The sequence below is a fragment of the Plutella xylostella genome, chromosome 18 (genome assembly GCF_932276165.1).
Source record: "Plutella xylostella chromosome 18, ilPluXylo3.1, whole genome shotgun sequence".
NCBI classification, from domain to species: domain Eukaryota; kingdom Metazoa; phylum Arthropoda; class Insecta; order Lepidoptera; family Plutellidae; genus Plutella; species Plutella xylostella.
Window position 1 is genome coordinate 3,593,035 of NC_063998.1, and position 139,686 is coordinate 3,732,720.

The 139,686-nt window shown below is 38.4% G+C and overlaps 13 protein-coding genes and 1 long non-coding RNA gene across 22 annotated transcripts in view; 7 read left to right on the top strand and 7 right to left on the bottom strand.

Annotated features, from left to right (window-relative positions):
- LOC119692712 (elongation of very long chain fatty acids protein 7) overlaps positions 1 to 1,315 on the bottom strand; it is a 1,911-nt gene extending 596 nt beyond the window's left edge. The window contains exons 1-4 of the mRNA XM_038114155.2: positions 1,202 to 1,315; positions 643 to 830; positions 403 to 471; positions 1 to 158 (exon numbers count right to left, since the gene is read on the bottom strand). The exon at positions 1 to 158 is cut by the window's left edge and continues 145 nt beyond it. Coding sequence (XP_037970083.2) covers positions 1 to 158; positions 403 to 471; positions 643 to 830; positions 1,202 to 1,283 — 497 coding nt within the window. The 5' untranslated portion in view covers positions 1,284 to 1,315. The remainder of the gene's footprint in view (positions 159 to 402; positions 472 to 642; positions 831 to 1,201) is intronic.
- A 1,160-nt stretch (positions 1,316 to 2,475) lies between these two features.
- Positions 2,476 to 4,817, bottom strand: LOC119692661 (elongation of very long chain fatty acids protein F). The gene is made up of 5 exons (XM_038113862.2): positions 4,637 to 4,817; positions 4,137 to 4,294; positions 3,738 to 3,803; positions 3,156 to 3,458; positions 2,476 to 2,758 (listed from the first exon to the last, which is right to left on the bottom strand). The coding sequence occupies exons 1-5, from the start codon at positions 4,680 to 4,682 to the stop codon at positions 2,570 to 2,572; spliced, it is 762 nt and encodes a 253-aa protein (XP_037969790.2). The 5' UTR covers positions 4,683 to 4,817; the 3' UTR covers positions 2,476 to 2,569.
- A 623-nt stretch (positions 4,818 to 5,440) lies between these two features.
- Positions 5,441 to 8,185, top strand: LOC105392946. Its single transcript, XM_011564638.3, has 5 exons — positions 5,441 to 5,659; positions 6,020 to 6,207; positions 6,696 to 6,809; positions 7,017 to 7,319; positions 7,574 to 8,185. Exons 1-5 carry the CDS (start codon positions 5,557 to 5,559, stop codon positions 7,751 to 7,753), a joined length of 888 nt encoding a protein of 295 aa, XP_011562940.3. The 5' UTR covers positions 5,441 to 5,556; the 3' UTR covers positions 7,754 to 8,185.
- A 2,049-nt stretch (positions 8,186 to 10,234) lies between these two features.
- LOC125489889 lies at positions 10,235 to 11,826 on the top strand. The gene is made up of 3 exons (XR_007267325.1): positions 10,235 to 10,792; positions 10,913 to 10,979; positions 11,225 to 11,826. It is a non-coding gene; the product is annotated as an uncharacterized LOC125489889 (long non-coding RNA).
- Positions 11,827 to 23,957: 12,131 nt separating this feature from the next.
- LOC105392947 (telomerase Cajal body protein 1 homolog) lies at positions 23,958 to 26,540 on the bottom strand. Its single transcript, XM_011564639.3, has 5 exons — positions 26,020 to 26,540; positions 25,640 to 25,828; positions 25,250 to 25,413; positions 24,656 to 24,945; positions 23,958 to 24,246 (listed from the first exon to the last, which is right to left on the bottom strand). The coding sequence occupies exons 1-5, from the start codon at positions 26,460 to 26,462 to the stop codon at positions 24,016 to 24,018; spliced, it is 1,317 nt and encodes a 438-aa protein (XP_011562941.3). The 5' UTR covers positions 26,463 to 26,540; the 3' UTR covers positions 23,958 to 24,015.
- Positions 26,541 to 26,782: 242 nt separating this feature from the next.
- On the top strand, positions 26,783 to 43,805 carry LOC105392962 (hormone-sensitive lipase). 3 transcript variants are annotated; one of them, XM_048627311.1, is made up of 16 exons: positions 26,783 to 26,946; positions 27,031 to 27,339; positions 27,658 to 27,815; positions 28,079 to 28,265; positions 31,119 to 31,332; positions 31,700 to 31,890; positions 32,843 to 33,086; positions 33,418 to 33,627; positions 37,966 to 38,103; positions 38,510 to 38,656; positions 38,897 to 39,014; positions 39,364 to 39,462; positions 40,268 to 40,363; positions 40,787 to 40,931; positions 41,653 to 41,778; positions 42,286 to 43,805. In XM_048627311.1, the coding sequence occupies exons 1-16, from the start codon at positions 26,944 to 26,946 to the stop codon at positions 42,391 to 42,393; spliced, it is 2,493 nt and encodes an 830-aa protein (XP_048483268.1). In that variant the 5' UTR covers positions 26,783 to 26,943; the 3' UTR covers positions 42,394 to 43,805. The 3 variants fall into 3 exon arrangements, with proteins under 3 accessions (XP_048483268.1, XP_048483269.1, XP_048483270.1); XM_048627312.1 differs by having other exon boundaries at positions 27,052 to 27,339; XM_048627313.1 differs by having other exon boundaries at positions 26,783 to 26,974; positions 27,052 to 27,339; positions 42,286 to 43,804.
- Positions 43,806 to 46,420: 2,615 nt separating this feature from the next.
- On the bottom strand, positions 46,421 to 48,162 carry LOC105392948 (probable N-acetyltransferase san). Its single transcript, XM_011564640.3, has 3 exons — positions 48,003 to 48,162; positions 47,538 to 47,861; positions 46,421 to 46,899 (listed from the first exon to the last, which is right to left on the bottom strand). The coding sequence occupies exons 1-3, from the start codon at positions 48,008 to 48,010 to the stop codon at positions 46,704 to 46,706; spliced, it is 528 nt and encodes a 175-aa protein (XP_011562942.1). The 5' UTR covers positions 48,011 to 48,162; the 3' UTR covers positions 46,421 to 46,703.
- Positions 48,163 to 48,454: 292 nt separating this feature from the next.
- LOC105392951 (1,25-dihydroxyvitamin D(3) 24-hydroxylase, mitochondrial) lies at positions 48,455 to 54,739 on the top strand. The gene is made up of 10 exons (XM_048627325.1): positions 48,455 to 48,949; positions 49,247 to 49,484; positions 49,859 to 50,052; positions 50,316 to 50,517; positions 50,953 to 51,002; positions 51,112 to 51,215; positions 51,597 to 51,766; positions 51,911 to 51,976; positions 52,174 to 52,387; positions 54,506 to 54,739. Exons 1-10 carry the CDS (start codon positions 48,601 to 48,603, stop codon positions 54,614 to 54,616), a joined length of 1,698 nt encoding a protein of 565 aa, XP_048483282.1. The 5' UTR covers positions 48,455 to 48,600; the 3' UTR covers positions 54,617 to 54,739.
- Positions 54,740 to 54,944: 205 nt separating this feature from the next.
- Positions 54,945 to 56,514, bottom strand: LOC105392950 (protein lin-52 homolog). 2 transcript variants are annotated; one of them, XM_011564641.3, is made up of 4 exons: positions 56,432 to 56,514; positions 56,182 to 56,283; positions 55,827 to 55,919; positions 54,945 to 55,334 (listed from the first exon to the last, which is right to left on the bottom strand). In XM_011564641.3, exons 1-4 carry the CDS (start codon positions 56,463 to 56,465, stop codon positions 55,195 to 55,197), a joined length of 369 nt encoding a protein of 122 aa, XP_011562943.3. In that variant the 5' UTR covers positions 56,466 to 56,514; the 3' UTR covers positions 54,945 to 55,194. The 2 variants fall into 2 exon arrangements, with proteins under 2 accessions (XP_011562943.3, XP_037969747.2); XM_038113819.2 differs by having other exon boundaries at positions 55,827 to 55,955.
- A 432-nt stretch (positions 56,515 to 56,946) lies between these two features.
- On the top strand, positions 56,947 to 58,973 carry LOC105392953 (40S ribosomal protein S19a). The gene is made up of 4 exons (XM_011564646.3): positions 56,947 to 57,033; positions 57,725 to 57,795; positions 58,093 to 58,302; positions 58,759 to 58,973. The coding sequence occupies exons 2-4, from the start codon at positions 57,725 to 57,727 to the stop codon at positions 58,937 to 58,939; spliced, it is 462 nt and encodes a 153-aa protein (XP_011562948.1). The 5' UTR covers positions 56,947 to 57,033; the 3' UTR covers positions 58,940 to 58,973.
- Positions 58,974 to 60,438: 1,465 nt separating this feature from the next.
- Positions 60,439 to 101,599, top strand: LOC105392952 (sortilin-related receptor). 6 transcript variants are annotated; one of them, XM_048627534.1, is made up of 31 exons: positions 60,439 to 60,823; positions 61,507 to 61,761; positions 62,515 to 62,676; positions 62,979 to 63,224; positions 67,172 to 67,434; positions 68,450 to 68,637; positions 69,043 to 69,124; positions 70,216 to 70,248; positions 71,033 to 71,296; positions 71,681 to 73,205; positions 73,876 to 74,020; positions 74,550 to 74,674; positions 75,087 to 75,179; positions 75,366 to 75,488; positions 76,639 to 76,796; positions 78,273 to 78,433; positions 79,472 to 79,686; positions 88,313 to 88,477; positions 88,787 to 88,953; positions 89,475 to 89,590; positions 89,887 to 90,092; positions 90,442 to 90,602; positions 90,967 to 91,043; positions 91,810 to 92,082; positions 92,432 to 92,567; positions 94,105 to 94,210; positions 94,557 to 94,682; positions 94,970 to 95,118; positions 97,553 to 97,761; positions 99,395 to 99,598; positions 99,932 to 101,599. In XM_048627534.1, the coding sequence occupies exons 1-31, from the start codon at positions 60,581 to 60,583 to the stop codon at positions 99,991 to 99,993; spliced, it is 6,438 nt and encodes a 2,145-aa protein (XP_048483491.1). In that variant the 5' UTR covers positions 60,439 to 60,580; the 3' UTR covers positions 99,994 to 101,599. The 6 variants fall into 6 exon arrangements, with proteins under 6 accessions (XP_048483491.1, XP_048483490.1, XP_048483489.1 ...); XM_048627533.1 differs by lacking the exon at positions 75,366 to 75,488 and adding an exon at positions 75,554 to 75,676; XM_048627532.1 differs by lacking the exon at positions 75,366 to 75,488 and adding an exon at positions 75,982 to 76,104.
- Positions 82,135 to 83,150, bottom strand: LOC125489926. Its single transcript, XM_048627537.1, has 2 exons — positions 82,994 to 83,150; positions 82,135 to 82,486 (listed from the first exon to the last, which is right to left on the bottom strand). Exons 1-2 carry the CDS (start codon positions 83,088 to 83,090, stop codon positions 82,137 to 82,139), a joined length of 447 nt encoding a protein of 148 aa, XP_048483494.1. The 5' UTR covers positions 83,091 to 83,150; the 3' UTR covers positions 82,135 to 82,136.
- Positions 101,600 to 104,215: 2,616 nt separating the features above from the next.
- LOC105392963 lies at positions 104,216 to 107,529 on the bottom strand. Its single transcript, XM_048627491.1, has 3 exons — positions 106,789 to 107,529; positions 104,674 to 105,227; positions 104,216 to 104,595 (listed from the first exon to the last, which is right to left on the bottom strand). The coding sequence occupies exons 1-3, from the start codon at positions 107,376 to 107,378 to the stop codon at positions 104,216 to 104,218; spliced, it is 1,524 nt and encodes a 507-aa protein (XP_048483448.1). The 5' UTR covers positions 107,379 to 107,529.
- A 9,990-nt stretch (positions 107,530 to 117,519) lies between these two features.
- LOC105392954 lies at positions 117,520 to 119,144 on the top strand. The gene is made up of 4 exons (XM_011564648.3): positions 117,520 to 117,810; positions 117,997 to 118,173; positions 118,537 to 118,696; positions 119,028 to 119,144. Exons 1-4 carry the CDS (start codon positions 117,667 to 117,669, stop codon positions 119,096 to 119,098), a joined length of 552 nt encoding a protein of 183 aa, XP_011562950.3. The 5' UTR covers positions 117,520 to 117,666; the 3' UTR covers positions 119,099 to 119,144.
- The last annotated feature ends 20,542 nt before the right edge of the window (positions 119,145 to 139,686 follow it).

Below are 139,686 nucleotides of genomic sequence, written 5' to 3' on the forward strand. Positions count from 1 at the left end.
TACTTCATGCAAGTCCAGCTGACCAGCACGAGGAATACCCGGTTGTAGACGTGCAGGAACGTGACGTCAGAGGTCCGCTTCTGCAGCGCCAGGATCCAGGAGTCGGCCAGGTCGAGGACCTTTGTGGCCATGAATTTGTAGTAGAAGAAGCCGATTGGCTGTGGACGTGAGTTTTTATTGGTATATAACTTTAAGGGAAAAGGAATAAATTTACCTGAACTTATTTTAATCAATAGATGCCTAATTTTGTTGGAAGATGGTATATAGACTGTTTCATTGAGACAACTCGCGTCCAATCCTGAGTCAACACTGGTTTTATGCGATAGGGCGCGGATTATAAACCGCTACATTGCAAAGTTTAAAATTATCATGTTAATAATACGATACAGATACGAGACTAACGTGAATTTTGTAGTAATCATGATAGCATCCCAGAGGAAAGAGTCCGGCAGACAGCAGGTGCCGGAAGAACTAAAAAAACGGATTATTATTAATTAAATAAGTACCCCACACATATTTAAAAACACAATAGATAGAAGATATCACGGAATTCCTATCAAACTGATAGAAACAGTAATCATTCGTTTGGCAGAACGATTTGAACTGTAGTGTGTAGATCATCAATGATCAGAGGTCACTTACCCGCCACACTAATATTGAAGAATTGCAAGCTTTGAATATATTAAGAAAGAAAACGAAAGTTTTCAGGGAAAATGGCGTCCTCTTTTCCATAAATTTTGGGAAAACCTTTATCAGAAACACCAAGTACATGGCCATTACAAACAACACTTCATTGGGATCAGAAAATGTTGCGTCGTGAAGAAATTCCACTGTAAAACAAGTTTCATATTAGGTATATTAAAAACTAGAGATAGCTGATATAATAATGGATAGTTTTTTTATCCAAAGTCCCGAATTTTATTACCAGCCAGGGCTGATTTTTAACGTGCTCTTATTTTTGTTATGTCTTATCGAAAGTGCCCAAATAAGAAAAACAGGCTTGCCCTTATTTTTAGAGTACAACCTTAAATTGATCACTACAATGTTATTGATATAAGTAAGTAACTTTGTTTTTATAGAAAAATATGTTTCTAAATGAAAACCCGGGAAATCCTTATCGTCCCCAAAGGCACACGTAGGTATGAGAATTTATTGAAAAGTTTTATAGCTATTTCCTCCTGTGCCTGAATAGTAAACTTACGTCGTCCTTGTGGTAACACCACTCCCATACAGGGAAAACACCATCTTGCATTTAAAAAAGTAAATGGCTCCTTTATGTGCATTGTATAAATATAAAAATGTAAAATAAAGTTGGCTCGACAAAAATGTTTTGATAGATTAATAGACCATCAAAATAAAATTCTTGAAAATTCTACAAAACAATGATCATAGAGTAACTTATATGACGATTATGTCTTTGGTATTCTGAGGAGAACCCTGAACTAAAATAATTATTCTACGAATTCAATCTACGCGGAATCGCACCGGCTGAGTGAGCTCGCACCACAATGCACCTTGCACTTGCAAAGGAGTGGTTCATCGTAGGTACTAAACGACATTATTTTGTTTTGAATATACAACGTTCTAAAAATACACATTATATGAAATTGCGAATAGTAAAAAGAGTTTACTCACTATATCACTTTTGCAACACCTATAACTTGTACATATTATAAGGGGACAACGGAGTCGCCCTTCAACTCTATTTCGATTCTCTGAACTCAACTGCGACTAACTTAAACTATACACAATTTTGCTATTATTATCCAGACGCCAGGCAATTTCTTGAAACCTTCAATTGTTGTGTTAACTTCAATGAACTTGCAATTCTAAATCCTACCCGAGCGAATCTTTGCAGGTAGCAATACTAGCAATCGGTCATATCATAAGCTGATTAATAATGGAAACATACAGAGCTCTCACAAACCACCGGGGAACACTCCGATAGAGAAGTTTTGATCATCCGAACTGGAACTTACTTGGGAACTATCGGGGGAGGTCGAAGACATATAACTTAGTCCAATCTACTAATCGACTATTAAACGAATAGTTTTATTGTAAAAGTTTAACGGCTATCATGACTGGGGTAAGAAAAAGGCTTTCTTCGATATTGGGTGACTATTTGGCACATTATGCAATGTAGTTTAACAACGAGATTAGATACCATCTTGCTTCATAACCACTTTTACAAAATGTCATGTGTGTGAAAGTAGCAATTTAAGTTATTTAGGACCGGCGGCATTGATACAAGAAAGTGACTATCTAGGCACTAAGCACTCATTGTGGCCGGTCCCAAAAGCTAATAGCTTTATGACTCGCTAGGCTAATCTCGCTAGCTACACTAGTAAAGCCACCTGCCTGTGCTATCTTATCCTTAGATTAATTGTTTGTAAATATATTTTCCTTCAATCAATAAGATCCTTAATCATATTGCAGCATCATTTACTTCAAACAACTCAAAATAAAACCACAACATGTTCATGACATGGTCTATAATATCATCATCATCATCACAATGACCACGTCCCCACTGCTGGGGCATCAGTCTTCTTCCAATGAAGGAAGGGTTTTAGGCCGATAATATTATCTCATCCTCTCCCCTCGCCCTCGCCCTCCTGCAGTATCGCCAGTAGAGGCAGTACAGCATGAGGAACCCGGCCCCGTGCGCCGCCACCGCCCCCACCAGCGCGCGGCTGCGGGGACAGCCCAGCTCCACCGAGAGGGCGCCAGTGTGCAGGAGGAAGACGAGGAATTGCGCCTGGGGTGGAGGAGGTTGGTTGTTAATGAGGTGTGAAGATTCAGATCTGCTAAATCAGATGATAGTGAGAATGAGGGTGTGAAGGTGATAGTTACAATGAAGGTATAAAGATGAGACTGACTATGAAGGTATGATGATGACAATCTTCTTATTGGCGATTCAGTGATAAACACGATAAGCACTAGAGCTAGGGTTTAATATAACCGTGGTGAAAAGATTTGCCAGGCAGACAAGCATTTGTCGCTAGAGGAACGGTAGGTGATACGGTACTCGTGAAGGTTCCTTTCGAGCACCCCATGGTGACGATAGCAATGAGGGAATGATGATAACTAACGATGCTCCAAAATGAGTACAATGAACGTGCAGAATAATTCAGCAAAACACCAGTCCAACGCACCATATAAACAGCGGGAAAGTACTTCCTCCACCACGCAAATCTAGCAGCTCTCGGGCCGAGGATCACCAGGGCATCAGCCAGGTACATGGGGACCAGCAGAGCGGAATGGACCATCCCCACGAAGGCCCAGAGCACGGAGGTGCCGTCGTACTTGAGGCAGACCCACGTGATGAACAGCATCATGAGCCGGCGGTACACGTGACTGAAGGTCACCTGGTGGAACTCATTGCGGAGGATCAGGTACATGGTGTCGCAGAGGTCCAGCATCTTGACTAGCATCAGGCGGTAGTAGACGCAGTCTATCTGCAAAGATATGCTTTAATATTGAGGTTGAGCTCCGTATCGCTTAATTAAACTTCTGTAGTTCGTTTGATTCTATAATTATAACGTCAAAAGCACTATTCGTCCACGGTGGTATGCGAATAGTTTTCGTAATTGATTATTAAGTAGTATTCATATTCTTGATTCAGTAATAGGAAAGTTCGTTTTTTCTGAAAATCGTTTCACTTGTTCGTTGAAGATAATCCAATAAGAGACAGAAAAAATCTTGAAAAATACATTATAATCACAAAACTGACTCACATTGCTTTGAACATGATCCAGGCATTCTTGAGGAAATATACCCATTTTGTCAATATAGAAATAGAACTGAAATAAGAATAGGAAATTGAATACCAATTTCATTTGTTTGTCTTGTGAAGGTACGTAGGTACACAACACAATACAAATATCTAAATAAATGTAAATTGAAAATTACCATCTTATCGTATATACGAGATATACTTAGTTACCTATTATTCTTAAAAATATTGTAAGCAAAAATTTATTTGATTGTGTATTTAAATTGTACGAACAAAAACTTGTACCGACTAACTGTACCGACGACTTGTAAAGACTACTTCAGTACTTACTATCTTAAATACGTGTTTCAATGTTACGAGATTTCTATCTTAACTTAATTTAATCCATGGAATAACTCACATATTTAGTTAAGAAGCAGGCGTGGACTAATTTAATGATATTAAAGAAGAAAATCGCCTCCACAGGAGCCCATGGACTTTTGTTTCTCATAAATCTCGGCCCAATACGTAATGTAAATAACAAATACACGAATACTATGAAAGCTATTCCGGCTTCGTCTGAAAAATAACTTTTATTAGCTATGCCAGTTGCATAGGTAGAATACATGCGTAGGTACAATTTTCTGTACCACATAAGTAGTTCCAAGCAGGATGCAGCAGTATCCAAAAAAATAATAAGCCAATTCATTCACCCATGATTACACACATAAACCATCCACCAAAGAAAATGAGCCTTTTCAAAAACTGCAGGGTTATTGCCATAATTTCTACGCTTAGCAAGCGGGCTGCAGGCCTGCAGGTTCCCCACTATGTTTATAATTATTTTGTCGTATTTACCCTATAATAAAACGCAGTATTAACTTGGTAAGTACCAAGGCACCGGTTCAAGCTGTTCCTTACCGAATGCTGTCTTCGTATCAGTCAGTAAAACACAATAGCTGGACATGGTGTATGTGCACTACTTATGATATTAAAAGTGATTATGCAATAACATTAGTTCAAAAAAAAAGGCCTTTAATTGAATTTAAATTATATTTAAAGTAAAAATTATAAATTATTGTAAATAGTCTACTAGTGTCTGATGAAAAGAAAATGACGTGAAAATGACAGTAAGATTCTAAATTTTTTTTTAGTCCTAGATATCTTTCCTAGTCCAGACTTGAGCTCCAAACGAACAAAATTTAATAAATCTTTAACAAAGATATAAATAATAAAATTTATTTGATTGTGTAGTCAATTATGTATGTAACAGCCCTTGATCGGCAAAAATCATCTTCGGGTTACCAATCCCAAGTTGTGCATGCACAATGCAGATGCACTGTATGCTAGCCGAACTCCTCAATGCCTAAGTTATTTAAAAATACCAATCTAGGTATACCAATCTCTTATTGTGTACCTAGAAGTGAAATCGACGGAATTTCATTAGATACAATAATATTTCCTGAATATTTTTCAAATAACAAAGTTAATAAGAACATAAGCCTGATTCAATGAATTCAGAATTGAGTTCAGAGACCTCTCGCTACCGCAGAAAATATAGTCGTCATATTTATTTTATCAATCGAAATAAAAGTATCTTATTGTGTTTTGTAAGCCCTTAAAAATAACTTTATGGAAATAGAACACAGAATACTTAGGACTAGGCTGATAACGTGACTTTAAAAAAAAACAAAAATCGATCTCAGAATCTCGCAATTTGTTTACAAAAATAATTTAACTAGTTTTTTTAGTGTCATACAAAACAATAATAGTTTTTTTTGGTAGGTATACTTACTAAGCCCATTTACTTTACATATTTAAATACATAAGCACAAGGGATCATGCCATCTACTCAAGACTATACAAACATTCTCGAAGAACCACTGTTTGGGAAGACCAAGATGTGCTGTTCCAAAATTGGTATATCACTATCAAAAGGCAAATGTATGATCCACTTTATTTTATATATATCCAATTATACTTGTTGCATCTATTACAATCTTCATGTTATTTATTTACTATTTTCAAGGTCATCGATCATTTAATCCATAATCCATAGTATCCAATACTCCTCGGCTATTATTGGGTTGTATATAATCAAAGTTATTGAGTAAGTATAAGAGTACCTACCCTACTCCTATGGACCACCAGCGCCTTTCCACCATTCCATGTGCAATGTACTTATGCTGTGATGATACGAAACAAAGCCTTTCCCACTAGTGCTATTATATGTCTCATCTGATGGAACATGAGATGTTCAGTATGAATGAAGTAGTACGTAAAGTCATGAAATATTTTTTTCAGATGAATCGCTGGATATTACGTCTTATGGCGATCCAAATGATTATATATTTCTAGTAGCTTTCTATTTCTTGTTCATTTTGTTTGCTGGTCCCAACTTTATGAAGAACAGACCTGCTCTGAAGCTGAGGACTTTTCACTTTTTCTTCAGCATTATGTTAGGATTCAATAGTGCATTTCTGTCTGCCATGGTAAGATATTGCTATTATATTATATAACTACTTATTTATTTATTTAATACTTTATTTCACAAATATATAAATAAGTGTACAAAAGGTGGGCTTAATGCTAAAAAGCATTTTCTACCAGTCAACCCACAGGATGTACACAGGAGAAACTAGTGTAGGTAGGTACATGTAGAGTTTTTCTTTTATTCCGTCGTTGTCAGTCACAGCTACGATGCGTACAGGTATATTCACTATGCTTTGGACATGGACTTTACACCCGAGTCTGCATTGTTCTATGTTGGCGGCATTCTCCTTTTATACAACCAAAGTTGATCTCAATTAGTGACTTCATACAGATTTAAATAATGTTCACTAGTATTTCGAACAGTCCACGTTAGAACTACTACTAAACAGTGAGTTTGTTCGTGTGGAAAATCTAACAAAGACCTGTATACAGTTTCCTTTTGTGCATATTTTCTAATTCATAATATTATAATTATTATTTGTTTCAGTTTTTGTTCTACATCACACAAGTGGGATTATTTCCCGAGGTGTGTTTTGAAGTGGCAAAAAATGATCCTAGTAACAATAGTTTCGCAAAAGATGTCAGTAGATTTAAATATAACGTAAGTTATTCATCAATTAATTTCATTATCTTCTTTTTACGATGAAGGATTTTTTTGTGAGGAAACTATCTGGACATCTTTAAATCCTAATGATGTTTAGTTTAGTTTAGTTATTTACGTAGGTATCTTGTATGTAATATTTGTGTAAATCCTACTTCTACAAATTTACAAATAATGTCCATTCAATACCCAGACACCCTCTTCCAGCTACTGAGCATACTGTACTACAAATTCCTGGTCTCAAAAGCGATGGACCTTCTCCACTCATTCATCCTGATCCTACGCAAGAAAGGCTCCCTCATAACCTTCACTCACGTGTACCACTCGATGCTCATGCTGTGGGCATCCTGGGCGGTGGTGAAGTACGATAGAGGGAACCACTGGACGGCGCTGGGCTGCGTCAACTCAGCGGTCCAGGCGTTGGTCCACGTGGAGAATGCAATCAAAGCGCTCGGCAGACGCTTCGTGAAATGTCACCGGGGCAGGGACTGTGTGCGGGTGGTTCAAATGGTGAGTTGATTGGTGGTTTGGGTTGTTGGTTTAGTAGATTAATAGTGAATATGAGGTATATTTTACAACATTAATGTAACGTTGAAGATGTGTTTCTGATAGTTTCCCAAGTTGAAAGAAATAAATGATGGAAAGTTATAATTTTGCGCTTCATGCAACTCACAGATATTTATAAATCTACTTGGAAAAGGCGCGCTTCTGAGAAGCGCCATGGCCTTTCTCTTATTATTACCACAAAAAACCTTTTATTTCAGATGCAGTTTGTATTCCTGTACCTGTACATGATTGTACAGATACGAACAAGCCAGTGTCCCGTACATCCGTACATTTACTGGACGTCGACGGCAAACGTAGTCGTATTCACTCTTCTGTTTATACATTTCAAGTTTACCAAATATTCTGCCTACCGATCGAAAGTCAGTAGCATAGACTAATAATTAGTATATTAGGGCTCCCGCACACGGGCCACCGGCCACAACCACAAAACGCCTCCACTGGCATATTTCCTGTAATTTTCGTACATTTTATATGAACTCGCCGCACACGGTGGACGCCGGTGGCGGCAACAAGCTTCAAATCGTTTCTATACAAAAGCTTCTCGTGGCGGCGTTTGTGGCTGTGGCCGGTGGCCCGTGTGCGGCGACACTGTCTATGTCAGTAGTTAGGACTAGAACACAAAACTAGTGTTTTATAGAGGAGAGCGTGGGATAAGGGATAGTAAGTTTGTGTGTTTCGAGCTCTCATTGCACCGAATCGCAGTATTTTATAGGGGCCTTTACTTTATAATGATTTAATTATATATTTATTATGTACCTAGGTACAATGCTGTTAATCCTTCATAATAAAAGTATTTATAGTCAAATAAATTATTACTTATTTAAAACTAAATTATTTCAATTTCACCATAAATTTAGTTGTGAAAGAAAAAATAATACGAACTATTTTTTAGTACGTCTATCCAGATAATTCTATCCTACGTAATATTAGATCTACACTTGGCTATTTCGCTAGGCCGTTATTGTTCTGGGTACAAATAATGTGGTACCACAAGTATCTAATTACTTTTAACTACCTTTATTAAGTCGTAAATCGTGCGGGGTAGGGGAGGGGTACTATGATGGTTACTTCATATTGACGAAAAACTGACAAACGCGAGCTGTCGTGCAATCGGCAAATTTTTATACAGCGAGATAGGGTCGTAGCTTATGCAACATCGCTCCGAAACTTAGTTTTTCGTCATATAGAGTGACCCCCTACTTCTCATCGGCTGTTAGGGTGCTTACATAGAGAATCGGGTTCCCTGTATCTACCTGTTCCGGTAACCTGATTATGCGAAACTGTCAGTCACGGTGCATTTCCAGGATTATTAAATCTCTCATGAGCGCTTTCGCATAATCAGGTTACCGGTACGGGTAGATACAGGGAACCCGATTCTCTATGTAAGCACCCTTACAGGCTGCGGTAATGCAACTCTCACGCGCATCCGTTCCGCAAGTTTGCTCGCAATAGTTGTTGTTTCCGCGACTGCAACTATCGACAGCGGAACTAAACTGTTTATTGCCGCTACAGCTAACCACTCACCAGAGGTAACACAGATAAGGAAGCGTTTCAGAATGAAAGAAAATTCAGTAGATTTATGTAAAGACCATACAATAACATAGAACAACGCGGACTCGCTTGTACCCTTTACAATACGAACGATGAATAAGAACAAGCATATAAATAGTAACTATTGAATAATGGGAGAAAAAGAATAGATATACCACATCTATTCGTGTACCTATTAATATAGGTAATGCATGAATATTATAGTTTTGGGATCTTGAGTGATTCCAAACGTTAAAATTGACATAATAATATGTATACATAATATATCTACTCAATGTATTTTGTAAGAAATAGGCACAAAATACCCTGAATTATAAGTCTTTTGTACAATACACGTGCATGCTAATGTACTTCTGATTCTTACCTTCATTCGCGTGGCTTGAATAGCACCCATCGGGATAACGCAATATTGAAAGGGAAAAAGAAAATATTCACACAAATATATTATTTGTTCGAAACATTTTCACTCTATATACCCGTAATAGCATAAAAATAAGGCATGTTTTCGCTTTGATGTTTAAAGGAACCTAAGATTTGGGTTGTTTTATGATATTACAATTTTATATGTGTATATTTATGTAATTCTTAGCACTTCAGTTGAATGGAGCTGGTTCAAAATCCTTTGATATGTTCTCGCACTTCGCTAGATTTCCCTGAAGGTGAGTTTCTGTGATGGAGTTCTACATTTCGGCTAAAAGTTTGCGAAAATAAAGAAAATTCTGTGACTTAAATGTCTGGTAATCCGAAAGTAAAATCTGGAGGGAGTGATGTATTGTTCTCAATAGGGTAGGATAATAGATTAATGTAAGTCAGTATTTACAAATTACAAACCGAAAAATACGCTAGTCTGAAACCTAACCACCCATCCACCATAATAAAACTTGTCACTACAGGAAAAACAACAAAAAATACCACGAAGTCGATCGTTTATAAAGACCACCTGTGTGCTCCTTTACACATTACAAAACCACTTTTGTAACACCCTGTAGGTATAGGTGGCAACAATTCATCGCTGGAATTATCTTGAACACCTTTTCCTAGTTAGTAGCTCAGTAATAATGGCGAGTCACTCCATAGGGGCTCATAACGAGGGATAAAAATAAATAGCAACAAATTAGTTGAGATGTACCATAATTGGCCGGTGATGGCGCCGCGGGGTTAGAAAAAGCTGGGGTTAGTAGACCATGGGGCTCTTAGGAGAGTAAATATTGGGAGTATCTTGGTTATTTTGTTACTTTCTTCATTTCTGCCTTAACAGTATCTAAGTAATAATAAGTTTTCCTAAAGATCAGCTGCACAGTTTGTAACACCATTATTTTTGTAACTTAACATTTCGTTTATTGTTTACAATAAACATTATGTTTGTTGTTTACTTTGTTAGTCTTGTCAAGTATCAGCTGTCAAATTCGACACACAGGATATAGTTTCAGTTGTTGTCTGTGGTCTTTTGAGAAAACTCGTGCTAGATCGTCATCGGACAGTGGTCAGTGGCGATATGACGCTCAGAACAATGATGGTGTTGACTGGCCACAGAGTAGTTTTGTGAGCTGGACCCGACGATGAGCTGGCATCCCGGTGAAGGTTTTTCTTTTTCGGAACTGGCAAGGAGGCGAGCCATTCTCTGTCAGAACGTCTCGAGTAGAACGTGTGTGGTTAGATTTTTCTTCCCGGTCCGCGTGGCACAGGCCGTATTGGTACCAAGTTCCTTGCTTCATATTTCCTGGTGAGTATTTCGATCGTGGGTTCAGGTTATCTGATTGGTCTACGAGATAGATTCTGACTAAGTTGTTTCTTTGCAGTTACCAGATACGTGCCACAGACACCCACGCAGCATCACACCACGTGTACCTAACCAGAATTGCCGAGTGAGTAAACTAGCATTTCGTTGTTATTCGATTTCCGATGACTTTGGATTTCGAAAGCCATCTGCCTTGTCTTCATCCCTACACGTAGCAACGTCTAACTCTCGCGTATTTCTTTTACAGCAATTTCAATCCTGCCCGGTGAAGCGTGCGATTGCCAGACGCGTGTCACCTGACCCCAACCTCCAAGGTAAGCGCCATGACCTTCCACGTGTCAATTAGGTTATTTTGCAAGTGTCACGTTTAAACAGCAAAGCTACCGCCTTTGAGACAAGCTCTAACCTTCCCATAATTGTTTGATTAGTGATTGACCGTAGGTTTTAGGTTAGAAATACCCAGGGGCCATTCAAGACACGTCACTTGAGACATGTTAGCTAGGCCTTCGCTGTCCTTACCGACCCATCCTTGACCCAAGGCTGTTTCTCGCGATTCCAGAAGGTGTCGTTGGTGACCAGAGCCGTCAGCGAGCCACGAGCCGTCCGGAGCTCCTGTCCTGGCCCCGTCCGACAGTCCAGGTTGGCCGTTGTATGTTCGTTGAGCGGATACTGAGGAATTTCCTTAGGATTTCCATTAATCTTCAGCGGCATCAGCCTTCTAACGCCGCTGCTGAATGTAGGACTGCAGAGGCAGAACCCGGGTGGACTCTAGCGGGTTAAAACCTTTATTTTATTTTTTTTTTACTTCGTAGGGAGCCCCGTTAGAACGGGCAGTAGTATCTAAATTGCACTTTGAACCTTTTGTAGGCGCTAGGCTATCAACGTCCTTCGGTTACGGGACCTTAACGTTAAACTGCTATCCCATTGAAGTAATATAGAAGTTTCTCTGGGGTTAATACCATCTTTCTATCCCTGTGGCGTGAAACACAGGGGTAGAACCTTTGGTTTCCCCACTTTAATGTAATTTCCTTGCAATACCTTGTATACTTCAACCAGACAATTATAAGGACTTAATCCCTGGTCTCATTTTAGACCTATTTGAGTTATAAAATATTGTGTGAGGCAGGGTTTTGATAAATAAATATTAATAACTGTACCACATTCTGATATTTTTATTTTCCACCTCATTGTAATTTCACTACCCACTACACAGTGGAAAATAAGCTTACAAGTTGTTGTAGCCATAATAATTTTTGGATGCGGAAAGCTATTGATGGCATCCAGTGGCGTGCTTTGGGAGAGGCCGACGTCCATTAGAGGACTGCTATAGGCTAAAGTAGAAGAAGAATATATGTAAAAGTTACTTAAGCTACCTAACGCCACGTGTTTGCAAAATTTTATTATAATCTTTTTTCGCTCGAAAAAAAACAAATAATCCATAAGTGGCAATTTAGCAAAATATATATTATGTGTGTTCAAGAGAATGCCTGTTAGGCACGAAATATTCCACAGAATGTTCCAATCGTCGTATATTACCTGATAAGAGCCTCTCCAACCATATCAAACCATTTAATTTCATTTTATATCATTCATAATGTTGTCCTAAGCCGATTTTCACAGTAATAGGTAATTTAATATCGAGCAATTTTCGATAATCTTATATTTATTACCATTTTGAGTGGCTGCTTCAGTCTACTACATATTGTAATATGAAAAAAATAATACTTATGTTGAAGATGGTGTATTTGTGATTTGTTATGAAATCGTGGAACGTGATACATTATGTAAGTACCTATTAATAAATAAATAAAAACTAAATTGAGACGTGATGGCGTAACGGATAAGGTCTCGGCTCTCATTCGTGAGGCTTTAGGATCGAATCCCGCCATGTACCATTGAATTGTTTTGAAAAAATGAATTTATGTACACAGGGGCGTATTTACCCTAGGGCTAAAAGGGCTACAGCCCGGGGCGGCAGGCGGCGAAGGGCGGCCCAGGGGCGGCCGGCAGGCCGCCCTTAGACTTTAGGTTGGAGGATTAAAAAAATACAGAACAATATTTTAGGTCGTAAGCCTAGAACGGCCCTGAGCCATCTTTCCACATGTTGACCAGCCTTCGTTCTTTTCTGAACCGGTGGAATAGTATTTTTTTTTCCGCCTCGGTATTTTTTAAAGGAAATCTAAAGACAAAAATAATTGCCTCACTCAGTCGCCCTGCACAAGTTTATTTCTAAACGTTCTAAAACGTACTCTAGATAGACATCCAGAAAAATCATTTTTTTTGTTCGGAAGATATCATTATCTATTCAAATGTATCACTTGTGATGATAGATTTGCATTTGTTCTTATACATTTATGTAGGTCGGTGGGTACTCTACACTTCTTCTTCTTTCATGTCAGTGAACATGCGAATTTTCAAATTTGTCCAGACCAAAAAGAAGCATCTTTGATAGCATTCTGGTTGGCCTGGAGTAAGTCTTCCCGAGTGCAGGTGGAAGGGCACAGGGTACAGGAGAGTAAATGCTCCATATTCAGGGGGCGGTATCACAGTCGCATAGGTATAGCTGAACACAAAAGAGTAGAGATTAATGTTTTTGGAACTAAACAGATTTAAACCTGGCAATAAAAAAAAACTTGTGATTTGTGGTCTGTTTCTATGGTTTGAATGTCAAACTCGCCCTGTTCCTGTATAAACAAATCGAATTTTGCTTAATTTTGGAGTTTTGTGGATTGTTGAGTTTGTTCACGAAGTGAAAATGAATAAAACCATTCGCAGCGAAGCTAGACAGATGATTTACAGCGTTTACCTACGATGTTTGGCGGAGAATGAGGCTGGAGAAGTATTAGTCAATATATACGATGTTTATGAAAGAGCAGCGTTTTATACTGGTGAGTAGGTACTTACTTAATTTCTAACCATTAACATACATTGCTTATATTTCTTGTAAAAAAGTACTATTTTGATGTAATAGAATGCCTTTCAATGTGTATTTGTTATTCTTATAGAGGTTAGAAAATACTAGTGTCAAACGTTACATGACATCAGGGTCTGGATGCTAATGTTGTTAAATCATCAGGTCTAGATACTTTTTTACTAACCCCCGACTCAAAAAGGGTATCGATAAGTTTTACAGCTGTAGGTGTCTATGTGTGTCGGTCTCTCCGTGTTAGAGTACCTATTGTAAAAATATGTGTAAGAATATGTAATGCCGAGTTGCAGAAAGGGACTTTAAGCTAATGTGGACATTAAATCTATGTCTGTCTCTTTCTGTCCGTATACTGTCAAAGCAAGGCAACAATACATCCTTTCTGCAACTCAGTGTAAGAGTCGGTATAAATTCCCCAGACATAATAATTTGCAAGTCACTGCTTTTCTGACCAATTAAATAATTTGTTGCAGGAAAATCGGTAAACACAGTTTTAGAAGAATTGCCGGGGCACATTTGAACTTTTTCCTGAGCAAGAAAAAACTGTAATAAAATATCGATGTGTGATACTATCACTTTTCTCCTATAGTAATTACATAATGGGATAACCAACACGTGTTTCAGTGCAAAAAAACATTATGAAATACACAATGAAATAAAAGTTACAGTTGATTTGATTTAATGAAATTCATTCAAGACTGCCCCCCTCTCCCCTACTAATTTCTTCTCTTAACATAAACCTCCCCAAAAAGTGGCATTTTATAATTAGTAAATATTTGAAACATTTTTCGTTTTGATTTTTTCTGCTAAAGTATCGTGATACTTTTGTCCGTTTTCTATACTATAATAGTGTGGCCACTTTCTTAGATTGCCACGCCCTCAATTATTCTCTACTCTTTTATGTTCAGCTATAGGTTGGTACCAACGGTATAGCCCCACTTGTTAAGATTGGCCTTGCAGGAGCCTACCTCTGCTCGCAACTGATTTAGAGTCTTCCAAATGTGCCAGGGGAGACTGGAGCAACAGGTAGGAAAGGATCCTGGGGCTGCATTTAGACTTGCGTTTTGTGGGTTTTCATCCGTTAAGGACACCTCACTATTTAGAAACGCTTTGCGGCTCTTAAGGCGGGAAGGGCGGCAGTATGTGATTACCCACAGTGGATGTGTGGAGTCGCTTCTTGTTTGGCTTTTTCAACAGAACATGCCACTTTTCGCCGTATGCTAGGGGGTGCTATCCCAGTCAGAGAGTAGACTTTCTAGAGCGGTGTCGGTTTGAGGCATCCCGTTACTATACGAACTGTGCCGTTAAGAGCAAAATCTACTTCTTTAGCATGCGTGGACCTTGCCCATATCATCATCATCAGCCAATAATCATCCACTGCTGGACATAGGCCTCTCCCAAGGAGCGCCACAACACTCGGTACTCGGCCTTCCTCATCCAACCACTACCCGCCACCCTCCTAAGGTCGTCAGTCCAGCGGGCAGGAGGGCGTCCCACGCTGCGTTTGCCTATTCGTGGTCTCCACTCGAGAACTCGTCTACCCCAACGGTTATCGGTTCTTCGGCAGATATGACCAGCCCACTGCCACTTCAGCTTGCATATTTTGACAGCTATGTCGGTAACCTTAGTCCTGACGGATAATCTCATTTCTGATACGATCCATCAGAGAAACCCCAAGCATAGCTCTCTTCATAGCACGCTGAACGACTTTAAATCGGTGGACCAGTCCTACCGTCAGTGTCCACGTCTCTGTACCATACGTCATCACTGGCAGGACGCACTGGTTGAAGACTTTTGTCTTCAGGCTTTGAGGAATGGGAATCTTGCTCATATGGGGCAGGCAAATTCGGCTGAGAAGCAGAGTGCTAGGCTACTTGTTCGTAGAACTTGCGGAGAGGGGAGAGGCGCCCCAGCTGGTAGACGTAAGCCGCAGACGTAGATCGCAGCAGAAGGTTGTTTCGGGAACTGACTTTTTTCTTGGTGTTTTGGCAGTGGGTTTTTTACGTGAGGGATCTATCCAGGGTCACTCCGAAGTATTTTGGTGACGAGCAGCGCTGGATTTTTTAAGTATGAAAGCCGGCCTTTGTTCTTTTCTGAACCGGCGGAATAGTATATTTTTTCCGCCTATGTATTTTTCGGAAGGATATCTAAAGAAAAAATAATTGCCTCACTCAGTCGCCCTGCACAAGTTTATTTCTTAACGTTCTAAAATGTACTCATCTATACAGAAAAATATTTTTTTTCTTCAGAAGATATTATTATCTATGCAAATCAAATCACCACAATGTTCACCACAATCTACATTTATGTACAGTGCCACAAACTTATCTTTTCCGGTGAGAGTTCACGTAAATTTCTAATATTTCTTCATTCTCTAGGTTGTTAAGTTTTCCCGTAAAAGGCAATTTACCCTTGCGGTTTAAATAAATCCATCTAATCTATATCAATATATAATTTATTAGTAAATAATGAGTTATGGACCCATGTAGTTAACTGTCACCGGAACAGATAAGTTTGTCGCACTGTAGATCGACATAGACATAGACACATAGACTAGCTAGAGAGCAGTCAGTGTAGAGTACCTACACTGACTGCTCTTTTGGTTTTCTTTCATTCCTTGGTGGGGCGGAAAACTACAGCAGCCCAGGGCGCGAAATCTTTAAATACGCCCCTGTATGTACAATTAAACCAAGTAGGTACTGTTACGGTGAAGGAACTCATTCAAAAACGGCGATACGGCTCGCGACCTATCACGTGAGTACAAATGTACAGCTAAAAGTATGTATGTACGAGTATGTACGGTGAAGGAATACATGATAAGAAAAACAGTGTACATCGCGTACATGTGCATTGTCCTCACTAATATAAACGGCCACACGGTTCACTACCTATCACGTGAGTACAGCGAAAAGCGGTTGGCTCGCTTGCGATGCGAACACCTTTGACAACACGTTCGGGGTCCACAGTAGTGTCGTGAGACTCGTGAACATAATTATGTATGTATTATGTATTGTATGTAGGTAGAAATACTTTTAACATGTCCGACATTTTTAAGTCTAGGCAAGAGTCTTATAAAGCGTTTTAGTTTTTAAAAAAACTTCTAACGGTGTTATCAGAAAAACTAAGTGTTTATAACAGTTTTGTTATATTTTTTCTTATAAAACTCTCATGGAATATTTAAGCGTTTTAGACTTTTGAGTTTCATCTTCTACAATATCAAGCCAAAAAGTCTGGGTTATCGTTCCGGGGCACACCTGATGCAGAGGCTAACCCTGGCTGTGCTTCGTGGTAATGCTGCCAGTGTCATGGGTACCTTCGGGTCGGGTGTATCTCAGGGTGGTATTTTCGACTAATTATTGCTTATATATTTTTTTTTCCTGTTATTAAATTAGTTTAAGTCTAAAATAAATCCAAAAATAATGGGTACTTACAAGTTTTTTACCTAAATACACTGAACAAAATTAACATTAAGTTATGAAGCTACACGATACACGATTTGACTCCTTGCCATAATAAATTTATACAACTTGTAGCTTGAACGTGGCATCCTATATTTCTTATATCCGCCGTTCTAAAGGTAAAATACCTACACAGCAAAGTTATGTGGACTCAGTCCAAATAGAATAGCGGAAAGCTGCAATTTCGTTTCCTGAACTGTGAACTTAGATAAACTGGCAGGCAACATGATAAGTTTCTGAAATCTCTTCTGATATTTGGCAGAAAGTGTACAACGCCGTTTTAGGCGGCCCCTAGACGACCGCACATATAGCGCAATATTGACAATTGTGCAATATAATTCATCGTCTAGGGTTAATATTGAAGATTGCGCAAACGTCATTTGGATTAAAAACTTATTGCACAATACTCGTATTATTCTAGGATCCGCCTTATAAGGTTGTGTTCCCAGAAGGTGAACTGTTAGCGGCGTATCGGTTTATATGCCGGGTGATCACAGTTTGCTAGTAATTCTACGCAAATCGCAACAGGTAAACAGTTTGTTTAGGTACTGGTAACGTAGTCTGAGTTAATTTCATTCTGACGGAAGGTAGGCATAATTACACTCACGGGCAATGAAAAGTTTCCACTGAGAAAAGCACCAAATTACTCCTAAACGGAAAAGGCTAGCTTAATAAAGCTAAATAGCTGAAGTAAACAGGATATTACCAACTAAAAACGATAATATTTTAAATAAAATCTTTGAAAAAATTGGGGTCGTTTGGTGTCAGAATTTTCTGAGTGGAACTGTTTCATTGCCCGTGAGTGTATAATTATTCTTGGTCAAAGTTGTTCAGTTTGACTAGTAGATAAGTAACATGTTTAATCTTTTTGGGAGCATTTAATATATTGTATAGGTAAATTATAAAACCGTTCTATTTCATTTCTTATTTGATATATCCATGTTTACTGAAAGAAACTGAAATGAAATATGTAATATCCAAATAAATATCGTCCACTTGGGTTCGTCACATATTTGCAAGCCATACAGGGTGGGATATATCAGTGAAGGAATGGAAATGAATGAATTACAATTTCCGAAATGTAGCTTTATAATGTAGAGAGTTTAAACGGTCATAGTAGTATGATAGTAGCAAATTCTTGAAGTAAGTTGCATGGTATATTCATGTTTGAAACATTTTTAAAACCATCACACATATCCGTAATGTATTTTTATTGGAATAATGAGTAGGCAAATTAATAAAATTCCACCTAGTATATTCGATCTACCATCGATAAACATCCATATAAACTGAAACAGTTCTACGTATTTATTTCCAATATGCCCTGGGGAGCAAAACAGGGAAAGTTAAATACATTGAATAACAAAGTAGGACTAGAGTAAGAAAAGGAGGTTGGTTCATTTATTCTATCGTTAAACATAACGACAGAATTTTGTATGCGGGCAACCATCAACATGAATATTATGTTTTGATCTTGTTTTGATATTTCAGCACCCCAAATTATGTCATAGAAATAATCATAAAACATAAACTCTTTATTCACATCTTGCATAATGAATGGCATTGGAATCCGTAACACTTGGCGTAGAGTTTGTAGCGCGGTGTAGACTCTCGTAGTCTTTCGTATACTAGCCTATAGCACCGTCGTAGGCAGTCGTAGCAATACGTAGCATTCGTAGCACTTTCACCGGCGTGGCGTAGGCTTTCGTCGCTATTTACGAAAAGTATTTATTAAATAGATAATTTATGAAACGAAAAACGTTACACTATGGTGCGCTTAGTACTCTCAGTTTTGTAGTCAACTGATAATATATTTAGATACTTTGAACATTAACGATGTCAAATTCACCTGAATTAGATGTATAACTACATGTAGGTACAGTTGCTGAAACATAGTGACAACATCTAAATATTAGGTATACAAATAAAAATGAGCAAGAAAATAATCGAAGCAGTAAATCACTTCAGCTACGTGACCCCATATCTGAAAGCAGTTTGTGATAAATAAAAATCCTATATATAAAAAAATATTCGCTTTCATATAGACGTGTATTGTGTTTTATTCTCCACATGACAGTGTTTATGAAATATGACTGTAATCTTATTGTGTTTTTTTGCAGCTTGTCTTATATTGTCTGGATATGACTTTAGCTCTGAATCTTTTTATATCCGGGCTTATCTGTTACAAAATTGGTAAGTTATTGTATTTCACTGTTTTTTTTATTCTGCCTGGCTCTTTTACTGTATAGAGGCTTCCACTATGTTATTGTATTTTTGACGTTTCCTTATGTCTGGTAAGTAAAGTTGGTTTTTCTTTGCAGTCGTCAAATATGTATGGGATTTCGAATGTCTAAAAACCAATAATATAATGGACAACGTATAGTACATAGACCTACTACCTCTAGACTGGCAATCGCCGTGTGCACTATTCTCTTTCTCACTCAAACCATAGATGTTGCCGACAAAAAAATTAAACCTAAATATGGGGAAATTTAACTTATCATAATAACAAAAACAAAACTTGAGTATATCGTCGGTTGATAGGAAAAAGACACTAAAGGCTAATTTTTCAATAGCCAGATAAAAGTTTTGCTGGGAAATAATTTTGATGCTGTCGCGTCTCAATGTTTGTATCACCCAGATAACATTTATCTGAATATTGAAAAATCAGCCTTAGTGAGTTTTTCCTGTCAACCGACGATATAAGAAAAAAAACTTTACTCATACTTATTTGATTTCAATATAATTATCAATATAATTTTATTATTTAATATACACAAACTGAGTGGATTGTATGATTCATTGTCTTCGTCCAATCGAAACAATCCTCTTCAAAATGTGCCGAACACAATTTTTGTATGTTTCTTTGGTTCCCAATTTGTGCGACCGGTAACGTCTATCCATTTTCTTGATATTTTTTTTCTGTCGGAAACCTATGAAGCAGAGATAAATGGATGAGCATGAGCATTATAATCGTGGGCCAAATATGTGATGGGGTTTTTTTTAAAGGAATCACGTATTTCGTATAATACAATAAACTTTATATTATACAGAAGAAATCACACATAGAAGAAAAAAACGAAACGAACGTTTCCTCACAATGAGAGGCACCTCATTTGAAAGAGGAGAATGACTTCTACAAAATACAATCTTCACAAAAACCGAATTCGTGCGCCCCATTTGTAAACCCAACCCGAGTCCGTCACAATTTCTAGTATTTTCTTTGCATACTATAATATTTGTGGGTAAAATAAATTTTCAATAACTTGCAACACCATGTGATTTGTTATTATATGGTACCTCGTAATTTTTACTTAAAACTGATACTAAAAGACCTTACAGTATTAAAATTGGTATCGTTTTATATTAAAATCGAGCCAAGAGATAGTACTATGATGAATGTAAGCTTGATAGTATCTACTTAGGTACTTACATGTGATTATATATTTCATCCATCATTCCATCGTGTTTTCGTTCAATATGCTCTATACAACCGAACAAAATCCACCCACCCATGTCACACACTCGTTAAGTGATGATAATAGTCTAATAAACTTAATAAACACCCACAAATCACTAGCAAATCAAAAATAAATAGCATTTAGAAAATTTTGTTGTAACTGTCAGCCTTTGTTTGGCTCATTGTTTCATTGTTTGGCATAGAGAACTGACGTAAACAGGCGCCACAGCAAAAAGGACAAAAAACATTTACAGCTTAACGTTTCTCTCTCACGCTTAATGTAGCTAAGCGTCTCTTTTTCGCAATGTCAGAACTGTCACGATTATACCCCTGTGGTATAGTACCAATACAGGCAGTTTTTTTTTCATTACGTTCCAATTTCAACTTATCGGTTCTTAGAAAGCGACGACGTCCGTGACGACTGAAAGCATTTTTCCCATTAATTAATCATGATTAATGAAAAGATCTCATTTAACTTCACTTACACTCAATTTATTTTTTATATAAAAAATGCGATGTTTACAGGAAGTGCGGATAATTAAGAATATTCTGTTTACCAACCAGAAGGAACACACAAAATTTTGTAATCGCAGAAAAAAAGGAAGTGCCTACCTAGTACCTACCTCAATATTTGCCAGTTTGTTTACTTTGTATACCAACCGCCTATAAAAAGAGAGTTATAATGTGACGAATGTCTTTACATCTATGTAAGCAAATGCATTTTTGTCTTTATTTAATGTTCGTGGCATAGAAGTTGTTCACTATTACATAAATGGTTTTAATTTTTTATATCTTATTAGTAATGTTTCTAAATTTTGCCGGTTATGTTCTTACATACTAAGGTACATTAGGCCAGACAGTTGAATACTTGGTTATTTTGTATTATTGATACAGTCATATTCTATTATTTTATGTACTAACTAAAGATTAGCTTGAATTATTGTGATTACAAACTTATGTCTTGGTCAGTTTTTCAGATCATTCTATAGCATGACTTGCATATGTATTTATACTTAGGCAATGATAGTCACACACCTGTCTTTCCTAGCAACTTCAAAAGTTTCAACTCAAAACTTGTCAAGACAAATACGAAACTGGAAACATTAATGAAATTATTGATTTCAAAGTTATTTGGGAATCAAATTGCAGCCAAACGTTGGAACATTTCATTTCGGCGCTTTGCCAACTGATTGAGAATATGCAGACACTCGAGAACTACGACTACGATTCAACGGTAGATTTTATAATCGGTTGTTGTTCGTCATATAACATAGGTAACACAGGTTCTGCATAGCTTGGGGTCGGATGGCCGTGTGTGAGATATCCCCACATATTTATTTATTGATCATGCTAATAATGAAAACATACATACAGACGAATTGAAGACGTCCTCCTTTTTTCGAAATCGGTTAAAATGGATTCTATATCTTTGAAGTGTCACGTAAAGGGTCCCTGCTGAATATCAGCGCTGCAGGTACATATATAAAATATACGTGTAGCATATGCTGAGCTCGGGGCCTTTTTGGCGCTGCGCTGATGCACCACCAACACAGACAGGGTAGGTATTCCTTATTTGTTTCTTTATATTTTGTGTTTTGTGTACTATGCGTGTTTGTTGTATTAGCGTATAGGTACCTAAATTATTTTTCTGTGTAGGTATGTGGTGTATCTGTGTACCTAGTTCTAAATTTATTTAGCTTTTTTTTCTTTCTTTCTAAGTGACTACATATTTGTCTCTAAACATACCTGTAGACCTGTTCAGCTGTTAAACCTTTATAAGCTTACGTTGACGTTATTTACGTAACATGTAGAAAGGACCTAAAACTGTCTGTCGGTTTTTAACATCATAGTTACTTAGTAATATTATCATTTTCACATAGTCATTTTGATTAAAATATAACCGAGTTTATATTTAATCACGGCGCTTGTCATCATTTCCTTTTTGCCTTTTTGGATTATTTACGTGCGACCCAAATAATGGGAGTTAACTGTCGCAGTAAACAATAATAATAAATCTGTAAATATGTTCCTTCCTCGCTGTAATAAATTCGTAGGTCTCTTCCTTTCAGGACACAGACATAATAATAAATACTAACTGTGGGCTGAATTGTTACAGGGGGGTAGCTGTAGCTTAGGAAAAACAAATGAACGAGAACCTGTCGCACGTAGGAAAAATAAAGTTTAGTAACGCTGCTTCGCTAGTTACGACTCTAAATAAATAAATAAATATGTGGGAACATCTCACACACGGCGATCCGAGTTCCGACCTCAAGCTAGGCAGAACCTGTGTTATGGGTGTCGGACAGCTGATATATCTACACAAATTTTATTTATTTTTATTTATCTTTATATCTGTATTTAAACAAATATGTGCCCCAGCCGGGAATCGAACCCGAGGCCTTCGGCATAGCAGTCAGGGTCAATAACCACTACACCACTCGGACTCTAGGTCGTTGCATTAAACGTACATTGCATGACAACTCTCTTTCGTTTTCAGTAAGCTAGAGGGATCCCCCAGGTACTCTCGGATACAGCATTACAGATTCAACCGGAAGATCCCTACAATTTAGATCGTCTATTGTCATGTGAATTACCATTTAATATTAAATATGTTACCGGATCTCATGTTTTGAATTACCTTAGGCCCTAGGGACCACAAGTAGACTTTATAAACCCATATAGTTATATTATATACCTACTAGTGAGGAATAATAAATAATTGTATGTGTATGTTTAAAAATAGCAGTTATTTAATGGGTACAGAAAAAAAAACTGTTCCATATGGATTTCATTTGGCTGTATAGGTACTTATTTAACTTCATCATAAATATTTCAGATTACATCCTGCGGGAAAAGAAAAATGCAAGAAAATCCATCAGCATATTTTCAAAATGTTTCTACCTATTGCTTGAAGAACACCTTATGAAGAGGAAGGACTCCAGTCTAGAAACTCTTGAACTTTCCAATAAATCTTGATTGAAAACTGCTTTGACAAATCAGCCGGGCGTGTAAAATGGAAACTCGTAACGTAACTGCCTTAATTATTTGCAAAATCACTCGCCGAAAGGAAACTCCAAACTTTTGCTGCAAACGTTTCCCAACAAGGTTTAAAGGAGCCTTCGAAAACTTTAAACTGATTGAAGAGGATAATTTTGTTTTCCGCAATTAGTTTAGTTTGGTAGATATTTACTCAGGATCATGACGTCTGATTTATTGATGATTAGCGAAAGGTTGTTAGTATCGACGGCATCGATAAGCAATGCATTGCAATATTACCATACAAATTTTATTTGGAAAATAAACTTAAGTACATACTTAGCTTTTCCTCTTTCCTGATAACGAAAGTGTAGTTAGTAGTGCTAGTTTTTCTCTATTCGAAACAGCAGAATTTATAGACTAATTAACGTGAAAACGTGGTAAATAGAAGGTAAAAAATTTACCATATTACATTTCATTTAGTATCACAGATATATTCAAGTCAATTTACACAAAGTAGGTACAAAAATCTACGTTAAATTCGGCACCTCTCCAGTCCACCAAAACACTAAACAATTTTCGGAATTGCTGGAATATTTCATTTCCACTTCATTTGTTTTGTCTGTGGTCCTCTCTGGGGATATATCTCCGTTGTCTATGGTAGTCGGGTCTGAGAAGTGGTGTTGTCCGGAGCCGGTGGCTACTATAGGCCGATATGGATGTATGGACACACTGTTGCAACAGTCGGAGTGTAGAGGAAACTGAAAAATAATATGGTTTATTTTTGATTACGCTTTATTTACGATTATTTTTTCACTCCCTGAAGCTATGTTACTAACACACACTCACGCCTTGTACTAATGTACTCCCTTGCGGGGTAGGCAGAGGTGCATTGCTGCACCCACTTTTCGCCAGAGTGTTATGTTAGTCCCAATGTAATAGGGGGCGGGCCTATTGCCATTTTACAGGCACATCAAAGACCCGAGAACAAATATCTGTGTTTAAACAAATATCTGCCCCAGCCGGGAATCGAACCCGGGACCTTCGGCTCATTAGTCATAGTCAGTGTCACTAACCACTACGCCATCCGGTCGGCCAAGCTATGTTATTATCTACATTTAAACCAATAATTTCATAAAGCTCTGATTAAAAAAGATATTTGTTTCTCACCTTAAAAGATGCATTATCAGTTTCTACACTCCCAGTATCGATGCTCGAAGTCCAATCAACTTTGTTCACGTCCCACACCTTCAGTATACCATCAGTTCCTCCTGTCATCAGGTACTTGCCACACGGCGATATGTCGAAGTATACTCTCTGGTTAGTGTCCACGGCTCTGCTGAGGATGTTGAGAGGTCTCCTGTAGTACCTGATGTCCCAGACCAGCAGGCGGTGGTCTTTCCGAGCCCCACTCACTAGTTTTAAGCCGTCCGGAGTGAATTTCATATGGGTTACTCCACCTGTGAAGTGTAAATTAGTACAATATTACAATAACAGAATTGGAATTTATTTGAAAAAGTTAAGATAGATTAATGAAAGAACAACCTTCTTAGTAAGTATGTAAATTGTATAAGTATAAAGATTTAGATTTTCATTACAAATGTAAACTATAATTCATGATCTCCTTATAAGGATTTATGTCACCAGACACTGATGTCACAAAAAGGTGACCCTAGCTGACTGAGATGATGCGAGATAACACTACACTTCAAATCTTTACTTCCCAACGGAAATGGATACGCAATTTAAACAAAAAATACTAACCAGAATGCCCATGCATTTTCCCTATGCTCTTGTAGGTGTCCAGCTCGCTGACGCTGTACAGGCTGATGCTGGTGTTCCACGAGCCCACGGCCAGCAGGTTGCTGTCGGTCGCCATGCATGATGCGGGGGAGGATATCTTGTATTCTGCACAGTCTCGGCCCGGCCTGGAAGTGAAGGAAAGTGTTTTTGTGAAACTGTATGCAGTTCATTCATAAGTCATTCGTCCACTCAACAGTTACATGGAAGAAAATTATTTTAGCTATAAGGCTGCCTATTAATAGAATAGAATAGAATAGGCTGCCTATTGTACTATATCATTGTCTGTGGATTATAAGAATATTCATTGATCTGGTTCTGTTCAACATTTGTTTTGGTAATTCATCTCTATACCTGCCAACATCAAAGGTTCTTAGCATCTTTTTGTAGCCAGCAATGATCCTGGTCCCATCAGAACTGAATGTGACAGATAAGGCCGGCTCCATCTCGTCCACCGCATTGAAGCCTCGGTAGCTGCATCTTAGGGAGCCATCAAACGCATCCCACATCTGAACAGGGGCATTTTGTAGGGTGGTTAGCCAACTGTGAATAAAAGGAGAAAAAATATTATGAATAGGTACCTACCTCAAAATACAAGTAAGAATTAGTAACTTAAGAGGAGTGTTTTAGAATTAATTGGATTATGCAATGGTTGCAGAAAAAACACGCATTTTGGTCCATAATGACTTTTTAACTAATGACTTTATAATAACTGATTAAATAAAGACCCTTACCAACATGTCTCTGGAACACAACTGTTCATAGCCGGGTACCAACAGTAGTCATACACTAGTCCTGCCTCTTTCACATGAATGACCGAATCCAACACATCAATAACCCGATCGGCCGTCACCGAATCGACATATAAATCTTTTGGTAACTCAACGACATGCATTCCCTTATTATTGACCACGGTCAGGCAGCACGTGCCGTCAGGGGACCACTTACACCCGCGCAGGTAAGGCTGGGACTCATCACCATCCTTCAGAGAACGAGACCACGAAGAGTTGCAGAGCTCCAAAAGAGTTTTACTTGGAAATAGTGGTGGGTATTGGAATTGAGGTTGGTCGCCGGTAGCGATGTTTTCTTCGGATATTTCTACATTTTCTGGAGTAATGGTCAACGCTGTATTTGGTTCAATGTCTAGATTTGCAGGTTCCATTGGTATTTCATCCATTTCTAGTAATTATAGGCAAAAAATAAAATACATAACCAACAAACAAGCTTATTTACATACAGCTGCGTATGTCAAATAGCGCTAACATTACAATCAAACTGTCTGTCACTGTCAGTATCTTGGCCGTCTGTCCTGTCAAAAAGATCTAGCCCTAAAAGGTGGCAACACTGAACCAATTCTACTTCTACCTTTTAGATTCTACCGGAAACATATGGTTTTTATTTTGTTATGTTGTTACACATGACAACTTGATAGTGTTGCCCTAATAAAATAATTTTCTTTTGTGGTAGAAAGAATGATTTCTGTAGGGTAGATTTCAGTTTTCAAAATGTCAAATGAATCGAAATCAATTTTATGTTTTTTCCTATCATGAATTCATAATAACATTGAAAATTAGCCGATCAGCACCTACACACTGCTTGCACTGACAATAACAAACACTTTACTGTGTTAAACGCGAAAGTGAAGAAGTGCCGGAAGAATGGTACAAATGATAAAACCACAAGATTTCTGTAAATATTTTAGTCAGGTTACGTTTTATTACATTCATAACAAATAGTGCGTTAAGGTGTTTACATTTATTTCGCAGATGAGTGTTAGGGTTGCGACCCGGGGTTTGCGAGTGGCTACGACCAATATTTACAGAAAGATGTCTTTTGGGGAATCGCCTGCTAAGGCCTCTATGTGCTGTAAAGAGGAGGTTGGGGGTGCTCCCCCGACCTTTGCGATGTACGAGGCCCTGAAGGACTCCTGCCAGAACAACGCCACATACTTCCAGCCAGACGACACAGAGAATGGGCAGCGACTGTACCAGGGGTTCATGACTCTGATAGACCACATAGACACAGTTTGGCCTCTTGTAGACCATGTGCGCAAGGTAATTTAAAAACTTTATTATGTTTTCTAACAGAAAGCTATGTTTTTGGTTGTTGCTGAATGTCACAGACAAAGTTAGCTAATGGATAGAAAGGTCTAAATTATTGTATGAACTTTAAAAAGTTTTTATGTGATTTTTTTAGCCTTTCAGTCTCAATCAACATCTCATCAACACTATATTTAATTATTTCATTTAATACTGTTAGTTCTCTCATTATATGTTTTTGTAAACCTATGAAACAATACATAGTGTGTAGGTAGACCATGAATTTATTATATGTACTCATCTACTATTACACTAACCAAAGCAAACTTTCAGGTGGCTCCACTATATGACTTAGATGCTGTATCACCAGGCAATGGCTACCGCAGCTTTGTGTCAGTAGTGGACTCCTGTGTGCTGCACGGTCTGAAGCTGAGTCGGCAAGTGTGCACCGGCAGAGATACACTGCTATTTAGAAAAGGATATTTTGTCAGGTATTATTAAATTTTATATCTTTTAAATTAATTATAGTTAGAAATTTAAATTGCTTGTCTGAGCTGAACTTGGGGTGATAAAACTGAAAAATAACTATCACACCCTAAATACATACTAGAACAGACCAAAATGGTTGCAGTAATCTGTGAAAGTCCCTGCTTGAGCCTGATAATCTGTTTTTCATCACTGATTTTGCTTCATAACCACTAGGACTTCATGGCCCCATAGATACCCCTACTACATCTCAGCACCTCTGTTACAGAGAGGTAGAATCCTGTGGGCAACTCCTGGCATCCCTCGGCACCTGCCTACACCACCTGCACACACTGCTCACCTGGGCCCCGCCCGGGGAACTGTTTCCTTCAGAGAACCACACTCCAGAGGAACTGTTTGCTACGGCCGACACTATCAACCAGTACTGCTTCTATGGACGGTGTCTGGGGTTCCAGGTAAGATTATTGAAATACATAGTTTGTTTTAGTTTGGTTCAAAAGAAGGCCACAAATAGAAGCACAATGAGAGATTTTTATGATAAATAAAGTTTTATTTCCATACCACATTAATTTATGCTGCTGTTGGCTGTATGACACTATAGTATTATAGTATAGCTTAGGAAGTTTTTACATAGAATAGCTGAAAGAAGGGGGGATAACTTTCCTGAATCGATCTGTATTTTAAGGACCTGTTACCTCCTTTCGGCGCTATCCTCATACGTGGCTAGTCTGATTATATTATGAATTTAGTCTCTGTCTAGTTATTTTTACGATGTAGGATGTTAGCCACTTTATTACGATCTCTTCCATTTACTAATTAAATTACAAAATACCTACCTACGGACTGCATCGCGTAATTAAAAAACCCGATAAAATGATTACATAATAATTAAATTAGATATGGATAGGGTAGACAATGGGATAGAATATCAAGTATAAGGAAACAGTAAGTACACATTTTATGCATTCTGTGTATTTTAAATACCATCTGTGTCTACTACGTACATTATATTATAAAAACACAAGTAGCGGAACACTGATAACGGAATTAAACTAAATCGACCTCGATGGATTATAAATATATACAGACAACTGACTTTTATCGCCCACACGACTGCTTCATTTTCTTTTAACACGTTGGATTAAAGACCTTGATCTCTCTTTTATTTAATCTAAGAATAGCCGTACTACGTACGTACCTATGTTACCGTTACCGACACTATTATAGTATTTATATACCTACAGTATATGTTTTATATAAATGTTAATTATTGCGGCGCAGATATCAATAGCGATACAGATTTAACGTAGACCTAGTTAGGTTTGCCTCGCAAATTCGGCATAAAAAAATATTTTTATAATTCCTTTATAAAAAATAGCAATGTTGTGAATGTATGAAATGATTACACAAAAGAACCAATCCTCGTCCTTATAGTGCTTCACCATAAAAAAATAATTATATCCCTGCATAAACTATAATAATTGCATACGCGTAAGACAAAAGAATAGGGTCTTAATACGTATGAATATGTATTCAGTGATTTGATACCCAAAAAATTGAATAAGTCTTTTTTGATAAGCAAAGTGCATCACTATCATACTAGGTATCACGTACTATGTAGGGACGCTAGCTTTCCCACGTACCTATTAGAATATGTACCTACGTGTCTCGATAGTAAATGAGTCAGGAACGAATCTAAATAATTGAATCTCTTATTCTATTATTGATATTTATTTCTTTGTAATATTTACTTATTGAAAAACACCACCGTAAAGACAGCTAAAAACATTGTGTGTATCTCAACACTATCGTAATTGGCCGGATTTGTTGTGTTAGTCACACACGACATATGGCCACAAACAAAATTGAAATTGAATTATTGAAAAACAGTTCAAATTCCAACCTTAGTCTGCCGCGTTCCCTACATCCCTATGTGAGGATGCTGTGCTGACATAAATGTCTGATACAGACCAAATAGATGCACAAAATTTTCCTAGCCTCCCAAAAATAACTTGACATCCCCAGTTAAAAGTTTAACTATGTCCTCCACTATACCTACCTAATATGTTGTTTACAAACCCACAAACATGTGTTAGAGTTTACATTTCAAACGAGTCAATTAAAAACATATGTTTTGTTCTGTTATACAATGTTGTTCACGCATTTGTATGTTATGTTATGGCACATCATAGTATTAAGATCCATTTCACCCAGTGACCTAATGTCGCCGATCACGCGAACATATCATCATAAAGCTATTGCTAGAAACTTATAAAATAACACACGCATAAGGTACTTAAAAAAGTATACTTTTTTATCTAGCAGTTCTAGCACGGGAACTCAACATAAGCATTTTACCCTTTGTATTGTACCAAATGTAGGCTAAGGTAGGCAGAGATACATTGCGGCACCAAAATGTCGAGTCTGTTATGTCAGAACTAAAATTAGGTATAAATAAAGTTACAATATAATAAGAATATGTGTGTAACAAATTAATCATTCGCTCCTTTGTTGAATGTGCTAGATTCAACCTTTGTGAACTGTTTAATCTTATCGTAAAAACGTTTTACCTACTTACTAACATTATCTTAGTATTAACTTATACATAATTGGCTTCTAATTAATTGCCAAACGCAAGCTGCTAACTTATGTTTATTGGAACAGATCAATCAATTGAATATTCTGATAGCATTCGGGCTCGTTGCCAACAGTAATAAATTAAGGTGAATGTATTAATTAATGAGGATGGATGATGAATTGGACGCGTATCTGACTGCACTTTGAGTCTTTTACCATTTATCGATGGTCTTACTTTGTATCAGCAGCGAATTACTCATGGAATAGGTTTAATTTAAGGCTCAGAAGTATTTTCGTATGCCTTAAATCTTGCATGGTCTCCAACGAAACGTGTAATCTATAAACTATGGCATATTTAAGTAATAGAAAAGCAGACGGAATAGGAAAGTAGACAAGGTTCTCGTGAATGATAACTTTTACACTCCGGTTCCGTCGAGTAAATGCGTATTCGACATGTCGCATCCACCATAGAAGTTAAAACTAGAGTCTATTTTTTAATCTCAGATACTAAATTGTCAGATTCTGAACGGTTCATCAACAGTCGATTATATTAAGTGACATTGGCGGGACAATCTATGGTTGATGAACCGTTCACAATCTGTCAATTTCGTATCTGAGATAAAAAAAAACAGACTCCAGTTTTAACTTCTATAGGCTTTAATTCAAAAACTGTTATCCTATTCGAACCGCACCACTACTTTCCCCACATCTAACCACCAAACCTCTTACAGTTCCTGCCCTCAATGCGGGGCATCCTCAAGGGCATATCCATATGCATGGCGGGTTTCTCCGAGGCGTACTACAGCCACGGGAACCTCATCAGCTCGGTGTGGACCGGCGGCCAGTACCTGTTAGACCCGGAGCTGCGGGCAAGACGGATAGTGAACATCTCGCAGTCGGCCAGTGTCGACTTTTGTAAGGCGTTTTGGTTCCTTGCTGAGAGCGGTGAGTTCGATTGTAAGGGATAATAATTATTACTGTAACTACCCTACCCGTCTACTTTCCGGAATTCAATTTCACTTCTTTCGAACTACTGAAATATTACGAGGGGTAGGTACGTTAAACTTCGGGAAGTTGACTGTTAAAATTGTAATCTCTATGAAGTCATACATTGAGCTATACTTCGCTTTAAAAACCACTATGGATCTACATGAGCTAAAGTGTACAATAAGTGGACTTATATGCTGAAAGCATCACAAAATCATTAGGTATTTATAAAATCCATTTACCTAACGAAAACGACTATGTGTCCAGCTGTATCCAATGCTGTTCTAAGTAAACCTATAAACATAACGAATTTTCCAATTTCCAGAAATAATGAAACGCGTGCCTTCCCTAATGTCGTCCACCGTGGCCGTGAACCGAGTGATCACGATCCCGCCGGAGCCGGTCACCGTGTCGACGTTGGCGGGCGAGTCGCTGACCGTATCGCCGCCGACCGTGCACATCGGACTGCAGAGCTTGAACTTGCGGCTTATTAGTGTCACTAAGAGGACTGGCATGGTGAGTGAATTGAATAATAATGTTGGTTAATAATTTAATATCGGCTTATGAGACTATCTATCTTGATCTAGAGCTCAAGGCATGGCAGCTTTATCTACGTAGATAAACTAAAATGCAAATAACACCCATCATATCGCCATGTTTAATGAGATGAGATGAGAGATATTGCCGTATTTAACACATACTTAATATGATAGAGATGCCACGCCTCGGGTCCCAGGCTGGAAAGACATCAGAGATCTTTAAAAAACACTGATTTTAAACAAGAATTCACCTTATTTGTTAAAATAGAATAGACTTGACTCTTATCAACCCTAAGTTCATAAGAAAACAAACATAATTCCTTGAAAGGCTTAGTTTAAATTCCAAATAGAAACTCCCTTTCTAAATCAGGTCATCAATGCAACGCATCTAGCATAGTAATAGTTGAACTGCAGCTGCATTCAAATCTAGTGATTGTCCTTAGTAATGTAGCTCAATGGCAACATGACCTTACTGTAGGAAAGGGCAGGATCTAAGGGCCTTTGAAATATCCTTTGGATAACAATGTGTAATTTTCTCAAAGATGATAATGATATAATGATAATGATAATTTTATTTCCAAAAAAGTTGTTACACATTTGTCACTTAAATCTCTAATTAAACCTAAACATAAATTATGATGATCAATACAGGATAAAATTGGTTTCTAGACATTGACCAAGGAAGTGTATTCTACAGTAGATTCTGTCATAATTTAATTAAATTTGAATTTTGGATATATTCGCACTAACTGAGAAAATAACTACATATAATATTTCGCCATTTATCCCACATTTGAAGGCTAAGCTGACGATATACCCTCCTTATTCTTTATTCCGTTTTTCTGTGAAAGTGTTACAAACACCCATCCATACTTCCAAACTTTCGCTTTTACAATATTAGTAGTACTAAAACCCAACTATTTCCCCAGGACAGCGAAGCAACAGCCCCACCGGCAGACGGCATAGTGTTCCACTGCCACGGCGGCGGCTTCGTGGCACAGAGCTCTAAGTCTCACGAGATGTACCTACGAGACTGGGCGGCCAAACTCAACGTGCCTATACTGAGTGTGGACTATAGTTTGGCGCCGCAAGCGCCGTTTCCAAGGGCTTTGGAAGAGGTTTTCTATGCGTATTGCTGGATGCTGAATAATTTTAAGGAGCTTGGGACTACGGGTGAGGATTATCGATTTGATTATGTAAATAAGAGTTATAATATTTGTACTGCAAAATAAGGTCTATTACCCTTCCTAGATGGTGATGACATCGTAAAAAGATCCTTAGGGCTCCTAAATACCTTATACATCTTTTAGATACCTATTTATTCTCGTTTAATTTTATGTGTGTTAATCTCAGTTGTATGCATATAAATATTCTTCAGCGTTAAAATGTTTTTGCGACACACCATTAAGTTACTTACTACAAAAAATAATTGTATTTATTTATCCATAATATTCACCGTCATCTCCAAACAAAACCACCACTTAACAATCCCACCACCCCACAGGCAAACGCATAGTATTCGCGGGCGACTCGGCCGGCGCGAACCTCATCGCCGGCTGCACGCTCAAGCTCATGGAGGCCAACCTGCGGCAGCCGGGCGGGCTGTTCATGGCCTACGCACCTCTGCTGATCAGCTTCATACCCAGCCCGGCCAGGTTGCTGTGTCTGATGGACCCGCTGCTGCCGTTCGGGTTCATGATGCGGTGTCTTAAAGGTTTGTGGCTTTAAATATGTAGCAATGACTTGAGAAAAAGGCGATACGGTGACCGTTTACGTTACATTTATGTGCGCTGTGACCATTAGAGATATAGACAAGCCAACCTGCGGCAGCCGGGCGGGCTGTTCATGGTCTACGCCCCTCTACTGATTAGCTTCATACCCAGCCCGGCCAGGTTGCTGTGTCTCATGGACCCGCTGCTGCCGTTTGGGTTCATGATGCGGTGTCTCAAAGGTTTGTGGCTATAAATATGTAGCAATAACTTGAGAAAAATGGTGACTATCTAAGCCATGTTGGATTTATGAAACAATGAGAAGAGAGCTTTTGGAGCGCGTACTTACGCATTAGGTTCACAGCAGGCGTTTATGAGCTCGGTTGACAGCGAGATCAAAGGCGGTCCGCTTACATTACGTTTAATATACTGTGACCATTAGGGTGGGTTGCATCAACATCCAGGTTATCGTAATAGTTAAGGTTAAACTTAGCAATGACAGAGTCGTTACAGTTAACATTTTACTGCAACGTGTTGCACCATCAAATCGTCGGTCATTGTTAATGTTATTAGGGTTGCTAATCGTTTGAGACATAATTTTCCCCAAAGTTATTGTGGGAAACGTTTTTATGTAAGGCAATACCAAATCTAGCTGTCATAGGACCAACAGTGCCACAAACTTATCTGTTCCGGTGACAGTTCAAGTAAATGTCTAATATTTCTTCATTCTATAAGATTTTAAGTTGTGTGTTCCTTATTACAATTGAATTTGGCGGAATTTGCTGTGTCAGTCACACACGGCATAGTGCCACAACCAAAGATTGATTGAAGATTTTAAGTTTGCCCGTGGTGGTAATTTGCCCTTGCGGTTATAATAAACCCATCTAATCTATATCAATATACAATTAATTAGTAAGTAATGAGATATGGATCCATTTAGTTCGCTCTCACCGGAACAGATAAGTTTGTGGCATTATAAGTCTGTTGTTCCTCCAAATATTGACCAAAAGATTATCATCAATAAAACCCGCGACAAAGTAGACTCAGGCTTATTATTGATTATCTTATTAATTAATTCTTAACAAGTTGAAATTAAACAAAATTAAAACTAACGATGTAATCTATTAAACTGATTATTTATTAACATCCTCCGATTATGCTCATCATTCCTGTTAACTGCATACACAGGTTCCTCTTCATCAGATGATGAATCATCATAAAAAAAACCTAGCTGGTGGTACAGGGTCTCCCATTTTTTTACATAATATATTATGCAGCTATGCCGTAGCCACTATATTGGGCTGCACACTTCTTAGTTCTGTCCTTATTTTCATTGATAAATTTCTGTATTTGAGTGATTGCAAAATTTCTGAAAACAAGGTTATTCAATTAAAGAGTTACGTAGGTTACTTTGATATTAGATTGCTGCGCTGGATAAGGAAGGCCGAGGGCACAGTGTTGTTTCGCTCCTTGGGAGAGCCCATGGCTAGAAGTGGACGCTTATTTAGGTTGGGTTGCATCAAAATCCCGGTTATCGTAATAGTTAAGGTTAAACTTAGCAATGACAGAGTCGTTACAGTTAACATTTTACTGCAACGTGTTGCACCATCAAATCGTCGGTCATTGTTAATGTTATTAGGGTTGCTAATCGTTTCAGACATAATTATCCCCAAAGTTATTGTGGGAAACATTTTTATGTAAGGCAATACCAAATCTAGCTGTCGGACTGAAGCCGTCACAGAGTACATTGTAGCCGTCATTCTCTGTCAAAGCACTCAAAGTCAACATGTCATAGGAACTAAGTCTGTTGTTCCTCCAAATATTGACCAAAAGATTATCATCAATAAAACCCGCGACAAAGTAGACTCTAATAAGCCTTTATTAAGAGCGGTGGTAGCTCAGTCGGGTAAGCGCCCGCTTCTCACGCCAGAGATGCGGGTTCGATCCCGGCGCTGACTTGTACCAATGAGTTCTTTTAACATAAGTACAATGTATACCATCGCTCTTACGGTGAGGAAAACATCGTGAGGAAACCTGCATATCTAGATTTAGCACATCTAGATATGTGAACCCACCAACCCGCAGTGTACCAGCGTGGTGGAGAAATGGTCCAAGCTTTGGAAGGCAGTTTAGACCTTGGGGATATGCACAAAGGTTCCATTCGAGAGAGCCAGGTGCAGGTACTTACACCCCCAGAGAATAGAATAGAATAGAAGCCTTTATTATTAATTACCTTATTAATGAATTCTTAACAAGTTGAAATAAAAACTAACGATGTAATCTATTAAAATAATTATTTATTGACATCCTTCGATTATGCTCATCATTCCTGTTAACTACATAGACAGGTTCCTCTTCATCAGATGATGAATCATCATAAAAATCCTAGCATCCTAGCTGGTGGTACAGCACAGGGTCTCTATTTTGTTTACATAATATATTATGCAGCTATGCCGTAGCCACAATAATGGGCTGCACTCTTCTTAGTTCTGTCCTTATTTTCATTGATATATTTCTGTATTTAAGTGATTGCAAAATTTCTGAAAACAAGGTTATTCAATTAAAGAGTTACGTAGGTTACTTTTATATTAGATTGCTGCGCTGGACCGGCAACCGGCAGGTAGCCGGTAGTGGCTGCATAAGGAAGGCCGAGGGCACAGTGTTGTTTCGCTCCTTGGAAGAGCCCATGGCTAGAAGTGGACGCTTATTTGGTGGTGAAGATGATCATTACACCTACAACATAATAATAGGTGCACTTACTTCGTCGTTGGAGGCAGTAAGAAAGGTTCTAGTTTTAAAGCCAACACACGAGCCACATTTTTGAGACCTGGAACCTGCGAATCTATCAGTTCTCTGAAAGTACACCTTTCTCTTCATATTTCGTAAGTTCCGTACTTACTCCACCTCAATCTCCATTTCTGAGGAACTTGTTTCAAGCGCTATTTCACGTAGAAGCGACATGATAAGAATTATTTAATATTAATATTTGTACGTAATACTGTTACTTTGAGGTTATACAACGCGTTTGACAGCTACTTGACTTTAACAAAAGCAATAACCGGCCAACATTGGCTGGTTATGGTTATCGTTAAAGTTATGACGTCATTTTAACTATAGTTGAATGGTGCAACCCATTTTTCGCTTAACCGATGCTTTGACAGACGATTTGACGTTTGTAATAGTTAAAGTTAAATGGTGCAACGCACCCTTAGTGGTGAAGATGATAATTACACCTACAACATAATAATAATTGGTACTTACTTCGTCGTCGGAGGCAGTAAGAAAGGTTCTAGTTTTAAAGCCAACACACGAGCCACATTTTTGAGACCTGGAACCCATCCAAGAACGAGTTCTCATCCCAAGTTGCGAATCTATCAGTTCTCTGAAAGTACACCTTTCTCTTCATATTTCGTAAGTTCCGTACTTACTCCACCTCAATCTCAATTTCTGAGGAACTTGTTTCAAGCGCTATTTCACGTAGAAGCGACATGATAAGAATTACTTAATATTAACATTTGTACGTAATACTGTTACTTTGAGGTTATACAACGCGTTTGACAGCTACCTGACTTTAACAAAAGCAGTAACCGGCCAACATGGGGTGGTTATGGTTATCGTTAAAGTTATGACGTCATTTTAACCATAGTTGAATGATGCAACCAATTTTTCGCTTAACCGATGCTTTGACAGACGATGTGACGTTTGTAATAGTTAAAGTTAAATGGTGCAACGCACCCTTAGAGTTAGAGATATAGGGAAGCCAACCTGCGGCAGCCGGGCGGGCTGTTCATGGCCTACGCACCTCTACTGATTAGTTCCATATCCAGTTCGGCCAGGTTGCTGTGTCTCATGGACCCGCTACTGCCGTTTGGGTTCATGATGAGGTGTCTTAAAGGTTTGTGGAGTAGAATTCTAGCAGTAACTTGAGAAAAGGCGGTGTTATGAACGAATGAAAAGAGAGGATTCAGATGACCTCCTTGCCGATTTATTCCTACGAATGGTAGCTGAGTGGCATAGCGCAATCCAATAGCGTTGTTTTGACAGATTCCCCTCACTCCGTACATCCAAAGAGACTGAAAAAGATTATTCATTCATGAAAGGGGTTATGTTATTACGAGTGTGAAATGTGTTTTTATAAAATCGTTAAAATCGCCACGTGAACTATGCAGAAAACCATCGCTGTGGCTCTTATTGTCTGCAGCACATCCCGAGCTGGTACTTTTTTGACGCTCCGGTCAGCAACCTTTTTTCTGCTTTTTTCAGCATTATTTGTATTATAATAATGTTTCCTTACTTCTTATACTTATCAGTGTGTACAATAAACGCTTCTTTACCTATTCCAGCGTACGCAAGTCCGACGCCGCAAGGCCACCCGCCCGGTGGTATTGAGAAGCGGATCACGGACAAGGAACAGTCGCTGATGTCCGCCGCCACCACGCCCGGTGAGAGCAACGGGTTCCTGAAGATTAGCGCTTCGCAGGGTGAGGACTTAAATAAAATAAAAACAAATACAATTTTTTTTCGCGGTAAAATGGCGTGTTTCCTTGATGAAACTCAGAATTAAAGAAGAATCCCAGAATCCTCGTCTGATGATGACTCAGCCGAACATCGAATCGTCTATTTCTGGTCTAAGGTAAAACAAATATTTAATTGGCCGTTTGTTGATATGGATGGAGCTCCACAACCCCTTTTAATACGTGGCTTTACCTTCGTCGAAAGTTTTTTTTTAGACTTTCCCGTTTTATTTTTTGTTATAGTTATTTTCCCTAATTCAAAAGAGTTGTACATTCCATAAAAAGGCTGCTACTGTTATGTTATTCAGTAGCTATTTCTTTGCGAAATAAAATCAATCAAACCTAAAACCTTCACACAACATTCCGTCAACAGCGTCAATGAGCGTAGAGCTGGGCTCTTTCTCCGAAGTGTCCACATCAGAGCTGGGCGAGCTGCAAGCTCACAAGTCCGGCAGCGAGCGACGCCAGTCGTCCGACACCACCGTGTCCGCCGAGCTGCAGTCGGAACACACCGCCACCGGTAACTAAACACACTAGTGTACAACAAACACCAGAGTAGAACACACACATTAGTGTACAATCACACACATGCACTCACAAGTGTACAAATCAACATCATACCAATGCGTAACACACAATTACAGGTTCACAACACACGCCAATCTACAAAACACGCACAAATAATCACACCAGTGTAGAATACGCAATCACACACATTTATCTTTCTGGCACTATTTAAGCATTTATCATAAATTTCCAGGTTTTTCACCGAACGAGGAAATGTCTCAGAAGTGCGTATCAGATTTCCTAGAGAAGTATGTATTGGAGAGCGACACCGAGTCGGCCAAGCCCAGCCAACGCCGGGATCAATCTCAAAGGTGAGGGTCTGAGTTATTTAAGTATTTTAATTATAAATCATCATCATCACACTGTGTTGCACTTACCATATGATTATGATAATGATGATACCCAGAATGTTAGGACCCATTTTATTGGCGAATCCTTTCACCCCAAAGTCATTAATACAATACCCTGACATTGTAAAACTGATTGGAAAATAGTCGATCTTTAATTTGACGTGAACATTGCAAACTTAACACTAATAATTATAACATCCTTTTCCCCGATTCTTGTAAATATTAGAACTGTACCTAACACTCAACATAAAATCCTATGACAAAACATAGAGATGAGGTGTGATTACTAATCCGAGTTGCACTAACGTAGGGAAGGCGAGTCTGAGACGTCGAGCACTCTAGTGGGAGAGCCGCCATTGTTGCAAGACACCGTCACAGATCACAAGGAACGGAAGAGGATAAAAACACGGTAATTTATAGCTATATTTACCATAAGATCAAAGTATATTATTAAAAAAGTAATTGTGCATTGATGGGTTTAGATAGATTAAGGTGCGCGTCAAAACTCTATCGATAGAGTTTGTTGAACCAGCTTCCCCTTTTTCGGTCTGTGGATAAAAATAGACCCTGTGACTTTTTTTATGTTATGTATTTATTTTGCTCATATTTTTTGTATTTACTTCACTAGCCGAATGCCGCGTGGGTCGCCGTATTTTCCTTTCCAAACTGGACAGTTGATTTACACTGGGTTAGTTGCGTATGATACCTACCTACTAATGGTTTTTTCATCTTATTTATTTAGAATTTATGTAGATAGGTATAAATAGGATTGTAATAATGTATTCAAGTTTATTTCTGATATAGCTGACCATGATTTAGCCTACCATGCAGTGATCTTTCTGTTCTCATATCATAAAATTATAAATTTATATAGGTAGTCTGAATACAAAATAGTTAACGGACTGTAAAAGTTTATTACAAATCATACTTTTTTGCAATAATTATAACTATTCTCTGTATACTACTAGCTGATCAAACTTATTAAAATTTACAACGTTAAATATTAATTCGGATACTGGCAGTGAAACGCTTAGTGTAGCCAATAAAATTAAACTGTAAGTATGTAGGTACATCATTGTACTGTAAACGTATTTTTAGTTTTTCATTGATTGCAGAAAATTCTTAGCGGCGTGAAATCTATAGAATGTATCTACTAAATCATTATTAAAATGTGCTGTGTCTCATGCATACTATAATGCTCGCTCTATGTGCAGGATAAGCGAAGCTGCAACGGGCATAATGGGCGCCATGTCATCCCGGTTCGCCTACATCACTGGATCCAACAACATCACGAGACCTACTATTGATGAGTGAGTATACCTTCACTAGTGTCTATGAGTAGTTTTGTAACGAATAGTTATGATACTCAATACTCACTTATGGATGCAATTAAAGATTGAGTAGGTATTGAGTTATGATAAATGAGTTAGGTACATAACAGCGTCAATAACTGATATTCTAACAAACTTATAGGCCATATCGTTCCCCTCGATATACTTTGTCCATTCTCTGCATTAATTTTGGTATGATAATGGTGCTATGTCTATGGCGCTGGTAGGTTTGACCACATTGCAATGGATTTCGACGCACATCTCGTACGACTTACGGAGAAATGAGGCCCTGAACAGTTCTACAATGAATACAATACTATGTATAACACATTTATATTGTATAAGTTCGAACTATAATAGAGTCCTGTCATACATAACAATAAATTAAACTCACTATTCCAGGCTAGCAGCCCGCACGAACCTGGACGCGCTGATAGTGCGCAGTCCGTCAGACGAGTTCATATTCTCGGTGCCGCGCGACCCGTACCTTTCGCCGTACTGGGCCGATGATGAGTTGTTGAAGAAGTTCCCGCCTGTTAGAATACTGGTCAGTGCTGGTTTTGTTAGCTTTGCGGGTAGAGAAATAATTTTATTTATTTATTATTACAAAAAACTTACACCACTATTACAGAATTATTCTAATGCAGTAGTGCAGTGAAACAAACAACTATAAACTATAAAAAATTAACTAATTACATAATACAGCCAATGTTACTTTTGTGAACTCATTCAGGGAAACGGTGAATATATCGACAATATCCACGGTGTCGTTTAGCAGGCGTAGGGCGCGCGTGAGCAATGTGTGAATGTCGAATGTCCATCCTCGAATAGGCTCTAACTAAGGTCACGAACACAACACTGCTTTGCATCGTCGCATCGCAACAACCTACGATAGCAAGATTTTTACAATGCGACGGACGTCGCAACGCAGTGTGTTCGGGCTCTAATAGCAGTTATTTTTATTTACTGTATGAAATAGCCATTTTTATAAAATATAAGTTCTTTATCTGCTCAGATTGGAATAAGTAATGAATAGAGTATTTTAAATTCTCATAATTTAGAAGGATTCTCATAATTAAGCCGATTCATCGCCGAACTATACGGTTAGTATACGGGCGTGGCGTAATTTGACTTATCGATAAGGCCGCCTATTTTACGTTGATCCTAATCTGTAAATACATAATTATACTTGTGTGAGTTTAATTTAAGTGGTGTTTTATAAACATACTTAACTTTATTTAGTAACACAACGGTGCAAACGTCCACAGACGGTGCACCTGGACCCGTGTCTCGACGACTGCGTGATGTTCGCGCGCAAGCTGCGGCGGCTCGGCGCGGCGGTCTCGCTGGACGTGCTCGAGGGACTGCCGCACGGCTTCCTCAACTTCTCACTGGTGAGTCACGGGCGACTCACTCACGAGCGCACTCTCGGCTAGTAGCACGGGACGCACTTAAGACGTGACATAAGTTTGGCATCGCGCTCACTCACATCGCGCAGCCTCAAGAGTGAGCGCGAGTGAGGCTGTTCGCTGAGGCTAAACTCCCACTAAGCCCGGTGTAGAGGATCTAGAATCTAGTCTCACCGTTCGTATTAATGAGTTCTTAAGGCAAGCGTCTAGCTATAGGTATCGAAGCAAATTGATTCTCATAAATGTATGAAGAAACGGCGTCGGCAATACCGATGACTTCATGGGCATTGGACGCGCTTGTGTGAATTTCTCTACGAATAAAACTGAATGCGGATGCGTCCGTTGGGTATAATGATGCTAAATGCGAAGGGCTACCTTTACAGTGATAAACATTATGTGAATTAAAGTCATGTGAGGTTCACGATCGTTTGTGGAGCTTCACACAAGCACTCCACATCGTCTCCTTACTAACTCATACATTGTCCGTTACAGATGGCGAAAGAAGCTAACGAAGGTTCAAAACTATGTGTACAAAGAATCAAAGAACTACTGGACCTCGAGGCCGAAGCACCAACAGCGAACGAAAACACAAAGTTATGAATGTGCGGCATTCCTTGCTTCACTTAAACCTTAAAGTGTTGGACGTTGAAGTGGCAATATTGCTTGGTGTTGAAGTGTAGGAGAACTTTAAGTGGACGCTATACCTAAAAGATGAAGTGTTTAGAAGTTTATTGGGAAAAATATATGCTACAGTTATTTGCCCCTTGTCAATGGATTTGTTAACGCGAGTTGGCCAGTGATGAAAGTTGCTCAGTATATCGGGTACAATGACCTGGCAACGGTAATGTCACTGATCAAAGTTCACCCCTAATAATAATGAGGACGTCATCCAAATAAGAAGTGTGCGACTGAAGTTTGTCTGTACTTGTTGAATTAATATTTTTAAATCAATCTATCGATAATAGGTATATTTGCCAATATGATAGGCATATACTTACTTGAATATTGGAAACTGAAAATATGTACCTATTTGTGGAATAATTAATCGTGGTGACGCTATACTGGCTTTTTTGATGTGCTGTTGGGGAAAATTGTTGTTTTTGTATATGTATATTTATTATTGAGAATTGATTGCGAATCAGTGACAAATCAAATGTTGTTAGTTTTATATGTTGAGATATACTTATTGTGAGTTGTTAAAAGCTCTGAAAGTATGAGATTTATCATTGTTTTAATACTTTCGTGTTTACGGTAGTGGATAAAATTTGGTAGAAGTTTGTTTTATTCCAGATTTAATCTGACTTAGGAATGTTTCTGTTTTAAAAAATAATTAAGTCGATTATCTTCTCTCAAAAAAACTTAATGGATTTGATAATAATATGCTCAATATGGTACATTGAAGTATTAATAAATTAAAGAAACATACATTTACTGGCTATAAATACATCGCATTTAGAATTTTAGATAAAGATACGTTACGTTACTAATAGAAATATGTGGTAGGTAGACTATTACGTTATTTGGACATCACAAGTTATTGATATTATTAATAATAATAATAAATCATACTGTATCAAATCACTACTTATAACTATGATACATTTAGCTATTCATCACAAGTTTGGTTTTTAAAACTAAAATCTTGAATACTCATATCGCGATAGTCACGCTAACAAAATCTACAGTTAGTTATAGTTTTTAAATCACGTGTATAGAAATGTACTTACTTAATTTATTTCATGCAGATTGGAAGAATATAAATGGGGCAGCTCTTGAACGACATCAAATGTTCTAAAGACAGTGTTCTAAATTTAATGTCCATGAACAGAAAATAATAATAATTTTATGAACTAGGTATTTTTATTTTCAACCAACTGCTATATCGAATACATGTCCATGACATTTTATTAAAATTTACAGGACGCTAACGCTATATATTTTTTTAATATACGATATAATATTTTATATAGACGACCGAATGGCGTAGTGGTTAGTGACTGACTGACTACTGAGCCGAAGGTCCCGGGTTCGATTCCCGGCTGGGGCAGATATTTGTTTAAACACAGATATTTGTTCTCGGGTCTTGGATGTGCCCGTAAAATGGCAATAGGGCCGCCCCCTATTACATTGGGACTAACATAATTAACACTCTGGCGAAAAGTGGGTGAAGCAATGCACCTCTGCCTACCCCGCAAGGGAGTACATTAGTACAAGGCGTGAGTGTGTGTGTGTGTGTTATAAATAATATTTATTATGTTTCTGAAATGTAAAAATATAAAATTGTGGCCATTTTTATTGTAAAAAAGGTGGGACCTATTTTAACAGTTGAGGAATTTTACAAATCGGATTACCAGCTTTTGATGTATTAATTTAAATACCTATATAATATTGTTGTCTATTTATTTGTTATAAGTACATAAATATAAATATCGAATCAAATATGTCTGTGATAGTGAAAGTAAAGCTTTTAGAGTCATTGCAGTATTCTTATGCTCGTATGATGATATTATGAATAAATGATTGTTAAACGTAGTAACTTATTACTTCACTACATTCTACTCAAACCTAATGTAATTTAAAATTTGAAAAGTAAAAAATATTTAATACTATTTTTATATAGCAAATAAAGTTAACTATACGCAAAAGAGTATTTACGAAACATAAGTAATATTATAGGCACGGAATTGGAGCATTAAAATAACTACTGTATTTTAAATTATACCAAAAGAGACTTACACCAAAAGCTTGTTTGTAAATACAAACATTGATTTCATACGTTTTTTATCAGAAATAGCGGACTAGTCACCCTTTTTTTTCTACCGCATATTGTTATTACAAAATAATATATCAGAAATAAACTATAAAGCTAAATAACAGTCTTTTGTTATCCACAATATTAATTGCTCTCCTTGGGCTACCTATGTTCAGCCGTCGACGAATGACTGAAAAATCTTGGTGATCATGTCACCATTATTAATCACAATCATCAATGTTAACCTACAATGGACAACTAACTGTGGTGGTTGGCGGTTCTACTCTGTCCCCATCACACTGCGTGTTGCGTGTATTGTATGAACCCACATATATGAATTTTCTGTGTGTTGGACTGTGCGTGTTTTCTATACCAATGGAGATACTTCCAAGCAATGTTTGGACACGCAACATGCAGCGTCATGGACATGCGAGGCCGTGTGAGCACCGCCTTATAGAATAAGTTAGTGATAAGATGGCGTTCACCTGCGCGCACAACACAGCCTTTTTTTGAGGACAAGCCATTCAATGTTTGCTTCTTCTAGACACCTAATCCATTTTAAATAGGCTCCAAACAGTTTCGGCAATTACTAGACGCTGGGTATAAATGAAACAGTAGATAAAGTTAATTATATTTATATTACTAACACTATGGTTGCATGAACATTACTTAACAAATAACCGGAGACACAGGAGTCCTGCTTGACAGAATAAAATTGACTTTTACGTACAAAAACTCTGTACAAAAAGAAGATACCTATACACAACACAACTAAAATTTAAAAGTAACAACTGTTTAAAAACATTAGCTTAGCGTTTTTGACTCGAATTTTACACGTACAAGGCAAATTTTATTTAGCAAACTATAGATAATACATACATAAAATCTTGTTATACCAAGCTTAAATGCTTCTTGGTAAGACCAAACCCCCATATGCAATAATAAACTGCTTCAATTCAAAATTACCTTAAAGAATATCATGCGGAGTTTAAAAAAAACACATTGTTCTCATTTTAATAATATAGGGCTGAAACATTTTTGCTTGTACCAAAAAAATATAGTCATAAAATGCTTAAATCCATAGGCCAAAATGAATCATGATCTAGGTTAAAAAACCAATTTAAAATAAAATCACATCACACTTTGTAAAGAACTTGGCAATAACGTATTGTAGAACAATATAATGCTTGGCCAAAAACAGTATGTTTATGAAATTAATGGCAGCTGCAAAAACCCATTTATAGGTTCGCAAAGTTGATTCCACCGTTTTTTGGTTGAACAGCTTACAGAAAGACATGATATAGAAACCCATATAAATAAATAGTAAAAATATACCAATCAAGAGACTTCATTAGAAACTCAACACACACAAGAGATTAGATATTCATAACTTGACAGTTATCAGTCAACCATGTTCAAACATTAAATAACCCCAGGGGCTCAAGTATTCCATTAATTTAGTATAGGAAAAAATATGCATCAGGATGTACAGTCAATAAATCGTACTTGTTACCTTCCCATGTAAAATAGGTTAATTTTAGGAGTTGCAGGTGAAAGATAATGAAACTGAAGAATCAATAAATATTTACCCCCTTATTCATAGAGAAGTTACAATACGTTTTAACTAATAAACTGTTTTGTCCCTCTCCGACAAAGAACAATTTGTTTCTTGACAGAGAGGGACAAAAGAGTTTATTAGTTAAAACGTATTGTAACTTTTCTATGAATAAGGGGGTTAATCTATAGACACACAAATCAACGACGTAGATTAAATATTCTTCTATTTCTTACCTACAACACTTAGGATCAAACTGTTACACTACCTGTGGAGTGGTTACCTATATGATTTGTTGACTGTACATAGAAGTTTATTGGTATCAAACTTTAAATCTAAGTCTTATATGAGTAAATTCTAGTTTAGTATTAAGAGCAAAATGGGTATTCACATGTTTCTGGATAAACTGCACTATATTAGCTATGTTTTGACACTGGTCAATTTTATATTGTGGTATGTAATGGCTGTTCTAGCTTAGCTTAGGAGAAAATGTCATGTCTACATCAAGTGATTATGTTATTCCATAGAAAATGTTGTATACCTGCTTATTCCACGAGAACAACATAGAGGCTCTTTGTACATGAATGGAGATTAGTGATTTGTTCAGTCATGACCATTGGTTTTAGCGTGTGGCACAGTTCCATTGACTAAGGGAGCGCTCGGCTCCCGCAGTGTTTTCTGAAGGACGTGGGCGTCAGCCGGCTCTATCCTCTTGTAGTAATGTTCTTTCGTCTCCACGATTTCAAATCCAAACTTTTTATAAAAATCTATTGCACCCTCGTTGTTGACTTGGACATGTCTGGAAAGTAATACAGAAATAGTTTTAGTTTCATAATGTACTGCTGTAATTGGCAGACTTTGCTTCAGCTCACAAAACGGAATTCTGGAAAAATCAACTGATGTCACTAAAATTTATAAACTAGCTAACAGTCTTTAAATGCTTGATTTCAAGGAAACCAGACAACGTAATTGTATTTTACACGATCCAGGATATGGCAATTTTATTAGTGACTTTTATATAAACAATATTAATTATTAAATGCAGAGGGCATTTCATAAATAGTTATAGTTCCAATATTTACATTGCTAGTTGGTATGTGAATTTACTGATGTACTTTCTAAGATGTTGAGAATAATCTAGATGCAAGTACATAAACAAATGGCAAAGGTCTCTAACTGAGTGATATATAAACGCACAGCTAAAAATGGTACATACATGATATATGGTCATAGTTGTAATTTGGTATGCATGGATGCATCTACTAAGAAATGCTTCAAAAATTCAACATTGGAAGGTGTGAAATGGGTAAACCTCTATAGTAATTTTATAACCTGCAAAGTCTAACAAACTCAAGTCATTCTGCTATGGATTGATTTGAAGAAGTTAAACATATTACTATGTGCATAAGATGCTGAGTAATGCGTGAAGGTACTTACAGGAATACGCTGTCGAAGTTTCCATCCTGTTCTACATATTTGAGCACATGCTCTACCATCAGAGTGCCTATGCCAAGTCTTCTGTAGGGATATAAACAGCCTAGCGTCATTATGTACAGTCTCCGCGAGTTCTCCGTCGTGTCTATTCTACAGCACACTGCGCCCACCACGATATCATTGTAATAGGCTAGCTTTGCCATTTCACCAGCTTCCAATACATCCTTGTAGAACTTATCATTGTATGACACCGGGAACACAACTGTGTTCAACTTCTTCAGCTGTTTAATATTATGCTGCGTCACATCCCCTAGCTCTATTTTAGGCCTGAAAACGCAAAATAAGTGTTATAGCAAGGAAATTCTGGCGAGAAAGAAGAAGGTATGTCCATCATCACCTTGACATTATTAAAACAGATAGCAATGTCAGATTCTTGTTATTTTATGCACCGATGGGGCCGAAACTTACCTACTCATTTTAATAACTTTATACACTAAATTAATAAACTAATCTAACAAAATTTATTATATCACACGAGATCACTCCCGCCATCTATCACACGAATATTTCATCCGCCATCAATCAGAAAATAGTGATGGGACTCAATTTTCCAATTAGAATATTTCACGCATGGTAACTCAGGTAAACTTGAACTCATAATATCAAATAAAGTCCACAAAGTTCATTAAAGCCGTTAAAAAGAATTCAATCAAGTTAAACAATCATAAAAATTGATTAGCTGTTGAGAAAATGAATGACTTCAGTGTTCATTATCATTATTTTACTTTATTCGATTAAAATCGATTACTACAACCCTAATCTCATTGTTATATTTTTAAATAGTGTTACTATAATCATGATTTTAAATTCTACAATTTTTTAATAGATCCTTAGAAAAATAACGTAAGTTCATAGACATCACTTGTCAAATCTATGGCATTGTCTATGATGGAGTAAGCGCGTGTTTTTAAAAATAAGTTATTTCGATTGATTTTGTTATCTTTTGAGTGGAAGTCTGACGGAAAAAAATATCCAGATATTTTGTAAATAAGGATTTTTAAGAAAAATGCTTCGCTTGTCTAACGTTCTCAAACTCGGTCCACTGAATCCTACATATTATCGGAAACCTTTCATTACTTCCTCGAATTTAACCTTCCCTACAAGTGATAAAAAGTTCAAAATCAGTGATGAAACGACGAAGAATATTGACCTGGGAATGTCTGCTAACAGGGTAGACCACATGGTTACGTCTCGTACCGTACCAATGATGTTAACAAACAGAGAACCCATTATTCTGCCGTTTGATGAAGTCCCCGGTCCGAAGTCTTTAAAATACTTATCTCAAGTTCGCAGTTATTTGTCAGACTTGGGAACCCAAGTCACGACCACTTGTTTGACCTTTTGGTTAAATGCAGGTAAGTACCTACGCATTATGTAGTGTAGTAATTATAATTAGGTACATAACTAATTAAATATCGTCAGCTGGGCAGCTGGGTACCTAATCGTACATCAGTGGTCATAGGCGTCTCTAAAGGATCGCCAATCACTGTCAGCCTTCCTCGACCAGTCACTACTAGGTATAGGGTGCTACTAGTTACATCAAATAGACTGGAGGGGTTTACCGTTAACTCGGCATCCACAAAACTATCGGTCACTGCGTTAAGTTTTTTTTATAGGTACTTTACGACCGTTAACAAATAAAATAATTCCAGAAACGTTGATAACCCAAAGGAAATCTCTGAAGAATCTGTCGTCATTATTCGACGAGTACGGTCCGGTGGTTCGCTTCGTGAGTCCAGTTGGCGGCAATATAGTCCTGCTCAATCATCCGGAGCATATCGAGAAGGTTTTCGACGTGGACGGGGAGTTCCCTGTGAGATCTGCGCTTGACTCGCTGGAGAAATATAGACGGGAACACAAGAGTCTGTTGCTTAGCGGGTTGTATTCTCCGTAAGTGCATATCTCCTTAGTAGATTATAGGTAGGATGTTACAATAAAAAGGCCCTCATTTATGATGACGGTAAAAAAGATCATAGTAAAGATCATAATCTTAGTTACATTGTAACTTGAAAAGGATTAACGAATAGCTTCTCTTTTGACTATGCCTAGTTTCTTCAGGTGGAAAATATTTGTTGCCTTGCTAACCTTCCGTTTTCATACATGTACCTCCATACTTCTTGGTAGACCGGTTAGGTAGGCAGAGGTAACTACAAAGAGTTATATAGTTACCCTGCTTAAAATGATTGGTCTATGATTCAGATTTTGCATATAGGCTGTCTATTCCATAAATACCTACTTATACTTAACTAAAACATTTTCCACAGACACGGCGAAGAATGGAGCCGCAAACGTTTGGCGCTCTCCGCTCCGCTTCACCAGGCCATCTCCCAACACGTGCAGGGAATGCACGAGATCACCGACACCTTCACCAACAAAGTGTACAACCACAGGAACCCGCAAGATGAACTCACCAAGGATCTCTACAGGGAGATACATAAGTGGGCCTTTGATAATATGGGTGAGCTTTATTGTTAGCTTTCAAGGGAAATGTTAGGCAAGTATCATATCTGAAATGGTAATTTTAGCAGTGCATAAGCATAACTAACTGTGACTATAGGTACCTATCTAAGTCCAGATTGTATGAGATTTTGGAACTAGGTATATTTACTTGATCGCTAAAAACTCAACTTAATATTATGTGGACATGTATCTTAAAGAACAGAGAAGAAAACCCGGGATTCTCAAATTTCGTCAACTCAGAACAAACTTATTGTTTTCCAGGCCTAATACTATTCTCCAAGAAGTTCTCAACTCTAGACAAGGAGGACGCGTACAGCCCTCAGTGCGACGACTCGTTGCTCTACCACAGCTTGGACAAGGCGAGTGTTGCCATCATGAGATGCGAGTCGGGCCTGCAGCTGTGGAAGCTGGTGGCCACACCGGCTTGGAGGGCGCTGGTCAAACACTGCACCTCTATGGACAAGTGAGGATTCTGTGTTTTGCTAGATTTTCCAGGTTGAGAGGTTTTCGCGTGGGATTGAGGGGATATAAAATAGCGTATGTGGTAATCCAGGGTGTCAGCTACCACATACCAAAGAAGTACTTTTCCCGTGAAAGATACTAACATCAAACGATACTTACAAAGTTTATAAATTCATATGGAACATCCCATCATCGAAGAATCTTTAAGTTTCACTGGATAACCTTCCTTACATACTTCCTTCTCGCTTCTCAAATGAAAGAGTTACTATACCCTACCTGATTTCGGTTCTTCGACAGATATACCTACTCCGTCTTCATGTTACTACTCGCGGTGATCTATTTATGTAATAACATAATAGTCATAATACGTAGTAGGTACTCACTTTCGTTAAGTAAAGAAAGATCGTTTTAACTATGTTACATTATTTCATTTCAGTCTGATTGGGAAGCGCGTGTTAGAATTGGAACATGACATTACTCAATCAGGTAAAACACTGTTAAATTAAAATTTATTACACAATAAAAACTATTAACTAAATAATTATTTTTAAGGATATAAACGATTGAGAACATAAATATGCATTGTATGTTTCAGAAGAGTCAGGCACTCTGATAAACACGATGCTGGGTAAAGAGAAGATGAGCGAAGCCGACGTCACCACTGTGCTCATGGATATGCTCCTGCTTGGAGTCAATACTGTAAGTTATATATTTACCTAATTAAATATAGGTATTATGTATTTGTGGCAGAGGCGACCGGATGGCGCAGTGGGTAATCACACGAATCACTCGGGCTGTTGTAACCAAGGTCGAGATTTCGATTTCCGGCCAGAGAATATTGTCTGTATTGGTTTATACTATTTGTTCATTTATCTTGTGTGTTAATTGTTCATAAAGTCTGTTTATCTCAGATACTGACTAAATTGACAGCCAATAGACCTATATCGCAAGACAATCGACTATCTATGAACCGTTCAGAATCTGTCAATTTAGTATCCAAGATAAAAAAACTGACTTTATGTTCTAACACTTCTAACGAACCGCTGCACTGCACCACTGTCGTTTAACATAACATTTCAGATCTCCTCATCCATGTCATTCCTGCTCTACTTCCTGGCGAAGCACCAGAGCTGTCAGAAGCGACTTTACAGCGAGCTGGAGGGGTTATACCCGGGCTTCAACGTCACTGATATCAAGAACTTGAAGAATGAGAGCCCTTATTTGCAAGCATGCATTAAGGAAACTTTGAGGTAGGTGTGGTGTGGACGAGTTTTATGGTAATATTTTTATTCGAATTAGGCATTTTGTATATTTACTTATCTACTACCTTATCATATGTCGCATGCGATTTCACCCAACATTTGACTTATCTACGACTAAAATATCCCTTTCAGGCTGGTTCCTCCAATTCCACTGATAACAAGGATCCTGCACAAGAATATTACATTGGATAAATACAAGTAAGTTATAATTATTTCTACAAGATAATGCCGTTTATGCCTTATGCTATTCAAAGAAACAATACTCTGTCAATTTGTCAACTTCGCAGCCCTAAATATGTTCAACTTTGGGTCTGTGGTACGATGACTAACTATATTTAAACAAGTCACCACATATCCCTGCTATACATATTGATAACCCTTACATTTATCCTCAGAATTCCAAGAGGCACAACCATAGTAATGTCAACCATGGATGCGGCCCAAAAAGAGTCTAATTTCGAGGATGCTGCCAAGTTTATGCCGGAGCGCTGGCTGGCTCCCGAAGCTAAGGACTACCATCCATTTGCATCCATACCGTTTGGCTATGGAACTAGAAAGTGCTTGGGACAGAATATTGCAGAGACTATGCTGTCACTGTTAACTGTAAAGGTGAGATAAGATTGCAATATTCCTTATATTCTCATTTACAGAGCCGAGTTAGCTGCGCAAATTTCCTTCACAAAGCAGATGTTTGTATTTACAGGTTTGGATATGGTATACTGTAATGAGTCATTACAGTATACCATATCTATAAATTACTCTATGATCAAGTTCATACTCATTACTAATGTGTTGTATCAACTACATTCACACTTTCCCATGAAGTAACCATTTTAACAATGATATCGATTCTGAAGGCAAAAATTCTAAAGGACAAAGGCAGGGTTCTAAGGACGTTTTGTACCACTATGGAAATGACGGGTTCCGTAATGAAAGTACCATGATTAGAGAGACACTGTACAGGTACACAAGTCAATTAATTACTAGATTTTTAGAAGCTGGGAGAAAAGAGAAAAACGGAAAAAAAGAATCTTTAAAATGTAGTCGCAATGGAACGTAAACATTCATACAGGAAGAATGGAACGTCAAGTGAAGTAATGTTTATGCCAAGTACTCTGTGATTTACGTCATAAATGTCTAGGTTGGATCTCAGTATAATGATAAAAATTGACAAACCAGAGTAGAAAAATTGAAATGATAAAAAAATGTGTCATGTCAACAACTAAACGTCAACACTTGAACAACACAAGACGAACAACGTGAATAATAATTTGATAATAATATTATTATGTTAGGTATATCAAGTTATATGTTTACGTTTAAATAAATACGGGACGTGCAACGTACTTAATAAATATAATGATTTTATTAATATTATCGACTAGATCAGGCTACTACTTTCATCATGGAATAATGTTATACTTATCCAACTTCTGAAGTTTTAAATTGCCATTCCGCAACAGGGATCTGCTATGCCATTTCGAAATGCTATATGTAAAGGTTCTACTATATGGGTATGCATTTGGCGAGTGATGTAATGAAATAAAATATACTGTTTAAAAGATCATTGTTTTATTTACATAACATAATTTGCCTGGAATCAACTTTAGGAATTTTATGTTCCTATTACCTACTCTATTCTATTCTCTGTTGGGGTGTAAGTACCTGCACCTGGCTCTCTAGATGTGCTAAATCTAGATAGGTATGCAGGTTTCCTTCACTGTAAGTGTGATGGTATACATTTTAATTTAATTCAAAGAACACATTGGCACATGTCAGCGCCGGGATTCGAACTGCAGAACGCAGTTGCTCTTCTCATATTTGACTTAGGTATTTATCATCCTATGGTTCATAGAAAATATTGTCAGGATTTTGCGTGTTCTTGTTCTGCTGCTTCTGCAGGTTCCTGATGAAGAAGTGGGACGGGAGCCTGCCGGGGAGGTGGAACAGGAACCGGGTCTGGTTCTCCCCTTTGTCACATTTGTTCTATATCTTCAGCAGTTTCAGCGGTATTCAAAATATTAAATAATTAGGTTAGGTAATGGAAAATGAAATAACAACTACTATGACAAGATTGACAAGCAAGATTCAGTGTTATTAGATTAAAATATTCAAAAAATATCGATTATAGTGAATCGAATAAAGAGAAAAAGAAAATGGTTTACTATGGATAAAAGTCTTCAAGACTTAAATATAATGATATTTTATAAACCAAATGTACTAGTTTTGGCACAAATAGTACCAGAACATGTAATTTATTGATAAATAAAATATCTTTTGTATTTAAGAATGTATCGATATTTCTAATTGATTACTTTTTTGCTCGGATTTGCTGGTAATATTCCGAGGTCTGGCACCACTGTTGTTACGTTCCGTTCTCTATATGTTTGTTTTTACGTTCCATTATCCTTAGATTTAAATATTCTTCATTTATAATTTTTTCTTTTCCCCCGACTTCTAAAAATATTGTAATTACTGAAAATACCTTATCTACACTGTATTAATAAATGGTGAAAACATGGTTCTGAAACGCTCCAAAAAAAAGGCGGTACGCCCACTGCCGTTCTCCTTTAGTGCTGTCAAAAACTTAATTTCTTTGTTTAAAATTCGACTCTATGATTGTTTCCGTAAATGTCATTTTATGGTAGCAAATTTTTTAGTTTGACAGCGTTAAAATTAGAATTTCTGCCTTCAGAATCGACATCAATGTTTATTAATTTTTTACAGATACTGCAAAAGTTCAAACTTGAATATCACTACGGAGATATACACCCAACAAGAAATTTCATCACACGACCTAACAAGTCTTTGAAAATAAGATTTATTGATAGAATTTAATTTAGTAATAACTGTTGTGAAATGTTATTTTAAAGAAAAATGTTCTAATGGGCATTCATACAATTTATTAAGGCTAATATAACTTGTATGACTTAATTTTATTAAATAAAGTTTGAAAAATATAAAACTTATATTTTTGTTTAGGAAGTAACTTGAATTGAAAGTAGCATACATGACAGTAACAGGACTCTATGGGCGTTACCACAAAAACTTAGACAGTATTTAACAGATGTTTAGCGCTGTCAAACGCCTGCGAAATCTGTTAAATTTCGTTTTAACACCTGTAAAACGGTGTTTAAAGTTTTTTGTGGTAGCACAGTATATGTACTTTAAACAGGAAATCTATAAAATAGGCCAAGCTATACTCTCAGACAAAGTCTTATGTATTATTGTTAATAAAATACATACATATTTAGTATTCAGTTTGAAAATTCTCTATTATCCTTCATTTATCTAAAATTAATCTAAATTGATACTATAATCTATCTTAGATTTCTTTACACATCCCTAAATTTAAATATAATATTCACTAAAACTAATAAAATATGGTAAGATTAAACAAACTTTACAGTTAAACATTACCGCTGACGTCTTGAGAATATATTGAGATACTTTCCCCTGGTCATTTCTTTGGCTTCTTCGAGTCCTAGCTGATAGGCAAGGTCGTGTAGCTTCTTCACTTCCATGATGAGACCACTTGTAGTCAGGGAGCCCAATTCTGGAAACAACAGTACCAATGGTTTAAAGTAACAGCCATTATTACCAACTACATTTTATTTGTGCGGATCAAACTCTGGCCTAGACTAGCAATGGACATAAAATTCAGGCAGATGGTAGTAGTTATTTTGGAAGATGCCTCCATCCAGGAGTGATTTAGATAGTTAGTATTACTGTATATTTTGGATTCAGTCATGATATTTTGTATGATTCTCTCCCATGTGCAGAAGGTGCCTTAGTGTTGGTTGCTTTGAAGAAAACATAAACAATCCAGTCGTGGGAGGAGAGTGGTGTAGTTTTGGTGTTTCTTGGGATTATTGGCTGTTGATGATGACATTTTCTCATCTTCAACTTGTACTGTTAACCTCATTGACTGGTACATTTGAATTATTCATTAGCCTTTCATCAGAGATGTAAACAATGTCATTGATTACACAACACGTCTATTTACATTATTTGTAGGTAAAGATAGGTAAGAAGCAGCAGAACTCACGTTGCATGAAGCTGATGTCTTCGGTGGTGAGCGCCTTGTCCCAGGGCGCGTCCTGCGGGGGCTGCGCGGGTGCGAACTCTGACACGCCGGGAACTGCGAACGAATCGGGAGACACACGTGACGCTTCCTCTGCTTGCGGAAATTCACCATTCTCATCACCCATTTTAGCAACAATTTAAAAAAACAAGACGGTTTATTAACCGATATTTTGGTTCAACTCGCAAACTGTACAGAATAAGCAGAATTGACAACTTGAGGAAATAACAAGGAATCCCGCGCTTTTTGAAAATTTTAAAGCCGAAATATTTTAGCACTGAAGATTATTAATGCGATCCACTAGTGTGTTGGGACTTACTTTGTTCAGGCCAGAGTTCCGGGGAAGTGCGATCTAATTTCTCGAGGCTGAGAAGACTTTCTTCCAAGGATGGGAGAGGAATATCATCCGAAGTGGATTGTCCTGCATAAACAACACGGCACAGTTAGATATATTACTTACTGACGCAACCAAGACTGAATATTTTAAACACATAATTACATAAACGATTAGCATTATGCAATCATAGTACAAATAATGCGAAACAACAAGGAAAACAAACAAAATTTACCTTCTTGGGCCATTGTATTTTGTTTCGCGGCCATTTTCCAATTTTTGACAGTGACGTGTAGGAACCACAGACAAATGTATAGTTTTTTTTAAATAGCTAATGTTGCCAACAATAAGTTGTTGGTCAAAATTTCTACCATATTTTTTTAATAGATCCGTAATAAATATGTCATAGAATCAGCTCGCTTCTCCTATGACATAATTGTTTACCGGGTACCTTTCAAAAACCTCATATTCTATTCTAGCCTTTCGCACAAAATCCTTGGTCGGATTTCACCAAGTCATGATAATCCTCAGAATAATAAAGGTGTCGGTCTTTAATGTACTTGTGCAAAGAACGAATAACCAAGATAACACAAACGAGAAACAGTAGTGTATGCAAGTATGATATACACAATGATATACAGCATGTACATTGCACAATGCGCAATGAACGATCTCTCACAAGAGTCACAAGTGTCATCACAGAATAGATTTTCATATAGCGCCCACTTAGAACAAGTACTATTATTAAAAAAAAATAGTAGAAATTTTAGCATATTTTGTGGTAACACCAGTTTATTTTCCTCTCGTTCTTTCTTCCGGTTGCGAACCCACGGCAAGGTGTGTAAATCCACATGGTTTATTGAAATAATTATCCCCAAAGGAGTTAAAACTCGTGAAACTGTTTATTTGTGTTATTTTAAGGTATAAATTATAATAGTGCAACTGTGAAATCATCACCAGAAAACACATTGTTCAATATGGTGTCCCATCCAGGATCATTATAAAAATGACATGTTACTGTGATATTCCGATATTTAATAGCTTTACGCTGAATGTTTACATAGTTTACGGCGATCAACATTAATTCCCTGATGTTTACGCATAAGTTAACTCTAAATGTTCATAAATTTAACTTTACCAAACATAACCTAAAATACTTTTGGCGTTTGGCAGTGCTGGCAAATGGGACCAGAACAAACATGGGGCTCATCATTTTCCTGAATAAGGAACCCACTTAAGGGTTTCAAAACACAGAGCCTATTCCTATTATTTATCATAAACCTCCTTAAAAGTGTTGGAGGTGGCAATCAAATATTTTTTGAATGGAACATGGACTACCTCTAGTTTTATTTGCTGGAGGACCACTATATCCAGCAGCGGAATTTAGCGAGCGAGATGAATAATAATAATCCCACAATATAGGTACTCTACAGGAGCCAATGAGCAATTCTGTTTTATTCCTGCCTAGTTTATGTTCCATGAATAAATTAATCAATTAATTTAATCATCTTTGTATGTATTTTTTCAGATGCGTTCCGTTACGCTCAAGGATGTCGAACAAGACAAGGTCGTCAAGACCGTCGCTGCTCACTTGAAAAAGTAAGTTACGGAAGAATTCAATATTCCCATAAAAATTGTCACCAATGGTTTCATTGAAATCTAATTGGATACTGTTATATTCATGTGGTATTGAAAGACTGGCTTATGATTTAATTCACTTTTATTATCTTCCACATTCATCATCGGTCCATAATTAAAGTGTACAAAGTTACAATCATCAGCAGCTATCAATTCTGCAATAATCTGATATCAAATTGAACATCTCTCCTATTCTGATTAATTATTATAATGAATCTAGAAAACAAAAACTTAACAATTTCATTATCAACTTTTCAGGACCGGCAAGGTCAAGGTCCCTGAACACATGGACCTGGTGAAGACTGCCCGCTTCAAGGAGCTGGCTCCCTACGACCCCGACTGGTTCTACGTGCGATGCGCCGCCATCCTGCGACACATCTACATCCGCTCCCCGGTCGGAGTCAAGACTGTCACCAAGATCTTCGGTGGCCGCAAGCGCAACGGTGTCACTCCCTCTCACTTCTGCAGGTAAATATCATATACTTTTAATTTTGAAAAGTTGCAGTAATACTTGCTTTCCTGCTCAAGAATACTCATATACAATGATAAGAGTTCAAGATTGATGTTGAGCATACAGTTTTCCTGGGTCTTGAATAACTTGGGAGAGGCCATGTCCAGCATTGGATTATTGGCTGATGTCAATGGACAACTTATCATAAATATTATTAAAATCTTGTTACTTATATTTCTGTGCAGTATCATTATTTAATCTTCATATCTACTGGATATACTTATTATTGAATGTAATCAGATTTCAATGAAGAAAAGTATAAGAGATAATTTACTAATTAAAATATAAGTTTGATTCAGTTTTCCAATCTATGGGGCATTTTCTACCCCAACAGCAACATTTAGTCTGGTCATTGACTTGATGATTAAAACTACAAGAGCAAATTTACTCATGATCCATATCCCTCATTCCAGGTCGTCAGGCAGCGTGGCCCGCAAGGCTCTGCAGGCTCTGGAGGCCCTGAAGATGGTAGAGAAGGTGCAGGACGGAGGCCGCATCCTCACCGTGCAGGGCCGCCGTGACCTCGACAGAATCGCCGCGCAGGTGCGCCTAAAGGCCAAGCAACAGGCCAAGCAGCAAGTGATTGTTCTGTAAATTATGTCTAAGGAATAAAAAAAATTGCATAAAATTTGTTTTGTTTTAGTGCTCCTTTTTAATTCTAGGGTATAAGTAGCAGTTAGGTTTTGCCTGACTGATATTACAAAGAGTACCCAATGGGTCACATTTAACATTGAGGCAGCAGTTGGAGGAAGAATGAGGATATAAATAGTTTGCCGATGATGATATAGGTAGTGCTACAGCACACAGCACCCTGTCCTAGGCATTACGTTCCACGTCCATCCAACCACTACATGACTATAGTGAGGTCAGAGGCTCATTTTCATTCCATTCATTCATTCGATTGTTGACAAATTTTTACTGCCCGCCCTCAACATCGTATAGGTACCTAATATATAGATAGACTAGTACTACAGTACCTACGTAACCTATCTAAGGTAAAAGCACGTAGGTAGACAGATAGATTTAGATTTTAGCTGAGGTTTGGCCAAGGATAACCAACATAAGTAGGTACTTCTCTTCAATCAAACAGTGTAAAGAAACGGAATAAAGTTGCGTTTGTTGTTGGTAAGGTCAGCCTTGGCAAGACTTTTAGCCTTTTCGATTAGCGGTCACCGACACGCAAAAGTGTATGGCTCACTTTTCCACTTACCGGCATCGTCGCCGGTTTCGTACATAAATAATATTTATCTAGTACACTCTTTAAACACAGTAGCCGGTGTTGAGCCATGCACCACTGTAGGCCATGATCACTTGGTGTTCACGCAATGGCGCATGCCTCATTGCTGCCTGGCAAACCACTGCGTGAAAACCACAGGCCAAGCTACGCCAACGCCACAATAAAATTCCTCTCAAGTATGCCTGAAATTAATAGCTGTCAAAATAAGCGAGATACAGTGGAAGTTGGCTGGTCATGTCTGCCGAAGAACCGATAACCGCTTGGGGTAGACGAGTTCTCGATTGGAGACCACGAACAGGCAAACGTAGCGTAGGACGCCCTCCTGCCCGCTGGAACCGACGACCTTAGGTGGGTTGCCGGTAGTCACTGGATGAGGAAGGCCGAGGACCGAGTGTTGTGGCGTTCTAGAGGCCTCTATGTCCAGCAGTGGATGATAATTGGCTGATGATGATGATGATCTAAAAACCTGGAACATCTCGATTGCGTGGCCTCCCCCTGTACTGTACGCAGTGATGGCGAGCAGTGGCCACTGTAAACTAGGACCTCATTTTATCACCGAATGTGTGAAAGCCATAATACCTCAGCCGGTGCTGGCTGACCGGTACCCGGGACGAAATAATCTGAGTCTGACAAAATAAGTGAACCCATGATTCCAATAGCTTCCTTTTGTATTTTCTACTCTTTTTTGCCAGGCTGTATGCCGCTGTACTTGCCACTCGCCAATGCTGATTTAATGTTTCATAAAGAATAGGCCTGCCGGAAGTAGTTAAATTATGGCAACATCGTACATAGTATTTTAAATATATGGCAGCATTCAGTTATCTGTCAATGTCAAAACTGTCAGTTGTTTTAATATTAATTTTGCATCGCAGTTTTGCGGCTAACTTCATTGATATTACACAGCAAAACAGCAGACTGCTGCAGTGTTTGTTGTATTTTGATTTTCGTCCAGCGAATTGATTTCGCAATCAATGAATTGAATAGGCAGTGATAACAAAATGTGGTTGGCGTTTAGACGTCTTTTCGGTGTGATAGGATTTCTGTGTTTATTTTCGTGCACGACCGGCTTACGGCAATACGGTGATCATGAGAAGACTCTATACGTGGCAAAGGATCCCCAGGACTCTGATAGACTGACCATCATCAACCGCCACCCCAGTAATGAGCAGGGCTCCGAGTCCGTGAGGGCCAAGCGGGATGCCGAGGCGGCTCCGGCTCTTCACAAAAACATTAGTACATGGGTAATGTTTTATTTCCTTATTATTTTCAATTAAATTTCTCCCCCTTTGTAACTCGATTGATATTGTGGTGTGCCCGTATGTCGTGATTTCCACTTCTCGTAAATATCACAACGAAGTATTTTTATTGAAGGTTTTTGTGAATTGTGACTGAGCATTTTCGTTTTCTTCTATCGTCATTAATCGTCGTAGGAAAGCAACCTTGGCGCGTTATCGTGTTTATTTAAAGAAGTACCTACCTAGCTACCTGCAATGTTTTCTATTTTGTAAAACGTAATGTAAAGAAATATACCTATCTACTCAATTAATTATATATATTTTTTACCAACAAAATATTATACTTTTATCTCATTATTTGCATTTATCTACGTAATTTAATTGAATTCAACTCACCTACGATATCCTTTTTAATTTGGTATATGTATTTGACTGATAAAATTAGATAAGAGTGTGTTTATTTGTTATCAGGTGTTTATTATGATTATGAATCCATGCCTCAGTCAGATATTTAGTATACAAATGCTACCAAGTATAGATCTATCTAGTAACTATAAATGCCAGGCCCTGTTTCCATACAAAAAAACAGTGCATAACATAGTACTTAATCAATCTTACAGTAAATATTTTTTTAATTCACATTTGTTTACCAATATTCAACTTAAGCCTAATCCAGAACATTCTTACAGACAACTCATCTAAATGACAGTCACCAGCAACTGATGGTCCACTGGGTGGGCGAAGGGTCCAAGGTGATCATCTGCCTGGCTCGGGATTCCAGTCCACGGAACAAGGGGTTCATATCCTCATCCACCCTGTTCATATCCTATAACTATGGACGGAACTTCACCAACAAGACGGACCACTTTAAGTTGGATGATACACCGGACAGTGATTATGCTCAACTGGATAAGTTCTTCAACCATCCCAAGTACCCTGAATTTGTGAGTATGATTATGATGATTTTATAAATGTTATTCTACCCTTAATTTGAAAAACAAGCTACTGAATTAGTTTATTTCATGAAAATCATGTAGAGAACAGTTTAATAAAAAATGGTTGATTCTAGATATTTACAAACACAAAGGTTTTTGCACTATATCAAAGGTATAATGATAGGAGAAATAAAAGTTTGTTCACTGGCCAATGAGAGACGAAGCAGACACAAATAAACTATGATATAAATCTCAAACAGAAGCTCTTTGTTTGGTTTATTTGTGATAATGATAACAGTTTTTGCTGAAGGCAAATCAATCTTATCTTCATGTCACTTTTTGTGCATAGAGTCATTGCCCTTGTTTTCGTCTCACGTATGATTATTGTAGCCACTATGACTCACTTTACACCTAGTTAATGCTAATATACTATTCTCTAGCCTCATGAGAAAGTGAAAGGCAATGGCCAAAATTATTTTTTGCTATTTGTTTCAAAACTGTATGTTACAGGTTCTTAGCAACACGTAATATCTGAAAAAGAAATCTACAAAATGTATTTTTTTCCCTAGGTATACATAAATACTATACATCTTACAAACATGTTTTAAGTACCTACTGAAGTGTCAAATAAAGCCTTGAAATAAATTGCACTCACCTGTAGAAAAGCAATTAACTTATACCTACATATTCAAGTACACGTATTTATCCTTTATCGTACAGTCACATATAAACACTATTATTAATATCCTATTACTCTTGCAGTGTGTATTCGTGGACTCCACAAACAAGAAGATCTACTACACGGACGACAACGGCCACACCATCCACCGGTCCGACCTGAGCTTCCACCCGAGCGAGCTGTCGTTTGACGAGGAGTTCCCCGACAGATTCGTGGTGCTGGATAAAGTCGACACTAATAGGAAGGTGAGATATTAGCGCCAGAAATATAGTATCATAAATCATACAAGAATTAACTGTAGTACCGAAATATGATCATAGAAAAATTCCGCCTGGTCCGATCCGTAGAACAAAGATCGTGCTATAGATCGAAAATGGGAAATGTATGTACATTTTTAAAACGCAAGTAGGTAAGAGAAAAGTAGGCTAATGATTTGGGAAATCAATTTCATAATCACGCGACAACCACATCAATTAACAACAACACAAACATTATCAATCAAAACACTTAATCCAATTCAATTAATCTTTCATTGTTCCCATTTTAGCTGTACCTCACCGTGGACGGCGGGAAAACGTTCAAACTGATCCAGAGTTTCGTGAAGACGTTCTTCTGGTCTTCTGGGCCGGGTTTCCCGAAGACGTTTTACCTGGAGCGCTGGAAGCCAGACCGCACTAGCACCGTGTTCAGTACTACCGACCCCGGCAACCCTGTGATCAAGGTGCTGTTTGAAGATGCCAAGGACTTCCAGATCAAAGAGGACTTTATGTTCGTCACCAAGCAGTCTAAGGAGGTGAGTTTTAGTTTTAGGTTAAGTGGAGTTGTCTGAATGAGTGGGTGCTTTTTATGTTGTGTAAAGGTAAGTGCGTAATAATGTGTAGATGATGATGAATGGTTGGTAGCTAGGTACACAAGGGCTATACAACTTCTGCAACTCGGTACCTTTGATTATCGGCCAGGTACTTCTTATCTAAATTGCGATAATGTGCAAAATTTTGTGAGTAAATATGTAAGCGAATAAGTAATCAATCATCACATTATGGTTTCTGTTTATTTGCGAACAAGATAATAATATGAAAGTCACCTTTGTTGTTGTTGTATTTTGGACAAAGAAAGTGTTTGACGCCAACTTTGTGCCTAATTTTAGCCAGATGGTTAGAAGACACCTTCATAAAAATATGAAGATAAGAAAATAATCAGATATTCTGCCTAGTGTTCTGAAATGTAATGTACTTAATTACTAATCACAAAATTAACGGTTATCATTATCGCGCTTCCAGGGATAACCAACATCTGTTTTTAGATAGTATTGAATATTTCCTACATTGTAGTGATGATAAAAGGGTTTTATATTTCATAAAAACAAAAATTCAATATATCTCTATCCATCCGATGCAAAAAGCCGAGTGCTCTAGCATACACTACACACAGAGCTCAATAAAATACGAAATGAGAATGATACAAAGAAACAAACGGAACATTTTTTTCGGCTAAGTCCTGACGTAACATTCATTTACAACTTTCTAAAGCTAGACCAAAATTACACGCACCAAACTGCCGTGCGTACAAATATGCTCTTGAGGATGTGGCTATGTAATTCAATTATACAATCTACGTACGGTTTATTTATTTCTGCGTCGTCAACTACTTTGTATTTTTAGACCGACTAGGTCGGGTTTCATTCGCATAATGTTACATCAGCTTCTTGTTACCTACGTTAGCCGTTTGTTTATTGTTATGGCATATTTTAATATTTTAGGCCTGACTTTGTCATACATTACCTATTATCACCGAAGCAGATATGCATTGTGCATCGCTGCATTTATTCTATTCTCTATTCTGTGGGCGTCAAGTATTTGCACCTGGCTTTCTCGAACGAAACCTCTGTGCATATCACCAAGGTCTAAACTCCTTGCCTAAGCTTGGGCCATTTCCCACTACGCTGGTCCACTGCGGGTTGGCGGGTTCACACATCTAGATGTTCTATATATATCTCTCTAGATACTCCTAGACTGTATACATTATTTGTAGAGAAGCCACTTGTACTCAGGGACAGTTCTAGAGAGCGCATGCACTCGCATTGTGCGCTCGGCGGGCGAGGAAGTGGTCGATCAACGGACAAAGTGGGACAAATTGTCCTTAACTTGATCTCGCTCCAGAGACTTCTGAACAACGCACCTCGGAATAATGGCTTGAAGAGATGATGTTGGGGTTTAGAGCATTTTGCTTTTAAAACCAGTTCATATCTTGAGGTACTTAGTAGGTTTTTCGTAGCTAGGGGCAAATAATACGGATTAAATGCACTCTGCAATTTTAAGATTTATCTTCATTTAAGTATTTATAACTATTAATCCTTCCATGGACGAAGACTTTCGATTATTCGTCTTAAAATAAATAAAATCTAATCCTGTTTGTCTCTTCTATGTTATTGGTTGTTCTGAGTGATACGACACCTTGCTCACTTGTGCTGGGCACAGAATGTAAACACAGTTTCATATTGATTTGTTTATTATACCTACACAACACATGTATATTGTGTGTGTGTATGGGCCCTCCCCTTTTGCACCTTGCCTATAATTCTAATCTATTGCGGTCAGTTTCAGCCATGATGAAGAATGAAGTCAATACTCGTAGTCGTGGAAATTTTCTACAACGCTAATTTTCAAAAACAAAAAGTACTATAGGCATTATTATATTGAGGTATAACGGGAAACCTAACTGTTCTCTTATTTATGAATTCTCATCACTTACAGTATATATCACTATCAATTTGAGACGGTAGTCGTATCATATTGTCTGATCATTGATTGTAAATTTGTATCAATAACCCCTAAGTATGCTAATAAACTAAAAGTAATTTTAACTCCTTTCACATTATTTTAAGTTAGTAGGTTTTCTGATTTACTAAGTTCTGTTGTGTAGTCTTGGCGATTTTCAATATGTAGAGTTATGAATTGATGAATCATAGATTACTTACTCATCAGTTGCTTGCTGGGCAGTTAGTTTATTAATAGCAATATGTTGTTATTAATACTAATATATCAGCATGATCATATTATCGAATTTGCAGTGCCATTATGGGTAGCAAGTTGTTAGTACTATACATATAATTTTAAAATCATACATGTACACTTGATGGCAATAAAATATTTGATTTGATTATCAGCATTTATAGGTATTGTATACCTCTTGGCATGGCACTCAAGTAGGTTGAGATTGTTCCCTAGTTGAGATTGCAGTTTGAAGTTTCAATAGATGCGCCAAGTAAGTCTGAAAACTGAGAGCACAGCATCAGTTACTTCACGTGTATATTTTGTATGTCATATGTATGACCTCTGCAAAGTCAGTAATGTAAGCTAGGTAGGCGCCAGAATGCTTGTTTGGGATTCTGGTATGGTAAACAAAACATGAAATACCTATTTAGTTCAGGTATGATTTTGGTGAGTAGGTACTTCTGTTATCCTAAGTACCTACAGTTTTTGAAATGTCATTACATATTTTGTTTATGAAGGAAAAATTAAATATGTACCTATGTTATAATTCAACTATCAATACTTAGTTTATGTTACAGATAGGATAGCGTCTAGATCGAGATAGAGTTTTCCTCCACGTTCGTGTACCTACGTGTTTCAGATGATATTTATGTGTGTCATATATGCATATAAATAATAAATATATAATATAAACACTCACACCTTGTACTAATGTACTCCCTTGCGGGGTAGGCAGAGGTGCATTGCTGCACCCACTTTTCGCCAGTGTTTATGTTAGTCCCAATGTAATAGGGGGCGGGCCTATTGCCATTTTACGGGCACAGCCAAGACCCGAGAACAAATATCTGTGTTTAAACAAATATCTGCCCCAGCCGTGTGCCATATACTTATTTTATAAATTACAATTACATAGCATAGCAAGATATTTGTTAATTAGCCACAGTACCAGTACCGACGTATTGTTGTCACCTACTTTCTTATTTTGTATAAGTATCTAACTTGTACTAATTTAATTGAAGTAATTGATTATTCATGAGTGAACTACCACATCTATGTTTAGGTAGATAGCAATTGTATTCGGTTCAGTCTTTGAAGTAATAGGACCATGTTCTAATATTTTGTTTGGTTAACATAAGGGAACAAAAAAAAAACTTATTGAAAAAATGTTATGATTGTTTTGTATTGATTTTTAACCGACTGCGAAAAAAGAATGAAGTTCTCAATTCGTCTGTATGTATTTTTTTTTAGTTCGACTCTTTTCACAGTCATGATATAGGTACATAAGTAACAAAATATCTAACCGCAGAACAGTTCCCAGTAATTAATAAATCCTTGATTAAAAATGAATCATTACATAAAAATACTAAATAGCGGAAGAATAACTTCCCTTTTATTCGATGATTCATTATTGAGCCTACTGGTGCTGATCTAGGCATCCTCGTTTTAAATTATTGTAAATATTTAAATGTATGACGCACTACAATTTATAGGTACAAAGTAATTTGGTATTACTCAATCGTTGACAATAATAAATAACTGAATGAATACAATGGACGTGAAATTTTCTGTAAACGTTATGCATATTATGATAATAAACTAATACTGACGTATTTTAGTTCAGTAGCCTTAAATACTGGGTAAAATATCTTTATAACTAAGCTTGCTAAGCCAGATATTCATTAATTATTACACTGGATTGCCCTACATTTATTTCATAGGTCATTAACCCACATTCCAATCTTTGCAGAGGAACACATTGGAGCTCTACATCTCGCATCAACGAGGCCCGTTCTACAAGGCGGAGTTCCAGACCGAACTGGACCTGAAGAAGTTCCACATCGCAGACGTGACTGACAAACGTATATTTGTCTCTGTCATGCACTCGGAGTCGTTGGCTGATCTCTACGTGTCGGAGATAAGCAAGAACTTCACTCAGTACAACTTTGTGCTGAGCCTGCCACAGATTGTGTGCTATTTCCCTGATGGGAACTGGAAGAACAGCTGGCTTGAGTGAGTAGTTTTGTATGCCTCTTATAAATAGAATGTTACAGTGAGTGAGAGTACAGGTCGGGGCAGATATTTTGTTTTAAAACACCTTTTGGGGCCTTGGATATAGCAGACATAATAAAAATGCCACCACCAGTTATGTATATCGTGAGCGGAGAGTAACATACCTACCGGTAAATATGCAATAGTGCATTGATACACCTCTGCCTATGCCTACTAAGCAAAATAGTTCATTAGTAAACGAGAGTGTGTATGTAATGTTGTTTACAAAACATGATTTGGCAACTTCTACTTGACTATTAATAGTACCTATAAATTAGTATTACGCTCTTAATTAGACAGAAAAGAGGGTGCAGTGATGACTATGCCTATTGCCTACCCCGTTAAAGGGTCTGAGTCAATTAAAAACAAAATTTCTCGAATAGAATTTGTTTACTCTAATCTAACTTAATTCAAGTGGAAAAGTAAACTTGACATTTATGTTTATTCAAAGCTGCTCTTGCATAACTAATACAATTAGGCTACTGGAAAATTTCCAAACATCCACAACAGAGTTTATTTATCATCTTCATCATAATCAACCAACAAACTTCCACTGCTTGACTTAAGTCTTTTTCTATTACACAATTATTACACTATGTTCTTGATTTACCGGCTACCAGTTGTTTATGGCCATCGGCCAGGGATATGTCAACTTACTGCCACTTGAACCTGCAAACTTTTGTATCTGCCATATTATTTCTGAGAAACCCCCTAGCGAAGCGCTTTCCGTAGCACACAAAGCGATTTAAGCCATTGGACTAGCCCAACCCTCAGTGTCCTAATTTCAGAAAGGCTATTTCTGCTTGACGAAACACAAATGTTCGAATAATTCTCAGGCCAGCGTTACGTTTAACCTGTGAACTGTGAGCTCCCAAAAGCGCGATACACAATAGTTTTTTATTGTTTCTGATTTCATGGGATTCAACCGGTCAGTACTCCAAAACTTCGCTTTCAATAAAAAACAACAATTCCACAGAGACGTAACAGAAGACCCATTCACGGACCTGTACCGCGTGGAGGGTCTCCGCGGCATCTACATCGCGTCGCGAGTGGACTCCAAGGCGCTGCTGCCTAGCATCGGGCCCGAGCATCTGATCTCGCTCATCACATACGACCACGGAGTCACGTGGGCGCCGATCACGCCGCCGGCGGTCGATGAGTATGGTGAGTTATCAAAGTCAAATGGTTTTTTTCATCGTATAAATATAAAATTTTCTGATAAACGTCAATTTTTACAAACTACTCTCCCTTCGGATAAAGGGCTCTTTGTCTTTATTGTTAATGGATTGTGCAGTTTTTGGACCTGATAATAAAAACGTAGAGGATGTAGAGTTCGGATCTTAGTGACTTGATTATACCCATACCCATATACAGTAACTGTGTTGAAACAGTAAAACCCAATCAATAGCTTATCTAGACCAGTAATACATAACAATTATATTTTTATAGCCTCCTAAATTTCTGTAGGTACTCTTTTCTGCTCTTAATTTCAGATAAATTATTTATACATCCACCGTACTCAATAAAATAAATCTTAACTATTGATATCTGATGATCTGTGTTCTCCAGGTAAACCGTTCAACTGCCACATCGAGAACTCGTGCAGCCTGCACCTGTGCCAGAAGTTCAGCCAGCTCTACCCTGTCACTAGGTAAGCAGAAACTTGTATTTTATACTAACATGTCGACGAGCTATTTTATCTGCTAACTCTCATTTACTACTCCATATAGACCTTCGGAGCACATGTCTTTATAAAGGGAAATTCATACCGGGTATTAGAAAAGTATTGTAAACCGAAATGGGAGCCTCAGCTTGTCAATCTGAACAACTTTTGTATTACGATTTCCGGAAATAAACAAAAACATATTAAAAAGTGAAAAGTTAGTAAAAACAACCGTATTTATAGAATTTATAGTAGTACCACTAGTACCTCACATAGCTTTCTGAGCACAATGGTCAGTAACTTCTATCTAAGATTCAAGTACATGGACAACATATAAAGCGTGTTATAAAATAATGAACAGATTGATAACATCTTACAAATAATAACACGAATGTGAGCGACCTAAGATAACATTAAACCTGACCTCTACAATATAATTATTTGTTATGTCCATGTTAAGTGAAGTATCAGTTTCCATTTCCTTCTGTCGATAATAACTAGAAGTATGTGCCTAGTTTAGATTTTATCTTGTCATATGTGACCCGACAGGATGGCTTCAGATGCGATATATTTCCATATCTTATAATTATACTATAAATAGACATAAGTTACGTGGGTTTAAGATAAAAATACGTTTATAAATTTTAGGTATTTAATATCATGCTATAAGATAATAGCTAAGTAAAATAATAATGTAAACGTACAATATCCTTCATCTAAAAGTCCTTGATTGGTAATTCCAACACTACAATCTTCTAGTGCATTATGTAGACAATTATTGAATAAAACATTGCAGAAATATTTTTGCCGCAGTAGTGTACATAGTAAAAATGTTGTAATTGTTCATATAATTTTAGAAAATAATGATTAGTCCTGGTGCATTTCCACAGGATGCTTGATTCATCGGTACATAGTTTATGTGCCTACATAAGATACCTACGGATTGAACTATCTTTTACCAAGAAATAGTCAGATGGATGACTAATACACGGGTCTTGTTAGCATAGAAATAATAAATTGCATTTGTAAGTGAAAAATATGTTTTATACAAAATAAATATAGGTATAAATTGTTTACAGCCCACCAGGAAATGTAGTTACAAATGAGTTAAGGTAAAAAATAGCGTTATTTGTGGGATATTATAAAATTTATACCAAAATCATTGATAGATTTTAGACAACTGTTCTTGTAGCTATGAGATTTTTTAGAAGTCGTTAGTCGAAACTTATTGCCTGTGATTTTGGTATACACTTTTGCTTTGTTTTTGCAATGGTTGCACGACTTTTGGTTTAGCCTTTTATAGCTGCAATTCACATATTTTGTTTCGGTGTATCATTTCATTGCATAAATGGTTATCATACGGTTTAGGCAGTTCGTATTTTTTTTTGTGGTCAAGCATATTTGGCGGTCTTTAGGGGAAATAAATATCGTCTGTTTTATTTTTATTTCGAATCGCCCCGGTATTTTCGGAATCATGTCATTTTTCAATGAATGATGATGATAGATAGGTCTTCATTTGACGCAACATAATATTATGTTACACAATAAAATATCAAAACGACACTCCCCATTTGCATGCGTTTGATTTTGGAATAAGTACATCACTATCATTTCGTTTTTAGCACTGGAAATCACTAAGGCGTTTTTAAGAATTTTAGACACTGATAATTATAATTTTTCAATTTCAATAGCAAATTAAACTAACACCATCAACAACGAATGTGGGCTCAGTGTTTTTCATATTGCATGGTTTTTATATTTTTTTACCCTTTCGACATTAATAGCACTTCTCAACAAAAAATTACGTGGTCACGACCGCTATGTTTTTTTCCTCCGTCTCATAATCCATAGATTTATCGCATTGTTCTACATACTCATTATCGATTTTCCCTCTAGGTCAGCAAGTATAATGAGCTCGAAAAGCGCGCCTGGCGTAATAATGGCCACCGGTGTCATGGGGAAATCCCTCAAGGGTATACCTGGAGTGTACCTCAGTAGGGACGCTGGGTTAACATGGAAGAGGATTCTCAAAGACTACTATTTCTTCAATTACGGGGACCATGGTGGTGTGCTGGTGGCGGTGAAGTACTTCAAGAACACGGGAGAAACTAGGAAGATCATGTATTCCACCAATGAGGGCATCGACTGGAATTCTTATCAGTAAGTGGCTCAAAGTTTGTGAGTGATTCATTTGTTTTGTTTGAAGTTCTATTATGTCTCCATTATTAAAACCAATTTTGATACATAATTTTAAATATTCAGATATTTAACTAATAATTATTCCCATCTACGTACAATAAATTATTATGAATTGCACTGCAAAAGGATACAATGTAGTGAACATGATTTGGCAACTCTTACTTCAGTATTTATAGATTATCACAAGCTATAAAAAGAACGCTTTCATTTGATGTCCAAAATCTCAATTGGAATGCAAAAATAAATACTTTGTAGTCACTCACTATCAGCGACCATTTATTAATGTCATTACCACATGCGTAATATCACGCGTGTTTTGATAACAATACGGACTGTATTTTTCAGGTTCAACGACGATGACCTTCGCATTTACGGTTTGATGACCGAACCGGGAGAAAATACAACCACGTTCACAATGTTCGGCTCAGAACATGAGCAGCACCAGTGGATCATCATCACTGTAGACTTGCAAAACGCTTTCGAACGCAACTGTACCGACGAAGACTACAAATTCTGGTCGCCTTCCCCTCCTAACTCCTCTATCTCCTGTGTCCTTGGTAAGAGAGACACGTTCCAAAGAAGACTGGCCCATACTAACTGTTACAACGGCCTGGACTATGACAGACCAGTAAAGAAAGAGATCTGCGAATGTAGTAGGAGGGATTACGAGTGCGATTTCGGATTCAAATCTTCGGGCAACGAATGCATTAGGAATAAGAGCATAAAGTTTGACCCCTACGCTATACCTCCAGAGTGTAGGCCCGGACATTTCTATAAGAGAACTAAAGGGTACAGAAAGATTGACGGGGACGTTTGCACAGTCTCGACCTACATCGCTTATGCTCCCGATATGATCCCCTGTCCACTGGAGGAACCAACAGAGTTTATCATGGTAGCTTTAAGGGACAAAATCGCTCGCATCGACATATCCGACAACACAACGATATACCCAGTTGTTGGACAAAAGAACATCGTAGCCATAGAGTTCGATATAAAAAACAACTGCATTTACTGGGCCGATATAGACACGGACAAAATAAGCCGTCAGTGCTTCAACGATGCTACGGCTCAAGAAGTGGTGGTGGATACTGATTTGGCGAGTATCGAGGGAATGGCGTTAGACTGGATATCTAATGTTTTGTTTTTCGTTGACGGAATGAGGCGAAAGATAGAGGCGGTAAGAACAGACTTGTCTAACGAAGGTAGGATGCGGGCGACTATTCTGGACTCGAAGGTGTTGTCGAAGCCGCGAGGTATAGCGGTTCACCCGAAAGCTGGGTACCTATTCTGGACAGACTGGGACAGGAGTAACCCATCCGTGTCTAGATCGAACTTGGACGGAACGAATATCAAGAAACTGTTCGGAAAGCCGATAGTCCAGTGGCCCAACGGTGTGACGATAGACCAGATGGCTGAGAGGATCTACTGGGTAGACGCTATGGAGGACTACATAGCGAGCGCGGATTTGAACGGACATTACTTCAAACGTATCCTCTGGAACGACGACAAAGTATCTCATCCATTCGCCGTGGCTGTGTTGAAAGACAAAATGTATTGGGACGACTGGAAATCCAAATCCATCTTCATAGCGGATAAAGACACTGGAGCTAACATAATCACCATAAACGATTCGTTCTCAGGGCTTATGGAACTAAAGGTCTACGCTCATTTCGTCCAACACGGTAGCAACGCTTGCTCGTATAAAAACACTAGTTGCGATACGATATGCCTGGGCGGGCCGGCTAACAGCTTCAGTTGTCTGTGCCCGGACGGGTTCACGCGGACGAATGGAAAGTGCATGTGCCCTAATGGCGAGGAGCCGTTAGCCAATATGACGTGCCCGAAGAAACCTGGCGCTACTTGTGGACCGGTAAGTGATTATAAAGTTATGTTTTAAATCACGAACTGATTAGGTAAATGAGATCAACAATCAATCAACCCGACAACACACTGGGATAGGTACTATGCTACATTCCCCGATTTTGATATTCCCTTTATCTTTTTACAGAATTTGAAATATCGCCGATAGATCTATGACTTTAGATAGCTAGCGTTAGCATCTGATGAAGAAGCGGCTTCTTGGAGGGCTTTAGATAGATAGAATATTCTTTATTTGTACACACACATAAAATAAACTTACATAACTTAAATACTAACACATATGTACAAAAATGGCGGTCTTATCGCTTCAAGCGATTTTTCAAGACAACCTTAGCTTTAGTCTATTTGCGCGTGTTGTATTATAGTCGTCGAAATATAATAGGCCCGTTTGGACAGCTACACAAATTTGCTATTTACTCTGTATTTACTTGATGAAATACATAAAAAGACACATAATCTGGCTTATTATTTAACGGCCGAAAGAAAAAAGAACTTTTAAAGCACCAAAAGTTACTTATTGTTTAGATTTTTTATGATTTAGGTTTGACACCAGCTGTCATCCCATACATTATGGAGCTGTCCAAACGGGCCTAGTATATTTCGACGACTATATCATGATATTACATCAAAATCATCCATAAACTCCCATCTCCTTACAGCACGAATTCACATGCAAGAACGGCGTCTGCATCGACTCCTCCCTCCGCTGCGACGGGGCCGACTCGTGCGGCGACGGGTCGGACGAGGCGCGCTGCGACCGCGACCGCGACCACGACCGCGACTGCGCCGACACCGACGAACTAGGTAATGTACCGACGAACTAGGTAATGCACCGACGAACTAGGTAATGTACCGACTGTGTGCGCGACCACCGAAGAACTAGGTAATGTCTACTTTGTTTCATGCAGCTCTTATATTTTCACCGACAACCGACAAGCCACCAAGGGCCACCGCTGCTGACACCTGGATCGAAAAATCACTGATCTACAAAAAAAAATACAAAAAAAATATGTTTAATTATTGATTATAAAATGATCTGTTTTAATTATTCCGCTCATAGTAACCAACTTTCGTGCAATGATTAAGGGTTGTGTGTGTGCTTGCGTATGGATAGTAGGTCCTCTACGCGGCCGCTATTCGTTTATTGTAGCATTGACGCGCTCTTATCAATCGTACTAATTGCACGTGAGTGCAAAGGATTTCGTCAACTATAATTATTTTATTTCGATATTTGCTATCACTTGGTCTACTCCACGACACCCCCTAAGTTACTAGTTGTTACTTTATGTTAAACAAAAACCAATAGATAAATGAATAATAATATTTTCCCCAGACTGCGGCCCCACCAACTGCACGGACACTCAGTTCCGCTGCGGCACGGGCGCCTGCATCGAGAAGAAGTGGCTGTGCGACGGAGACAACGACTGCAAAGACGGATCTGACGAACAGAACTGCACTGTAAGTGGGTGGTGATTGAGGTGGTTTTGGTTTACTGTGTTAGAGTCGTTTGACGGGCGGTGCGATGCAAGCGGTGGCGCGCCCTACTACATATTATTTACTATATGGTGGAGATTTGTGGCTATTCGATTGTAAACATCTGTAAGTTTGTAGTAATAGAAGTTTTATTAGTTTTTTCCCTTTTGACAATGCACTGTATATAGGACTGTAAGTAAAAGCTCTTTATCTTTTTATAATTATGTCAACTTTTTGGTTTCAACTTGCTTTTATTACAGTAATACTATAATTTAGCTACATTTTCTACACGCTCTAATAACTTTTAGCAGTTCAGACAATGTGAAAGGTTGATTTTAATTCCCTTAAAATACATTAGGTACGTTACAAAGTACTAAACAAAACAATCCACCCCCAGATCCCAACAAAACGCCCGGACACCGTATCCTGTTCAGTCAACGGCTTCGCCTGTGGAAACGACACTAGCGCCAGCTGCATCCCCAACTCGTGGGTGTGCGACGGAGAGAGCGACTGCCCCGGCGGCGAGGACGAAAGAGATGAAAGATGCAAGCAGTCCACTTGCGCCCCGTACATGTTTAGGTGTTCCAATGGGAAGTGCATCTTTAAGACTTGGGTAAGTGGATTTAGTTCATATTTGTTGGAAAATTTACATAATAGCAAAAGACCCAACTCGTGTGTGTGCGACGGAGAGAGCGACTGTCCCAGCGGCGAGGACGAAAGAGACGACAGATACAAGCAGTCCACTTGTGCTCCCTATATGTTTAGGTGTTCCAATGGGAAGTGCATCTTTAAGACTTGGGTAAATGGTTGTTTCGTTTATTTTTGTTGGAAAGTTTACATAATAGAAATAGCCACAACTCGTGGGTGTGCGACGGAGAGAGCGACTGTCCCGGCGGCGAGGACGAAAGAGACGACAGATGCAAGCCGTCCACTTGTGCCCCGTATATGTTTAGGTGTTCCAATGGGAAGTGCATCTTTAAGACTTGGGTAAGTGGATTTAGTTTATATTTGTTGGAAAATTTAATTAATAGAACTAACATCATACTTGGGTTTGATTGCGCGCGTCCTTACAAAAGGATCAACTCGTGGGTGTGCGACGGAGAGAGCGACTGTCCCGGCGGCGACGATGAGAGAGACGACAGATGCAAGCAGTCCACTTGCGCTCCGTATATGTTTAGGTGTTCCAATGGGAAGTGCATCTTTAAGACTTGGGTAAGTGGATTTAGTTTATTTATGACGTGGTTTTTCGTTTATATTTGTTGGAAAATGTACATAATAGAAACAACTCGTGGGTGTGCGACGGAGAGAGCGACTGTCCCGGCGGCGAGGACGAAAGAGACGACAGATACAAGCAGTCCACTTGCGCTCCCTATATGTTTAGATGCTCCAATGGGAAGTGCATCTTTAAGACTTGGGTAAGTTGATTTTAGAGGCTGTTTCGTTTATATTTGTTTGGTAAATTTAAGTAAATAATAGAAATAGACAATCAGAAATATCCGAGGAAGTTGTATTCCATTTTTTTTAAATCATTTATTTATCCCAAATACATGTTTTTACTTAATTCTATCTAGCCACTATCGAAAACCACTAGGTTTATCTGTAGCAGCGAATGATTGATGAAGCATTAATAGATTATAACAAAATGGTGGGGCCTATGTATGAATATTATGCTAACTCATGATTTACTTTATATTGTTGCCTTCAGTACATCCTTCCACCCTATTTACCAAAACTAAAAAAAAACTAGCGAATCTAACATAGGCAAATAAATCTAACCCTTAAAAGATCAAAATCATAAACATCTTTAAATAAACCAACAAATATAACTTTAAAATGTACCCATATTACTTGAACTCCACTGGTTATTCGACCGAAAAAAATCTTGACCTAGACAAAGCAATATATCCCAAACCCTCAACACCTACCTAATAAACCTCAATCCCCACCAGCTATGCGACGGCGAGAACGACTGTCAAGACGAAGAGCAATCTGATGAGAAGAACTGCTCGTCCATAGGCCAGAGCAAGCTGATCCCGCGGCCCGAGACGCCGGTCGAGTTCCCCACTAATGTCAGCTGCCCCGACTGGATGTATAAATGCGATAATGGGTAAGGAGTTTGTAAATTGTACCTTTGTAAGGGTGTTGTATACACACAACTTATTGATCAATTATGGGTGAACGAAAGAATAGAGACAATGCGGTGAAAGGTTAATAAATGAGTAGGAGTCTTTTTTGTAGCGTGCCGGTGGCAAATAATGGGGTTAATTTGGGGTTTGTCATCGTGAAAGGATAAGCCAGTTAGAATAGTGTCAGTCGCTGACTACCCAAGATGTGTAATAAAGACGAGGAGCAGTCTGACGAGAAGAACTGCTCGTCCATAGGCCAGAGCAAGCTGATCCCGCGGCCCGAGACGCCGGTCGAGTTCCCCACCAACGTCAGCTGCCCCGACTGGATGTATAAGTGCGATAATGGGTAAGAAGTTTGGTAAATATACCTATGGTTTGTAAGGGTTTTGTATACACACAACTTATTGATGAAAGGTTAATAAATGAGTATAGGAGTCTTTTTCGTAGCGTGCCGGTGGCAAATACTGGGGTTCATTCGGGGTTTGTCACCGTGAAAGGATAAGGCAGTTAGAATAGTGTCAGTCGCTGACTACCCAAGCTGTATAATAAAGACGAGGAGCAGTCGGATGAGAAGAACTGCTCGTCCATAGGCCAGAGCAAGCTGATCCCGCGGCCCGAGACGCCGGTCGAGTTCCCCACCAATGTCAGCTGCCCCGACTGGATGTATAAGTGCGATAATGGGTAAGGCGTTTGTTAATTGTACATATGATTTGTAAGGGTTTTGTGTACACACAACTTATTGATGAATAATGGGTGAACGAAAGAATAGACAAAATGCGGTGAAAGGTTAATGAATGAGTAGGAATCTTTTTCGTGGCGTGCCGGTGGCAAATACTGGAGTTGGTTTGGGATTCGTCACCGTGAAAGAATAAGCCAGTTAGAATAGTGTCAGTCGCTGACTACCCAACCTAATAAAGACAAGGAGCAATCAGATGAGAAGAACTGCTCGTCCATAGGCCAGAGCAAGCTGATCCCGCGGCCCGAGACGCCGGTCGGGTTCCCCACCAATGTCAGCTGCCCCGACTGGATGTATAAATGCGATAATGGGTAAGGACTTATCAAAATATGCTTGACTTTCGTATCATCAGCCTATAATCCACTGCTGGACATAGACCACTCCCAAGGAGCGCCACAACACTCGGTCCTCGGCCTTCCTCATCCAGCCACTTGCTTGGCTTTGTGTGGTGTATATCCTTAAGCTGAGTCCATATTTATATAATTTGCGCGTATCTTTTATCCGTATGCAAGCGTTTCATGAACGCAAATATGAGTACGTCGAATGATTATAACTTATAATAAATTACGCCGTATAAGTTATTATATGACGAAAGGTGGCATAAAAATTGGAGTTTACTGGCCCATGATGACTGACTTTCCCATCTTTAATAGATTTTAAACGAACCTATGAGGAAAAAATAAGCATTTTAATGAAACTCGCCAATAAATCTCCCCACCAGAAAATGCCTCCCCTACTGGTGGCGCTGCGACCGCATCAACGACTGCGGCGACAACTCGGACGAGCGCGGCTGCGGGCTCGTGTACGACACGGCGCCCGACAAGCCGGCCGACCCCGCGCGCCAGCCCCAGTGCGGCAAGAACCAGTTCACGTGCGAGCCCGGTCAGTGTGTGTTGTAGTGTAGTACAGTCGGCATGTAGTGTGTAGTGTGTACAACTCGGACGAGCGCGGCTGCGGGCTCGTGTACGACACGGCGCCCGACAAGCCGGCCGACCCCGCGCGCCAGCCCCAGTGCGGCAAGAACCAGTTCACGTGCGAGCCCGGTCAGTGTGTGTTGTAGTGTAGTACAGTCGGCATGTAGTGTGTAGTGTGTACAACTCGGACGAGCGCGGCTGCGGGCTCGTGTACGACACGGCGCCCGACAAGCCGGCCGACCCCGCGCGCCAGCCCCAGTGCGGCAAGAACCAGTTCACGTGCGAGCCCGGTCAGTGTGTGTTGTAGTGTAGTACAGTCGGCATGTAGTGTGTAGTGTGTACAACTCGGACGAGCGCGGCTGCGGGCTCGTGTACGACACGGCGCCCGACAAGCCGGCCGACCCCGCGCGCCAGCCCCAGTGCGGCAAGAACCAGTTCACGTGCGAGCCCGGTCAGTGTATGTTGTAGTGTAGTGTGGTCCGACACACGGCGTGTAGTGTGTACTACTGTGCAGCGATCACAGGATTCGATACTATTTTCGAATCTACACAAACATATGGAGAAAACAAATGTCACTTTTGGAACTGATAAATTTGCCTTACATTTTGACAGTGACAGTTGACGATACTGTTCTTTTTCCATAATGTTTGTGTAGTTTCGAAAATAGTATCGAATCCTCTGATCATGCTTCTGGTGGCGCTGCGATCGCATCAACGATTTTGGCAAATGAACACAACAAGAATCAAGAGGAAAAGAAGCAGCTGTTCTACAGGAAGCTGTTGCCAGAAGGGTATAGTAAGACCGAAGTGGGTGACTCAGAAGGTCATGTCATGCCGAACAACGTACTTAACCACTTTTGTAACACCCTGTATAATAAAGATACATTTGTTAGATATCTTTAAGATTCTTCTCGATTTCGTCTTTTCAGAATTACTTTTTTAATTCACACTGCCTTCGAAAAATTTACTGATAAAATCGCACCCTCTAAATATCCATTCCCCCGCAGGCGTCTGCATCCCCCTAACCTGGGTGTGCGACATGACAGAAGACTGCAACGGCGGCGAAGACGAGCGAGGCTGTTCCCGAGCCGACGGCAACCCGACCTACCAGTGCGGGCCTGACGAGACCCCTTGTGGCGACGGAAGAGGTTGCGTGGCGGACAAAAATGTATGCGATGGAGTGCCGCAGTGTATGGATCATAGTGACGAGGCGCATTGCGAGGTGAGTTTGAATTTGGAATGTGGTTTTTTTCTTTTTCTTTTCGGCCAGTGTCGTTTGTAGAGACGGTGGTAGAGGCGCATTGCGAGGTAAGTTTGGACGGGTTTGAATTTAGAATGCTGTTTTTTCGTTTGTTTATGTTTTAATTCGGCCAGTCTCAAAGATGAGAGACAAATTGTTCGTGGGCGGACGGCAACCCGACCTACCAGTGCGGGCCCGAAGAGACCCCTTGTGGCGATGGGAGAGGTTGTGTGGCTGATAAGAATGTATGCGATGGTGTACCACAGTGTATGGACCATAGTGACGAGGCGCATTGCGAGGTGAGTTTGAATATGGAATGTTGTTTTTTCTTTTTCTTTCCGGCCAGTGTCGTAGTAGAGTCTGTGCTCGAGGCGCATTAGGAGGTAAGTTTGGACACGTTTGAATTTCGAATGCTGTTCTTTCTTTTGTTTATTATTAAATTCGGCCAGTGTCAATGACAAACGAGGTTACTCGCGGGTGGACGGCAACCCGACCTACCAGTGCGGGCCTGAGGAGACCCCTTGTGGCGATGGACGAGGCTGCGTGGCGGATAAGAATGTGTGTGATGGTGTACCCCAGTGTATGGACCATAGTGACGAGACGCATTGCGAGGTGAGTTTGAATTTGGAATGTTTGTTTTTCTTTTTCTTTCCGGCCAGTGTCGTAGTAGAGTCGGTGCTCGAGGCGCATTAGGAGGTAAGTTTGGACACGTTTGAATTTCGAATGCTGTTCTTTCTTTTGTTTATTATTAAATTCGGCCAGTGTCAATGACAAACGAGGTTACTCGCGGGTGGACGGCAACCCGACCTACCAGTGCGGGCCTGAGGAGACCCCTTGTGGCGATGGACGAGGCTGCGTGGCGGATAAGAATGTGTGTGATGGTGTACCCCAGTGTATGGACCATAGTGACGAGACGCATTGCGAGGTGAGTTTGAATTTGGAATGTTTGTTTTTCTTTTTCTTTCCGGCCAGTGTCGTAGTAGAGTCGGTGCTCGAGGCGCATTAGGAGGTAAGTTTGGACACGTTTGAATTTCGAATGCTGTTCTTTCTTTTGTTTATTATTAAATTCGGCCAGTGTCAATGACAAACGAGGTTACTCGCGGGTGGACGGCAACCCGACCTACCAGTGCGGGCCTGAGGAGACCCCTTGTGGCGATGGACGAGGCTGCGTGGCGGATAAGAATGTGTGTGATCGTGTACCCCAGTGTATGGACCATAGTGACGAGGCGCATTGCGAGGTGAGTTTGAATTTGGAATGTTTGTTTTTCTTTTTATTTTCGGCCGGTGTCGTAGTAGATTTGTTGCTCGAGGCGCATTGCGAGGTAAGTTTGGACACGTTTGAATTTAGAATGCTGTTTTTTTATTTTGTTTATATTTTAATTCGGCCAGTGTCAAACATGATAGAGGTTGTTCGAGGAGACCCCTTGTGGCGATGGGAGAGGCTGCGTGGCGGATAAGAATGTGTGCGATGGAGTGCCGCAGTGCATGGATCATAGTGACGAGGCGCATTGCGAGGTGAGTTTGAATTTGGAATGCTGTTTTTTTCTATTTCTTTTCGGCCGGTGTCGTAGTAGATTTGTTGCTCGAGGCGCATTACGAGGTAAGTTTGAATTTAGAATGCTGTTATTTCTTTTGTTTATATTTTAATTCGGCCAGTCTCAAAGATGAGAGACAAATTGTTCGCGGGCCGACGGCAACCCGACCTCCCAGTGCGGGCCCGAGGAGACGCCTTGTGGCGATGGGAGAGGCTGCGTGGCGGACAAGAATGTGTGTGATGCAGTGCCGCATTGTATGGATCATAGTGATGAGGCGCATTGCGAGGTGAGTTTGAATTTGGAATGTTGTTTTTTTTCGGTTAAGCTCTAAAGAAAATTGTAGCGACATTCTTCATCTGATTGGAGGGATATAAGGTACTCCTTGCGGCGACGGAATTGCGATTTGCGATTGAAATTTGGAATATCTTTTTGTGTACATTATTTCAATTCGGCAAGTGTTGGAGACGTTGGATGGAGTAGATATTGGAATTTGTTGGGGTTTAGGGCTGCGGTCATAGGCTCTCCAGTTGGTGGTTGTGGAAATGATGTAGGCGACAACTTTCTTGCGTGTAGACTTTGATTTTATTAATTATTTACAATGTTTTAAATGTACAGTGGCAGTTAGGTGAGAGGCGAATTCGAATGTGTGAGTGTTAGTTGCGCGTGTGAGGTTCTACAGGCTTCTTCAATGACGTAGGCAGGCGGACATCGTGTTGGCGTCTTCTTATTGGTCCCCGTGAATATGTCGTGATAAAGGCTGGCTCTGATTGGCTGTTCATGACGTGATATTGGCGAGAGTGGCGCCATCTAGTGCTCAGTGCGTGTATTAGCTGCTCTGCTTATCAGCTAGCGTACTAGTGTGCCGTAACATACTCCCGGCCTTGGAATCGTCAGGTTTCAACAGGAACAGTCGTCCACAGGAAGCGGGCATATTTTGGAGAATGCCCTGCGTGTAGTCCCATTGGCGGTTCTGATATCGGCCACTCTTGATATGCCATCTCTGCCCGGGTAGACTCGTGTGATGCGACCCAGGCTCCACTTCAATGGTGGTAGATTGTCATCTTTGATGAGAACCATGGTGTGCTCCTTCAAGTCCTCACTGCTCGTCCTCCACTTGATCCTCTGCTGCAGCTCCGAGACGTACTCCTTGGACCACCTGGCCCAGAAGTGCTGGCGGATCTGCTCGACTCTCTGGTAGCGTGTGAGGCGCAGCATCGGCTTGTCTCGCAGGTCGGCGGTGGCAGGTGCTGTAAGTGGACGGCCAACCAGGAAATGGGCAGGAGTTAGAGGAAGGAAGTCGTTGGGGTCAGAGGACAATGGAGTTAATGGGCGAGAGTTTAGTATGGCTTCAACTTGTGTCAAAGCTGTCGTGAATTCTTCAAAAGTTAAATGCGCGTTACCTACCACTCGTCGCAAGTGGTGCTTACAACTTTTGACTCCACGTTCCCACAAGCCCCCAAAATGACTAGCGTACGGAGGTATAGTGTGAAATTTTATACTTTGAGAAGTTGCGTAATCTTTTATTTCATCGGAACAGTTCTTAAGGAACTTAGAAAGTTCATTATTAGCGCCTACAAAGTTTTTTCCATTATCAGAAAATATTTCTGCAGGTTTATTTCTACGACTAATAAATCGCTTCAGAACTAATATGTAAGCCTCTGATGATAAGTCTGAAGTGAGCTCCAAATGCACTACGCGTGTTACAAAGCATACAAATATGCATATATATGCCTTTACTGTGATAGCACCCCTACCTTTACGGTTCAATATGAGCACAGGACCAGCGTAGTCTACCCCACAGCGTTCGAATGGAAACCCAGGTTGTAACCTTTGCGCGGGTAAGTTACCCATGATGGGTTGTAGTGTCTGGGCGCGCAGGCGGGCGCACGTGACGCAGGCGTGCACGACGCGGCGCGCGACTCGCGCGAGCGAGCGGCCGGCGACCGGCCACCACGCCTCCCTCACGGTGTACAACAGAAGCTGCGGAGCTGCGTGCATCAGTTGTTTATGTTGATGTCTAAACAATAACAGCGTGAAATAATGTTTAGATGATAATAAGGCAGGATGCTTTTTATTAAAACTAAAATCTAAGGAGTTCTGTATGCGACCTCCCACACGAATAATTTGTTTATCATCTAAAAATAAATTCAGTTTCGATAAACTATTTGATTTAGATACTGACAGACCATTTTTATTGAATAAGTCCGAGAATGATTCCCTTTGTGCTAATTTTGTCAGTGTTGTGAGCGATTCATTAAGTTCGTCAACTGATAACGGGCCTATTCTTTTGATTTTGTTGCGCGCGTTATAAATAAACCTTAAGGCGTAGGCACCCGCTCGTTGCATGCGAACAAACTGTGAAAACCTATTAAAATCAAGCCATGACTCATCATTATTTTGTTGTGTTACATGACTTTGTACGGCAGTGGGCTTTATTTCGGGTAACTCTGTGTGATTAGGTACTAGCGGTGCCTTCAAGCTCGTTACGTCAAACTGAGGGTCATGTAGGTATGTAGGGCCATTCCACCAAAGACTATTTTCTTTTAACATACCTAAACTTTGTCCACGTGATACTATATCGGCTGGGTTATCTTTACCACTAACATGCCGCCATTGACATAGACTGTCTTTGGTAAGTTCATGAATCTCCGCGACCCTATTTTGAACAAACGTTTTCAGCAAGTTACATGGCATACGTAGCCATCCTAATACTATAGTTGAGTCAGTCCAAAATACGACGTTATCGAACTTCGATCTGAGCGAGTTAATTATCTTGTGATAAAGTCGTGCGCCTACTAATGCTCCCGAGAGCTCCAGCCGTGGAATGCTAACTGGTTGAAGCGACGCGACCTTGCCCTTGGAATAAAGTAACCTTACGGTAACAGCTGATCTGTTATCAATTGTGCGTATGTATGCGCATACATACGCACATAAGCTACCTGAGCCATAAGCTACCTGAGATGCATCGGTAAATATATGTAGCTCTTTGCGTATGTTGTTACAACCCATTACATAACGTGGTATGCGTATTTCATTGAGCGACGACAAACTATTTACGAACGATATCCATGATTGTGCGATATTTAATTGTACTATTTCATCCCAACCCAGCTTTAACAAATATAGACTTTGAAGTAAAGTTTTTGCTGTTGTGGTCACCGGATTTATTAAGCCGATTGGATCGAAAATTTGAGATGCACCTGACAATATTTTACGTTTAGTTATATCCTCAGTCCCCCCTGAAAACTTTGTGTGAAAATACAACTCATCACTAAGATTGTACCAGCCTAATCCTAATGTTTTGCACTGACTATCTTCACCTAGTGATAACTCTTTGGCCATTTCGCTACTAGATAAATCGTTGTCAAAATATCCATTTGCGCAAAGGGAAGCAGCCTGACTGTAAAACTTTAGCCGTATCGTGACAGATTTTTAATAATTTTGATGCGCTGTCATCACCGGTACACATATCATCGACGTAAAAATCATTATTTATTGTTCTAGCTACGTCGGGGTCGTTGCATTCATTAGCAAGTTGTTTCAGACATCTACAGCTTAGGAAGGCGGCACTGGCTTCGCCATAAGTCACTGTGTTTAAATGATAAGTTTGTATCGGATCTGATGGATTATCGCGCCAGAGTATCATTTGTAGGTCACGCTGTTTAGGGTCGACGCTCACTTGTCGGTACATTTTTTCAATGTCGGCACATGCTACGTACCGACATTCCCTAAACCGTAGCAAAATACCTATCAAATCCCCTTGAATTGCTGGTCCTACGTACTGTAAGTCGTTTAGTGATTTACCACTAGAAGATGGTGTGTTTGCTTCAAAAACAACTCTTAATCGGGACGTGGTTGCATGTTCGCGATATACCCCGTGATGAGGCATTATGTAATAGGGTGAGTTATAAGAGTCAACGCGTGTCATGTGACCTAACTTTATATACTCATGAATAAACTCTCGGTACATAAGCTTAAGACTCTCGTTACGATTTAAACGTTTTTCTAATGCTAAGAAACGTTTTTCTGCGTGTGTGTATGAGTCACCTAAAGTGTCGGGTGAATGTTTAAAAGGTATGCGTACACTAAACCTCCCGTCAGACAACCGCGCTGTCGTCTGTACGAAGTGCTCCTCACATGCACGCTCCTCATCATTCATGTGCGTATTCCCTAACTTGCTATCAATAGGTAACTGTTCTATTTCCCAAAACTTGCGTAATTGGGTATCTATAGCTTCCGTACTGTCTATAGACTGCGTGAAATAACACTGAACTTGCTTGCGATAGCTTGGTTCAGAATAAATAGGGCCAGAAATAATCCACCCTAATTTAGTGTTTTGAAGGAAGGGACCGCTCGATAGTCTCATTCTTCCTTCACATAACAACTCCCAAAATATGTCCACACCTAGAAGAATGTCTATGCTTTCACATTCATAGTAGGTTGGATCCGCCAAGTGAACATGATCGGGGATATCAATGTTGCAATGATCGATAGTAACAGTTGGTACTGTTGATGTGATTCGCGGTAATACGAAACACTTTATGCGCGCAATAAAGGTGCTGATTGTAGATTTTACTTGGATGTCACACAGTTGCGTACTTTCTGTGACTAATCCTCCTACACCTTGAATTTGTTGAGTGGACTGTATTGAATTTAATTTTAGTTTGTTGCATAACGACTGCGTGATAAAACTACGTTCACTACCGTTATCTAATAACACGCGTGCTTTATGAAAACAACCTGCATTGTCGGCTATCTCAACTATTGCTGTCGATAATAAGACTTGTTGCACCGGAATTGAGCGAGCGGAGTTTAGTTCGAGGTGTGCGTTATGAACCTGAATAGAACTATTCTTATCATTGAAGTCAGCTGAGCTCCCTTTGTCCCTCGTCGCAATCAAGGTCAACGACTGGTTGTTTACGTTTTCACTATTACATTTATAGTTGCAAATTAGTGAATTATGTTTTTTATCACATTTCCTACACGGACCGTACCTACATTCAGTGCTAGCGTGTCCTGACCGAAGACAGTTTTCACACAACTTATTCTCCTGAATAAACTTTAGTCTATCCTGAATATTGCAATTCAGAAATGATTCACACGAATATAACGAGTGCTTACCGTTGCACTTGGGACATGGTTTGTTGCGATTGAAACTGTTGTGATTATGCGGTGATTTATTCTTTGTTTTTTCGGTGATGACGTTGCAGTGAATTTTAGGCGAATTTTGATTATTGTTAGGTTTTTTATTATGTTCGCGTGACGTGTAGAAACTGGTTGTAGGTTTATTGTGATTTAAATTGATTGTCTCCAACATATCCGCCCTGTCCCCAAGAAAGTTAATTAAATCGGTTATCTTTATTGACGAACTAGAATCGTTGCACATTGATAACAATCTACTTTTGTATTGTTCCCACTCACGTTCGGTTATTTGATCTAATTTGGACACGGCCATGTACACAATGAGTGTGTCCCAATGCTCGACGGGTTCACCGAGCATTTTCAAGGAACGTATGTTTTTTAGAATGGTATCAATGAACTTTCTAATGTGGTCAGGTGATTCTTTTGATAAAGATTGCAGGGAAAACAATGATTTTACATGTGTGTGCACTAATAACCTGCTATTGTTGTACCTATTCAATAACAACTCCCATGCGATGGTGTAGTTGGCAGATGAAATTTCGATAGAATCGATCACGGATTTTGCGTCACCTATTAATGATCTTTTCAGATAATGAAGTTTACCGAAATTATCTACTTTGCTGTTGTTATGAACTAGGGATGTAAACGTGTCACGAAACTCTAACCAGTGCTCATATGAACCGTCAAAGGTAGGTAGGCTTATTGTAGGCAATTGAACTGATGCGCATTCAAAATTAGATGATTTTGAGCTCCCCACAGACCTATCATCGTTGGTCATGCATTGAGCCTTAGCAAGGACACTATAATAATCCATTTCGAAGGTTTCCCGGCTTTCAATCTGACTAGATAGTTCGCTATCAGAAATATTTTCTTCAATTTTGTTTTGAATTTCGTTAAACTCGGCATACAAATTTAATGCGCCTTGCATGCGTAACTTTAATTCTGCGCGCTGACTTTCTGATAATGTTTTATCAGCAAACTTATCTACATATTTAGAAAAGTTCGTTAATCTACCTTTAATAGATCCTCTTTTCTTGTTAAGGACTTTAATTAGCTCATCTATCTTTGGTGACGTGTCCTTAGTGCTAGTCATCATGGTGCGAGTGAAAATGTGGAGTACTTACAGCTTTTAGCAGGTCGTAGCTGATGTGTAGGTAGCACAGGCACAAGCACAAGCGACAGGTGGTAAGCAGATGATGAGGCAATTTTATGACACTGGAATGAGATAAGCACACTTTGACACAAATTGTAAGGATGGGTGAGGGCAGGATATTGCGGTCGGCCTGTCTCACCAGATGATGCGTGATGCTGCCTGCTGCTGAGTGTTGAAGCCGATCTTCCACGAGTGCGTCTTCACCGTCCAAGGAGCTGGTTCCAGCAGGTGTTCGGCGTAGAAGGTCCAGATGTTGGGGCTTAGGGCTGCGGTCATAGGCTCTCCAGTTGGTGGTTGTGGAAATGATGTAGGCGACAACTTTCTTGCGTGTAGACTTTGATTTTATTAATTATTTACAATGTTTTAAATGTACAGTGGCAGTTAGGTGAGAGGCGAATTCGAATGTGTGAGTGTTAGTTGCGCGTGTGAGGTTCTACAGGCTTCTTCAATGACGTAGGCAGGCGGACATCGTGTTGGCGTCTTCTTATTGGTCCCCGTGAATATGTCGTGATAAAGGCTGGCTCTGATTGGCTGTTCATGACGTGATATTGGCGAGAGTGGCGCCATCTAGTGCTCAGTGCGTGTATTAGCTGCTCTGCTTATCAGCTAGCGTACTAGTGTGCCGTAACAGAATTCAACCAATATTGACCTTATCCTGGAGCTCCGCCCAGGGTCATGAGTCAGTCAGATATTCTTTATTGTTCACAACACCCGCTTCTACGCCAATCATTCTATATCATATCATATCTCAATCACCATTAAACCTCACTCCCCTCAGGGTCACAAGTCCACGTCAGACTGCCAGTCAGACTCGTTCGTCTGTGACGACGGCACCCGCTGCGTGTCGCCCGTGCTGGTCTGCAACGGTCACCAGGACTGCTACGACGGGACTGATGAGCTGAACTGTTCGTCTAGTGACACAAGCAGCAAGAGGATTTATCAGGTGAGTTGTTGTGATGCTTATGTAGATCTAGGTTAGCTAACAAAACGATAGTAATATTTCACATTAACATCATATTTGACACACATGTTATGCAAATAGACAATAGAATCTCGTATCTTCCTATTTTGTTTACAGATTGCGAAATACGTAATTATTGGTAGTTATTGACATTCTTTTTACGTGACTTATCACATTTGTGTCTGTTCTATCGCCCGCTCCCTTAAACCTTCCCAGCAGTGACTTGCAAAGGCCCTGTATTAATCTCTGCCTTGATCTATTTCAGCGTTTTAACCTGTATTTTTTCTATAGTTCCTAAGCCTCGGCGTGGACCAATCGTCCATCAACTCGACCTCATTCCTCGCATCGTGTTGGATGGCCCAACAGAAGCAGGTCACCTATAGCTTCCTGCCGTCCATAGCCAGGGTCGACGACGGGCACTGGCGGAACATCACTTGGACCAATGACAGCGTCTATAGGTAAACAAATGAGAGTGTCTATAGGTGAACCAATCACAGTGTCTATAGGAAAACCAAAAATGACAGATTCGAGTCTTACCGCGCAACCACAAAAAACCATAAACACTGTTTAACAAGGATTTAAAACGTAATTTGACAGATTTTGTAGGGGTTTGACAGCGCTAAACACCTAGCTGTTAAATACTGTCTAAGGATGGGTTGCACCATTTAACTTTAACTATTACAAACGTCAAATTTCTTGAAGATTGATTTCTCTCGTCAAGGGATTTGACGTTTGTAATAGTTAAAGTTAAATGGTGCAACCCACCCTTAGTTTTTGTGGTAAAGCCTTTAGGTCTACCAATGGGAGTCAAAAGTTGGTCCTGGAACTCATGGCTTTTGTAATTGTGGGTGTAAAGTGCTCTCATTCACATGACTGTGGTAATCTTACCACCTCCCTCGTTAAAATACATTCTCATCTACCTCGTTACATTTCTAATAATATTCTCACCGTCACCCACATAAACTGTAATTTGTTTTAGATTTACTGGACTGGAGCCGTACACGAACTACAATGTAACGTTCTACATCCGCGACAGCAAATCCAACAAGACATACCCGTCGCTCAAATACGTCAACACCACCACTGGGGAAGGCGGTAAGATATAATAATTTAAAATTTGCATGTAATTCATTAATTGATAAAAACTACACCAACCAAACAATAGTTTTACTAACATTGAAAAAAGTGGCAGAAGCTATCCAAAAACCTTACGAAAAATCACATGTCACGTAAGCGCTCATACTTTTCTGTTTCACCACCTATTTACCACATCACATCACGAGTCACGACCCATCACGTCCCTACTGCTGGGGCACGGGTCTCTTACCAATGAAGGAAGGATTTTTAGCTACCTACTTACTCATTAACCGCTCCTTCTTTTTCTCCCGCAGTCCCTCTCCCCCCAACCCGCCTAACAGTCCACCAACTTACCGGGCGCCGCGTCAACGTGCTCTGGGACCCTGCCCCAGCCCGCGGCGTGGTCCGCTACTACACGCTGCACTCGGCGCCGCCGCTGCCGCCCGTCGAGACCGTCACCACCGAGACCAACATCACTGTGGCCGGCTACTTTGTGCCCGGGACTAACTACTCTTTCTGGGTAAGTGGGTTGTCATATCCTGGCCGTCGTAATAGTAAAATTGGTAACATGACTTGAAACTGAGGTGTGGGCGGAATGTGTCAAAACGTACAACAGCATTAATCCGCCGCTACTCTTCTATCTCAGAAAGGACGCAATCGGAATTCTGTCTTATCTTTCGTCCATAAGTATGCATCATGCACAAATGCCCGCCATTTTGTTCTAACTTCACGTTTCGAAGTGATAAACTATACGACATGGGTGATGACTGGAATGATGAGTCTTCATAAGTCTTCATAAAATCTACCCTAAATTGAGATCGATTCAGACGCAACCAATACTCTATTCACAACAATCCAATCCCCAACAGGTGACAGCAACAAACGGCGCGTTCACCTCCGAATCATCCGCCATAGCTACAATAACCTTCGACGAGCTCGGAGACGTGGACGACATAGCCAACGTGAGCATGGCGCGCCTCACCGACTCCAGCGTGTACCTCGAGTGGCACAAGATACGCGGCATCGAAGGGTTTGTAGCGACATAATAATATGTTTTAGTCATGTTTTGCTTGTGTTGAGGTCCACCAACCCGCACTTGGCCAGCGTGGTGGACTAGGCCTAAACCCTTCCTTCATTGGAAGGAGACCCGTGCCCCAGCAGTGGGGACATAATGGGTCGTGATGGGTCATGTTTTGCAATGTAAGCTTTTTGGTTACTTCCAGTTGCGATCAATGCGCAGACGCTAGTCGCCTCGCGCCCGCCATGGAACTAACACACTTGAAATAAGTAATTTGTTTAATATGTGGAGAAATCCAGTTAATAGTTTGGCCTCAAGATATCACTGCATTCTTCATTTACCATGATCCTGTAGTAATCCACTTTAACTTCAACAGGTTTAAAGTGCAGCTGAGGTTACCGATGCAGTATGCCAAGCCGCCGCCCGTGATGACCAAGGAGCATAATATTACATGTGAGTGGATTGTTTATTGAGTTTAAGCCTCAATTTCGCCATAGTCGGTTAGATCGTCACCTGGTTTTAGTTCATCAATTATACGTCATCTCCATATTAAATTCTTGACAAATGTGTCAAAAGTCAGCTACTACTAATCCCTGGTTATGATCTAACCGAGTATGGTGAAATCGGGGCTAAATATAGCTAAGCATGCGACGTGAACGACATCGCCAACGTGAGCATGGCGCGTCTCACCGACTCCAGCGTCTACCTCGAGTGGCACAAGATACGCGGCATCGAAGGGTTTAAAGTACAGCTGAGACTGCCCATGCAGTATGCTAAACCACCGCCGGTGATGACCAAGGAGCATAATATTACATGTGAGTTGGTTCTTGGTTGAATTGATTGTAGTTGCGTGAAGGTGTGTCGGAGTGAAAACATAGCGAAGCATTTCAGCGATATTTCACTGAGCTCGGCTTTCGTTGTATGCCATAGATATCAAGAAAGTAGAGTCTTTGCTTGAAACAGGAGTCAATCAAATAACCAATCCTAAAAGCAACCAATCACTAAACCTTATACAGAGTGTTGCAAAAAGCCTCGGCTTTTTGTACCCTTTTTTCAAAACCTTTTTAGCGAAGGGAAACACTAGAGCTGGTCTAGGTTAGTCGCTGTGGTGAAAGAATAGAGTTTTTCGCGGAGTGCCCCAGGTATACTGGACGCATACAAATACAAAGTACTGACTACAACTTTTTACTGACACATAATATTATTATTTCATTTCCAGTGACGGATCTCCCGCCAGGCATCAACATATTAATCGACATAATGGCGTACAAGGGCGACATCATCGGAACACCTTTCACCATCAAACTGAAAACTGCAGGCGTGGAGCACGAGACTTTGAACTTTACTGCCATATTATTAAAGGAGAAGAGAACTTCGGTGCAGTTGAGCTGGTCGCCGCCGAAGGGGAAACGCTACAGCAATAAGGACCTTGTGTACACTGTGTTCTACACCGACATGATGCATAGAATGGTGCCGGGAGAGATACGGAATGGTAAGTATAGCTTCATAGTTATTATTTAATTTGGAGTGTTATTATACTTCTTCTTAGCGTGTCGGTGACAAATAGACTTGGAATAGGGTGAAATGATAAGCCATTAGTTGTCAGTCGCTGACTGCTTAGGGTGGGCTGGTGGTGCATAAGGTACTATTGATACGTCACCCGAAGAGCTTCCATACAACATTACGTACTTTTTATCTACAATGCAGTTTTGTTGTATTATGACGGCGATTATTCGCGAGGACTGATGAGTTCTGTTGGTCTAGCTTCTGTTCAATAAACCCATAAAAATATATCATTCAAATGCCACCCATTCACCTCTACAATAACACTCCACTTCCAGACACGCGCATCACTACCCGCAACACCAGCGTCACAATAGACGGCCTCCACGCGTGCGAGAGCTACATCTTCACCGTGAGCCTCGAGCACGGGCCGGCCGCGCGGCTGTACGAGATCATAACGAGGGATAATGCCAAGTTAGTGTGGATTTTATGACTTTGGTCAATGTTAGGGTAGGTAAAAAATAAAAAAAATACAGGATTCACTTATACATACATATACTCACGACTGTAATCCCCAAAGGGGTAGTCAGAGGTGCCTCGCAAGCGAGCCACCCGCTTTTCGCTGTACGCCGTTTTTGAATGAGTACAATGCACTGAAGCTGTCGGGTAAGTGGGCTACTTACTCACTTATACAGGGTATTGCAAAAAGGGTATACTAAGCCTGAGTGACAATAGACGGTCTGCACGCGTGCGAGAGCTACATCTTCACCGTGAGTCTCGAGCACGGGCCCGCCGCGCGGCTGTACGAGATCATTACCAGGGATAATGCCAAGTTAGTATACATTTTTGAATATGGTAGAGAGTTCATAAGAGAATGGACGGGTGTGGCCAGCGTAGAACAGCTGATGCGCTTGGCGAAGAATAGAGAAGAGTATGCAGGGCTGACCGCCAACCTCCAGTAGTGGAGAGGCGCTAGAAGAAGAAGAAGGTAGTGAGTTCAAATTTGAAGAATAGCATGATTCACTTAAACAGGGTATTGCAAAAAGGGGATACTAAGCCTGAGTGACAATAGACGGTCTGCACGGTTCAAATTTGAAGCATTACAGGATTCACTTTTACAGTGATGGGAATAAGGCCGAGTTTTGCTTGGGGTCGATATCCGAAATTAAAATGCGTGTTGTCTTCAAGTGCATTATTGCAAACTAAAAAAACATAGAAATTCACATGCATACGTACTTACATCTATGTAGGTAGGTTCTTATAACCATGTAGCTACATATTCGTGGTAAGTAATGCAGTAGGTAGCTACTAAGCCGAACATACAGGGTATTGCAAAAAGGGTATACTAAGCCTGAGTGACGATAGACGGTCTGCACGCGTGCGAGAGCTACATCTTCACCGTGAGTCTCGAGCACGGGCCCGCCGCGCGGCTGTACGAGATCATCACCAGGGATAATGCCAAGTTAGTATGGATTTTGTATCAATGGGATAAAAGGTAATTTTTAATCATAAGATGTATTGATGGACAATGATGTCGATTCTGAAGGCGGAAATTCTAATTTTAACGCTGTCAAAACCTTAATTTCTTTATTTAAAATTCGACTCTATGAGTGTTCCCGTAAATGTCATTTTTTGCTAGCAAATTTTATAGTTTGACAGCGTTAAAATTAGAATTTCCGCCTTCAGAATAGCTACCAATGGCCTATATAAAATAATACACTCACGAGCAAGTATGTATACATATAAGGGCCCTAGAAATAAAAAGCGCGAAACAAGCTATTTTTCCTATGGACTGCAACTGAGTGGAGAAGTTTTGTGATCAATCAAGCCGTTCAACCCGTAAATAATTTTAATCAAAAGCTCTTGCAAATCTGGAACCTGTGTGCGTTCACGTTAAGTTTTGTGTTCAATCAAGCCGTTCATCCGTAAATAATTATAATCAAAAGCTCTTGCAAATATCATAAAGTTAAATTCCCTATGTGTTTAATTAACTGTTTTATGTATATTGTAGAGCTCCGATCAAGAACCTGCACTTCAAGAACGACGAAAAGAAACGCACGCTTGCGATCATGTGGAACGCGAACTGCGACGTACTGAAGGAAGATATCACGTACAGAGTAAGTTATACCTTTATTACTAAGCTAACGGACAAAATAAATAGTTTTTGGCACACCATGGATAAATAATTAGACATTCCTTGATATAATATGCTTACGACTGGAATGGACAGCCAGAGTCAGTGTTCGTTGTACATTTGAAGGGCTCAGATTGGTGGCGAGCCGTATCGCCATTTTCGAATGAGTACAAAGCCCCTCATCTAGCATACTAAATTGGATTCCTTCTGTAAAATTTCGCGTGATTGAAACGTTAGGAGAGTGTAATAGACAACCTGTACGTAGTATGGAATTCCATCAGAATCTTTTATGTATTTTTTACAATCTTACACCTATTATTCTATTACAGCTAGTGATAACAGAGCTGACTCGCAACAAGGTGACCCGCACGGAGTTGCTGCCGACGCGCAATGTGTCTCTTTCGCACGTATTCGAGAACGTGCCTGTTGGAGGGAGATACAACATCTGTGTTTACGTGAGTGATTGATATTCTGTTTATTGGCCTGTTAATTTGGAAGCAAATGTGTTAGGTCAGTTGCCGTACGAGTTACCACCACTAACACATTAGCAATCACCAATGAAACAATGTGTAAATGGTCCATTTAGAACAGGTATACTGTCATGTTGAAAGGGTGTTTAAACCGGAATTTATAAGGCTTCTGACAGCCTCTTGAAAGGCTTTATCAAGTATCTTAGCTTTGATGGGAAGGGCCATTGTCTTGTAGTTTGAAATAATTATCTAATCCACTAATATTTCCACAGTCCAACGTCCCAGATGCAGCCCAAACATGTGCCCTCACTCGAGGCCCGGTGATCCCTCCGCCAGACAACGTGGTGGCGTGGCTGTCACCCAACGGACACGTGATGCTGAGCTGGAGGCACCCGCACGACACGCCCACCATCGCGCCAGAGTGAGTAGCAGGGCGTCCCACGCTATGTTACTACCGCGGCTTCGTGAAGTGATGGCATTGCTAAAGAAACGCTTTGTTCGACACTTCTTTTCTGTATAATAGGTATATTAGGGGCTAAAAATCCATTAAGCTTATAGTACAGTTCTCCCATATTAATAATGCACATGCAAATCTTCGCAAACTGTCGTATTCCCGGAAACACCCGAATCATTGAATCGTAAAAGCACTTGCATTTTGATCCTTGTTCGAAAGAAATAGTAGTCAATATCATGTGACACATAATCGAAAACAATTTGGGCGGTCGGTGGCTGTCACCGATCAGTCAAAGGTCCCAAGGTCAAGATCAGTATTACTTTTGTGGAATTATAAAGAGCTGCAATTACACATCGTTCTTGTTATTTTTTTCAAATGTGAATTTAATTTCAACTTTAATTATTTTTGACGACGCCATATTATGAGGCACATTTAAGAATAAAATATACGTCACATTGATAGACTTCACTTAGCCAATAAAGCCACACCCAAAAGACCAAGTTGTAATTGTTATTGTAATTGTGAATGATCAGCCCTGTAAATACTTTTGAACTGAGATTTTAATGTAAACCTGTGTTTTAAATCCATATTTCTTCTTCTAACATAAACCTTGTGTTATTCAAACCTTATTTCATCCATATTAACACCAGCTTGAGCAAGACATTTGAAAAGTACTGTAACATTTTCAAAGTAAATTTTAATATTATGACAATATTATGAATTATCGACTCAAATTTCGTTACTGATAAATCAATATCTCTTTTAGCACCAAACACCTAAATCTAAAAAAAAATGCATGAAGAAAATGCACTTAACCACTCTAAATACGAGGGCTACACCGAAAAGATCGGGAATAGAATACTTAGGAATAAATTAGAGTGAAACCTTTTTGGTGTATCAAATGTAGTGTTTTTTCAAACATAATTCCATTTTCGAATTTTAAAAAAAGTAAAAAATAAAAGAGTATTGACCATTTGAATTTGACAAGTCGGTGTAAAAAATGGAGCTTACGCGGGAACATTTCCGTGCAATAATTTTTCACAACTTTCGTCGAGGTTTATCTCAAGAACAATGTCTCGCCGAGCTTGTTTCTATTTATAAACTTGAAGCACCAAGTAAAACGACTATATATCGTTGGTATTCTGAGTTTCGCCGTCGACGTTCCTCTCTTACCACAGTCCCTTCTACTGGTCGGCCAAAAACAGCGGTAACACAAGATAACATCGATGCTGTACGCCAGTTAATAAAAGAAGATAGACATGTGACATACGAGCAGATTCGGGCTTCTCTCAGCATTGGTATGACAGCCATTCAAACCATTTTACATGAAGAACTGGGTGTCAAGAAGTTAGTTTCGCGCTGGGTGCCCCACCGTTTGACCGAGGAACAAAAGTCGGCTCGTGTTAATTGGTGTCGATCTGCTCTGCAACGGTTCAATGGATGCAGTTCAAATGCTGTCTACAATATCGTCTCTGGTGATGAATCGTGGATTTATTCATATGAGCCCGAAAGAAAACATCAATCGGCAGTTTGGGTCTTCGAAGGTGAGGTCAAGCCAACAAAAGTTATTCGCTCACGCAGCGTGTCGAAAAAAATGGTCGCTTCGTTTGTATCGAAAACTGGCCATGTGGCTACGATTCCATTACAAGAACAAAGGACGGTTACTGCTGATTGGTACCTAACAGTTTGTTTGCCGGAAGTCGTAAGAGAACTTCGTAAAACTAACCCGAATCGTCGTATAATCCTTCACCACGATAATGCAAGCTCTCATACCGCTCGCAAAACAAGAACGTTTTTAAATATGGAAAACGTGGAGTTGATGGACCATCCTCCGTATAGCCCTGATCTGAGCCCCAATGATTATTTTACATTCCCAAGAATTAAAGATATGCTACGTGGTCAACGGTTTAGCGGCCCAGAAGAGGCGGTCGAAGCTTACAAATCAGCTGTTTTGACAGTATCCACTTCAGACTGGAATTACTGTTTCAATGATTGGTTTAATCGAATGAAAAAGTGCATTGAATGTCACGGAGACTACTTTGAAAAACAATAAAAGTAAATAATATTATGATATCTTTGTACTTTTTTCTATTCCCGATCATTTCGGTATCGCCCTCGTACATCTCTAAATACATGGCGTTCGGAAATACGACCGTTGCCGAACAATGGCGAAGATTTCTATGCGCATTATCAATTTTGGGGAACTGTACCAGAATATGAAAGATATTTAAATGAAAAAAGAGGACATAAGATTGCAACCTGAAGAAAAACACCGTTGTAGCCTACACAAGGCTGTGTAGTGTGTTGTGTACCTATTAGGTGCACTTCGTAATTTTTTACCAGAATAACAATCAGAAGCAAGATAATTAAAATACTAATCATTCCCTTACTGTCCTTCCAGCCACAAATACGAAGTGCTGATATCCAGCAAGGAGATCCCCGCTGACACGCTGCACCCGTCAGAGCCTGACATCATGGTGCTGACGGCGCTATTCTCGCCCTTATTGACGCACGCGCCGCCGGCCTCCCAGCTGTATGTTGCTGTCAGGTGTATCACTGCTGACGGATATGTCAGCGATCTCAGCCAAGTGCACACGCTTACTATGGAAGGTAAGTGTTGGGGGTGCAAAATTAATTGAAAACTATATCCCATTCTACAGGGAAAGACATCTGCAGGGCGATCACGAACAATATAGAATCGAATGCGAGTGCGACTAGTGGCAACTTGACAGCACTTTCGAACACTTTTTACCTATAAAATTGACAGTTGTCGCACTCGCATTCGATTCTATACGTTAGCTCGAATTTTCGTGATACGGGTACTGTTACAAACAAAAACTACCTTTATTCGAATGTAATAAGGGTTTTGACAGATGTATTTCCCCGTGGAATGGGATATAAATACAGATTGGTGAAAATACCCTATAAGATTCGCAACAGGAAAGAATATACATATAGCTAGACGTACGTATTATTACGTTCATTTATCATCAGGCTTTCCGATTACTATTCAAGCAAGGATGATAGCATCTAAAAGACGATTGATGTTGATGATTGTATTACCTGTACTTCGTGGTTTATTACTTGTATTTTTCATGGTGACATAAACTTAGGATATAGTCCAGTCAAAGAATGAGGTGTAGAGTGCGTGAGCAGGTAACTCAGCGATTCCTTCAGAAACTTGTTCAGGGGGCTTAGGTTGTTAACATACCAAAAGTCCTGACTCCTAGGTGATGAGCGGGGGGGAGGAGGGGGGGATAAAGATATGAATTTTTGGATTTTTGCTTATATCTCAAAAACGGTGCATCGGAGACAAATATTATAAACTACTAAAATGGAGGTCTTAAAATTATCTAAAACTTTTATATCATATGTTTTTTTCTAATTACTAACCGTTTTTGAGCTATTACCCCTGGAAAAAATTGAAATTTACAAGAAAAAGTATTCATGTCAAAAAATTCATAAACATTGCATCATATTGTCTTAACCAATTCATAAACGAAAAAAATGAAGAGGAAAGAAGTTGTAGATTTTTTTATTCCCTTTTAGAATATATTACATATGCTGGTCAATGTCCAACCCGCCTAAAGTTAGAGCTATTTTAAACTTGCATTTTGGTAAAGTCACTGACAAAGCACACCGAATTAGTAAGGTTAAGTGTGAGTAAAATAGCTGTACCTTTAGGTGGGTTGGACATTAGCCAGCATATGTATACATATTCTAAAAGGGAATTTAAAAATCTACAACTTCTTTTCTATTCATTTTTTTCATTTATCAATAGGTTTAGACAATATTATGCAATGTTTATGAATGTTTTGACATGAATTCATTTTTCTTGTAAATTTCAACTTTTTCCGAGGATAATAGCTCGAAAACGGTTAGGAATTAGAAAAAAACATATGATATAAAAGTTTTAGATAATTTTAAGAACTTTATTTCATTAGTTGAAAATATTTCTCTCCGATGCACCGTTTTCGAGATGTAAGCTAAAAACCAAAAATTCGTACCTTTATCCCTCCCTCCTCCCCCCCACTCATCACCTAGGAGTCAGGACTTTTGGTATGTTAACAACCTAAGCCCTCTAAACAAGTTTCTGAAGGAATCGCCTAGTTACCTGCTCACGCACTCTACACCTAATTTTGAGTCATTTATTGACTGGACTAATAACATGCTTTCTTTACAAAATTATTACCAATGAAATCTAACTTTTCATTTTCCATCATCATCCCTAACTTATTTCCAGGCATAGAACCAGACGCAGAGCCCACCACCATGGGCGCGGTCTGGTGGGGAGCAACCAGCGCTTGCATCGCGGCGATACTGTTGGGCGCGGCGCTCGTCCACCTCGCGATGAGACACCGCCGCCTCGCGCGGTCCTTCCTGCGCTTCACTAGCGCCACGCCGAGATATGACAGCCGGAGGGGTCAGGCTACGCTGGGCGATCATGGTTAGTTGAGTGACTTGTGTTTTAACATGATTATTGAATAAATTTTGATGTTTTTGTATGTTTAGGTCTTAAAACACGAGCTTATCAATTGGATATAGGTACTTACCGATAGTAAAGCTGTCTCTTAATTAATAGGGAACAGTCTAGGATGACGAATATGATATACCTAGGTATAGGCGAATATGACATTGGTTCCATAGAAGAAATGTCAAAGACATGTAAAGCAGCAGAAACATTAGTTAGGTATCTTCAGAAAATAACAGCGTTAAATGTATTAGCACTTTATGTCCATCTAACTGAACCAATGATCAAATGATTTATTGTTATTTCCAGATGACGACGACGTCCCGGCCATCCACGGATTCTCAGACGACGAGCCTCTTGTCATTGCATGAACGAACGCATGAATTCGTCACACCGAGCAAAATTCACTATAGCTGTTAGTACGCAAAACTAACTGTACGTATACCCTGCGACCAGGATATTTTGGCCCTTGGACAGGTAGCGCCACTGTTTATGTAAAAAGTCACCAATGGACAAATAGTTCGCCTTTTGGCCACATGTCAAAATATCCTTGTTGCACCATAAGTGGGAAACAAATCTTCAAGTATTGTGCAGGATGATATTTAGGGTATTTGTGTAAGCGTAAGGACTGTTTGGCTAAACACATCTGTATCTAGTAAATGTAATGTAACGTGACAATATGTTGTAATACTCTATTTTTTGTATGTTCCAGTAAAGTGCCGAGGTCCGTTTGCCATTTTGTTTATTGTTCTACGATAATCTTTGCGTAATGCTTGATATTTTGTTGATTCGGGCGAGTCTCATCTTTATGTTATCTGCTTCATGTACCTACCTATATAGGTATATTTTTCCTAACATATAAATGGATTTAGATAGGTAATATCAGTGATTTTGTAGCATTTCAATTACTGCATCATAATCTTGTCATGAAAAGTATTTGTTATATTTAAATATCTGAAGTGATTTTAGTTTATGTTAGACTATCGAATCTGGGTTGTGATAGTTTTGTTTTTAATAAGGGCAGCGTGAGCCATAGACATTCATTTTTTTTTACTAATCTTATAAAAGAAAATTTCTGTTTCGTTTTGTTTTATTCCCAATTTGATTTGTTTAATTAGTTTCCTTTGAAATTTTAACAAGTTTACTAATAATTACTAACCTTTATTTATGTAACGAATTTTATAAAATACCCAGAGTATTATTAACGTTATATTTAGTAGTCAATGAAGGGTAAAGTGTAAGGTATTTTATTATGGCAACCCTGCGAATGAGTTTCCTATAAAACATGGTATAGTTTTTTAAATGTCATTCCAAATGTATGTTTTAAGGAAATTCCTGCGTGATGGTAGCATAAGGGCTGTAAATAAAAGACTTTGAGAGTATAGATATATATTTAAAATCCCTAGAACCATTGGATATTTAACAAAAACTTTTTCTATCTGTTTATTTGCCAATGGGGAAGGCAGAAGACATTCATATATTTCTTAAGGTCAATGCCGAGAGAATATATTTATGTTTCAAAATATATATCTATAAATATATGGTAACTATTTTTATTATTTTATATAACGTTGCTCATTTAGTTATCTTTTATGTAGTCGCAACTATCTCATAAAAAGTGATATGTATTAAGTTCGACGCCAAAGATGTCTTATAAGCAGCGAAAGTACAATTTAAATTAATTGTAATTTATGATTTATGTTGTTAAAATCATACTGAAACATGTTTCACTAAATTTTTGGCATTTCAAATTATATTTACATCATTCAATTATAACTATGTAATATTGCAATAAGTTTGTCACAACAGTTTATTGTTAATAGTTTAAATTCCAATACGATTATTATACTTTGTACTGTGACTAATAGAGACACAGAGCTAAGTATTCAGTTGATATGCTTATAAAATACGATAAAAAATGTTTTAAATTAAAGTACACTTCATATGAGAAATAAAATAAAGTTTCTTAAATCGTAACTTATATTTTCTTTATCCAAATCCAAAAGACATCTTGGCATTATAACAATAGTGTATAAAAATACTGGCAGTGAACAATAAACTCGAAAAAAGATTTTAAATAATTCCTAAACCGGAAAGTGCTCGTCTCACCCAATCACGCGCCGGCAGTAGCACGACAGGGGAAGTGACGTCACAGCCCTCTCGCCATACAACCACGCCCACTGCAGTTTGCCGTCCATTCGTGTTGCATATTAGTGAACCGCCTGTACTCGTCTGTAGTAAGAAATTCATTATTTTATCGCCTATATCATAAGTGTTTGGTGTTTAAAAAGATATCTATTGAATTTTATACTGTACTTTGTGCAGCCCCGGGAATGAGCTTGACGTAATGTTATTTATTGTTATGTCGCTAACCTCCAACGCATTCCACCAATCACTGAATGCGCTGTAGGTATTTATATAGTGACGTTTATCTATGTCGATCACGAACCTGTGAAGCGGCAGCAGAGTGAGTTTACCTAATGAAAGTTTGGCATAATAGTGAATCCCATAAAGAACATACCACACAGCCCGGCGAGTCGACGGTGGCGCAGAAAGCGTCGCTGGGCATGCGCGCCCCCTGGTGGCGGTGGAGGCAACTGCTGCACTCTCGCGCAGACACTATTGAAGCCCGCTGTGTCCGCGGCCTGGGGTTTAGTGCTGTAGAGAAAATATGGAGGATGGGAATAAGAGCATTAGCTTATAATATTTGAACAGTTAAGGAGATTTCTGCCTCTAAGGTCTAATAGTGGTAAAAGGTAGGTATTCAGCCTCCGAGATCATCAACTTGGTGGTTAGGAAATATAATGTTGATCACCTGATGTCTGAAAAGTGAAATGATCCATGCTGTCCGATGGACATGTGAAAGGTATTTGTCTGCGCCACCACTTAGTTATTATGGCCATAGCGGAAACTACAACATTAAACCCATTTATGCGGCAATCGGACTGAGGTAAGGTGATGATGAGGAGGCAAACCTTTACCTTTGCCCTGGCCTCCCCAGCCGACGAAAGTGCAACTGTCGCCCACACGCGGCTCGCCGAGGCAGGCCGGCTGCACCGAGGGGCCCAGACGCAGGGGTCGGCTCCAGTGCTGAAATAACAATAATATAGTAGAAGAAGGCATTTATTTGCTGTCGCAATGGGAGAATATTAGTGCTCTGGAAACAAAATGGTGGCTGTTTCATGAGTACCTACGAAGGAGACGGACTAAGGTACAAGAGAGGGATATCATCAGTCCACCTACCATTTTCATAATATTGTTTCTTTATTCAGGCGTAAATCAGATGAGGCAAGGATGGCAAAATAAACCGCGTAAAGCTGATGAGCATCGCATATTTAATCCAACTCTTCCATTCTGGTGCTGCATGAAAGATACAACTCAGTGCGTGGTTATTCAGGAAAGATAAAAGTGTGCAGACAACCAAACACAAAATTACAGAGACGTAAAACTTGAGGATATTTCACCAGAACAGCCAGGTCATGGGCGACGTCATTCTGGGTGTACCGCGGGTGCACGTGGGCTGAGGCCGGTCTTTGCTGCTTCTGTGTCTCGTCACTGAGGTCCCACACGCCGGCGTAGACTACTAGCTCCCCGGACGCTGCCCTGTGGAGTGAATAGATAGGTTAGCAAAATGTGAAGCTGGAACATTGGCAAATGGGAGGTAAGTGGTTATTTATTTCTTAAAACATACAATACATGAATAATAGAAAATGAACTTTCTGCTGTATTCGTTTTACGACATTCTTGGGATTCTAGAGGCGAAAATCTATTTTAAGTGACAGCGCTAATTTTAGAATGCATCATTCAGAATCGCACATTTTGGTAAAGCTACAGTGTTAAATGGTATACCCATAGACGCAGCTAGCGGCAGTGAGGGCAGCGCGGGGATGCAGCAGCGCGGCGTGGCAGCGCGGGCGGCGGCGCCGGCCCACCAGCAGCAGCCAGCTCGAGCGAGTCTCGCCTGCACCTGCGGTGAGTGGACTTGGCTTCAGTTGTTGGCTTAGCGAAAGAACTCCTGGGTAATTATGTTGGCTAGGACAGTCACGTATCGTATCGTGTCTGCGTGGCATGGCTTCATGCATGGCACATTATTTTGCGTCACACCGAGGCCATGCAAAACGATACACTGAAATAATGTAGAACCAGCTTTCTTTGTAAGTGTAATCTACTTTTTATCTCAGAATCCCCACGAAAAGACGGTTTACGTGGCATTAATATAGAAATCGGTTCAGTGGATCCAGAGTAATATTTTGTATATTATATTAAGTACCTACCTACTTACCTAGAAAGGTACTAAGGGTCTAGACAGACGGACTGCATTTCAACTGCAATCCAACTGCAAATTGCAGTTTGAATGCAGTTGACAGACTGCAATAGAACTGCAAACCAAACGCGAAGTCCAATTGCAGTTCAATTGCAGTCGGCGTGCAGTCGTGTGAACTAGGACTTCGCGTTTGGTTTGCAGTTCTATTGCAGTCGTGTCAACTGCATTCAAACTGCATTAAAACTGCATCTGAACTGCAATTTGCAGTTGGATTGCAGTTGAAATGCAGTCCGTCTGTCTAGACCCTAAGTTAGTTACATAGATTATATTTAGACATCCAACCTACCAGTGTAAACTTTCTGCTTAGAAACTTTTCCACATTCTTTGAACACTTGCTTGTCCAGATCATGCAAATCTTCAAAGTCTGTTGAAGTTGTGTCACCTCCAACATTGTCTAGCAAAGATTCCGGACCATCTTCACTTACTACACTTTCCGTGGATGACTTTCTTGAATTCTTTGTATAGATCCGACTTTTATTCCTTACTAAGTTTAAAAGCTTGAAGCCTTGCAGAAGTTTAAAGTCTGGATTCGACTGATAACTAATTGTTTCACTGCCAGATCGGTAATCGGTTTCTTCGGATGTACTTGTATACTTTGATGGTGTCTTGCGTCTGTTGGGAATCTGGGTAGGTTTAGGTCCTAGCCGATCTAAAATCAAAATTAAAATAAACATACATATTATTTATGATATGAAAACATACAAAGTGATAATAAAATTATGCTCACCTAATCGCGGGTCTACTGTAGAAACTGAAGCCCCATATCCAAAATCATCATATTCATCTCCAACGTTATCATCATCATCATCGTTATTCACAAACATCCAAGATCCTGGATTCCCGTGATCGGAATATAATCCTATAAGTCCAGGCTTGGGCAGTTCATCGGCATAATCTTCGGAAGTATCATCATAGTCATTGTAGCCGAAAGTTGATGTAGTAAAAGGCCTTTTCTTATATGGAGTTACCGGGGTTTTGAAAGCGATGTTTTTAATATTTGCATAAGGATCGTCATAGTCATCATCATGGGTTACTATTCTTTTGGTCACGTGACTTTGGGTAATCGGAATGAAGTTTTGGTATTGTGAATAGAACCTCCGATCGAGAATGTTTTTTCTCTGATTCAGGGCCCGGTCATCAGTATTGGAGCGTTTATATCGGAATACAATCCTAGCCCGCGTTTCAGGAAATACTAGACTTGGCTTTTTCGGTTTTACTTTCAGTGGTAGGATGCAACAAACCAGTTGTTTTTTGTTGGAGGGTAATTCAGGCTTTTTTGACCTACAATAACACAGAAATTTACTCAAATTGCAAGGAATATACATAAGAGTTTTAAAGAAGACCAAGTAGTTATAGTATACAATGTGTTGTTTTTCGAACCCGACAAACTTTAAGGGTGTATTCTACGAGTGATTTCTTCGAGAAAACACCCCCATATGTGGAGTCAAATCTCAATATTCTAGAAATGGCGGCCATTTTTTATAAATAAATATGTGGGGACATCTCACACACGGCCATCTGACCCCAAGCTAGGCAGAACCTGTGTTATGGGTGTCGGACAGCAGATATATCTACACAGATACATAGATAGATAGATACTAAATATAAATATCAACACCCAAGAGCCGAGTACAAATATCTGTCTTTAAACAAATATCTGCCCCAGCCGGGAATCGAACCCGGGACCTTCGGCTCAGTAGTCAGGGTCACTAACCACTAGGCCATTCGGTCGTCAGTCGTCGTCATTTTTAACCGACTTCAAAAAAAGGAGGAGGTTCTCAATTCGTCGGGATCTTTTCTTTTTTTTTTATCTTTTTTTTTATGTATGTTCACCGATTACTCCGCCGTTTATGGACCGATTTTGAAAATTCTAATATAATATAATGGTGGTGACCTTGAGCTGATCTGATGATGGAAACGGAAGGCAGTCAGGGGAACTCCTCAACAGTATATAGCAACTACTTCGTGTTTAGGCTTGAATGATTCGTATTGATTAGTAGGACTTTTTGGTATAATTTGCACCTTACTTTTGATTGAAAATTATTGCAAATAAACTAAAAACTATAAAATAAAATAATAATTTAAAAAAATAGTTGGTGCCATATTTCTTCAGATTACTTTGTCACCGCACCAACATCAAAAAAAGAACAGTTCCTCCTTAGGTATATTTGTACTGTCACATACGAGTAGAATTTGTGTTAGCCTTAAAATATTTCTTACATTTTAGTGGTTTTTTGAAGTCGGTTTTTTATTTTTTTAAATTATATGAGAAGGGTCCTATCGTGGGTGGTAGGGAATAACACATTATTAACATGTTATTTTTAAAGTTTTAGATACTTAGTTTTCATAAAAAAACATATCTCGAGATTTAAACGCCTTACGGACATGAAATAAAATGGTTTTATCCACAAAAAGTCATCTCTATCCAATAAAAATATGCACAACTGCTAAAAAGTTACTTACATAAAATAAGTTACAAGCACCTAATCAAGTTTTTTGGACAATAAAAACAGCAAAAATTTACATTTACTTGAATAACTTTGAAAATAGCCCCCCTTTGATGTATTTTTATGTATTTATTAAAAAGTATTTGAAATAAGATAAACAATGATACCAAAACCGTATCTGTACGTCGAGGCAGTCAAGAATTATTGAAGTTCAAAACACACCTAACGGAGCTCATGTAAGTTGATTTCATTTACAATCAGAACTCTTTCACTCAGTGGATTGCTACCTGAGCTGCGGCGCTCCGTTAGGTGTGTTTTGAAGTTTCAATAATTTTATAAATTTCATATAAATTTATTATAAAGTTCTGAAATAACTAATGTATCTGTATCCTTACCGTTTTGTATCTTTGTAAATAAATCCATCTTTTTGTCCACACTGTTTTTCTTCTAAATACGAACAAATGCTTTCAGCATATCCAATTTCCTCTTCACTGGGCTCAAAATGTATTTCTTCATTAACATCAGTTGGAGCGGCATCTATAAGTTGGCTTGAATTGTTGTTATTATCATTCCATATTTCGGAATCATCAGGAAAGTGAAATCTGAATTCATCATTATGTCTTTCAGTTACATTCACACGATACTTCATAGCGTTACTACTGTTCAGTTCATAATTACCAATACTTTCATTGTTATTCACATGTTGTGGCGAAACCAATTTATCCGGATGAGGAAAGTGGAGCTCAATAACGTCACTCTTATTTCTTTCCCTGGCTAATTTGTGTTCTTTGATTTCTATATCATTACCGAACACCACTTTATCATTTTCATCGTTGTCGTATTGATTGAGTTGTTCGAACTTGGCCGGCGGGATGTCTGCTCCGTGTAGCTTTTTGACGTGATCGTTGAGCCACCAGAATTCACCGTTCGACTGTGCGACTGCGGCTGTGATGAGGCACATCGTTATGAAAATTGTATTTATCATTTTATTCGCGTGTTGTAAGCGGTTGCAGCGACTGCTATTGTAAAAGTGCAGGATGGGTGTGATTGCGCGTGATGCGGACGGCCGCTGCCGCTGCTCGGTGTAATTACAACGCTTTGTGAGCGACAACTGTGAAACGCTGCCCGATTTGGGTCAATTTGTGGTCGATCGTTTAACTATAAGTACAGAGTGCAACTTTTGTTGTGGTACAGTCGGCTAAAACTATTCACATAGTAGGTATATTCACGTAGTAATAGAGAGTAATAGTCGGGTCAACTTTACTTCTGGTATATTTTGCTTTCTTAAGTTTTTCAAAATTGTTCAGTTGGAGGAGGAATGTACATCTAATTGTAAATAATAATTATTATTAAACATTTATTTTCAGATATAGGTAACATCCATAGTGAATTAGTAAAACATGTCAAAAATTGTTAGTCAAAATATAAAAATAACATGCAAAAATTAAATTAAATTAGATCCGAAATAATAAATAAATATACTTAAATGTCATTTTAAATGCGAAATAAATTGGATTAGATAAAGTGAAATAATAAATTGAATTAATAAATAAATACATTCATTTCTTATTTCGGTTAATGTGTAGTGTGTACACCTACGCAATGCCTCACAATTGGACTATCCATCCTATCCGCCAACACACTGAGGATAGCATTCGAGCTGCTCCGCGTACGCGATAGCAAGGAGGCTGCTCGCTTACGCATGACGACAAAGAAGTCATCCACTCTGGCTTCAGCGAACATACCTGATGCGGAGCAGAATCTCGGCAGCCCCAACACGATCCTCAGTGCGTTATTGTACTGGACGCGCAGCGCGCTGTAGGCCCGGCGCGTGTAGTTGACCCACAGGCTGCACGTGTAGAAGGACTGACAGTACGGTCGGAACAAGGTCAGCTTAAAAAAAAAAAGCTTGACTTGTCGAGTATGCAAACAGCGTGCAAACCGGCGAGCCAGCATGTTGCACCTGACCGCCAGCGCCCTGCGCTCCCGCTCCATGTCCAGGTCGTCTACGAGCGTCTCCGTGACCACGTGACCCAGGTACTTGAACTCGGTGACTCTGTTTTACTCTACTCCTCCTAAGTAGACTGAAGGAACCAGTCTCTTTTTTATATTTGGAGCCTGAAAGACTAACAGTTCACTTTTTTAGTATTGTACTCGTACCTAAGTCCGTGTGTTTCCGCATACGACTCGCAGACTGCCAGAAGCCTCGTGAGACCGTTGATCGATGGGCTCAGCAGCACCATGTCATCTGCATAGCTTATGTTATTGATCATAACGCCATCTATTGAGCATCCAACTTTGGTGCTGCTGAGCTCACCTATCAGATCATTCATGTACAGGTTAAACAATTTAGGGGAAGACAAACCCCCCTGTCTTACCCCGTATAATAAAGCGCATTATTACAATTCCGAAAATGGAAAATATCGAATAACTAAGGTAATTATATTCCCGATGGCACCGCAGTTCAATGTAGTCAGGGACGGTACATTTCAGCCCCTGCACCAGGTTCAGAGTTAAGACCATTTTCCACTAAATAGTCTACTGCGGGTTGTGGGGATAAAAACATTTAAAGACATGCATGTTTCCTTCCGATGATATTTTCTCACTTAGAAACTATCTAAATAATTTCCATCATAGGTAGGTACATCTTTTTTGTATATTTTGTTTCAACTGTTAATTTTTTTGAAGCTGACTGTACTTAGTTTAACACATTATCATGTGTACATTCATAATAATTTTCAATAATAATACTTTTACTCTACTTCAAGTGAAGCGAGATAGCTTTGACCATGACATAGTTAGAGTAGAGTGAGATCTAGGTCCGCTATTAACAGCTTGCTTATAATGTATTGATTATGACACATAAGGAAAAATATACAACAAATTAATGTATCATCTTTGGCCTGCCCCCGTATTTTGTAACTTTTTGAGAGTTAGCAACCGGTGATAATTGGTATCAACTTAGAGACTTATTAACCGAAAACACCAAAAATCTTAGTGAAAGAAATATGCAAGAAGCCTGCCAATATATCCTTACATTCAACATAAACGTTTGTGAAATCAGATAAGTCAGTAAAAAGTTATTAATTAATAATGGTCTAAGTTGTCAGCCATTTTATACCAACCAACCCCACTCGGAGTTACATAATACGGGGGCTGGTCAAGTTCAACTTTAATTCATTTCACCGTCATAGGTACCTATACATATAAGCACCAATCAGTTCTTTGTAATTTACTTATCTGTAATATACACAGTCGTGCTCTTTCGGTGAAGGAAAACACCTTTAGGAAACCTGCATATATCTAGATCTCGATCTCTAGGTATATAGAGAAATGTTGAAGTTTAACACGGAGGTACCTATGCCATAAACCATAGTCACCATTCGGACATTAAAATCTGAAGAATTACAAATATTTGCCTAAATAAATAAAAAAACTACGAACAGTACATCGACTAGTAAAACTCCTCACCAATTTTTACCAACAAGTCGTACAGGAAAAGTTGGTCTCCCAGTAGGCATGCTCAAGGAAAGACGAAAAAGTCTAAATTGATTCCGATCGCTGGTGAAGTTCGCGGAACTCCTCTTGCAGACAACTTCACTGTAATTCGATTAGGGAATCCTTCAATAACACTCTTCCGCGGAGTTTTGTTAACATACTCATGGAATTAGATTTGTTTGTTCACACTTCACACTTGCCTGTGAACTTCAAGAGATATCGTAACACCTGTGTCATGTAGGTAATGGATTTAAGTTTTATTTGCATCTCAAATTTATGAGAAAAAGGGTGTATAGTATACTTATAGCAAATTCAGTTGCCTAGTTTAAAATTATTCCAATTTTTTATAGTTTAACATGAACATTTACAATATAAACCATAGTAGAAATTTATCAACTACAAACTTTATAATATTAATATAGTTATTACCGTTTTTGAAAGTTTAATTAAGCCTTCACTAGCAACGATATTGCAGCTTCCAGTTAAAACAACCAGCCATAAAAACACGCGTCTTCTGAAATGGTTCTGAAATTAAAAGCCGTTTTAAAAGCGGCTAACCGCTAATTCGAGTTTGTCCCTCGAGCGCTGAAACTCTGAAACTTAAACAACAGTTCTGTTTTCTCTTTGTACAAGAATCCATGTAATTAATTAGGTTTGAACGAAGCATCTTGGTGAAGGAACACCAGCGGGAAACTGCGGCTTTGTGGCGCCACAAAGACTGATAAAGTACGTAATTATATCCCGTTCCACGGAATAATTATTAGGTATGCTCTTATGGCTAACAGAGGAGCTTTTTCGGAGAAAATAATATATAGGTTCCTGAGATAAGATTTCAAAATAAATAGTATTGGTTAATGCTCAGTTTCTTATTTGAGTAAATTTTCCAAGGCATGACTTCGTATCTGCTTCGTATCTTAAAGACTTCGTATATTCACAACTTGAAACTGACAGAAAGTTATATAAAGGCATAAGGGTACACCCGAGTTCGTGTTGTTATTTTAATTACATAAAACTTAGATTACCAATGTTAATCTAAGGCTAGTAATGTAAGTCAATGATCTAAGGCTTCTAAGGTATAAAGATTTAGGTATATAAATGTGTGTAATATAGAAGCCATGATAAGAAATCTGAAAGTTAAGGTATTTCAAAATCTTAGTATAGTTCCTGTGCAGTAAAAGAAACACAGAAGCCAACACAGTCAGCCCTGAATTATTCGTTCAGTTCTCGGTTGCCGGCACAGAAATCTAAAAGAACAGTGTTTCGGAAGGAGGACACATACCTTGGAGTTCTCATTTTAAGCGGAATGTTGCCAGCTTCACAAATCTTCACCGGTCGAGCGCCTCGCGACCGAAACACGAAAACCCAAGCTTACTACAAACTGTTTCATTCATTTTAAACACGCAAAATTTAACCTTATACCCAGGGCTTAGGGAACAAAAAGGTGGATCAGATTGTTTTGTTGGCTTCGACATGAAATGTCTTCGATAGTTCGTAGCTATGTGCTTCCTTTTCGAAATAAATGTTTTTCAGCGATTTAGTGTGAAAAGGTTACTTTCTATGTATTACCTAGGTAAAAAGTCCTTAGTTTAAAATGAGGTTTTGATCTGAGCACACACGAGTAGGAATCTATAGGTAAATGTTGTATTAAGCTTGAGGAGGCATGTTCACTTATGCATTGGATACCATACATTTTATGCTCTTTTTACGAAAATATTCACGTAACACCCATAACATGGGCTTTAAGAACGAATAGGCAAAGTTAAACTTTATCACACTGTATCTGTATAATAAGAATAAACCATGGAGATACATATTTTTTACGAGTTTCAGGCCGCGTTTCTTTTACTACACTGTGTGCTTTCAGTGAATATAAAGTAGTTGCTACACTATAAAATGTTATTCATTATTTAATAAGTAGGTATCTACGGCTACATATAGCTATCGAGTTTAATTTTAAGTCGCATAGATCGCATATTACATACGAGTACTTAAATTATTATGAGTGAATATTTCTGATGATGTAGAGTACTCATTATTTATTTCAGGTATTTCAAAAGTGTAGTCAAATTATGTATTGGATAATGGAGTATGTTTATAGTTTTATGCTGTAATAAATTGTTACTGGGACAAAGAGATCATTAAGTTCACTGACGAAATGCTCGTATAAATTATGGAGTGCAATTTTAAATTATTTACATCTTTCATTTGTCAATGTTAACGGCTTGCCATTTGGTAATTAATGTTTACGTTTATTTTAATCATCTCACTCAAACAATCTCATATCAAAGTTGTTTACTACATCAAAAAATGTAAACATTGTAGGTACGTAGGTACGTTGTATAAATGTGAAAGATAATACTCGTACCATCAACATTCGTCGGCATAACTTAAGTGAACCATCTACCAAACACAAAGTAGCTAATAAGCATCCCTACAAACTAATTTCCGAAAACCATCCTTACCACACAACCAATTAGGGTCACATTGAAATAAACTAGCACTCACTAGCCGGGTGACCACGCCACAAGGATTTCGGGAAGGACCCTGCAGGGAGTAGTTTGCATAAAATTTATGTTCCTTCTGTTAAAGTACCTACTGTCTAGTATAGAGATGTACCACATGTATTGGATAAAAACTACGACGCGACGTTATGCAGAAAATTGATATTATTTAAATTATTTTCATAACTTTTTATATATATAAACGTTTGCGGCATATAAAGTCTTCTTCTTCTTCTTCTTCCTTGCCTTATCCTTATTTAGGGTCGGCTTTGTTGGTCATGTCATATGGCATAAAGTATACCTATACATAATATGAATAAGTGTATATGAACGTCGTGATACCTACCGTGATACCGTGATAATTACAAATTTTCAATATGTGAGCACATGTAGAGATAAATTAATTCACCAACCTTACATCTACATGACGCTACCATTTCAATTATGAGTATATTCTATTCTATTCTATTCTCTGTGGGAGTGTCAGTACCTGCACCTGGCTCTCTCGAATGGAACTTTTGTGCATATCCCCAAGGTCTAAACTGCCTTCCTAAGCTTGGACCATTTCCCACCACGCTGGTCCACTGCGGGTTGGTGGGTTCACATATCTAGGTGTGCTAAATCTAGATATGCAGGTTTCCTCACGATGTTTTCCTTCACCGTAAGAGCGATGGTATACATTGTACTTAAATTCAGAAAATAACTCATTGGTACATGTCAGCGCCGGGATTCGAACCCGCATCTCTGGCGTGAGAAGCGGGCGCTTACCCGACTGAGCTACCACCGCTCCGCTGACTATATCCCGATGACTATAACTATATCTCTATAATTTACAGTAATTTGCAATTTGCATGGTATAAAATGGTGACAATGCGACAAGACTAACAATCTTACAGCACGAATAGTAATAAGATAAGTATTATTGTAATTATTGATTTATGTATTATTGATTATGCCTTCAGCACATCCCTACAATAGGGACGCGGCCTCAATGTAACAAAGTTCGGCAACTAGTTAGTCTCGACTAAGTGATATTTATATTATGTGCTCCACTTGGTATGACTTCCTAATAATAACTTGGGCTTGGGCTCTCGGCCAGTCTATTCCAGCTTTCTATGTGGTTGAATCAAACAAAGCAGATAGTTTAAAATAGGTTTCAATGGAGTTCCACTGTAAATTTATACATATAGGTATACATTTTAAATGTAAGATGTGCGCAAAAATACTTTTTGTTTGGTAAATTAAGATTTTAATTTTACTTGTTATGTGTTTTATGTGCAAATCAATAAATATTTTACTTTACTCTACATACTACACATAAATAATAAGATTCAAAACCGATAGTGAAGATTGATGCGTAAGTTATAATATTTATAAGTATTAATTACTTCTATGGTTTAATTACTTCTGTGTCTTCTTATAGCTCACCCACCAACCCTCCATAGATAAATATGTTCGTGTTCGTTGAATGAATTGTTCTTTAACATTTTGTGCTGTTATAATTTTCTACAAATTTTCCTTGGCATATCTTGCATAAAATATTTTAATTATTTTCTCGTCTGCGGGTTCTAAACTCAACTTCATTATCAGGTTCAAAGAAAACTTATAAATTTGTCAAAGCAAACTAAACAGTTAGTGCAGTAAAAGTTAGAAGTCTATGTATTTAAATATATCCCGAAGACAAATATAAATGAAGTAATTATGTATTAACATTAATTGTAAAAAGCACATTTAAAAATTATACTAGTAGGTAGGCCAACGATTATTGACATCAATTAATAAAGAACAGGTCGAAAAGCTTAAAATATGCAGTGAAAAGCCTTTGTAAGTTCCGTTAATGACATTGTAAACGGTTTGTTGGAAATTTTCGTTACGATAATCACAAAGGAAATGACAGTTTTACATTTTAAATGGTCTTTTGTGCACTATTTATTAATAATGATGATGTCAAGTAGAATTATTTTTAATTGATTTCTTTCATAGGTTAAAACCAACATGTCTGAGCTGTAAATGAATAACATAAAGATCTCGGTCTAAAATTGGCACTCATCTCTCAAAGCGAAAAATACTTTTATCTTTTTCAAAAGCTGCAAAACACCCGAAATACCCTTGTCATATTCCTTGTCATTACCCTCATTCGGAGAGGCTTCCAAGCGATTTACCTCATGCCAATGTCAATTTAAATACACAAACGGAAGTTGCTACAAGAAGGTGTATTATAGCCCTCGTTTCACTCGTCTTAATATATCCTCAAACTGCCTGAAAGCCTTCAATAAGAAAACAGTATGCAGGTTTTAGCGGAATAAAAATTCAGTGTTACTTTTTGATAGGATAAGCATGTCCTTGAAGGGATATGTGTCTAGACAATTAGGCATTAGGTCTAGGCTACTAGTTTAGACAATCACAGACTCAGACGAAATTATCTATGAGATCCCATCTTTATCATGAAATGTCTGAACAACTTTTTAAACCAACCAACGGTTGTTTGAAAGAATATTTTTCTCAACTCTTCATTAATAATGACAAAATTATAGGTAACATTTCAGAAAACTCTCCGTCCTTAATGCCAATTTTTTTGGCTATGAATCATACCATCCTCCATGACGAACTGGTTTTTCCTATGAATCTGGAGATCTTTTCTCAGATATAAAACCAATTGAAATTGGTCCTATATGTTATAGGTATAGTTAGCAAGTGCTCTAAATATTATGCATACTAAATCGTTATTGGGGGCTACAATTTTCAGCGATAAAAATAAAATGCTCGTTAAAAGAACTTCTACGAAAAAGTTTTCAAACTTGCCCGATAAAAAATAACTACAAAGCAATTTACTTTTCTTCGTAGCTTCGTAGCATAGTACCTACGCTGTAAACTGTATCGTTTAGTTAATCGTTGGTGTGCTTCTATTGAGTTTGTTTTTCAGGCGAAATATAATTAAGTCAATATTCTGAATTGTAAACTAACTTTATAGCATACTTATTCCTAACCATTATGCAATTTCTTAGATATTCTAGTAATATGTGAGTATCAAATTTTACGGTTTAAACAGTTATCCTGATAGGTACTGCGGTTGAATAGAAAACCGCAGTACCTATCTGTGTATAAATATACACACATCTTATTCATCATATATTTTTGGCGTACAACCTAAAGAGAATTTAAATGAACAACGCCTTAACCATAGAAATAAATGAATAAATGAACTGAGCGTGGCCATTTATTACAATCTAACCAGTGCGGTCGACGGGCAGTTTTCACGAATATAAATAATAGGACATGGAGGTCTCGCGGGGGCTGTTGAGCCCAGTGCTTGGTAGACCCCTTTATAGCCCGCAATGACAAGACAAGGGGGCGTATGGACTGCGGCGGCCGACTACGTAACTATCAGGACAACCGAGTTAAAAAAAAAGGTTTTTGTTTTTTTGTATATTTTTTTTGTGGTTACTTACGAGTTACTAACTGTAGGATCTTTGGCGAAATTAGTTGCAATTTTGTTGCTGAGTGCTGAGTAGCAAGACCTTTCAATGATATAAATAAGTAGATTACCGTACCGGAAATCGGGAGGTTTATCGAAAGAATATGTGAGGTGGACATTTACAAATTGTGTGGTTGTAATTTGTCTAACCAATACTTACGACATCGACATCGATATTGGGTTGACAACTTAAATAATAATACATCCGTTTACGCGATCGCGTCACCGCCATGGTGGTCCGGATCTAGTCTGAATGTGGGGGTTTAGTGAATTTATTTGCGTGCATTGTTTTATTTATGTGGTGTTACTTTTACGCTGGTTCACCCGACAGCTTCGCTTGGCGTCTCGGCGACTTCTGCCTGTTTGAGCAGATCGTAAAGTTTGCCTTTATTTAGTCAAGGTGCTGTTGGGATAGATTGTTTTAGTTTATTGCAGTCAGTGGGGTGGTGACAGTGTAGTTTTGGAAATGACTACCTATACCCGACTGCATTCATTTTGTAAAAGTTTCTTTCTAAATAGACAAAAGCAAAATGACTTTATAACATGTCGCTAGTGCGCATTCGATTTGTCTACGGAATTCACTCCGGATTCAGAGTCGAGAGAATCACACTGCAGGAGACGTGGTATATACCAATCGCAGTAACTATTATCTTACATACATGGTATTGAAACAGAAACGATATATTTTTGGCTAGTTTTAAACTTATTTTGCATTATAAACCTCTAAAATTAAATACATTAACATTTTACACACTACCAATTGTTTAGAAATTCAAGTTTTGCCTTCCTACACAGGCACCGTCAGGTTTAGTTAGTGCTTTCCGCCGCTAACACACGAATTGTTTGCTTCAGTTTGCGAATGACTAAACCGCATTTTGTACTAGCACTTAGCTGCAGTCGGGAGCCGAGCTACATCCGGAACTGTTCACCGGACACCCGAAAAGCAACACTAGCTGTTGGAATATAACCCTTACTGCGCACAGATTAAGGGTGACCTAAAGTCTTGCGTAGGGTAGAGAAACTCAAATTTTCCCTACTTACACTACAATGTACTCCATGTATGTATATTTAAGTATGAACTTATACAATTTATAAAAACTGCATGCTGATGCACTAAATTATGTAAAGTTGTAGTGCCGCAGTGGAACAGTTCGTTTTGTTCATTAACAATAATTATTATTTCATAAGAATTTTGAGGCGTACTCTGCAAAAACATTCTTTTAATTATTCCAGTACGGACTCGGGATTTTTCCGGGTACATTTTCCGCTTTACGGCCGGAATACATGAATTTGTTTGCAGCTGTATTATATTTTTTATGATTTTATTATGTTGTATAAATTTTGCTTTACGAGCCACCTCCTGTATAGGGGGATGCATTATTTTGCATTATAATTTGAAACGAAACACACATGCGATGTACTGTATCTGCCTACCTACTCATACATAATATTACTCCACCTACCCCCAATCCCGGAAATAAGTTGTGTAGGCTGTTCAGCTGTAATGTAAGATCTTTTTTCTCATTTCCTATCCCGCCGTGTGGCCGCCGTGGATAAATTAATTACTTTCTCAGAATAATAACGTCCTGATTCTCAGGAGTCTCAGGACAATGATGTGAATGCGTGTTTATGTCAGATATATCAGCTGTTGTTGATGTTGACCATTTTGACTCAAAACAATACAAGACAAAGTGTTTACTTCCAACAACGGTCAACTTTTGAGTCATTTTGAATAATATTTAATGTTATATTATTACAGCGTACTTTTTTACATGACCTAGTGTTATGAGTTCGACCCTATGTCTAATTTTAAGGAGCAGGTTATGCAATTACTTGTAGGAATACGAAATGTTTCATTCATAAAACGATCATGTTGCGAGCTCGACTCAGTGTGTGGCTTTCCTCTGAGGCAGGGTGTTTTATTAGTAGCTGTATCCACTATTGTGAGTATACGCTCTTTTTGTATTCGAATATCATTGAATATACTTCCGTCTCTACAATGATATTATTATGTAAAAGTGGGACATGTACCTATGTGAAATTGAACTTAAGAAAATATTTTTTAATTTGCTAAAGTGGATTGGTAGCTAATAATAAATCTCTAAATCAAAGTGTGTTATTTATTCCAGGTATTATCGTTTGTGATAATCTGCGCCACTGGTCTCAGCGAGTTCCTCACGGAAGAGTCGACGGATATGAAACGCAGAATGGTGATCGGTCACACGATGATCTTCAGCCTCGTGGCGATCTCGTTCTCGCTGTATCAGATCGTTATCTCCGCTCTGTTATTTTGGCAAGCTAAATATGTGAGTGTTTACATAGAAATAAACAACTTTACTAGTTAAACATAACATTAACGGTCATGGATTTTTAGTGCTCCTTACTAACTGGAAACTGAAAGATCTGGTTCTTGTGGGCCAGCTACCGCTACACAGGTTCGTAATCGTCGTAGATAAACGATACTATATCGCGATTCGGCATAAATGCTGCGCTGTGATTGGTGGAACGCGCATTAAACGAGTTTATTAACGTCTATATTGCTAGGTGCTAAATTATAACGCTCCCAGGTTGCAGATTCTTATTCCAACTCATCAGCACAATGAAAATCCACACCGACACCACGCAAAAAAGAAAGCTTCCCATTCTACAACAATGACCTTTCTCTCCAGACCCCAGGAAACATATTCCTGTGCTCCCTCTGGTACACGTCGCACGTGGCCATGCTGGTGGTCTACTCTCTGCTGTACTTCACGAGGGTGATCGTGTACTGCCTGGCAAGGTGGCATTTCTACGCGGTCCTGTGTACCGGGGTCGCGGCCACGCATATCGGTGAGTTGGGTTTGATTTTACTACTTTATTTATATATAAAAAGGAGGTTTCCATATTGGCCTTTCTTAGAGTCTGAAGCCAAAGGTCCTCAATAAGTCCTGCAGGCCATGGTGTACCTAACCATTAATCCAACGATTAAAGTTGCCAAACCGAAAAAAAAAGGTGTTTTACTGAAAGGCCACATCAGAAATCAGGTAAATCGGAAGAGACCCCAGGCAGGATATTATTATTACTAAAAATATGAGAGGTCGCCTGAAAGATACTTACGCTTTTTATATAAAAATAAAATAATGTAAATTACTCACTAAAATACTGTAAATTATTATTTCAGGTGTTTTCACATATTTCTGCGTCATAGTCAACAGTTTTTTACATTCTTTAAATATGGAAAGATTTTTATAATGAACATGGAATTATATTATTTGTAAAATAAATATTTTCTACTATTTTTTAATTGCTTAAATTAAATAGCTGCACTAGATTACAAAATTACATATAATAATGAAGCGCAATACGTACTTGATCCCATTTCTGTGCAAACGAGCCGAGCATCGATCTCTCTCGCGATAGCTCGTTAACATTGTAAACACAACAGATCCGCTCAAACCAGAAGCCTTCACGAGCGAAATTCGACCGTAAAGTTACGGAATACAGTGTTTAGCAAGTCGATAAACTGGAAAAGTTTGGCTGCCTAATTACAGGAGGTGTAAGGCACCGTCTGAGATAGATTGTAAACAGTATTTTGCTGAAGCGCTTTCTTAATGTATTTAGTAAGTTTAGATTGCGTCTGCCTCAACAACTCCGGCTCAGGATTTAGGTTTTTTATACATTTGGGCATTACGTTTTTTTTTCCATCATTAAAAATAATATTACACGGAATCAAAGCACCTTTACCTGAGTTGTAAATACCAAATACACTCACGGGCAATGAAAAAGTTCCATTCACAAAATTCCAACACCAAAAGACTTTCATTTTTTCAAATATTTAATTTTAAATTTAAACGAAATATAACTGTTTTTAGTTGGTAATAACCTGATGCTCTGTTAAATGTACTTCAATGTTGCAGAATGCGTCATTAAGCTATAGCCTTTCCCGTATAGGAGTAACTAATTTGGTGATATTCTCAGTGGAACCTTTTCATTGCCCGTGAGTGTAATAACTCCCTAAAACCGCTACCTAATAAGGTTTCTTAAAAGCATTTGGCTTTCTAAAGTTTAATAGATTTTATTGTGATTCTCTTTCGTTGCACTATGTATAATGTACAATTGTACACTAACCTATTTTAGAAATAAACGAATCCAATTGAATTTAATTTAATTTGTTGCAACTGGGAAACCCGTGACTTTAATGTGTGTAGAGCATATGCGCAAAAATCCAGCTGAATAGGAATTCCCAAAATCCTGACTGATTCGTTAACCGAGAATCTCGAGTATTTGATTGGCAAACAAGTTTAAAGAACCGTGAGTTCATTGGATGACTTTCACGGACGCCGTCAGATGTGCGAGCTGTGATGTCGCGTGACTGGCTATCATTGGAATTCAACACGGATTCAACTGGCGAGAGTCAGTGACTAGTTTCAATTCTAGCGTTGTCAGTTGCAGCTGTATGGAGTGAAAACTACAAACTGAACTACGAAATGAAACTACATATAGTACACGTATAGTGTAGATAGATATGTATGAAATGATACGTGAGCCAATGTTTTAAATCTCTAGCATTAAAGCATTTCCCATAAATAATATTTTAATAACTACTGTTAAATTAAAATGAAGTAATGGACTTCTAGATATACATAGGTATAGGTGCCATTTAATCTATACCTTACATAAATTCATTGTACTATGCTTTTGAGATTTATAATAATGATACAGTTCTCAATCAATTGCAAGAGTAAGAAATATTCAGCGAAATCGTTATCTCTTCATAGGAAACATCGCCATTTCAACATTCTCCATAACAATAAGGGTTTCCTTACAGTGCATACAACTATGAGCGACCTTTGTCTTCAACAATGTACTTACAAATAAGTTCGCGAATATCTAGCTAGAACCATTTTATGAGGAATGCATGAGGATAGCTTTTCCCGCACCGGAAAACCTTACGAGTGGGTGTGAAGTCGAATATCGTATGGTATAGTGGAAGCCAATTTAAATGCAACACATGCCACAGTTCAAATTTGTAACACTTTTGATGTCAATGACTGAAAAATCTGAAAATCAAGACTTATGCAGGATGTTGCAAACTTGGTACCTGTAAGCGGAAAAAGGGATGCTTTTGCAAAACTCTATTGTTTGTATGGTCTGTGTGTTTTAAACCAAATAAATATCCTATTTATGCCTCATAATAACCATCCGTGAGTGGTTTCAGTCAGTGTCTTAACTACTGCAATATACACGATACAATCGGATATCTATTATAATGGGAGAGAGAGAATCATATGCCGGTAGTTTGTAGCAGGTGGTATAAGGAAATTGGATATTGAGTATTGAGCAGACGTTTACAACGCCGGCAATGGTGTAAAGGAGACTAAGTAACTGATGCAGGCGTAGCGATCTGTACATTGTAAAATGTATATCTAGAACGGGTTTGATAGTTTGCATTAAACTATGAAAGTTTACGTTTTCTCACGTATAAAGTGGCGCCTATAGCGGAAATTATCTTCTCGTTGTCTATTTCATAATTCAAAGTAGGTTCCTACTATTTACTCGATGTTATAATTCTATTTCCGAAGTTGAAAGAATACCCTGTCGTTAAGTATTTTGTTCACGTGATAGCTTCAAATCTACTCAGCAGTTATAACTGCCCGCACATTCGCACATCTCTTTGATAAAAATGCTAAAATTTTATTCAATGTGAAGCAATACCCACCAACTCAAATATTCCAAAACACATTCATAAGTAATTATTAGAACCAACACTTAGCTACCTAGGCTTATAGTTTCAATAGTAACTGAAACACGCAGCCACATACGGAAAGTGAATCACTTAAATCCTGAAATCTAATTCCTCCACGCTGTAAATACTCATATCAAACGGAATGTAATATGAAATAAGCTTGTGTTTTGTAATTCTCTTTAGTCTACACTACATTTACCTTACATACGTGTGTTTATGTATCATTAGGTCTATGGTGGTGATACATTTTGAGTGTAGAGGAATTTTCAACGTTGTGGTTGTGTTGAAAAGAGTGTCGCGAGTTTAATAAAATATGGCTATGGATATCGTACTATGTACTTATAAAATCTGAAAACTAAACTCGGATGTTTTGGATGATTGTACAAAATAGAAAAAAAAACTGTATAAACATAATTCTTAGCGAAAAAAACTAATTCAGCCAAAAAGCGAACGTTACAGCGAAATCGCTTTATTTCTTGTGAAAACAAAGGAATAATTTGAGTCGGAACAAATGAACATCAATATTAAAATCCTTTTCATTTAGCTAAAAAAATACGAGACCTTTTCCTTCAATCTGAACTGAAAGCTTCTGATTTTATTTTAAAGTAGGTATGATTGGTGGATATTAGAGGTAATAGTAGGAATCAATTACATATTCGTATATTAAATCAATCTTTATGATCCTACAATTATGATTTTTACGTATCGCGTAGCAACAAACAGAATAAGGATACAAATAAAATATAACTAGTGAAGTTGTTTATACTAGAGCGATATCAACTTCTAAAAGAAAAGAAGATAAGAGGAATAAGTTGCTATCTCACGTAATTCCATCTTTAGGGTGACCAGGCTCTGGAAAAAATAAATTAAATAGGGAGCTACCCCACCAAGCTGTATCTATGATATAAAGATTTATATTTATGTTCTTGTAACGTTTGAAATATTACTTTATGGACAGACGTTACTGTGTTTTAAACTGCTGTAATCATGACTTATATGGTGTTTAGATTTATACGTTTACAATTTCATCTGCTTATATGCTTTTATAATATTAAAGTAAATTGAAAAGGGGCTTAGCTCTTTTATTTTATATGTATATAGGTACAGGGTGAAATACCCTGTATATCAGACATAAGATAGTTATGCAGTATTCAAGTGTGTATACTTAATAACAGACGTACATAACTAGTTATTAATAAAGTTTTTTTAAACGATTGTTAGTGTCTTGCTAATCAACCCACAATAACTATACCTCTCAATGCCGCTACCAGAATCCTGCAAGTACTATAACTATAACAGCGGATAATTTTAATAACACCGAAGGCGCCTGGCGGTCCAATTTCAAGTAAACATCATAACCCAGGGCCGGCGTCAGTTCTAAAGCCCATTAAGGGCGCCCCCGGCAATTATCTCACAGGCTCTCTTTATTAAGAAGCCTCGAAGAACTGATGAACAGATGGCGGAAGTGGCGCTTGTGCATCGCTTGGAGAGGTCCCTAGGTCTTTTGCATAATTTGCCAGAAAGGGCCACTAGAAAGAAAGAAAGAAAGAAAGAAATAGTTTATTCGCCTTCAAGAATACACAACATGGAAAATCAAATAACAATACAAATTAGGTAGGTACACAGCTTATACATTAAATAAATAAAAACAATATTTTATGGTTGCCAATCTCCATGTCGTGCACAGTGATAGCGAAATGGTTCAGACTCAGCATGTGCTACATATATAAGTGTGTATATATATATAGCGCTGATAATTCTGCCAGAACCAGTTCTTAAAGGGTACCTATGTGGCGTATACATATGTTATAACTACAACACACTACTATATAGATATTGGCAGGTAGTGTGACTGTGACGCATAGGTAAACCGACTACTTTAAAATATAAATAAAACAACAACAACTAGCTTTTTCCGCGAGTTCGGCTTAGTTAAAAAAAAAATCGTGGGAAAATTTCATTTTGGGGTGAAAAGCGAGCCTTTGTGTTAATCCAGGCCTTCGGCTTCCAGAATACCAGTATTCATCAAATTCAGTTCAGTAGTTTTTTCCTGAAAGAGTAACAAACCTCCATCCACATTTAAAAACTAAAAATAAAAAATAGTGAATTATTTTCTTCGGATAACAATGGCTGAAAAGTTTTATTCAGGGAAACACGATTGGTATTTTTTCTCCGTCTTTACTTAGGAGGTGCAATAACGGGGGTAGGAGACTAGAGAGGGAAAATAAATTGTATTTAACGGGAATGTTGATCGCAGCCGTGCTCGTTCTAAGTATTCAGTATGACAAATAGTGATGCAAAAGCTGCCTCCATTAAACCCTATAAGGACAGATATAAATGTATTAAACAATTAAAACAAATGATTCTTTACCATTGTGTACGACATTCTTGATAATAATTATAGTCGTTGTGCAATATTATCTAGTACAGCGAGGATATTAGTGTAGCGTGCTGACGGCAATCTAATTTAAACTGAACAAACATAGAACCATGTTGCATTAACTCTAGCCACCGAAGTGTTGCCAGCGACGTAAAATAAATATGTGCACATTGAAGCCATTAAATACAAATTCATTTTTGTGATAAAAAAAACTAGGGTCTTTTTATTTAAGATGCTATACCCGTTTCAGCGTACATTATTTGGATGAAGTTTGTATAAATGTGGTCTCCTAAATAATAATGATGCTTCCTTTCAGTCAAATGCTCTAATTATATGATCATTATTTAAAGCACTACCGAGGAATCGATCTTTATACATCGCTCTATCGCATCTCTACATATACTCGCGTTCTCTACAAACAAACACGCATAAATTTTAGGCATCACAATTTTGTAAAACATACTCAATAGTTTTCTAACCACAATATTATTGTGGTAAGTATACTTAACTTATATTAAATTAATGAACTCGTATAATTTAGGTGTGGTTCTGTTTATGTACGTATTACTAAGCCATATAAAATAAATATAAATTTATTCACAGCGGAAATAGAGGCGCTAAAACTACTGATCGGATCAAATGGTTCGATTGAATGGATATTACGGGTTGAATTCAGTGATATTTGATGATAATATTACGCATTATTGTTAATAAGAGCATTAAATCAAACCAAAATGTAAAACATAGAACATTTTCAATGATTTTAATTAGTTTAGCTTAGTTCTACTGTTGTAGTTGGTAATCCGATTAGTGAGCAGTATATAAGCTTGTTAAACGAACAAATAAGTTAAAGTATGACAAATCACTATACATATGTAAATCTATTGTAACGTCTGTACTTATAGGATTGTTTTTACAAATAATGGTAAGTAATAAATAAAAATATCACCTAACTTATATTAGTGATCAGAGTCTATCTAAGATCAAAAAATAATAATGCACATTATTATTGTACTTAAACTCAAAAATGTTTGTCTTATCTTATTAATATCAGCAATAACCAACCAAAAGTATATGAAAATCTTTTGAAACCTGCTTTGTTCCCTAGTCTCCTCTAAGCAGTAAGCCAATTTAGAAATGCGCGTAGCATTTTTCGTAGCAACTTTTGTAGCATCCTGTAGCGCTACGAATTTCCCCGTAGCACATAGCCATGTGATTTCACCTGATAAGCTCCGTCTGTTGCATTTTTAACAAACTTCACGGAAAGAGGCGCATTGTGTTTCAGGGCTTTATGTGTTAGCTTTTACTGACTAGTTGTGCTTTTAGACTTCGCCTGCTACATACACTTTTGTGACTACCAAATATTATGTAAGACCTGCTGCTCAGGTTCAGATTATAGATAAACGTTATAATATGTACCTAATAATAATAAGTAATATGCACAAATCAATTTGCTTTGTGGTAATATGATACGTGACGTTCTTCATTAAATAATTCGGGGTATTTAGAGCTTATTTCAGTTATAGATCGCGAAGCTTAACACAATTCGGAATGAGTTCACTTGCAACTTTAATAACCAAAATTTAAAATCGCCAACTTTACACAAAATGGCGTTACAATAGCCATTAACGGGGCAAATAATAGCGCGGAACAGAGAGGCGCTCGTAAATAACACAACACTTCATAATAATTACGACAGCGTGAAGCGACAAGGTTCGATTAAGTAAACAAGTTAATATACTCGCCGCGGGCAGCGGTGGCGCCGCCGCGGCGGGGCGGCGAACTGGCGCCCTGCTGTACCTACTACTGTACTAGGAGTGACTAGGACAATGCATTGTGCTCATGTGCATATGGTAAGTAGGTACCTACTTATGTGCTATAGTAAAACTCTTGACCAATAGTGATGATGATGACGATGATGTCTTCCAAGTCGATACGGCTACGGCGACTGCTAGTGGAGATTTAGGCTTCGTTGGTGTGCCCGGATGTGGCTTATGTAGCCAATCTTGGCGGTAAATGTTCGACTACATATAACATATGCCACATTTCAGTGAACCATTTTCGTAATTGTATACGATTCACCAAAATTAGGTTGCGGGTTAAGAATTTTGGGCGGAAAGATTCCATGCCAATATTACTGTACCTACTAAGTTCTGTACTAGACAATGCATTGTGCTCATGTGCATATGCTAAGCACTTCTAGTGAAATACTTGGCCAATAGTCGGTTGAGGGCAAAAGGTTTTGGGCGGAAAGATGCCAAAGTTATGGTTTGGTAGTTTTTTGTTTTGACTTATTTTATTGAGGTAGTTGATCGAGGTTGAATTATTTCTCCATCAAGACAACTCATGCATCAGTTCAGATCAGGCTGGCTGGCTACATAAATAAACTTGTCATTCTCGTAACACCCCTATTTTCCCATGGTAAAAATGCGTACTGATTATCATTATCATCAGCCACATCAGCCAACAACTTTCCTCTGCTGGAGCTAGGTCAACCCCCATAGATCGCCACAACTCTTCTTATTCCAAAATAGTTATTTTACATTTTAAATAGCGGCCAAATATGAGAGTGATAATTGTGATAAGTACCTAACTTAATACCTAATGTAATGGCCAAAACCAATTCTGTTATTGCTAAGTTCGCCAGTTGGCTTTAAGTTGGCCGCTTTCTGTGGTAAGGTCCTGAATTCAGATATTTGAATGTGTGTGGAAATTGTTATATATTTTATGCGATTCTGGGCTTCCTGAATTATTAAAATGAAAGTTATTCCGGCTACATAAGGCCAGCTTTAAATGGTACCTGTGCAGTGTGCACCTCACATGCCGGGCCATATTTACAGGGTGTAACTGACCCTTGACCTAACATAATGTTCTATAGTCATCCGTTAGACTAAATGACTTTTAGTGTTTTCGCTTTTTATTTTTTTTAATAAATATTCAAAATATTATGTAGCATAATATTATGTAGTCCTAGTTTTTATACCTTGTGCTGTTTCTGTATTATTGTATTGGTTGCACATTATTAATTTTTAATGGAATTTTTTTGAATGTACTGCTGTTAGCCTTATTTAATCTAAATCGGTTCAGTTTTACTTATGCCCTCATTGACGCAGGTTTTTAAAATCATATCCAGGTTATCTGTAATAGGCACACCCTGTATATAAACAATACAAATAAATAATCCGGCAATTAGGAGAGTACTATTCTACGAGTATTCAGCTAGATTGTAGAATGCAAAACTTTAATAATAAAACATTCGCATACGGATAGTTCCGCCGTTGCTCCATTTACTATTCATGCCAGTAAGCATTAGGTCCTTGCCGCCACGAGCTCTGTTCCGCTATATTATTATACTTTTTTATTCCTATGAAAATATAGTAACAATGACATAGTTTCACATTTTACGGAAATAATACATACTTATAGGTTTTATGTGTTTATAAGGAATAACCAGTTGTACGAGTATTACTTCATTTCTGATAAAAGTAAGTATTAGGTACAACGTTTTGCCTACACATACACCTACAACCCACAATACCTCTGGAAACATCAGCAATAATCCAGCCTACACCAACATAAAGACCTCACTGACACATGCCAGAAGTTCCATTGAAGTAGCAGAACCCGCCGGCAGGTGGTGTCAGTGTTCACACTCTGACGAGCGGCCGAGCGAATGCGCAGTTGCTATCTGTTAGTAAGTGATACTGTGTGATACAATATTATACAATACAGTACAGCCACAGCTACAGGTAGGTAGTGAAACAGTATAATAGTAGATGGTCATATAGCTACAATCGATTTCCACGTTATTAGTGTTATGGATGGAGTAGTAACTTATAAATAAGGTTTTGTAGACCTACCCAACAAAACTTAGACACATGCTAAACGTTGTAAAGAGGCTGTTTCGCATTTTATACATGTGTCAATTTCCGCTATAAACTACCGTTAATAATTTTTCTATAAACTTTCTTAACGGTAGTACCTATATAACGAGTTTTAACTTTATGACTAAAGGTGACTCTTGTAAGGTGTCTGATATTTCATCAAAGTAGCTGTATTCTACACATGGTGTTCAAAGCCTTGTAAGTAGACAATTTTTAATTTTAATATTCTTCAGCAGCAAAAGGCACGTATTGTCAACAAGGGGACCGTAGCTCCAAGATTACTTTTTACTTCAATACTGAATGCAAACAGGGGCAGAGGTGGCATCCATTTTGTTGGCTTTTTGTTGAATTTTCTTCGGTTTCGTATTTATTATTCATTGATCTATTGTGTGACGGATGTTCTTTGAGTGTTTTGTTGCGAAAATTGTACCTGTTGATAGAAGGGGAAGTGTCTGTGTTGGCAATTTTACGTTGAATTTGAATGAATGTTTCGTTATAATTTACTTTTTTTAATAGCCAAAAGGTGGATAAAATAAGAAGAAAAAAAGAATACTTACCTAAAACTTTTCTAACAAAGATTCTACGATTCTTATTTTCACTTCATTATCATCATGATACATGATCAGCAGCCTGATGAGGATGAAACAGTTTTTTGTTTTAAGTAGTGTGGCGAGAAAATGTTTTCAGTGGAAGTTTTTCCCCTCAGAATAAACTACCACAGGTTGAGTTCAAGTCAACCCATAAAAGGTAATGTTGCGGAAAATATTTAGGGAAATTATGTTTATAAGTTCCAAAGTTTTGTCACTCCTAGGATGGGGAAAGATACAGAGTTATTTTCAAGTTACAAAACATGAGATAGTCATGAGACAGATTCTCATTTGAACAAATCTACATTCGTAGAAACTTCCTGCCCGAACACTGCCGTAATTTCAGGTTATAGTATAACATAAAAGCCTGTAGTATCATCATAAATCGAGTATTAAATTATATACCAAATTATAGTTTTGAGAATTTTCTTCATTAGATGCATTGCTATAACTGCCTCTGTGGTCTAGTGGTAGAAGCTTCGCTTCATGACCCAGAGGTCCTGGGTTCGATTCCCGGGTGGGACCATCAATTTGTGTTTCTAAATTGTGGTTCTAAGTTTGGTTAGGACATAGAAGGCTGATCACCTGATGTCTGAAACAGTGAAACGATCCATGCTGTCGGATGGGCATGTAAAGCAGTCGGTCCTGCGCCTAGCTCTCTCCAGTCGTGTCGGTCAATCCGTCCCATTGGGTTACGAGAGTGATGGAACAGAGAGTGCTCCTGTGTACTGCGCACACACTTGGGCACTATAATCTACTCCTGCGTAGATGGCTGATCTCAATTGAGATTGGCCGCCGTGGTCGAAATTCGGCTAGGAGGACATTATTATAACATGCCATAGAAGAAATATAGAAATATAATTTTAAATAAAGTTTTTGGTCATAACACTCATAACTAAAAGAGCCTTCTGTTTGAACATCATTTCATGAAATACCTGCCTACGTATACGTATATACTAGTACTTCTCATGACTTCTGTCTACAAAGAAATACTCGTACTATATCTGGCTTTAGAGGTATCTCTCTCAAAGGGATTCCTTCCTCCATTATAATACCAATATAAACTGTATCAGAGACCCACTAAACCTAAATTAGGAACAAAGACAAGACTGTTGCATATAAGAGAATGCGGCAGCTTATGAAATGTGGAGGCAAAGTGAAACTTCCTAGACGGTACGATGTTATTGTTTACTCTTCCGCTGTCTAGCATGTGTTGCGAGTCCCTTAATAGGTACCGGATTTGATATTAAATTGTGGTCTGTCTGATAGATGTTATTTCCCTTGGTCAAGACAGTCAAGAGTACTTAATAAGGTACAATTTGGTTAAATTTTTCCAAAGAGTATCAACGTATTACGTATACAAATTTTTACGACCGAATGGTGTAGGATAGAGACCCTGACTGATATGCCGAAGGTCCTGCATGGGTTCGATGCCCTGCCGTGGTAGATATATTTATTTGTACTCGGGTCTTGGGTGTTAATATTTGTATGATACATAATGTAGGTATCTGTGTAGAAATAAAATATCAGCTTTACGATACCCATATTACAGGGTCTACCAAAAATCATTTACCAAAGATAGGTATTCACAATATATATAGGTCTAGTTTCTCTTGCGACTGCTCTCTCACTGAAATATCGTCTTTCATACGTAAAACCCAAATATCTACCTTATCACAACGGCAAACTCCTAACTAATTTATCCGCAGCAAATTACGAGATATTGCCAAAGTTTTATCTATAATACCTATCGTGACGTTGGTTATTCCGATATTTGAGTGTTATGTACTGTCAGTATATTCAACTATTTTATTTTAAATGTATCACGTACTTACCTAATATTTCAGATAAGTAGAACTTTAACCAATATAATAATTTTGCAAACGTACCATTCCTTGTAAATAACTATGTGTGGCTAGGTGAAAATTTGAGTTAGTACCTACCTAATGGATTTAGAAATTCGGAATACGAAACTTTTATTTGATCTACTGAGTGGAGATCATAGAACAACAGGAACTCTGTTGTGGAGGTGCATTAATTGAAAATGTTACTTTCTAATTAACAGTAATAACGTTTCAACTAAAATTAAAACTGCTACTGCTGCTATAAACTCAACATTTCTTAACTGTGATCCTCTTGACAGCTCGTATAAAAAAGTTAAAGAGCTTAACTATTCACGAGCATTTCAGTAGCTTTGTAACTGAAATCGTGGAAAAAAGTGTAAAAGCTAAAAGACAAAGTGGGGGGTGGAGGGGGTGCGGACACGGACAGTGGGATTTAATGGAGCCACTGAAATACTGCGACGTGTTCGTTTAAAACTATTTGCGAGCTAAACGTTGCTCGTTTCGTAAACAGTTCGTAAAATCGCAGCACAATATCTGCCGCATTAAATAGGCGCTAGTATGTAAGGAGGCGTGAACTTTGCGTTCAACTGTACGGTTAATGTTATGTTTCTATGTTGGTTGCGGCAAAGGGGTAGGATTAACATTTTGTCGTCCTGCGATTATGTTGGTATGGGATTAAAGGCACGAGTCCGTTTGTCTTACAGAAATTTAAGATTTATTTTAATTTATTACTTATTACTGTTTTCTCGTTATTTAAGTAATTTACTTTTACATTATTATATTTTCGTATACTGCATATACAATTACGGTTTAACTTACTTATATAATTAATCCAAAGCACAGATGTTACAATGTTGAACTTTCACCCCCATTACCTTTTACGATACGAATAGATCTTCATTTCTCCCCAAAAAAACCACAACGTAATCTAATCGGTCACTGGGTAGCATCCCGCCTGTAGGTAGGCAGATAGGTGGGTTAGTCAGGCGAGGTGGGATCCTCTCAAATTATAACAAATGGAGCCATACATCACTTGCCCGCTAGATGCGCGAGGGGGCACCTGCTGACTTGGATCGGCAAGGAAACTGGAAAAGATATACTTTTGCAGAGGTGAGAGAGAAAAGGCAATTTTTGTTAAGAAACTTGATTTTGATTTTGATTAGACTACTTGATTTTTTGATACGTACAATTTATGCTCATGAATGTAATCTCCGAAGAGGTAGTCAGAGGTTACTCGCAAGTCATCCGCTTTTTTTGTTACTCATAGGTAATTAATGTAAAACTAAAACTGGCTACTGTGGTAGCTCTTGTCATATCTCGTTTGTTACCAAATCTATATGTTTTGTATCCTTCATTTCATTTTCATGTCTTTGGCAGAACAGCTCGCTTTCTCTCTATTATGATCTTTTTTCTAATGGGAAAAACGGCCGAACATAAGTATTCTGAATATAAGAATTATACAAAGTAGATAAGAACATTAGGCCTTTGAATGTATATTAAAGGTACTAACATAGTTTCTCTCATATGGCCAATTATTTTTTCAAGCTGTATATCATATACTAACATACTTCATATTTCATTACACAGTAACTGTCCCTGCTTGTACCTTGTTGCTGGTAAACTGTGATGTTGCGGCGAAATTTCATTTTACCCCTTTTATCGGGTTTGTCAGTCGCGGCGAATATTTATTGCACTTTCTTATTACGCCACTGTTATTTATGAACGTGTGAACCGAGAATACGCGTCGTACCGGCTTGTTTCACCCTGGTTGTCATACCTTGGGTTCTACCGCACAGTAATGAAACATAAATAGCTGATTCAAATAATCAAATCAAAAGCTTCATAAGGCTTTAATACACCAATATTGCAACAAATTTCACCTAAACGGAAAGGACGGGCTTAATGACGCCGTCTGAAATATTGAAGTTCATTTATGAGCACATAAAGATATTACTATTTGTGTTAAAATTAATTTTAAATTAAATGTTTTTAAACTTTGGGACTATTTAGAGTCGGTTTTTGTAAGTGGAACCATTCCATTGTTCGCGAGTGTATTTTCCGCCGTGAATATGTCTGCTTTCCATCCCTCATCGTTCAAGCTGCGAGTTATAGTCAGTAGAAATCCATAAACCGGAATGAAAATCGTTAGGAGGTATAGTACAGGGTGTGATGTGGAATGAAGAAAAACAACTATTAAACAATATCATTCATGATACTAGTATCATGAATGATAGAACCCAATACTAGTATCATGAATGACAGAATTTCCTCGTTCCACCACGGACGGAAAGGTAAATGTAGTTGTTTTTCTTCATTCCACATCACACCCTGTACTATACCTCCTAACGATTTTCATTCCGGTTTATGGATTTCTACTGACTATCATTTAAGATGTATTTAAGATTAAGCTGATTTTATTTTTTGATTATTTAATTATTATCAATGAAATTTAGAGATATAGTGTACTTTTATGCGTATTGTTTACTCATACTCTCATTTAATGACTATGTGTAATTTTATTTTCAGTTTCATACAGCCATACGTAATTATTCCGATACCATCATAAATTCATGTCAGGCTTCGAAACTGGTCGAAGGTAACGAAACGGGTTGCAATGTCATACGCGGTAGCCCCCCTGACTCCAGGTGACTTTGTAATCTGTTCTGCAGCTCGTTCTATCTAGCGTTACGACCCGGATGGACATGCACCTTTATATTCCTCTCACGCTAACGTTGATTAAACGATTAAAAACGGAGCTTCGTTTCGTAAGTTTGCAACAACAATGAGAGTTCCCTCCACGTGGTACAGTGGAAGACATGTTTTACAGAGTACAATTATGAAACGGATGAAAACAGCTTTTTCCCAATGCCGTCGGGTATGTTCTGTCCAGCAGTGAACTGTGATTACTTATTTATTTATCTGATGACGACGACTGTAAGTACCTAGACATAATCAGAGATATTAATTCATAACAAGAAATAAGCGTTTATAGGATAACAATCAAGACATTGTACTCAGACATAGGCGAACTATAATATCAATTCGCTGTGGGAATTTATACTATTGTTATCCTTAGACTTCATAAAACATCATATTATTCCATTGAAACCTTCATTCTTGACCATTCCCCCAGAGGATCTTTACAGAAACTTAAAAGCTCTGCAGTGCAACGTATATTAAGCTTTGTACTAGCTCGCTAAATGAGTAGTCTGTACTGATGCGATGCAACTTCAAAACATAATTGCTGCAACTTCACTATGCACCAGCGGGAATATTGCCAAATTGTACACTTAACTTAAGAAAATGTACTTAACCGTGAGTAACAGCCTATACTGCTGAAACTACATACCTACACAACCTATACAGAGCATTTTGTTGATTCTATTCAACTAGTTAAGTGCGTTATTCCTAATGTGTGTGTTCTATAATGTTGTTATTGTTGTTTGGCCAAAATATCCGTAGGATGTGTGGCTCGTGGCCAGATTGTCCAAATGTCTAGAAGATAAACAAGAAGACTTTCGGAAGTTCGGAACCTTGCACTATGAAGTCTACATAAGAGGAATTGAAATTGACCCGCTATTTGAAAAGTTACTGAGTACCTACTAAACTACTGGTATCATGATTTTTATCACAAATATACCTATTTTTTATCCATTGAAAAAAAAAGATTCCGACGAATTGAGAACCTCCTCCTTTTTTTGAAGTCGGTTAAAAATATGATGAAACAGTCGATTAATGTTTAATTCACAAACAGAAACACACTTGTAAAAAAATGTTAGAAAGTATTTCTTCATAATAGAATATATCTATTCTATTTGCCATCATGAGTCACAACAAATAATATTCATACCTATTTGTAAAAGGGCAGATCGACAATATTGACCTTTCCTTGAAAAGTGAATCCGGTCGTCCAGTGATCGTATGTGTCTCCAGTTTGATACCAAGCAAATACTACTCTTGAGTATATTTACCGTAGATACTTTATTCAAATAAAAACCGATCTGCAAGCTAAACTGCCCTCTAAATCCGTTGACATAGAGACGTCAGGAAATAGCAGTTATTGGGCTATAAAGCGCCCCCTGGTGAGTCGGCCGTCATATCGTGTTTTCCACAACATAGAGCTAAGTGGATTTGGGCACATTTCAATAATAATATTATGAATCTGCCTTTCCTTTGCCGGGTCTGAGTCTTATACATTGTAAAGTGAGCTTTACTTTTGTAGATATTCTGGTATGCTAAAAGAATACCGGTAAAAAAATTAACGTAAATTAAATCATTTTAACGTTAAAATAATTTGTTCTGCTGTTTAAAGGTGAGGGGTTCAATTTTCATAATTTGTCGAGAGTTCGTAACTTTGGTTAGGTTGTTGTTGTTTGAACTAATTGAGTAACTCAATTATTAAGTAATTATCCATTAACACTTTTGCGGTTCTCCGTAGTTTAACAAAGTTTTTAGTTTTCCAACTTTTCCTTACAGCTTTACGACTTGACTGCAGCTAGCGACTTCGACGTTAGTGCATCGATTTTTTAAACAAACTCAAAGTGTACTCGTACCATAAATTATGAACTTATTTTACACAGCGCAGCCGGTCAATGAAATTTTACCTACTTGGAAAAATATTGGTAAGTATCAGAGTTTTTTAAGTCAACGACCCGAAGCAAGTTATTCCGAATTATTTTTTTAAACCACACATAAAATACTAAATTGATCCCAAAATGCGTAACACAAGTAACTTATTACTTAAAATAAGTTCATGCTCTTCGATTGCTTTTACATAATTACTGTTTAATATTGTCTGTTTTATGAAACGGGGCCCACGAGGCGTCTTTATTGCAATGCCGCGACGCTTATGAAAAACGTGCCAGATCGCGCCCGCCCCCGCCGCCGCCGCCGCCGCCGCCGCCCAGCGGTGTGCACATGAATATGGAAACTCTCCTTATGTATTCTTGTCACATGTGCCGTAGATTGGACTAATTATAAAATATCTGAATCTATACAATAAAAGAGGTCGCGATGAGAAAGTAGTTGGTGTTGTGATTAGATGTAGCGTTATGCGATTGGATGGTAAATATAAAAATAATATTTACAAAATGGTAATTAAACTGAAATGGTTGTCACAAAACTTGTGGAACTCAAACTCGTTATATAATCTTGTACATTTATATATGCACATAAAGAGCTAAATAATCAATACTTATAAAACGGATGGAGTAAATAAGCCAGAAATGTAAAAATACCTGTCACTTCTTGGTGCAAAACTATCCCCATAAAAAACTGCAGTCTCCAACTGCACTTGTCCAATACCGAATATCGAATCGATCAGTTCAAAAATTCTCATACTTTCTCCAAGATAGCAGTCACTAGAAAGCTCTTAAAACTATTCTTTCAGCGTTAAAGTTGGATCCTTCAATAACATGCAAATCCGGACGGTCTCAGATATTCTGTGAAATATTAAAGGTAATCTGTGAGCTTACGGGAGTGTGTTCCCGGTTTGATTCTAGAATACGCTTTGAGCGAAGCCGGAGGATTTACTGCCGGGGAAGGCGGTATGGACCAGTTTTAATACCGGAATTCTAATGGTATTACATACATTGATTATGAACTTTTCTTTTATCGCTAAGAAGTCAAAGTAAGTTTTGTTATTAGGGCATGTTTCACAGTTAATGTAAAAAATATATATGTAATTGTCTAAAACTAAATTTTTTAGAGAGTACCTTCATGACTTTTCTCCAATAAATAACCTATGCTATGCCTAGTAGGTCTATGCTTTATCCAGACATTGTAAGACAAGCGGTTATACTCAACTCTTACTAGTGTTGTAGTTTGACTGTGTCGAAAACAATAAAGTCATTAATTTTGCATGTGAGCGTCAAGATTGCCATCACATAAAAACTATAATTAATGTTAGAACATAACTAGGTTAGCCTAAGCCCATTGGCTAATTGAGTAATTATGCCAGAAAACCCTATTCTACTTTCCCTTGCGTGTTCACTCGTAATGAGCTTATAATGTAGGTGCAGTTATTGTTTTGGTACAAACAACACTGCAATCAGGAAAATCTACCGGATAGAGTTGTTACTTGTTAGCGGAATCGGAAATATGCGAGAAGTCACGAAATCCGTGAGATTAGTAAAAAACTTATAAATAATCGGAAAATGGTTCAAAAGGAAATAGAACAAAAGGCCCCGAATAGAAGATTAGATATTTTTTAGGGAAAATGTACGTAACGACCGATGATAAAAGCAATGAACATTTAAAAAATAGTTCTAGTTTTCGCTAAAAGCGTTCAATTTGCTTTGCTCTCATTGCCCGCATCAAATTCAGTTAGCACAATCCATTAGTGGATCGAAACCGGCGAACCTAACGTATTTATACCTATAATTTATAGAGGAGTCGCAGTCGTGAAATTAAAAGAAATGGAGTTCGTGAGTCCCCTTATTTACATAATGTAACAATCTAAATTAAGGTCACAGACCAACTATTGTTGATCTGAGATTAAGGTACGGTATTTCGCTTGACTAAATCTACTTGAGCATAAACTTAGGTCATATCTCAACAACAATTCCACCAATTAGAGAGCTGCATTCAATAATCAAGTTCAGCTGAACTCATAGCTATGAATAGAAGGTGATGTGTGATACCTTAATTAACTCTATACAGTACATATAAAAAACAAACAAAACGCTTCCATAACCTCTGCTCCTATTTCTCCTACTATGAGTACATCCTGTGCATTCGTCTGTCGCAGATTTAATTTGATGACATTAATGGAAACAAATGCCGCCCTTCCCCTCTGCCGCCTCGCAGCTTTCGGAATGAAGTAATTGTACAATGTACATTAGTGATGAAATGTTCTGTGCTAATATTGCTCTGAATGCCTATGCTTAATGAGAGATGAAATTCAAGATAGTTTTCTTATGGTAAAGCAATATTTATTTCCGGATTTTCAAATTTCGTCGTACAAAAGTTGTGAACACAATGACTCCCTGACTCACCATCCCCATACTCAGATTCTCATTGACCATGTTTTCCTCTTGTTTGATTTCATTTTCTATATTCAGCAAGACAGAAGTCAGAAGTTTTCACAGTGAGTCAGATTACAGAAATCGAGAAAAACCTAAGTGGACAAATCTCGACTAAAAAGTAGGTAATATTGTTCATCCCTTTTTCCAGGAAGCAGACAAGGGACTAATCCTTAATCAAATAGGTATTATCCTAGTGAGTCTGTGTCTGTGTGTCTGTGTGTCTTGCTCATTAAAACATGAAACGTGTTGTCGTGGAAGAAATTCTGCTGCTTTTTTGTGCCAATTGCAGCTTTGTTTTGGAACTTGCTTCTATGTAGTTAAATAAAATAATACCAATGCGTATCTTTCTTCATAATATTATGTAATCATAAAAAAAACGGTTGCAAAGCAAACATTGATATTGAGTAGGATATTAACTTTATATTAAGTAGGTACCTAAGAGCTGTATTTTTCTCGAGTTGATTACAGACTATAATTATAGAATTTATAACATGTGGTAGAATACTCGGTAGAAATTATACGAAATAATAATATATATCATATATTATCAGCATATATCATATTAAAAAAAAATACATATTATATTTGCTTATTGTAAAACGTAAAGCAGATCTAATCCCTTCTTCAAAATACTTAATAAGATTACCAAAGCACAAGTAGACTTAATAAAGTGTCATAAGTGCAGTGAACTGCCCTGTGGCGCCAACTATAGCCTAGCTAGTACCCTATCTATGCACTTAGTCTATCTAGATGTACTTAGCTGCAAGTCTGTGCTGCATACTCAATGAACCTAGTCGAAGTATGTAGTTGTATTGAGATATGCCGTGGCGACATGTAGTCGGTGCATCGAACTGGTTGGTTTCCCGCAGGTTGTCTGGTGTAAAATGCTTTTAGCATGTCCACCGGATTGTTTATAATTACTACTACCTATAACAGACTATGCCATCTCGTGCTATCTAGATTTTACTGAACAAAACGTAATTGATAAAACGCTTGACTGGCTCCAAATTTCTGGATTTTGAAGCCATATATTTCGCCAGTATCCTAACTAATATTATAAATGCGAAAGTAACTGTGTCTGTCTGTCTGTCAGTTACTCTTTCACGCCAAAACTACTCAACGGATTTGAATGAAATTTGGTATGTATGCATATGGTCTAGATCCTGAGAAAGAACATAGGCTACTTTTTATCCCGGAATTTCCACGGGAAACTTTTTAAGGCGAAGCGAAGCTCGCGGGCACAGCTAGTACTTCATTATTTTGTTTCACTACAAATAGACTATGTACCACATATAGGGGTACATGTTGTGGCCCCTACTAAACCCTAACAAGTAAATTTACACATACTTACAACATACTTACCTTAAGTAGCTCAGTGTCAGTAAGCGTTTAATAAGTATATTCCTACATGTAAGGTAATATGTTGCTAACCCACGGTCCTTTAAAGACAGGGCATTAGAATAATGACAAACTAGCCCGGCACTAGTCTGTGTCGCATATTCATGAGGCTCACTGAGACCCAACATTGTAGCGAAGATGTCACACGTTTACGAGCTAACTGTTGCTCTGTGTCGCCATTTATAACTACACGCAATACGTAAGCAATCATGTATGAGTATTTGGTACATATTGCCTTTGAATTAATTGACTTGTGTTAGTGCGTTAAACTTGGGAGAGCATTGACTTAATTACTAGCTCAGGGACAGGCCCAGCCGCTCCAGAAAATGGCACCCTCGCGCTGGCCCTAAAATCTCATATATCGATCATAATTTGTTTGAAGTTTTCTTAGGGCCAGCATGTCGTGAGAGTCCTAAACTAGGACGCCTTATCTAGGGACGTATCACATGTAAAATATGCGTTCGTTGCACCCTGCCCTGGGTAGTCAGCGACTGACGCTGATCAATTCGACTGGCCAGTCTTCTCCACCGGAGAGAATTCAAACCATCCTAAGCTCTTATGCCTCCAGTTGATCGTTTAATAGATCATAATGTTATTTCCTTTTTGAGTAGCTCGTTAATATTAATGATTGCACTGTTTTGTCTTCTATATGTTGTAGTATATCTTGTTATGTAATTCTCAGTAGCTTCATTAAGGTTGGAATTCAATTTGGAAACTATAGAATTCTAAATTTCCGTAAAAAATAATGTTTCAAACTAATGCACTTTAAATTCAACAAACGCAGTCCGCCTTTTTAACAAGCTTCGGATTCACAAGCTGTAGTAGTCTAGACAGACGAAAAGAAATGCCAGGAAACCTCTCTATCCTTAACCCTCAATCACTGGAGTAGCTACAGAGATTTAATATATCCGTAACCAAAACACAGACGATTAAGCTGTTATGGCGCGCGTCGCTCGGGCGCTGTTCAACAAATGAA

Coding starts and splice junctions, on each gene's coding strand:
- LOC105392963 (XM_048627491.1), bottom strand. CDS start 107,378: ATGATAAATACAATTTTCATAACGATGTGCCTCATCACAGCCGCAGTC. Junction 105,228..106,788: donor ATTTACAAAGATACAAAACG/GTAAGGATACAG, acceptor GTGTTATTGTAG/GTCAAAAAAGCCTGAATTAC. Junction 104,596..104,673: donor TACAGTAGACCCGCGATTAG/GTGAGCATAATT, acceptor TTTTGATTTTAG/ATCGGCTAGGACCTAAACCT.
- LOC125489926 (XM_048627537.1), bottom strand. CDS start 83,090: ATGGGTAACTTACCCGCGCAAAGGTTACAACCTGGGTTTCCATTCGAA. Junction 82,487..82,993: donor GCTCATATTGAACCGTAAAG/GTAGGGGTGCTA, acceptor GTCCACTTACAG/CACCTGCCACCGCCGACCTG.
- LOC105392950 (XM_038113819.2), bottom strand. CDS start 56,465: ATGGCCGCGAAACAAAATACAATGGCCCAAGAAG. Junction 55,956..56,181: donor GGAACTCTGGCCTGAACAAA/GTAAGTCCCAAC, acceptor TTCCGCAAGCAG/AGGAAGCGTCACGTGTGTCT. Junction 55,335..55,826: donor AGACATCAGCTTCATGCAAC/GTGAGTTCTGCT, acceptor TGTTGTTTCCAG/AATTGGGCTCCCTGACTACA.
- LOC119692661 (XM_038113862.2), bottom strand. CDS start 4,682: ATGTCCAGCTATTGTGTTTTACTGACTGATACGAAGACAGCATTCG. Junction 3,804..4,136: donor CCTGCTTCTTAACTAAATAT/GTGAGTTATTCC, acceptor TTCTTATTTCAG/TTCTATTTCTATATTGACAA. Junction 2,759..3,155: donor ACTTTCCCGCTGTTTATATG/GTGCGTTGGACT, acceptor CCTCCACCCCAG/GCGCAATTCCTCGTCTTCCT.
- LOC105392946 (XM_011564638.3), top strand. CDS start 5,557: ATGCCATCTACTCAAGACTATACAAACATTCTCGAAGAACCACTGTTT. Junction 5,660..6,019: donor ATCACTATCAAAAGGCAAAT/GTATGATCCACT, acceptor TATTTTTTTCAG/ATGAATCGCTGGATATTACG. Junction 7,320..7,573: donor GTGTGCGGGTGGTTCAAATG/GTGAGTTGATTG, acceptor CTTTTATTTCAG/ATGCAGTTTGTATTCCTGTA.
- LOC105392954 (XM_011564648.3), top strand. CDS start 117,667: ATGTCTAATTTTAAGGAGCAGGTTATGCAATTACTTGTAGGAATACGA. Junction 117,811..117,996: donor TAGTAGCTGTATCCACTATT/GTGAGTATACGC, acceptor TATTTATTCCAG/GTATTATCGTTTGTGATAAT. Junction 118,697..119,027: donor GGTCGCGGCCACGCATATCG/GTGAGTTGGGTT, acceptor TTATTATTTCAG/GTGTTTTCACATATTTCTGC.
- LOC105392951 (XM_048627325.1), top strand. CDS start 48,601: ATGCTTCGCTTGTCTAACGTTCTCAAACTCGGTCCACTGAATCCTACA. Junction 51,216..51,596: donor TCCTGCTTGGAGTCAATACT/GTAAGTTATATA, acceptor ATAACATTTCAG/ATCTCCTCATCCATGTCATT. Junction 52,388..54,505: donor TGTCACTGTTAACTGTAAAG/GTGAGATAAGAT, acceptor AATTTTTTACAG/ATACTGCAAAAGTTCAAACT.
- LOC105392952 (XM_048627531.1), top strand. CDS start 60,581: ATGTGGTTGGCGTTTAGACGTCTTTTCGGTGTGATAGGATTTCTGTGT. Junction 69,125..70,215: donor CAGCTCTACCCTGTCACTAG/GTAAGCAGAAAC, acceptor AATTGTTTACAG/CCCACCAGGAAATGTAGTTA. Junction 92,083..92,431: donor GCCGGGAGAGATACGGAATG/GTAAGTATAGCT, acceptor CTCCACTTCCAG/ACACGCGCATCACTACCCGC.
- LOC105392962 (XM_048627311.1), top strand. Junction 38,104..38,509: donor GAAGATTAGCGCTTCGCAGG/GTGAGGACTTAA, acceptor TTCCGTCAACAG/CGTCAATGAGCGTAGAGCTG. Junction 39,015..39,363: donor CGCCGGGATCAATCTCAAAG/GTGAGGGTCTGA, acceptor GCACTAACGTAG/GGAAGGCGAGTCTGAGACGT.
- LOC105392953 (XM_011564646.3), top strand. CDS start 57,725: ATGCGTTCCGTTACGCTCAAGGATGTCGAACAAGACAAGGTCGTCAAG. Junction 57,796..58,092: donor GTCGCTGCTCACTTGAAAAA/GTAAGTTACGGA, acceptor TCAACTTTTCAG/GACCGGCAAGGTCAAGGTCC. Junction 58,303..58,758: donor ACTCCCTCTCACTTCTGCAG/GTAAATATCATA, acceptor CCCTCATTCCAG/GTCGTCAGGCAGCGTGGCCC.
- LOC105392948 (XM_011564640.3), bottom strand. Junction 46,900..47,537: donor AACTTCGACAGCGTATTCCT/GTAAGTACCTTC, acceptor ATTACTTTCCAG/ACATGTCCAAGTCAACAACG.
- LOC105392947 (XM_011564639.3), bottom strand. CDS start 26,462: ATGGATGAAATACCAATGGAACCTGCAAATCTAGACATTGAACCAAAT. Junction 25,829..26,019: donor TGTGTTCCAGAGACATGTTG/GTAAGGGTCTTT, acceptor TTTTATTCACAG/TTGGCTAACCACCCTACAAA. Junction 24,946..25,249: donor GAAAATGCATGGGCATTCTG/GTTAGTATTTTT, acceptor TACACTTCACAG/GTGGAGTAACCCATATGAAA.